Source organism: Sorex fumeus, unplaced genomic scaffold (assembly GCF_029834395.1).
Source record: "Sorex fumeus unplaced genomic scaffold, SorFum_2.1 ptg000019l, whole genome shotgun sequence".
Taxonomy (NCBI): domain Eukaryota; kingdom Metazoa; phylum Chordata; class Mammalia; order Eulipotyphla; family Soricidae; genus Sorex; species Sorex fumeus.
This window is the reverse complement of record NW_026606076.1, coordinates 26,452,287-26,596,465: the sequence shown is the minus strand read 5'-3', so window position 1 is coordinate 26,596,465 and position 144,179 is coordinate 26,452,287. Positions and strand designations below refer to the sequence as shown.

Sequence of the window (144,179 nt, the reverse complement as noted above, 5' to 3'; positions counted from 1 at the left end):
AGGGGTTACTCCTAGCTTTCCGCTCAGGAATTATTTCTAGGGGTGCTTGGGGTACCACATGGGATGCCTGAAATTGAAGCTGGGCTGGCTGTTTGCAAGGCAAAGGCCTACCCCTGTACTATGGCACCGACTCCCCCAAAATTCTTTTCATTACAGGGGAAATACTGTGACTTTACATTTGATAGACAGCAAAGACAAGTGTGTTGAAAAGAACTCAATGGTTCAGCACTAGTGCTTTTGCATTAGGAAGGGCACTTGCTTGGCACCAGGAAGAAAACTATGGTTCCATTCCAGCACACCACATGGTCCCCAGTGCCCCAGCAGCAGGAATCCTTGAGCAATGCTTGGTGTGACCCTCTCCCCACCTATGTAAATAGAACACTGTCACTGTCCTCCCGTTTTTCATCGATTCGCTCGAGCTGGCACAGTAACGTCTCCATGGGAGACTTTGTTGTTACTGTGTTTGGCATATCGAATACATTATGGGTAGCTTGCCAGGCTCTGCCGTGCGGGCGAGATACTCTCGGTAGGTTGCCGGGCTCTCCGAGAGGGGCAGAGGAATCGAACTCGGGTCGGCCATGTTGGCTGCGTGCAAGGCAAACGCCCTACCGCTGTGCTATCGCTCCAGCCCACGTAAATAGAACAAGATAACAAAAAAACTCAATGATCCTGGAGAGGAACCTGCTTCAGGTGAGATGTTTTGCAAAGGTACATCTCGGCTGTGAGGGGATGCATCATTGCCTTCACATGTGTATCCCGGGCTCCAAACTGAGCTAGAACCAAACCCAGTCTCAGGCCCCTTTTATTTTCATTTTAAACTGAGGCTTCAATTTTCTACAGAGGGAGTTATTTCCACTTACTGTGTATGTTCTTTTGAGTTGGAAAAATTTTACACAGCTATGTGACCTGCCGTTGGTTTATTTTGCTTGTCCATATTGCTGAAATGTTAGGTCATTGCCTGGAAAATTCATCCACATGTCAGAATTGAAATTGAGTCAGGTAACTGTTAGAAACCAACCTGATGGTCTAGAATTTTCTGAACAAGGAGAATCTTAGGCACAGCATAGTAATTGGAATACTCCCTTGCTGTTCTTCAGGGTAGCAGCCAGTCCAGGTGGAATTTTTCTGATCATGTGCACGGTGACAAAATCTCGAGTGAGCAATTATACCCTCAGCCCCATGAAGATGCCAAGACAGGTGGAGTGTCTTCTGTGGGTGACCGGAAGGAAGTGAGCGTCCACGCTGCAAAGAAGTGCTCCCCTGGGAAAAGCTACTAGGAGACTGATCTGCTCAGTCCATGGACACAAACCACCCCAGGAAAGAAGCTCCTGGACTGTGGGAGAGGAGCACTGTTTATAGTGCGTCCAGTTATGTACCCTACAATATCTGAACACTGGAATCGAACCCAGGTTACCCAAGTGAAAGAAAACACTCACATTCTTTGGCTCTCCATACAGCCCCACCATCATGCCAGAGTGCTTCCTTAGTGCAGAGCCAGGAGAACCTCTGCATATTGCTGGATTTGTGGCCTCCAAACCATGAACAAACCAAATAAAACCACAACAGCATCAGTCCCTTATTGGAGGATTCCCTCACCCCAATGAGGGGTTTCTGATCTGTATCTTCCTGTATCCATGCTGCCTCTTCCTTGTAGTAGAGGTTTGGATTTCCTCAGAATGTGGTGTGCTGGGGTGTGGGTTGCCAATAACAGGAAATATTTCTCAATGGCTTGGTCATAGACGTAGCAAAGTGGCTTCAGAAGGTTTCTAGCTCAGTGAAGAGAACAAAAAATAAAAATAAAAGACTTTGCCTTGTTCTTTCCACATCAGGTTCAATCCTCTGCACCCCTCCTGACCAGAGACAAAGCGTGAGCAACCCACTCAACCCCCAAGAAGATTCAGATATGTACCCCACAAGATCTGAAGTCTGGAATCGAACCCAGGTTACTCTAGTGAAAGAAAGTCCTCATCCGGTACTCGTACAGCAGCACCTGTGGAAGCGACTTGCTTGATCCTTAATTATCCCATACTTATCCCTGAAGCAAACCCAAGGGTGGGAAATTCTTAAGAGAAACAGGCCTGAGGAGGGACGCAAATGCCCACAGTTCCACTTCATAGCGCTTCGCAGAACTGCTGCAGGCTGACCTTTCCCACGCTTGATTTCCAGCCCTTTTCTTTACTTCAGTGTTAGATATAGGGTCATTAATCAGGTAAGCTGCTTGGGTCGCTGCATCTGGAGCAGGGCGGTTAGTGCTCTTGGCTTGCAGTCACAGGTCCCTGGTTCTTTCTCTGGCTCTCCGTACAGCCCACCATCATGTCGGAGTGATTCCTGAGTGCAAAGCCAGGAGTAACCCTGAGCATTGCTGGTGTTGGGCCCCCAAACCATGAACAAACCAAATCAAACCAAGACAGCCTCAGTCCTGTGATGGCAGATTCCCCCACCCTAACTTGGTGGGTTCTGAGCTGTATCTTGCTGTATCCCTGACCCCTTTTCTTTGTAGAAGTGGGTTTGGGCATACTCAGAATGTGGGGTTATGGCACATGGGGTTGACTATAACTGGAAACCTTTCCAAAGAGCTGGGCCACAGACAGAGCAAAGAGGGCTCATAACTTTTCTTGTTCAAAATAAACTGAACAACGACAAAATAATCTCACCCTGCTTGTAACCGACCAGGTTCAATCCCTAGTACTCAATGTTTCCCAGAAACCTGTGGAACACACCAAAACAGTCCCCCCCCAAAAAAACCCTCGGAGCCAGAGCTACAGGATAGCTGGTAGTATGTTTGCCTTGCATACAGCCAACTTGTGTCCAATCTTCGGCATTCCATATGGTCCCCCAAGTACCACAAGGAGTAATTTCTGAGCGCAGACCCTGGAGTAACGCATGAGCATTGCTGGGTATTACCCAAAAAGCAAAAAAAAAATTCCTTGGAAGAACTGATGTATTTAGATTTTCCAGGGAAGGACATTGCCCAGTCTTAGGCTCAATATTTCTGTGTTAATTAAAATTCTTCTGAACACACCTTAGTTCCTCAGATAGCTGTTGCCTTCACCCCAGACATCTGGAGATGCTGGAGTTGAATCTGGCCTCTGCCACCCTCCTGAACGGAAAACAAAAGACATGGGAATTCTCATGTGTATAGGAACCTCAAAACTCAGGACGGAAGATGGCACCCTCAGCAACGCGGGGTGCTGTGATATGTGGACGTGGGGTCTGGTGACCTTTAGAACTGAGTAGGTTGGACACGTAGTACTGTGGGAAGGTAAGCCTCTCCTGTGTCACCCTGTTTGCTCTCGGGTAGCTGGCTCTGGAGCACTGCTCACTGGGTATCCTTCCACACATAGAGTGAGTGGGGCAAGCCCCAGGCAGCAGGGATACCCGGACACAGATCCCCAGTTTATTCTCTGACACAAGGCCCAGTTGGATGCGGGCAGGGCTGGAAGATGCTGGACTCTCTCATCCCCTCCAGCCCTTTGCGGGTGTAAGAGAGTTGAATCCACCAGAGGAGGCTCCTCTTGGCACACGGACCCCTCGAGAATGAAGCAGCACAATTGAGGTCTGGAGTCATTCCCCAACCCCCACACCGCCCCACCTGGTCCACACCTCCTGATCTGACTATATGATTTGCGGGAGGGGGTCGGAAACACTGGTGGGGGGCCCCACATCCTTCTGGACTAAGACTTTGGTTCCCCTACTCGGGGATCCTCCACTTGCCCTGCTCCCTCAAATGTCTTGGAAAGCCAATGAGCAGTCTCCCTCAAAAAGGAGGGAATCCAATCTAGGCTTTACCTAGGTCAAAGTCCCGTTGCTAAGGAGGTTGCCCAGGCAGGTTGGGAGTGGTGATGATCTTCTTTGAAATTCCTTTCCTCGCCTTTTGTTTCTGCAGGAGCTTCTCTGGGTCTGTTGCTGGCCATAAGTGAGGGCCTGATCAGGCCTTAATTCCTGTTTTTTGCAAGGTTGTCCTTCACAACTTCAGAGCTATTACCAGGAAATTTATTGCCTTTGCCTTGGGAGGGTGGACCTTCTCTATCTGCCTGCATGCCCACATTAATTCCCTCCAAACCATTAGGAGGTGCTGGACGTTAGGACATTAGGAGACCTCAACCCTGGCCCCAGAGGAGTGACGCCTGAGTGCAAAGGCAGGAATAAATAAGCCCTGAGCAGTGCTGACTGTGTCTCCTTCCTCAAAGATGCAAATCCTAAGGCTCCCAGTGCTGCCGAGGTAGCTGATTACTCCCTGTGGTACCAGGGGACCATGTGATACTGGAGGTGAGCCCAGAAAAACCATCTACAGGCAGAGAAAGCCTTGATCACAGGGATGACTAAAATTGCTCACATCTGCCATTTATAAACCTGATCCCCCTGACATAGCCCTTTCTGTTCAATACACAAAACAAGTATTATTTTGTAGGGGTGGGTGTAAGGCACAACCAGAAATGCCCAGGAGTTACTTCTGGCTCCACAGGCAGGATCACTCCTGGTGGGCCTGGGAGGGAAATGGATCATATTCAATCATTCCCTGCAAGACAAATGCCCAGCAGTCCCTAAAATCTGAATTTCAATTTACCTTGAATGCATCATTTAATCTCCCCCAGGCCTTGGGTGGGATACACAATGCCTCCATTATCTCTGGGTTCCTCAGGGCTTGTCCTTTGACCATTTTTTTCATTTTTGTTTCCCACCTGGGTGATGCTCAGGGGTTTCTCCTGAATATGCACTCAGGAATTACTCTGGGAGTGTGGTGCTTTGGGGATCCTATGGCACACACTCGGCTTCAACCTTTTGATGTATTAAATATACACTCCTAGTTCATTCTTTATGTTACAGTTCTCAAGTTCAAATCAAACTGGTGATGTCAGTACTATGAGGGAAAGGGAATTGCTGATGACTGCAGTTCAGGGAAACACAAAGGTCTTCCCATTCTGTACACTCTTAAGAGTTCTTGCCACTGTGTATTTTCATATGCCTACTAAGGCCTAGGTTCCTTATGAACCTGAATTAACCTCCTGAGTTACCTTATATAGCAAACCATAATAATTATAGTAATGATTACTATTTCCTATTCCAGTGCCCCAGCACTTGAACTTGATGTGTACGTTAACCAGTAAATAATGTGTCCATTTTTTACTTTTTTGGGTCACAACCGGAGATGCTCAGGGGTTACTCCTGGCTTTTCACTCAGGAATCACTCCTGGCTGTACTCGGGGAACCATACGGGATGCTGGGAATCGAACCTGGGTCGGCTTCATGCAAAGAAAATGCCCTACCCGCTGTGCTATTGCTCTTGCCCCTGTAAATAATGGGTCTTGATGATGGAATCCAGGTGAAAACTGATTAAATAGGAACTAAGTGAATGGGTACAAAAATCACCCCTCGATCACAGTTATCACTGTCACACTTTTTGTTTTCTTTTGCCTTTTGTTTTGTTTTTTTTTTTTGGTCAAACCCAGAGATGCACAGGAGTTACTCCTAGCTCTGTACTCAGGGATTACTCCTGGCTGTTCTTGGGGGACCGTATGGGATGCTGGAAACGAGAAAAAATGAACCTCTCTGACCAGGGAATTACCTGGTCAGGAATATTTGAAGCCTGGCCCTTTAAGGCTCTGGGCGAACATGCAGGTGACATCACAAAATCCGCGACCTTTATCCGCAGGGCTTGACGTTCAGTGACGGGTCAGTGGTTGCGGAAGGCGAGGAGCAGGTGAGGAGGCACCCAGGGGGGCTCGGGGTTTCCCAAGGTCGGTTTTCCCGCCGCCCGCCTGGGTGGTCGCTCTGAGCGCCTGAACCTCCGCGGTCTCCGCCTTGTGGGCGGCGGGGTCGCTCCGTGGCGGTGGCCCGGGGTGGCGGCCCCTCACCTGGGATGCACCTAGCGCTCCTACTGAAAGTTTTATCTTGTTTATAAATTGATTTTGAGGGAAAAACCGTCGTTTTTACTAAGTAGAACTTATTTAGGAAGATGCGTAAGGGGGGAACGCGGCCGGCCATGTTCGATCCCCGGCACCTCACAGCCGCAGATCACGGCTTGGAGTGAGCCCAGAGCCCGGAGTAACCCCTGAACAAAGCCCCCCAGCACCCCCAAAGAAAATGTGGGTGGGTAGAGGAAGCACGTGGTCGAGGAGAGAAACGAATTTGAAGTGCTAAGTTCTTTCTGAAAGTTCCAGAAACAAGGACAATAACGAAACAAACAAAAGTGGCAAAAAAAGTTTTAATTTTATTTTATTTTATGCCACCCTTATCCGGTGGCGCCCAGGACTCCCTCCCTGGGGATCCAAGGAGGATATGAGGCCAGTGCCCTCCCTGCTGACCCAACGCTCGGGCCCTCACAAAGCAGAAAGTGTCAGAGCTAGAGGGAGCCTCAGTCTCCCCCAGATCTGATGGGGCGTGTGAGAGCAACTCAGCGTTATCTTAGTTTCGGGGTGACTCCAGCAACTGGTCAGTCACGGGGTTGGGTGGATCATCCCAGCAGTGACCCCAGGACATCCCGTTACTGGCCCCCTTTCATTCCTTAGGCTGATTGTGGAGTAGAGCTAAAACATGGGATTCCCTCATCAAAGGGACCTGGGGGGCATTCTTTTTCCTTGTGGGAGAATGTTGAGCCCCACCTGGCAGTGTTCAGGGGTCACTCCTGGGGTTGCTCAGGGTACCCCATATCTGGGTCAGCAGCATGAAAGAAAAAAAAAACCTCCGCTCTGGCCTGTCATTCTTGGGGGGTGGCCGGGCTGGATGGGGGAGGGGCGCGGCATATTCTTTATGTGCTTGGGGCTCAAAAGCATTTGGCAGAGCCTTTGATTTTCACTGGTTCTTGTGCATTCAGTGGGTTCTGGGAGTTCAGGGAGGTGGGGAGCTTCTCTTTCCTTTTTTTATTTATTTTGCATTTTGGGTCACACCCAGCGAGGCATTATGGTTACTCCTGGTCCTAAATCCAGCAAGCACTCCTAGTGGTGCTAGGAACCATACGGGATGCCCAGAATTAAACCCAGGTTGGCCGCCTTCAAAAGAAATGCTCATTTGTCTGTGCTGTCACTCAGGCCCCAAGGTGTGTAGCTCTAAGCCAACTCAGGTTGCGGTCTGGAGGGGTGCATCAGGGTGTTGCTACAGTGGGTCTTGCAACCAAATATGCCATCTTAGCAGGAAGTAGCTTGGGCACTTCCAGAGTGTGCCCTAGACCCTATAATAATGCTATTTAGGATCACTATTGGCCACCACACCTTTATTCATTTAAATGAATTAATTATTTAGTCTGTAGGAAGTACAACTGCAAGACTCAGTTACTTCTCCTGCCTTTGCACTCAGAGATCACTCCTGCTGGGCTCAGGGAACCGTATGGGATGCCAGGATTCAAACTTGGTTAGGCCGAGTGCAAGACAAGCACCTCACCTGCTATACTGTGTCTCCAATCTCTTTACACAGAAATTTCTTTTTTTTATTTTTAGGGTCACACCCAGCGATGCTCAGGGGTTACTTACGCTTTGCATTCAAGAATCACCTCTGGAAGTACTGGGGGACCATATGTGATTTTGGGAATCGAACCCAGGCTGGCCGCATGGAAGGCAAACTCCCTACCTGCTGTACCATCGTTCCGGCCCCAGAAATGTCTTCATTACTTAATTTATTGTACTTTTTTTTGGCCAGAGCAGCACTCAGTGCTCAGGGGTTACTCTTAGTTCTGAGTTCATGTGTCATTTTTAGCAGTGCTGGAGTGGGGAAGCCTGTGTGCTGTTGCATATTGACCCCAGCTTAGCTGCTTGAAAGAAAAACTCCCTATCAACTTATTAGCTTTGCTAACCCTATGTGATTATATTTCCTCAGAAAAAAGAATTTCTGCCTCACCTGTCCAGATTCCAAGAGTGCAAGACAAGCACCTCACCTGCTATACTGTCCATCTCTCCAAGACCAGGAGTGTGCCCTGCTGTTGAAGTGAGTACTTACAGAAAGGGGTTTTCCAGGGACCAGCTGCAATAGGTTCTAAATGTCTCACTTTCAGGGGCTGGTGCAGTAGTACAGCCAGGAGGGTGTTTGTGTTTCTTGGGGTTACCAGAGTTATCCCAGCCACAACATCACTAGGTGATATTGTCCCCTGAGCATCACTAGGTATGACTCCAACCCTCCCACTTCAGAATTTGTCTTGACACCTGAGCATTCTTTGAGCATCTTTTTGGAGTTGGAACGTTTCTCCTGTCTTTCCCTCTCCCCCAACCCCGCTCCATTTGCTGCAAACTTGGAGATAGTCAGAGACTCTCCCCCTCTTGTGTCCGTGTGTCTGAGATGCAGGGGGAGCCATGCCATGTCCCCCAAAGGTAAATCAGGTGCTCAGCCCTCAGGTAAGCTCAAAGTTCTGCCATCTGTAGCGCCAAAATCCAAACCTGCATTCTACAAAACTGGTTGGTGGAGGTTGACTGTGAACAAATTACATATATATATATATTATATTTATATATAAGTATATAGATATAGATATAGATAAACACACATACACACACATTTAGAATTAGCAAAGTCCCCTCAATGTAGTTTTCACTAGAATGATAAAAATGATTCAGATCTGCTTAAAGGACAAAAAAGGCTCCGAGGTGACCGAAATCGCTTGCTGCCCATTAGCCTCCATTTTTAGGATCAGAATATATGATGTTGTTGGTGCAAATGGGCAGTGTTCAGGGCCTCCTCCGGGCTTTACACGTAGATGGTGCTTAGGAGACCTTTTGGAATTCTGAGGGTTTAACACAGATTGACCACATGCAAGGCAAGTTCCGCAAGCGCCCAAGCCACTGTACTACCCTCTTGCCCCATACTGTGGATTTAAAATTTGGCTTCTGAAATTATTTTCCTTATAGGCAAGAGTTCACTGGTTTGGTGTTTTCAGGGGGTAGTGCGTTGACCAGACAGTGCTCTCTGATGTTCTTACCAGCCTCTGCTCCTCTTCCAGTGTCTGTCCAGCTCTCTGGGCTGCTGCTAGGCCAGTTCCTCTCTGCATCTCCAGGGCTTGCTTTGCAGTCACTGCTTTCACCCCATCTTGACTACTTCCACTAGAAACTCAGCATTTGATGAATTGTACCAACCTCCCTGTTTTATCTTGAATCATCCCAGCTCTGCATTTTTCCTGATGGACTGTGTGTGAGAGAATTAGGTCATTGTTTGACTGAAAAGTACAGGATCAGGGTTTTTTTTATCCCCATCCTTCCACTGTGTGACTCACCACTCTCCACAGCCATCTCTGCACACCTTTATCCAGTCCATACCCTTTGAAGCACAGATTCATCTGGGTGGGCAAAAAGGGTCTCTACATCTGGACCATGGCCCTTTAAGGCTCAGGTTCTGGCAGCAGTGGAAGTGGCGTTCCAGGCCAGGGTTTTTCAGATGTTTTTTTCTCTTCCCATTGTGGTTGCCTGATCAGGCCGCCATTGATCTGGTGGTAGAGGAGGAAATGGCGGCCCTTTGTAGAAGGGGGACTGTGAATACCTATTTTTTGTCAGGATGCGAGTGGCGGTCTGTGAGCGCCCAGTGCCTCCTGTTCTCCGTCCTGAAAGAGCTAGGGCCGCACCAGCTTGCGGGGGCCCTATTGTGCTTGTTTTTCCTCTCATTTCTGATATCAGTCATTTCCTGAGGCACGAGGGATGCTTTAGGGGAACCAGAAGTTTTAGGGGGTGTTGGGTGATCGTGGGGTTCCCTTTGACCACCATCACCTCCAGCTCCATGAATGGTCAGCAGCAAGTGGGCGTGGGACTGAGCGCAGGGGCTGAGCTAGGGGCCTGTGGGACCTGCAGCGGGCAGGGCTTGGCTGTCCCGACCCTCCCAGCATGGGACTTTGCTGTGCCCTTTTCCAGAGCATTTGGCCCTGGCATCACTTACTCGTGTAGAACCTTCAGATTCACTTCAAAGGGCAGGGCCCCAGCCCCCGTGTTGTTGTCTGTTCTTTGATTGTCGTGATATGGCAGGGCCACATGGTGGTTTGATCCCTGCCAGAGGCTGGGCTTTGCAAATGACACTTTTTCAGTATTATTGTTTTGATTTTGCTTGTGTACCACATCCAGAGATGAAAAGGATCTACTTTTTGTTTTTGCTTTTTGGGTCATACCTGACAATGAATAGGGGATACTCCTGTCTCTGCAGTCAGGAGTTCTTCCTGGCAGTGCTCACAGGACCTTATGGGTGCTAGGAATCAAACCTAGGTAGGCTGCATGCAAGGCAAACGTCCTACCTGCTGTGTTATCTCTCCAGCCCCACTCAGGATTCGGAAACTGCCTCCTGGGTTTTCCTTGTAGATGAGTGTTCACTGCTCGCGTGTTGGCAATCATAGACCGTTGACTGGACAGTTTTCTCTGATGTTCTTACGAGCCTTTGCTCCTGTTCCACCAGTTCCCCAGAACTCTGGGCTGCTTCTAGGCCAGTTCCTCTCTGCTCTTGTGCTGGCTTCGAGTCACTGCTTTCTCCTCACATTGATGGATGATTACCCGGAGAAATTCATTGTCCTGTGCCCCACCTACTCCCTATCTGCCTCTTTTACTTCGAATGAACCCCATTTTATTTTTTTTTCGTGATGGACTGTGTGTGAGAGCATTGGCTCATGTTTGTCCAGTAGGACTTCTTACTTGTCACTAGCCCTCTACTGTGTGACCGGCAAGTACAGCAGCTGCCTCCATCCCTTTAGGTGAGCCCACCCCCTTATGCCACAGATCCACCTGGGTGGTTATCATGGTTCTCTCCACATCTGGAGTCTGACTCTTTAAGGCTGCTTGTGGAAGCAGAAGTGACATCACAGGGGGCCCTTCCTGGTGCTTCTATTCCTGGAAACTGGGTCAGTGTCATTGCGCACATGGGTAAAGGACAGAGTAGGGCCCCTGTAGGAAAGTGGTACTCTGAAGGCCAACTTTGTGGCAGAAAGGGGACAATCTCCCGTGAGCGCCTGGCAGTTCCCCTTCTCCACACTGAGCTGCGGGTCCTCGCCAGCTTAGGGGGCACTTTTTTTCATTTTTTTATTATTATTAGTGAGACACCATGAGGTACAATTGTAGATTTACATTTTTTTGTGCTTGGGTTTAGATTATACAATGATCAAATACACATCCCTCCACCAGTGCCCATTTTCCACCACCATGGATAATATCCCTCCCAACCCCATCCCTCCCATCCCACCCTGCCTCTATGGCAGGGCGATCCCTTGTGTTCTATCTCTCCTTTTTGGTGCTGTGGTCTGCAAAAGAGGCTTTGAGTGACAAACATGTTCAGTCCATAGTCTACTTTCAACATGCATCTTCCCTCCTGGGAGGATCCTCCAAACATTCTTTATTTGGTGCTCCCTTCTCTATCTGAGCTGCCCTTTCCCCTAGAATGCCTGGCTGGCCTCTAAGCTATGGAGTAATCCTCCTGGTGCTGATCTCAGCTATTCTTGGGTATTAATCTCATATTTTGTTACTTTATATTCCCCAGATGAATGCAATCTTTCTATGTTTATCCCTCTCTTTCTGACTCATTTCGCTTAGCATGATACATTCCATGTTGTACCACTTGTATATAAATTTCATGACTTCATCTTTTCTACCAGCTAGATAGTACTCCATTGTGTAGATGTACCAAAGTTTCTTTAACCAGTCATATGTTCTTGGGCATTCAGGTTTCTTCCAGTTTCTGGCTATTTTAAAGAGTGCTGCAATGAACAAACAAGTGCAAATGTCACTTCGACTACACATTTTTGCCTCTCTGGGATATATTCCCAGGAGTGGTATTGCTGGGTCAAATGGGAGCTCAATTTCTAATTTTTTGAGCATCATCCATACTGTTTTCCAGAAGGGCTAAACCAGTCAACATTCCCACCAACAGTGAAGGAGTGTCCCTTTCTCGCCACATCCACGCCAGCATCGGTTGCTTTTGTTCTTTTGGATGTGGGCCAGTCTCTGAGGTGTGAGATGGTATCTCATTGTGGTTTTGATCTGCATCTCCATGATGATTAATGATGTAGAGCATTTTCTCATGTGCTTTTTTGCCATTCGGATTTCTTCTTTGAGAAAGTTTCTGTTCATTCCATTGCCCCATTTTTGGATGGGGTTGGATGATTTCTTCTTGTGGAGTTTAACCAGTATTTTGTATATCCTTGATATCAACCCCTTGTCAGATGTGTATTCGGCGAATATCCTTTCCCATTCTGTAGACTGTCTTTGTATTTTGGTCACTGTTTGTTTTGAGGTGCAGAAACTTCTTACTTTAAGATAGTCCCATTTATCTATCTCTGTTTTCACTTGCTCGGCCAGTGGCATGGCATCTTTGAAGATACCATTAGCTTCAGTGTCATAGAGGGTTTTGCTAACTTTGTCTTCAATGTACCTTATGGTTTCTGGTCTGATGTTGAGGTCTTTAATCCATTTTGATCTTACTTTTGTACATGGTGTTAGGCAGAGTTCTGAGCCCACTTTTTTGCATGTAGCCATCCAGTTCTGCCAGCACACTTTGTTAAAGAGGCTTTCCTTATTCCACTTCACATTACTTGCACCTTTATCAAAATTAGATGATCATATGATTGAGGGGCGATGTCAGTGTATTCAACCCTATTCCACTGGTCTTCAGTTCTGCCTTTGTTCCAGTACCATGCTGTTTTGATTATTACTGCTTTGTAGTACAGTTTGAAGTTAGGGAGGTTGATTCCCCCATTTTCTTTTTTCCCAAGAATTGCTTTAGCTATTAGTGGGGGCTTATTGTTCCATATAAAGTTCAGGAGTGTTTGCTCCATTTCTTTTAAGAATATCATGGGTATCCTGATAGGGTTTGCATTGAATTTATACAATGCTTTCGGTAGTATTGTAGGGGGGCACTTTTGGACTTCTTTTTACTTATTCCCTGATACCAGGTGGTTCCTGAGATGTAGTGGATCTTTGACGGGATCAAGGGTGGAGGATGTGAGTGAGTGATCCTGGGGGGCACCTGCAGCCACAATCGCATCCAACTCTGCGATGGAGGAGCAGCGGGTGGGTACAGGGCTGAGCAAGGGGGCTGTGGGCCTTGGAGGTGAGGGACCTTCCACAGGCAGGGGCTTGGCCATCCTGACCTCCAGCTGACCTACGTTGGGACCTTGGCCCCAGACTCGCTGCTGTAAAATCTCCAGATTCACTTTCAGCAGAGTTGCAGCTCCCATAATGCCAAGAGACTCTGTTACTGTCCGACTTTTTCAATGGCTTCCCTGGTATGATGGGGCCATCTGGAGCAATGGATCCACAGGTGACAGGTTTTAGTTTCCTTTTGCGGCTATTTTTGGTGTGGGGAATGGGGGCTTTGCATGCCCGAATATACCCTGAGGGCTTACTCTGACTCCTGGCTCAGATATTCTTCCTGGAGTGTACTGGGGACCATGGGGATGCATAGGGATGCAGAGGATTGACTGGTGTCAACAAGGCAAGCATCTTGCTAGTTTTACTGTCTGCTGGATCAGGAACTTCTGCTTCTTCACATCAGGTTCCAAAACCATGTCTAGATACCTGTTTATCGATGTGAGTACTGGGGGTAAAGGGTGTGTGTTAGTGTGTATGTGTGTGTGTGTAGAAAGTGAGTTATTTTAAGAGATGAAGGGCTGTCCCCGTAATAGAGTCACATTCTGGGGTATGGTTGTGGGGGGCAGCCCTGCTGCCAGCCTGTAGGGCGCTGATGCATGTGATCTGGCCTCCGAGTCAGCCTCTGGCTGTGCCTGTGAGAGCCTTTTGTGGGACCCAGGGAGGAGTCCTCAGGCCAAGACAGGGCTGAGTTTTCTCCTTTGTAACCAAGCCCAGAGCTTGTGTTGTGAAAGGCAACACAGATGCCAACCTATTTTGCTTCTCCTGGGGAGACAGCAGCATTAGGCAGTATCCCCCAGGCAGGTCTGTGAGCCAGTGCCCGAGGGTGTGGCTGGTCAGGTCTGGGGATATGGGGGGCCCCACCAGACCACTCTCCGGCCCGCGGATATGACCCTAGGATCCGTAGGTGCAGGGAAGGACTGACCGAATAAACACAAGGCACAAGAGATAGAATACAGCTTAGAAACAAAGAGAAAAAGGAACAGACTTTATTGAGGGCGATGGGGGTATATATTAGTGAGGTAGCTACACAAAGCATCATGTCCAAATGTGGTTAGGAAAGTTACAGAGTCTATAAGTTTGACATACCATGCATTACAAAGCTTATACTAAGTAAATCATTGTCACTTACAGCCATGACAATTGTTTTCTCGGAATAATCATACATAGCACAGGCTTTACCTGCCAAAGGTCATGTAGGTGAGGATTACCATACCACAGGCTTTACCTGCGAAGGGTCACATAGGTCATGATTACCATACCACAGGCTTTACCTGCCGAGGGTCACGTAGATCACGATTACCATACCACAGGCTTTACCTGCCGAGGGTCACATAGGTTAAGATAGCCATACTTAGCACAGGCACGTAGGCTCTTGGTCAGTTAAAGGGCCAGCTTCCCACATCTCCCCCTTCCTTTATTATAAAAGATGCCAGCTAGGGGGAGCATTGACTGGGCCTCTCCAGGATATCAAGAAGACCTCTGTTTTGCAGAGGGGAGGAAAGTAGACAGAGCCCATTTTCCCCTGCCCACCCTACTAGCGGAGGGGAGCCGTGGATAAAGGCCAGTGTTAGGCAGAGGAAACCTCCATGCAGGCCCAGTGTCCTCCACAGGTAGTCGGAATCAGCCATGAGGCCTCCCTTGCAGTGCTTTGCCAGACACCTAGTGGCTGAACAAAATGGAATAGGGTAAAGTCCGACTCTTTCATACCGAGATTGTCAGATCAGAGAGGGGCAGGGGAACTGGCCATGAACAACTCAAGTTTGGGTCCAACTAACCACGACCTGCTAGCTGTCCTCTGTAGCAGCAGAATTTGCGGCCACATGGTCTAGGGGAGCATCTTCCATTGCCAGGCGGTGGTAATGCACCTGTATAGGTGCTGCGACCAGTGAGGCAACCTGCTGTTTGATAAAGCTGATTAGACGGTTAAACACGCAAGGTCCAATAGTAACAATTAAAAAGAGTGCAGTAAGGGGGCCCAAGAAGGGGAGTAGGTATGGGAGAAGAGTGTGAAAGCCCCAGGTAGAGGTAGAGGACACTCTTTGGCGTTGTCTGAGCTCTAACCCCTCGTGGAGTTCCCACATGGTATCCCAAATGACTCCACTATGATTGACATAGAAACAGCATTCCTCCCCCAGTGCAGCATAGAGTCCACCCTCTTTCAAAAAGAACGTCAAGTCCTCTCCGATTCTGCAGGGCAACTTCAGACAAGGAATTGAGGGATTCTTCCAAATGGGCGATCGAGCCTTCCAAGCGGCTGATGTTTGCATCGACAGCGGCATGATGGGAGGCTAGTGCAGAGTGTTGAGTCACCAGGGATGCGATGCCTGTCCCTGCGCCCGCAAGGGTCAGGGTCAGGAGGGTAGCGACAGTGTGAACAGGTTGCGATGATTACGATGGAGATCAGTCCTATTGTCCCAAGCTTCCTAAAAGGAATTAACCGGATGGTAGAGAGCTCACAACGGAGACACAGAAGTCCTGGGCGGGGCGAAAAACGGATCCGGCCAGATGTGGGTTAAGTCCCGCTCAAACGCACAGCCACCAGGATCCAGATGAAGAGAGAGTCCACTGGTCTAACTGGAGAGAAGGATCAGGGATATAGGTGGCACATAGATTGGAAGGGTCAAGGGAAGGAGGTGCGGCACCAACACAAAACCCACGACCTGATACATCTAGGAGGGAAAATGTCAAGAGGACAGAGGCCCACTCACGGGAGGGGGCATCTGATATAGACTAAGGCAAGGGGCTGCCTAAGAGGTCAAAAAGTGGGGGGAACGGTTGCACGCAGCTGTACAGCCTGCAATGTCAGGTCTCTTTCCAAGTGCAGCTGGATGTTGTGCCCTCACTGTCATACTTATCTCTTTTTTTTCTTTTTGGGTCACACCCGGCGATGCTTAGGGGTTACTCCCAGCTCTGCACTGTGGAATTACTCCTATCAGTGTTCAGGGGGCAATATGGGATGCTGAGAATCAAACCCGGGTCGCCCACATGCAAGACAGACATCTTACCCACTGTGTTATCACTCCAGCCCTGTTGTGCTTATCTTTGCCCTTGGATAATTAGCATGGCTTTTCATAATATCAACAAAATGATTTTGTTTTTGTTTTGGGCCTGAAAGACTCAGCCTTTATTCCTGGCTGTTCACAGAGGTTATTTTTGGTGGTGCTCAGGCATCCGCCCCTGTCAGCCTCTTGGAAGGCAAATGCCCTACCTGCTGTTTTCTTCCACCCACTAAGGAATATTTTTTGACTTTATATTTAAATATTGAATGAGGGAGCACATAACAAAGTTAAATGTAGCCGGAGAGATAGTACACACAAGTGTGCTTCCCTTGCACAGAGCCAACCCAGGTTGAATCTGGACATCAGATATGTTCCCCCAGTCATCACTGGGTCTGGTCAAAAATGAAAACTCAGAAAGGTAATTTGGGAATTGCCAAGCCTGGGTATGTGTGGTTGACGAATCTGCCCCACCTGCTGTACTGTCTTTCAGCACCAACTTTATATTTTGTATGCGTCCATTTTTTTTTGTTTAGTTTCATTTTTCTGCCACACCGTGATATTCAGATGTGACTCTGGATTCTGCACTCACTTATCAGTCTTGGCGTTTGCTTGGAAGATCCTATGGGATCCGGGGATTGAATTGGACAAGTTGCGTGCAAGGCAGCAAAAGTGAAGATTGTGTTGTTTGCGCACTTTCAGTAACTTGGCTGGTTATATCAGCGACTTATGGGTTAGGCCTCTCGCCTTTTCATTTGTCACTAATCTCTACATTGATTCTGTGGGTGCAGGGTATTCTAGGGTGACACCAGCTGTAATCCCCTGGCTGGTAGGAGGAGCCCTGAGACCAGGGAAGAGAGGTGTGTGTGTGCAGCTGAGTATCTGAGGACCCTCCAAGGCTTGGGCCCTGGGCATCGTGTCTGTGAAACATACTGCTGACCCCAGGGGCCTCGGGCTCCTGGATTCAGGCATCTGTGCTGTACTCATAGGGCCCTTCGCTCCCTTGGGGTGATCCTGTGCTTCATTCTTCTTCATTAGTCATGTGTTCATGAGATTTAGGGTCCTTTGTACCCCTTTCCCTTACCAGCCTGGCTGCACAGCCTGTAATGTTGGGGTGCCCTTTTCAGTCGCAGCAGAACCACCTTGCACCCCGCCCTCTCTGTCACTAAGCTTGTCTTTGCCCTCAGATCATTAGCATGTTTTTTGAGTCACTGTCACTGTCCTCCCGTTGTTCATCAATTTATTCGAACGGGCCCAGTAACTTCGCCATTGTGAGACTTGTTGTTACTGTGTTTGGCATATCGAATCTGTAACGGGGAGCTTGCCAGGCTTTGCCGTGTGGACGAGATACTCTCGGTAGCTTGCTGGGCTGTCCGAGAGGGGTGGAGGGATAGAACTTGGGTCAGCCATGTTGGCTGCTTGCAAGGCAAATGCCCTACCGCTGTGCTATCGCTTCAGCCCTGTTTTTTGAGTATACGAAGACAATTTGTTTTGTTTTGGTTTGGATTCTGATGTTGCCGAGGGGTTTATTCTTGGCGGTCGTCAGGTGTTCCTTTGGGCAGTGCTCAGAATCCTGCCCCAGTCAGCCTTGTTCAAGGCAGATGCCCATATGCAAGAGAGATAGCTATTCTCTCTCTGACCCACTATTAAATATTCTTTGCTTTTATGTTAAAAAGTCAATGAGTGAGCCCTTAATAAAGCTAGTATGTGCTGAAGTTATAGTATATTGGGAAGGGTGCTTGCCTTACACTGGGTTTGATTCACAGTATCCCATATGATCCTCAAATATCCCTGGGTCTAGTCAAATAGAAAACCCAAAAGGCTAGTGTGTGATTGTCAAGCTCCTCCCAGCGATACTCCCAAAGAATCTTCCCTTTTCTCTGGGCCTATTTGGACAGTGAGAACCACAGAGATGTCATCCACCTGCTCGGCTTGTTCACCCAGGTGTCATTCGACTAATTCTTACCTTACTTGCTGTGATTTATTTCAGAACTCAAACCACAGTGTCAGGATTTGGCATAGCTGCGATCTGACTTGGGAATAGGGTCACTGAATATGCATGAGCTGTTTAGATTCACACATTTAAAAATGAATATCATTATACCCTGCGGGATAGATCAATGGAGCAAGCATGTGACTTGAAAGGTGGGGGTCCGAGCTCTCTCCCTGCCATTATATCTGTGATCTCTGGACACTGCAAGGAGGAAATCCAGAGTCTTACTCTGGGAGTAAAAGGCACTTAGCCTTACTGGGTACTGAAACTGAAAAAAATTCTATTATTTTTCATATCAATAAAGTACTTTAATTTTTTCTTTTATTGAAAACAAACACAAGTGGTAATTGTTTCAAAGAACTGGTTTGTCAGTTCGTGTTGTGTATTCAAAAAATAAATATGAAGCCCTCTCTCTCTCCTCTCTCTCTTCTCTTTCCTCCACACCCAGCTGAATTTGATGGTATCAGGCTGCTTCCCCGACCCTTGGACAGCCGATTGCCATGGGTGGATGACGGAGGGAATGAGGGCCAGGCTGGTTGGTATCGATTGCAGTTTCTTCCAATCTCATCTCAATTCTCCTCTGATTCTCCTTTCATGAATCTCCTTCATTCCTCTTGGACTCTCCCTCTTGGATTCTATCTTGATTTTTTCCCTTGCCGAGTCTTACAGCCTTAGTTATCTCCAAAATCATGAGGGAGTTGGGGTAGCAATTACACATAGGCGAGGTCATACAATCAATGGATGTATGGTCCCTCTCTAGGGGGAAGCTTCTTCTAGGACAAACTCTTTCAGCAAGAAGACGCACCTAAATGTGAAATGCCATCTATGGGTGTGTTTTTCCTTCCCTTAGTCCAGCAACCATATAAACATTCATCTTAATTCTACTCCTTAATAAAATTAATCATTTTGTATGAACACAGTAATAGATACATTACGCTGGGGACATCTTAATATAGATCTCAGACTACAGTGCTCAGGTCAGATTAGTCTTTCTTAACCCTAACATGGTCCTAATCTAGTTGTTACTCTTTGGAACATGACAGAATTTGTCCATGACCATGCTCTTAACTTATATGGCATTGTGGTTTAGCCCATTTTGATACCAGTGTACCTAACAGCTAGCTCTGGGCCCATTCAGTCCCTCATCAAGACCCTGCCTTTGGAGTGCTAAAAACTAAGGGCAACTGAGGCTTAGATTGAGAAAGCAGATGCCCAGGTATGAATTATTATTTGGAGTCAATTAACTCCCAAGTTACATAGTCATAGTATTAACTGTTTTCCTATGTCTATATGAAAAGGACGTTGCTCTAAAATAACTATGCAAAGAACATAAGGAGAAGAGAAAAGCAGTATTTCACTCAGATTTCTGAGGAATCCGACCTTACGAGTTAACAGAGTCTGATTAGGAGAAATGTATGACAGGCCAGTTGGGAAAGCAAATTACAGAGAAGGAAGTTACAGAGAAACACAGAAGAATGTGTGTGTCTCAGGAGCACTGTGGTAAACCTAAGCTCCCTGTTGCGAGGGAGGAAGGACATACCAATGTTAAACCTAAAGTGTTTAGAGCTATATTCCAAGAAACAGAGCAATGGGAGTAACTCAGGAGCATTGTTATGGGTGTAATCCAATAAACTTAAACTCACTGTGACAAGGGAGAGTGGACATACCAGTGTTAAACCTAGAATGTTTAAAGCTATATTTCCAACAGAATAGTGCAGTACTTGGGCTGGAGCAATAGCACAGCGGGTAGGGCGTTTGCCTTGCGCAAGGCCCTTGAGGCTGACCCGAGTTCAATTCCTCTGCCCCTCTCGGAGAGCCCGGCAAGCTACCGAGAGTATCGCGCCCACATGGCAAAACCTGGCAAGCTCCCCGTGACATATTAGATATGCCAAACACAGTAACAACAATTCTCACGATGGAGCCGTTACCAGGCCTGCTCAAGCAAATCAAAGAACAAAGAACGGGAGGACAGTGTAGTGGGAAGATACGGAAGTTGAAGATAGGGGAGGTTGTGCTGCGTCCAGCCTTCTACACCATTCCAGAGTTGACTCACGGACCAGAGAGAAGAGTGCCAGCACTAACAGGTCCTTTTAAGGCTTTCTGCGGACGTCCCTGGGACTTGGGATGTTGGGCCCCCACACCATCAAATCTGGATGAACTCCAAAATTTGGAGTGTTTGTTCACACCAGCTTGCAGGCTGTCCTGCTTGGCAAAGTAGCAGGCTCCCAAGAGAAGCACAGTCTGTTGGTTAGAAAAAAGCACATCCTGATGCACCTGTCCTTTTCATAAGCACCTACAAAATTACATTCACCAGGCCTACATCCTGTTACCCCGTAAATTTATGTAATCATAGTTATTGAAGCAAGGAAAAGCAAATACACAAAGAAATTAGCTATTGACACTTACTACCTCACTTTGGAGGGACCCTAACCTATTGTTCCTATTTGCACTCTGTGATGATCTGGCACCCTAGTGGAGTGGTTACAAGAAATTGAGTATGTGTATGGAATAATTCCGCTAAGAAGTAAGCTTGTGAACTAAATTTCATATTCTTACTGTAACAAACACCAAATCATCGTAGCCGAACAATAGATCAACGTGTCTGAAAAAGAGGCTTTCTCCTGCACACCTGCGATACCGTTGTTCTTGGCAACTGGTTCAAATTTTGAAGAATTATAGGTTAATAAATCATCTAGTACAAAAATATTAAAAGACTATTTAGCTGCACAGCAGTTAAGGGACTTTCCGTTCATTTGTCTGATCCATATAGAATTCATGGCTATGTAGAGCTTGAGCACTGTTTGGAGAGTTGCTGCACACAGCTCTCAAGGAATAACTGGAGAGCACCATTTACTCTGAACACTCACAAATACAGACACAGGAATTTTGGCTTACACAAATATCTTCCCAGTCATTACCAATCCCTGAGTCCACTTCTGAGCTACCCCTGACCCCTTTCTGAGCCACGTGATTCTCTTAGAGCTAGAAATAGCTCTCTCCTATAATTGTGAAAATAAACAGTTGAAGCTATTCAAGACCTGGACTTTCAGTGCTATATAAATGTACGTGGGGACTCAGAGAGATGGTCTGGGTGGCTATTTGCAAAGAATCTTTGTGAATTTTATTTCCTTCATAAAAAAAAGGCTTCTGATCGACATGCTATCTGCCCAGTCTGTCTGTCTCCATCTGACCCAGACCTGGCAACCCGCAGTGTCCTATCCTATCACAGAAACGGGGAAAAATGAACCTTTCTGAGCAGGAAAGTACCTGGTCAGGAATACTTGAAGCCTGGCCCTTTAAGGCTCTGGGCGAAGGTGCAGGTGACGTCACAGAATCCAGGGCCTTTATCCGCACTGCCTTGGAGTTCTGGGCGGAAGTGCAGGCAGGCCAAGTTGCCACAGAAGGTGAGGAGCGGGTGACAGGCCCCCCAGGGCATGCAGGGGGGTCCGGGGGTACGGGAAGATCGGTTTCCCCGCAGCCCGCCCGAGTGGTCACTCTGAGCGCCTGAACCTCAGCGGTCTCCACCTTGTGGGCAGTGGGGTTGCTCGTGGCGGTGGCCCAGGTTGGCGGCCCCTCACCCGGGATGCGCTGAGCGCCCCTGCCGAAAGCTTTTTCTTATTTATAAATTGAGTTTGAGGGAAAGAAGGTCGTTGTTACTAAGGAGAACTTACTTAGAAAGATGCTTAAGGGGGGGACGGGGCTGGCCGGGTTCGATCCTGGCACCCCACAGCGTCCCGGTACCAGCCAGGAGTGAGCCCAGAGCCAGGGGCCTGTAATGGGGTGGGTGGGGGAGGGGAAGCACATTTATGTGCTTGTGGCTCAAAAGCATTTGGCAGAGTGTTTTTTTCTTTTTGGTTCACACCCAGCAATGCACAGGGGTTACTCCTGGCTCTGCGTTCAGGAATTACCCCTGGAGGTGCTCAGGGGACCATATTGGTTGCTGGGAATCCAGGTTGGTCGCATGCAAGGGAAACACCCTACCGTCTGTGCTGTTGCTCTAGCCCCACTTGGCAGAGCCTTTGATCTTCACTTGTTCCTTGTGCATTCAGTGGGTTCTGGGAGTACAGGGAGGTGGGGAGCTTCTCTTTACTTTTTCTTTCTTTTTTTATTTTGCTTTTTGGGTTACACCCAGCGATGCACGTGGGTTCCTCCTGGCTCTCCATTCAACAAGCACTCGTAGTGGTGCCAGGAACCATAGGAGATGCCCAGAATTAAAACCGAGTGCAAGGCAAGCACCTAACCTGCTATACGATCTCTCCAATTCCTTTATAATTTATTTTATTATACTTTTTTGGGCCACAACACCACTCAGTGCTCAGGGATTACTCTTTGTTCTGAGGTCAGGCTTCATTTTTAGCAGTGCTGGGGTGGGTAGCGTATGTACTGTTGCATATTGACCCCGGCTTAGCTGCTTGAAAGAAAAGCACCCTATCAACTTAATATATTTGTTAACCCTATATGATTATATTTCCTCAGAAAAAAGAATTTCTGCCTCACCTGTCAAGATTCCAAGCATCCATCACTGTCCATCTCTCCCAGACCAGGAGTGTGCCCTGCTGTTGAAGTGAGTACTTGCAGAAAGGGGTTTTCCCGGGACCAGCTGCAATAGGTTTTAAATGTCTCACTCTTAGGGGCTGGTCATTAGTATAGTCAGGAGGGCGTTTGTCTTTCTTATAGTGACCAGAGTTATGCCCCGACACGCCATAGGGTTCCCTGAGCATCAGTAGGTATGGCCGCAACCCTCCCACACCAGAATTTGTTTTGACACACGAGTATTCTTTGAACTTCTTTTTGGTGTTGGGATATTTCACCTGTCTTTCCCCCCCTGTTTGCTACAAACTTGGAGATAGTCAGAGACTCTCCCCACTCAGTGCTGTGTGTCTAGGATGCAGGGGGAGCCATGTCATGTCCCCCAAAGGTAAAGCAGGTGTTTAGCCTTCTGAGCTCCTCTCCCTGGGTCTAACTCACTACTTGGGGAGCAGATAAGGTAAGATTTGGGACCATACCTGGCAGTGCCTGAGGTCTGTGTCCTGCTCAGGGGACTAGGGGTAACAGGGAATGCCCTCAGGCTTTCAGTTGGCCAATATCTGCTTCAGTCTGGTGTATTCTCTCCTACTCCTCTATTCATACCTTAATTGGAAGTTCTTAAATATGAACATTCTTGAGTCCTTTGACAAAGAGGCTGTTGGGAGGAAAGGAAGGACTTGGAGGCTCTGAGTGAAATTATGGACTGTAAACTTTCACTTGGGATAATTGCAATTTTTTCTCCACTTTTTGGGTCACACTGGCGATGCTCAGGGCTTATTCCTGGCTCTGCACTCACCCTCTGTACTCAGGATGCACTCCTGGTAGTGCTCGGGGAATCATATGTGATGCCAGGAACCAAACCCAGGTCAGCTGGGTGCAAGTCAAATGCCCTGCCCATTGTACTGTCACTCTGGCCCCAAGTGTAATTTTTCATCCCCTTTTTCTTTTATAAAATCATGTACCCATAGGAGTAAAATCATATAGTCTGAAAACCTGGCATATAAGCCCTGAGCACTTCTGAGTGTGGTCCCAAAACAGAAAAAAAAAAAAAACCCAAAGGATTGACCCTTGTGAATATATTACTAGATTTCAGACCTCTGTTGTTGGCAGATAAATTCCTCATTGCCTTTATTTGGACAGGAGGGGGATTGTATGTGTGGGCTTTTGCCAAACCCAGCAGTGCTCTGGGATCACTCCTTGGTGATTCAGGATGTGAAGTTGAGTCTGCCGCATGCATGACAAGTGCCCTGCCATTCACTGTGTGCTCTTTCTGGCCCCTGCAAACCTTTGAAATTGCAGTTTGTACTTCTGGCTCAGGTTTGCACCGGGAGGCCCCAGGTGGCAGCGGCCCTGCCTGGACCTCTACCAGCTGGGCCTCATCCCTGTTTCCTGCCTGTATCCTTCTCATAAGGGTCACAGTACTTATAGAGACTTTGATTTCCTGGGGTCAGTGATAGGCCAGGATTGCACGCCCTGGCCTTGCAGGCAACCTGCCACACGGTATAATCTCCTGCACAACGCAGGATTCCTCAAGCACCACCTGGGTGAACCCAAAGATCTGCCACCTGTGGCTCCAAAACCCAAGTCTGACCTACATTCTCCAAAACTGGCTGGTGGATCTTGACACATGAACAAAAACTTTTTTTTTCTGATCATACCCTGTGGTTGCTGCTTTTGTTACCCAGTGTGGTGCCAGGGACTGAACACAGGTCAGCTGTGTACAAGGCCTATTCCCTACCAGACTATAGTTCTGACACCTAAATTTAGTTTTGGTTGGCCACGCCTAGTGGAGTTTACCCCTGGCTCTGTTTTCATTGATTGCTCTAGGTTTGGGGATCCTGTGGGGTGATGGGGACGGAACCCTTGTGAGCTGTGTGCCAGACAAGCACCTTGTGATCTGTGCTATCTCTGTAGCTATCATAAAAATGCTTTTATGCTGGGTAAAGTCCAGAACCTTGTGTTTTTTTTTTCTGATTAACTACACAATTCACTTTTTTACTTTTGTGTTTTTGTTTTGGGGCCACAGCCAGCAGTACTCTGGGTACTGGAGTAACCTGACTCTGCACTTAGGAGTCACTCCAGGTGGCTTGGGGGATCCAGTGGAATGTGGGGGATTAAACCAGAGTAAGCTGCATTCAAGGCAGTTGCCCTCCCCAATATGCTGTTGCTCTGGCCCGGGGCCTAATTCTTCTCTGTTCCACTATATTTCTGTTTAGATATCATAGCATTTTCAGTTCAAGTGGATCTATGAACCGTGAGATAGGAGAGCAGGTCAGCTGCTTGCCCTGCCCTACCTGAGAGCAATTTCAGACTCCAAAGCAGAAACTTCTGGTCAGGACCCTGGCGTTTGTGCACCTCTGTCATGCTCACAGTGCTGACGTCTCTAGATCTTTGCACGGAGCTTCCTGCTGATACTCAGGAATTATAGGTGGGAGAAGATGATGTTGCGCTGTCTGACCCACCGTCCATAGGGAGGAGGAAAGTGACTAGATGATATGGTGCAGTGACAGGAGCGCATAGGCCTTCAGGTCTGAGTGTCTCTAGAGTTGTTTCAGGAGGGAGCACTGGCTCTACTCATATATGTGAGGTAGGAGGGAAGACCTTTAATTTATTTTCAGGTTCTTTCTGAGCATAGGAAAGTTTATACAGGAATGAAACATTATTCATGTCATGACTGTGGGAGGGTCTTCACTTTCTTTTTTTTTTCTTTTTGGGTCATTCCTGGATCTGCACTAAGGAGTTACTCCTGGAAGTGCTCAGGGTACCATATGGGATGCTGGGAATTGAACATGGGTCGGCTGCATGGGATGCTGGGAATGGAACATGGGTCGGCTGCATGCAAGGCAAATGCCCTACCCGCTTTTCTAAGGGGGCTAAGGGGCTGGAAACCACCGAACTCCTTGGCAAAGCTGTTTTTTCGATGATGTTTTCTCCTTTGCTTCCCTCCCAAGCTCCCAAGTGGAGGAGAGGGGGCAACCATGATGCTTTCTGTTGGGAGGGCAACAGCAGTGCTCAAGAAATCGATGGGGTTCTCCACTGGCAATTCCTGGACAATAGGGTGGCAGTTCATTGCAGAGTCTCGAGGTTGAGGTACTGGAGGTCACCTGGGCAACCCTGGGCTGACACCCGAAAGGGCCTTTAGAGAACCCAGCCATTCCTAGGAGACCAAGTGTCTGTGTGGTGCTGGAGATTGAACCCACACATACCATGCTTGCAACCTCACTCCTGTATCATCTCCCAGTCCCTGCAATGACACGTGTAGAGAGGAGAAAAAGGAGGCCCAGAGAGGTGCAGCAGCTTCCCTGAGGTCACACAGCATGAAGGAGGATCTTTGCTCTGGTGATATTCAGGGCAGCAAGAAGTAGGGAGGATGGCCAATCACCCCAACCACCACCCCACCCCTGTTCCCAGGTCTGAGTGGAATTGACCCACAAGGAGGCTCTGTGCAGCATGTCCAAGTCAGGATCCCCCTTGCGTCAGAGGGTGGTCGTGCCCCCAAGCTCATCCAAGAGGGTGCCCTACATGTTCATTCCTCTGGAGCCCGGTCAGGTGGACTTGGAGGTGAAGGTCGTGAGCATCGAAACCTGGGACCACGTGAGGAAGACCAACCTGGTCCAGGTAATGGACCAGAGCAGAGATGGGGGAAGTGGAGCGACCCTCCCCAGGCTACCAGCTAGTCTCCAGGTGGGACAGTTGGGAGCTGGGCCTTGGGTCAATTAACAGGCCCCTGGATGGGAGTGAGGGGGCGCACCAGGACACAAAGCCCAGCACAGCCCTCATGCAGCACCAGGCTCTGCATTCTCTTACAGTTTCCTGTGGGACGTCCAGAACCTATTTCTGAGTGAGGAGCATGTGAAAGTCAAATAGCTCCACCAAATACTATTGCGCCCCAAGCAAGTAAAGAATCATCCCCTGAAGCCCCCACGAGGCAGGAGGCTAGTACACCAAGAGGACTTTTGCCTTGTATGATGCTGACCAGGATTGAAGCCAGCATCCTATAGGATCCCCTGAGTTCAGAGCCAGGTATTAGCCATTAACAATTTTTTTAAAAGGAAAAGAAGAGGGGCTGGAGCAATAGCACAGCGGGTAGGGTGCTTGTGTTGCACGTGGCTGACCCAGGTTCAATTTCCAGCATCCCATAAGGTCCCCTGAGCACTGCCAGTGGTAATTCCTGAGTGCAGAGCCAGGAGTAACCCCTATGCATCACCACGTGTGACCCAAAAAGCAAAAAAATAAATAAAAATGAAGAGCACTTTACACTTCACAAATATTAGAGGGGAAAAAAGCCTGAAACTCTTTGCTTTTGAAAGCAGTAAAAACCCCAATAATCTAGTGGTAACTAGGATGCTATAAATCATTTAGGTTTTCGAAAAGGCTAAATAAGGCCTTTTGATCAGGAAAGTTTGCTAACTGTGAGCTCAGTATACACCTCCATTCTAGGATGGGTACTTATGCTGGGTTGTTTTCTTTCAATAATGTTTCTTATTTGGAACCACACCTCACACTTCCTAGTGTCAGGTGGTGCTCAGGTAACCATTTGGGATGCCAGGGATGGAACTCAAGTTGACCAAGTTCACTGCAAGTGCTAACCCACTGTACTCATCACTCCTGATCCATACTCTGGGTTTGAAAATGTATTTCTGAAGCCTCCCCATGGAACTTTCCTTGCCGGTGACTTTCCATTGCTTGAGTGTTGTCAGGGGTAGACCATTAACACATAAAGTGCTCTCAGATGTCCTTAGCAGCCTTTCTTTCCTTTCCAGTTTCTGTCCAGCTCTCAGGTGGCTGCTCTCTGTCTGGATTGTTCCAGTTCTTCTCCAGGGCTGGCTGCCCTGTCACTGCTTTCACCACCATCTTGATTTGTTACTTCCCAGAGAAACTCACTGTCCTGTGCCCCACCCATTCCCTATCTGCCTGTTTTACCCGGATCAACCCTGTTTTAGTTTTCCTGATGGCCTTGTGTGTGGGAGCATTGACTCCACACTTGACTGGCCAGTAATGCATCAGGGGACTTCTTCTTACACGAGCTCCCATGCTCACCAGCTACTGCAGCAGCTGCCTCTCAACTCCCTTATTAAATCCATTCCCCTCCAGTCACTGATTCTCCTGGGTGGGGATAATGGTTCTCTGCACATCTGGAGTCTGGCCCTTTAAGGCTGCTTGGAGGACTGGAAGTGACATCACAGTGGGGCCTTCCTGCTGCTTCTCTTCCTGGAAACGGGGCCAGAGAGTTCTTATTCAGGTGGGTGAAGGACCAAGTGGGCCCCAGCGAGGTAGCGGGAATCTGAAGGCTGATTTTGTCTTGCTGCAGGTCGGGGGTGGCCTCCCGTGAGCGCCCCGCACCTCCCCGTCTCCACACTGTGAGCCGCAGACCATGCCAGCCTCTCGCGCTTGTTTTTCTTGTGTTCCCCAATATCCAGGCAGTTCCTGAGGTATGATGGAGTCTTTTGTTGGGCGCGGAGCTTTGGGAGGTTCATCGGGGGCTCTAGTGGGATGCGGGAGTCGCGGGTGTGAGTGCGTGATCCTGGGGGTCCGCTGTGGCCACGGGAGCTGCGGACCTTGGGGTGCAGGAGCTGCCAAGGGCGGGGCCTTAGCCTTCCCGACCCTCCCGGCTGACTCATGTTGGTTCCTTGTCCCAGTTTCGCTGTTGTAGAATCTCCAGATTCACTTTGAGGGCCAGAGCTGACACCCCCCCCTCAAAAAGGCTTTAGACCCTGTTGCCGTCCAGCTTTTTCATTGGCTGCCCTCGTGGGTCAGGCCGGGAAGGTGTATCTGCAGGTGGCCAGGTTTGCCAGTGATACTTTCCTTTTGGAGCTATTTCTGGAGTAGGGAATGGGGGACTCTGCAATCCCGGAGATACCCTGAGGTCTTACTCAGACTCTGCCCTCAGATGTTATTCCTGGCAGTGCTCTGGGGGCCGTGGGGATGCAGAGGATTGATTAGTGTCAGCAAATCAAGCATCCTAACAGGTTTACTGTATGTTGGAATAGGAATATCTGCTTCCTCACATCAAGTTGCAAAGTCCTGCCTAGACTGCTGGCTATCAAGGTGAGTATTCGGGGGTAAAGGGTGTATCTGTGCGTGCTTGCGTATTTGTGTACTGCTGGTAAAAGTGTATGTCTGTAGAAAGTTTTTATTTATTTTTTTGCTTTTTGGGTCTCACCCAGCCGATGCTCAGGCGTTACTCCAGGCTCTGTACTCAGGAAGCACTCCTGGCGGTGCTTAGGGGACCATATGGGATGCTGGAAATTGAATTCGGGTTGGCCGCGTGCAAGGCAAACACCCTGCCCACTGTGCTATTGTTCCAGCCCCTGTAGAAAGTTTTTAGAAAAATTTATTTATTTGCTTTTTGGTTCACACCTGGCGATGGGTTACTCCTGGTTCTGCTCTCAAGAATTACTCCTGTGGTTCTCAGGGGAGCATATGGAATGCTGCGAATTTAACCCAGGTTGGCCACTTGCAGAGCAAACTGCCCTACCCACTGTTTGACCACTCCAGCCCCTGTTTTCTTTTTTCTTTTTCTTTAAAGAAGAGAGAGGCTCCCCCATGCAATCATAACCCAAACTGTGGCTCTTTCATGGGGCCAGAAGGGGGCGCTGATGCACGGGATTTCTTGGCCTCAGAGTCCTTCCTGGCTGGGCCTGTGAAAACCTTCTGTGGGATCCGGGAGGGGTCTCCAGACCAAGGAAGGGCTGACTTTTCTCTCTTGTGGCCAAACCCAGAACTTGTGTCGCGAAAGGCAGCACAGATGCCAACCCATTTTGCTTCTCCTGGGGAGAAAGAAGCATTAGTCAGTGTCCCCCAGGCGGGTCTTTGAGCCAGTGCCCAACGGTGTGGCTGGTCAGAACTTGGGGCTTTTGCTCCTGTCCAGTGCTCACAATTCTGACTTGTCCTCCAGGTTTCTGATCCTCGGGAAAAACAGAGGCAGGAGAAGATGGTGAGCTGCCATCGGACACACCGAAGCCAGGTAGGAGTGACAAAATGAGGTTATGCAGTGCCAGGAGCGTCAGGCTTCCTGGGATTTCTGTCTCTGACTTGCTTCAGGAAGGATCCTGCCGCCTTGTGAGAGCACCTTGCTCTCTGCAGTATGCGGCCACGTTTGTGTCAGTTTCCTTATATTTGGCTTTAGAATCACAGCATCTCAAAGATTACTGGTGCTCAGGGATGACACCTGACATGTCTCAGGGACCATATGGGGTGCTGGGTGTCAAAGGTTGGTGTCTGGGTATTTTGTTTTCGGAGCCACATGCAGTGATTCTGGGGATTATACTCTTGGCCCTGCACTCTGGCATTGCACTTGGCAGTCCTTAGAGGACCCTATTGCATGGCGGGTATCACCAGCCCTACCCACTGTCCCCAACTTACGGTCCTGTTACACAATCACGCTGCTTTGTTTCTTTTCGTAGTCACTTTTGTGCCACAGGGGAGATGCTCAGGACTTCCTCTTGCCTCTGTGCTCCGGATTTCCACCTGATATGCATCATGGTTCCCCGGGTGCTCTGGTCCTCTTTGTGCCCTGGCAGCTACAGTAACTCGGGCCCCAGGATATGTTTCCACTATTTTGTCCTCACTCTGGAGGGCGTCTTCTACTCTGTCACAGAGTCCAGCATTCATTGGCTGCTCTGTTTGCAGTTCTGGGCATGTGTTGGTCCCAGGGAGACAAAGCAAAGGATCTCTGGGGCCATCAAAGCTGTTGGGATTAAGACACTTTGAGAGGCATTTGCGGTGGCCCTGAACCATGATCAGAGTTCAACAGGCACATACGTGAATGCACAGCTTTCAGTCAGTGACTGGACATTGAGTGTCCCCTTCTCCCTAGAGCATGGGCTGTGGGATGCAGGGGGTGTGTGTTTCGTGTTTTGAGCTTAAAGCAGGGTTACTCATTTGGGTCCCACTGATTGTGTGTTCAGTTTTTACTCTCGGCAGTGCTCATAGGAGCAGTGGTGGAATTCCCTGGGGTCAGGAGCAAGTCTGCCACCTTCAGGAACATTCTAGTACAGCATCCTCACATTTTCATAGATGCAGCTGTCTTAGAGAGAAGTTGGGACCTGTCTGCCAGGAATTCGGGTGAAGCCTGGTTCCTCCCAAGGGGACAGACCCTGAGCCCCTCTAGGACCTTGTGGACCAGGCCTCACAGACCAGGGAACATGGTGGGGACAGACCCTGACTCCTGCCCCCTTTGTATGCCGGCTCAGGACACGATGACCTTCCCTGACGTGGCCGTGAGCTTCACCCCAGAGGAGTGGACATGCTTGGATGCCTCTCAAAGAAAGCTCTACAAGGACGTGATGCTGGAGACCTACCAGCACCTGCAGGCTATTGGTGAGAGCAGTGCGGGGCCAACCTGGTCTGGACAGACCCGTGTGGGCTTCTTGTGCTGGGTCCTGATTGTGTGTCCAACAGTCTGATGGTCCAGGACTAACATCCGTGCAGTAGCTGTTTCTCTAGTTCCTTTCCTCGTTCTCTTGTTGGTGCTCACCTGGCGATGCTCAGGGCTTACTCTAAGCTCTGTCCATAGGAATCAGTCTCTGTGGGTTTGGATGAATCTGCAGTGTTGGGGATTGACCCAGGTTGGCCTCTGAATGCAATCTCCCCGCACGCTGAACCATCGCTCAGGTCTCTCTAAATAGTTCCTGCCATTGCTGAGTTCTCTTCTCTGATCACTTCTAGTGCTACACATAATTTTTATTTATTTGTTTTGGTTTTGTTTTTATTTGGGGCAAAATCTGAATCCTTTTGTCTCTGTGCTGAGGGATCACTCCTGGGGGTGCTCAGGGGCCATGGGGTGCTGAGGATTGAACACACTTGGCAGCTTAAAAGGTTGCTATCTTAATTCTGATACTATTGCACCTGGCCCACAGCTTCAGTTATTTTGTTTTGTTTTGATTTGGTTTTGGGGGTTATACTTACAAATACTTAGGGATTATTTCTGGCTGTGTATTCAGTTATTCATCCTGGTTGTGGTCCAGGACATTGTGTGCTGCTGGGGATCAATTCTGTACGTGTGTGCAGTGTCTATGTCCTGCCTGCTGTAATATCACTCCCAGAATAGCTCCTTTATTTCTTAGGGCATCACCCCATCAGATGCTATTCTCATTTCAGTGCTCGTGGTCAATCCCAGTGGTTCTCGGTTCATCAAGACTCAGGGTTTGTGTCTGAACTATGCAGTTAGGGATCACAGATGATGGCTTGAGAGACCCTCCTGAATGTCTGGATCGAACCTTTATTGACCTTGAGCAAGTGCCTGACCTGCTGTGCTGTCTGTCTGGATCCTTTTGTTTATTTTTCAAACCAACTGGGGGCTATGGTCATCTTTGGCCATCTTTGGATTTGTTAAGCTTTGGGGTTTACTGCACTAAGGCATCAGTTCACGCAGGCTCAGGACATTGCATGTGATGCCGAGCCTAGAGTGACAGTACAGCGGGCACCGTGCTTGTCTTGCAAGATCTGGACATGCTTTCTATACTCAACATCCCATGTGATCCTCAAGCACCACCAATGGTAAGATTTCTGAGTACATGGTCAGCGAGAAGACTTGAGCATCCCCAGGTGCGGATCCTGAACTAGAGAAAAAAAAATACTACATACTGTGCTGTGATCAAACCCCTGATGGCCCTTTAAGACCTAGGCTATACTGTTTGTGGTATTTTCTGGGGCCCCATATTTCACTCTTAAATTAAGACCTGAATGTTAGCTCTTGGATAACTCCAAATCTGGAGCATTTATTCGTGCAGATTCTGTTCATGGCTTTCCAGTAATTTACTCTATTTTATTGGTACACATGGGATTTATTTGTCATGTTCTCCTTGTCTCTCATCCATGCTCCATCTCTGTGAGGTTCAGGGCATTCTGGGGTGAAGCCTGCGGTGATCTCCTGGCTGGAAGGAGGAACCCTGAGGCTGGGGAGGAGAAGCATGTATGCAGGTGAGTGTCTGAGAACCTTCCCTGGCTCAGGCCCTGGGCAGTGTGTGGGTGCCCTGAGCACACGTGAAACTCGCTGTTGACCCTGATACCTTGGGTTCCTGGATCCAGGCATCTGTGCTGCATTCACGCTGCCATGGATTGTCTGTCGTAGAATAATCTTGTGCTTTACCTTCTTGGCTTTGACATTATTTTTCCTCTTCTTCCAGTCGATAAAATTCTCACTCCTTGGTCCCCCTGTCTTTCCCTTACTGACCTGTCTGTACAGCCTATAATGTTGCTGTACCTTCAAAATATTTTTTGTCATTTTCGTTTAGTTAATAAGTAAGGCCACAATAAAACTATTTTGCCTCTGAGTGATAGTAATGCAGGAAATGCGCTTGTCCTGCACACTGTCCACCTGGTTCAATAACCAGCATCCCATATAGTTCCCTGAGCATCACTGCGAATTTTTAACAAAAAAAGGAAAAATGTCTTGTAGGATTGCCAAGCTTTTCGCAGCAATCCTCTGCGGAACCTTCCCTTTTCTGTGGGATACTTTGGACTGTGAGGACCATAGAGATGTCCTCAAGCTGTACTGCCTGGTTAAGGATGTTCCATTCGAAGAATTCTTACATTGTATATTGGGTTTGGTTTCAGAACTCAAAGGACGGCTTCAAGATTTGGGAACTCAGTCACCGAGTATGAGTGAGCCGGTAAGATTTGCAACTTTGGAATCAATATTATAATACTAATGGAAAATGTCAGTGGACCAGCATGTTATTTTTAAAGTGCAGGGCCAGGAATGGCCGGAATGAAATTCAGAGTATGATGCTTGAGGTCGAGGACCCTTATATTCACTGGGTGCTGACATCTCTGCTCAAAACCTAAAGAAAATTGTAATATGTTTCACGTAAATGCCGTGCTTTTTCATTTGATTGAAAGTATCTACAAATGGTAATTGTGAAAAGACCTGGTCTTTTAAGCAGGTCCATCCACATTGCTCCATGTGTTTCCCAGAGGCCTACTAGGAATAATCTCCGAGCACTGTATGGTGTACCCCCACCCCGAAGTGAAAACAAAATACAGAACAGAAAAAGTCATTGATCCTGAAAAGAATCTGCCAGCAGGTTAGATGTTTTCATTGGCCCCTGTGCTCAGTCTCAGCAGTGTTGGATGCAGCATTTCTTCATAAATGCTTTCCGGGCTGTACTCCACATTGAAGTAGAACTGAACCCAGAGTGTAGTGTTTTATTTTCTCTTGAATATGGTGCATCAGTTTTCTGTGGAGGGAGTTATTTCTGCTTGTTCATTAAGTTGAAAAAAATATTTAACAAATTAATGGCCCCTCATTCATCAATTTCCCATGTGTGTCTTATAGATACATTAGGTTAGTTCATGGTAATGCCATCCGCCTGTCGGGAATTGCATTGGTGTGGTGCAAATGTTAGAAACCAATCTGCATGTACCAATTTCATGTAACATGGAGACTCTTAAGGCATAGAACGATAATTGGAATTGTCTGCTGTTCTACAGGGAAGCAGCCAGCCCGAATGGAATGACTCTGACCCTTCAGACTGTGAAAAAGTCTCGAGTGTGCATTTGTGCCCTCAGCCACATGGGGATGCCAAGGCAGGCAGGATGGCCTCTGAGGGTGATCAGAATAAAGAGAGCAACCTCACTCTGAAGAATTCCTCTCCTGGGAAAATGTTCACACAGTCTGTTCTTCTCAGTCCACGGACACAAACCCCAACATTGGGGCAGAACCTAGAATGTGGTAGAGGAGCACTGTTTATAGTGAGTCCTTCACACCAAAAGGGCCACAAGCAAAGTCAACATGGATTGACCCTGTCCAAGAGTAAGGACTGTGGGGGAGCTTTCCCTTGTTCCCAGAACCATGATGTTCCCTTAGAAACCCACAGTGGAGAAAATCCCCAGGAGTGTCAGCAGCAAGGACATGGTTTGAATCCACTGTTACCCCTTTGTGATTACATGAACATCCACACTGGAGGGAAATCACATACATGTAAGGACTGTGCGAAGGCCTTCACTCGACCTTCAGAAATCTTAAAACATTGTAGAATTCATACTGGAGAGAAAGCATATGTGTGTGAGCAATGTAGGAAGGTCTTTGCTCACTTCTCACACCTTTTTAGACACAGGAAAGTTCATCCTGGAGAGAAACCTCATAAATATAAGGCACGTGCAAAGGCGTTCACTCAATCATCAACCCTTACTGGGCATATGAAAACTCATACTGAAGAGAGGCCTTATGTATGTAAGGAATGTGGGAAGGCGTTTAATTATTCCTCAGGCCTTACACGGCATATGAGAATTCACAGTGGAGAGAAGCCTTATGGATGTAAGCTATGTGGAAAGGCCTTCTCTGTGTCCTCAAGCCTTGATGTGCATATGAGGATTCACAATGGAGAGAAGCCTTATGGATGTAAGGTATGTGGAAAGGCCTTTGTTGCATCCTCAAACCTAATTAGCCATATGAGAATCCACACTGGAGAGAGACCTTATGTTTGTAAGGAATGTGGGAAGGCCTTTGTTGAATCCTCAGGCCTTACTCGGCATACGAGAATTCACAATGGAGAGAAGCCTTATGTATGTAAGGTTTGTGGAAAGGCCTTTGTTAGTTCCTCAAGCCTTAATTTGCATATGAGTATTCACAATGGAGAGAAGCCTTATGGATGTAAGGTATGTGGAAAGGCCTTTGTTGTATCCTCAAGACTGATCACCCATATGCGAATTCACACTGGAGAGAGACCTCATGTCTGTAAGGAGTGTGGGAAGGCCTTTGTTTCTTCCTCACACCTTAATGATCATGTGAGAATTCACACTGGAGAGAAACCTTTTGTTTGTAAAGAATGTGGGAAGGCCTTTGTTTGTTCCTCAAACCTTACTGTTCATGTGAGAATTCACACTGGAGAGAAACCTTTTGTTTGTAAGGAATGTGGGAAGGCCTTTCGTCGGCCCTCAGGCCTTACTGTACATAGGTCAGTTCACGCTGGAGCGAAATCTTTTATATGTCAAGAATGTTGAAAAGCCTTTCTGTTTCTTTCTCTTCTTAGGAAATATAAAATTCATAAATAGAACATTTTGGTAATGTCTATTGTGTTTGGACCATGGGATGCTGTGCTACAAAAGTGCAGCCAGGAAGGAAATAATCCTGGTAATGTGTAACAAACTTTCCTTGATGTCAGTCTATAAGGGAAAGTCTATGCCAGTGTCCCTGAATTTGAACTTGATGTGTATGTTAATATGTACTTTTTAGATTTTCTGGTGAAATCTAAGAGGAATGCGAATAAAAATGCAAAAAAAATTCCCTTTGCTCAGGGCTGTCAAGGTCAAGAGTGGCCTATTTAGTACCAGGATTTTGCTGCATAGCTTAGAGGCCAGCCACACTTGCTAGGGGAAAAGGCAGCTCAGTTAGAGAAGGCGTACCAAATAAAGGGTGTTAGGAGGATCCTCCCAGGATGGGAGAAGCATGCTGAAAGTAGAATATAGACCAAACATGGTTACCACTCAGTGCCTCTTTTGCAAACCCCAACACCCAAAAGGAGAGAGAGAACAAAGGGGAATGCCCTACCACAGAGAAAGCGTGGGATGAGGGGATGGGTGGTGGGAGGGATACTGGGGTCCCTGGTGGCGGGAAATGGGTACTGGTTGAGGGATGGGTATTTGTTCATTGTATAATTGAAACCGAAGCATGAAAATTTATAAGTCTATAGCTGTACTTCATGGTGACTCACTAATAAAAATCTTTAAAAAATGTGAATAAAAAGGCAAAAAAATCTCTTCTCTCAGGGCTGTCAAGGCTAACCATTGTCTTATTCTTTGTTGTGACTCTGGTTTGACTTTTTTTTTTGCTTTTTGGTTCCCGCTCAGTGATCCTCAGGGGTTACTCCTGCCTCCACAATCAGTAATTACTCCTGGCAGGGCCTGCGGACCATATGGAATGGCAGGGATTGAAACTGGCTGCCCCATGCGAGGAAAAAGCCCTCCCCTCTGGACTATTGCTCATGTCCCAGTGACTTGGTTTTGAGGCCCTGGGTTTGGGGGATTATGGCAGAGAAACAGCCACACCTTCGTCCTTCAGGGCCTCCTGATTCCTGTTCTTCGGAGCCACAACCAGTTGAGTCTTACTCCTCGCTCTCAGCTCGGTCACCCATACCTGGGGGACTCAAGATCATTATGGGGTACTGTGGTTGGAATCCAGGTGGGCTGTGTGTGACCAGCTCCTTCCCCTATGCCATCTCTGCCACCCATGTGTTCAGGTACTGGTTAATTTTGTGTCAGTTTAAAGGATAAATAATTCTGAAAGTTTTATCTTAGTTAAATGGCTCAGGCAAGGTTCTTTAGTGGAGTGCCGTGAAGACAGTTTGTTTTTTAAATTTTAAACTTTGTTTTTCCCATCTTTTTGGGTCATACCCTGAAATACTCAGGGATTACTCCTGGTGGTGCTCCGGGAACCCTGTTAAACCTGGTGCAAGGCAGATTTCCTGTCTGTTGTACCTACTATTGGAAACAGTTTAAATGAACTTTACAGTGTGTAGAAAGACATATAAAAGGATGGAAGGGGCCTCTTGAATCAAATGTTTGACAAGTGCCGGGAATATGGGTCAGCTCTCCACAGCCCAGCAGGCCGTTCTGTTTACCTCTGATTTTTCACAAAGTTGGTCATGTTCCCCATCAGTTCAATAATAATACAGAAAAAAGGTAAGTGTTGTATTTATTTATTTATTTATTTTTATTTATTGAATCACTGTGGGGAAAGTTGCAAAGCTTTCAGGTTTAAGTCTCAGTCATGCAAATATCAAACACATTTCCCTTTACCAATAATTATTTTTCACCACGAAGAACCCCAGTAACCCACCCAACCCTCCCAATGCCCGTGAGGCAGATGAATTCTAATTAACACTCTATCTACTTTGATTAGATTCATTGTTTTGACAAAAGATTCACCATTATTATTTATAGTTTACATCCCCAAATCAGACATGCTGAAAAGGCATTGTGAGATAATTTGTTTTCTACAGCTGGTCACAAGAATTAAATGATGTTTTGTGGCCATGCGATTTTGGATTTCTGGTATTTTGCTTATTAAGCCTGGAAGTATTTCTGCTGAGAGTCAGATAATTATGAAATTGGTTTCTGTGCTCTGTAGCTGTGGCTGTGCCAGAGAGCCGCTCGTGGGGGGCAACTCCTGACCTCGGTAGGGCGTGAAGAACAATCTGGGAATGCCCAACTTCCCATGAGGTTTCAGTTGCCCCATCACGACCAGCTCATACCTGGCTTTCCATAAAGCTCCGGAGCAGCTGCCATCTTTCTTTCCAGAGGGAAAAGGAGGAAGGGAGCAACACCCTTTCCCCTCCGGGCAGGCATGGTGGCATGCATTAACGCATAGTCCATTTACTTTTCTGCTGCAAGCTGCCGGGCTCTGCATTAAGTCCTTGTGCTTCTGGAGCCATGGTCGTGCCGGAGACCCACTCGTGGGGAGCAACTCGTGACCTCCAAGTGTTGTATTTAGAATTAGCAAAGTCCCAGAATGATAAAAAGGATTCAGATCTTCTTACAGGACAAAAAAGGCTCCAAGGTGACCAATATGACTTGCTGCCAATTAACGTCCATTTTTTTGGGTCAGAATATATGATGTTGGTGCAACCGGGCAGTGTTCAGGGCCTGCTCCTGGCTTTGCACTTTGATGGTTCTCGGGACAATTTAGAATTCTGAGAGTTGAACCCAGATCGACCCCATGAAAGGCAAGCACCACAAGTGACAAAGCAACTGTACTACACTCTTGCCCCATACTCTGGATTTAAAATTGTGCTTCTGAAACTGTTTTCTTTTTTGGGAAGAGTGCACTGGTTTGGTGTTTTCAAGGGGTAGTGTGTTGACTAGACCATGCTCTCTGATGTTCTTACCAGCCTCTGCTCCTGTTCCAGTGTCTGTCCAGCTCTCTGGGCTGCTGCTAGGCCAGTTCCTCTCTGCATCTCCAGGACTGACTTTGCAGTCACTGTTTTCACATCATCTTGATTACTTCCCCAAGAAACTCAGCACCCGGTGAATAGTACCAACCTTCCTGTTTTATCTTGAATCAATCCAGCTGCGTTTTTTTGATGGACTGTGTGTGGGAGCATTGGGTCATTGTTTGACTGACCAGGACAGGATCAGGGGTCTCCGTATCCACAGCCCCACACTGTGTGACCCACCACTCTCCGCAGCTACTTCTCCACACCATCACTTCCAGCTCCATGAATGGTCAGCAGCAGGTGGGCATGGGGCAGAGCACAGGGGCTGAGTTCGGTTCCTGTGGGACCTGCATAGGGCAGGGCTTCACTGTCTCAACCCTCCCAGCATGGGACTTTGCTCTGCTCTGTTCCGGAGCATTTGGCCCTGGCATCACTCATGTAGAACCTTCAGATTCAATTCAAAGGGTAGGGTCCCAGCCCCCTTGTAGTAGCAGACACAGTTGTCCTCTGTCCTTTGACTTTCATGATATGGCAGGGCCACATGTTGGTTCAGTCCCTCCAGGAGGCTAGGATTTGCAAATGAAACCTTTTCAGTATCATTTGTTTGATTTTGCTTGTGTACCATATCCAGAGATGCTCAGGGTCTACTTTTTTTGGCTTTTTGGGTCACATTCAGCGATGCACAGAGGTAACTCCTGACTCTGCACTCAGAAATTACTCATGGTGGTGCTCAGGGACCATATGGGATGCTGGGAATCGAACCCAGGTAGGCTGCACGCAAGCAAATGCCCTACCCACTGTGTTATCTCTGCAGACCCACTTAGGGTTCAGAAATTGCCTCCTGGGTTTTCCTTTTTGATGCGTGTTCACTGCTCGCGTGTTGGCAATCATCGAGCATTGACTGGACAGTGTTCACTGATGTTCTCTACGAGCCTTTGCTCATGTTCCAGCGTCTTTCCAGCTCTCTGGGCTGCTGCTAGGCCAGTTCCTCTCTGCTCTTGTGCTGGCTTAGAGTCACTGCTTTTACCCTACCTTGATTGATGATTGCCTGGAGAAACTCACTGTCCCGTGCCCTACCTGCTCCCTATCTCCTCTTTTACTTTGAATGAACCCCCTTTGCGATTTTCCTGATGGACTGTGTGTGAGAGCATTGGCTCATTGTTTGCCCAGTATGAGACCAGGGGACTTCTTACCCCTCGCTAGCCCTCCACTGTTTGACCGGCCAGTACAGCAGCTGCCTCTCCACCCCTTTATGTGAGCCCATCCCCCTGGTGCTACAAATTCACCTGGATAGGCATAATGGTTCTCTCCTACTCTGGAGTCTGGCTCTTTAAGGCTGCTTGTGGCAACAGAAGTGACATCACAGGAGGCCCTTCCTGGTGCTTCTATTCCTGGAATTTGTGTCAGTGTTATTGTTCACGTGGGTAAAGGACAGTGTAGGGCACCTGTGATGAAGTGGGACTCTGAAGGCCAACTTTGTGGAAGAACGGGGGTGATCTCCCGTGAGCTCCTGGTGGTTCCCCTGGTGTCCACACTGAGCTGCGGGTCCTCGGCAGCTTGGGGAGGACTTTTGCACTTGTTTTTCACTTGTTCCCTGATATCAGGCGATTCCTGAGGTGCGGTGGATCTTTGACAGGGTCAAGGGAGGAGGATGTGAGTGAGTGATCCTGGGGGGCTCCTGCGGCCACAATTGCCTCCAGCTCTGCAATAGAGCATCAGCGGGTGGATACGGGGCTGAGTGCGGGGGCTGTGGGCCTTGGGGGTGAGGGACCTGCCGAGGGCATGGGATTGGCAATCCTGCCCTCCAACTGACCTACATTAGGACTTTGGCCCGTGTCTCGCTGCTGTAAAATCTCCAGATTTACTTTGGGCAGAGTTGCAGCTCCTGCAATGCCAAGAGACCCTGTTATCGTCTGGTTTTTTCAATGGCTTCCCTTGTATGACGGGCCATCCAGAGCAGTGGATCATAGGTGACTGGGGTTTTAATTTCCTTTTGGGGCTATTTTTGTTGTGGGGAATGGGGGGCTCTGTATGCCTGAAGATACCCTGAGGTTTTACTCTGGTCCCTGACTCAAGTATTTTCCTGGAGTGCTCTGAGGGCCAATACGGATGCATAGGGATGCAAAGGATTGACTGGTGTCAACAAGGCAAGCATCTTACTAGTTTTACTGTGTTTTGGAACAGGAATTTCTGCTTCTTCACATCAAGTTGTAAAGCCCTGTCTAGACACTATCCATTGAGGTGAGTACTGGGGGTAAAGGGTGTGTGTGCAGAAATTGTTTATTTATTTATTTATTTTTTAATTTTTTATTTGAGGTACAATTAAAGACTTACAAACTTTCTTGAATGCACTTCAGTCATACAATGATTGAGTACCCATCTCTCCACCAGTGCCCATTATCCACCACCAATGGTCCCAGACGCAGGGTGGGGGAGCATGGGGAGAAAGTGGGTTTTTTTAAGAGGAGAAGGGCTGTGGTGTGATACAGTCACATTCTGGGCCATGGTCGTGGGGGGCAGCCCTCCTGCCAGCCTGCAGGGGGCGCTGATGCACGTGATCTGGCCTCCGAGTCAGTGCCTGGCTGTGCCTGTGAGAGCCTTTTGTGGGACCCCGGGAGGAGTCCTCAGGCCAAGGCAGGGCTGAGTTTTCTCTCTTCTTACCAAGCCCAGAGCTTGTGTTGCGAAAGGCAGCACAGATGCCAACCCATTTTGCCTGCCCTGGGGAGACAGGAGCATTAAACAGTTTCCCCCTGGCGGGTCTGTGAGCCAGTGCCCAGAGGTGTGGCTGGTCCTGGCTGGGGGTTGTCCTTCTCTCCAGTGCTGACTGCTCTGACTCTTCCTCCAGGTCTCTGATCCTCAGGAAAATCAGATGCAGGAGAAGATAGTGACATGCCATTGGACACACCATCCGTAGGTAGGAGGAGAGTGACAAGATAAGGTGATGCAGTGACAGGAGCGCTCAGTCTTCTTGTGCCTAATGTCTCTGAGTTGTTCCAGGAAGGATCCTGCATTGTGCCTTCTTGTTGGAGGGCCCGAATCTTTCTGTATGAGACCATGTTTGTTTCAGTTTTGTTTTTTTTGGCTTTTGAACCACACCCAGGTTAAAGAGTACTCATAAAGTAGTGCTCAAGGATGACTCCTGACATGTCTCAGGGACTATGGTCTGGGTATTTTGTTTGGACGGCTATACCTAGTGGTTCTGGAGATTATTCTTGGCCCTGCACTCTGGCATTGCACCTGGCAGTGCTTGGGGAACCATATGGGAAGATTGGGTTCACAGCCCGACCTTCTGTTCTATTACTCCATCCTGCTGCTTTATTTTCTTTCCTGTTTACTTTTGTGCCACAGTGGAGGTGCCCAGGCCTTCTTTTCTCTGTGCTCTGGATTCCTACCTGATGCATATCACAGGTCCCCCGGGTGTGCTGGCCCCGTTTTCGCCCTGTCAACTACGGTGACTCAGATCCCAGAACATGTGTTTCCCCTATTTGTCCTTTCTGCTCTGGAGAGCCGTGCCTGCTCGGTCACACAGTCCTGCATTCACTCGCTTCTCTGTTTGCAGTTCTGGGCCTGCGACATCTTCTTGGGTCACACCCAGAAATACTCAGGGATTACTCCTGGTGGTGCTCTGGGACCCTCTTAAAGGTAATGCAAGAGAAATGTCCTCCCTGCTCTCCTATCTCTTTGGCCCCTACTGGAAACAGTTTAAATGAACTTCACTGTATGTAGAAAGACGTTAAAAAGGACGGAAACATTTGATTCAAATGTCTGACAAATGTTGGGTATATGGGTCAGTTCCCCACATCCCAGCACTCCCCAGGCTCTCCACATCCCAGCAGGGCCTTCCATTTACCTGTGATTACTCACAAGGGTCATCAAGTTCCTGTATTCCACATGTCAATTCAATAATATCAGAGAAAAAGAATAATCATTGTATTTGGAATGAGCAGAGTCCTATCAATCTCGTAGTCACCAGCATCCTGAAAAGGATTCAGATCAGTTAAAAGGCCTTAAAAGGCTCAAAAGTGACTGGAATGGTTTGCTGCCTATTATCCTCCATTCTTAGGCTTGGAATATACTCTAGGTTTTATGTGTACATGTATATACATAAATATAAATTTGATATATATAATTTATATGGTATATATTATGTATAACACAAATACTCCATATATTATATGTATGTATATATGTATGTATCTATGTATGTATGTTTGTCTTTGGTACACACCTGGCAGTTCACAGGGCTTACTCCTGGATTTTCACTTTGATGGTGCTCAGGGGACCCTTTGGAATTCTGAGGATTTAACCCAGATTGAACCCAGACCACATACAAGGCAAATGTCCACCCCACTGTACTACCCCTCTTGTCCATACTCTGGATTTGAAATTGTGTTTCTGAAACTGCCTCCAGTGGTTTTCCTTGTAGGCAAGAGTCCACTGGTCAGGCGTTTTCAAGAGGTAGCGTGTTGGCTGGATAGTGCTCTCTGATGGTCTTAGCAGACTTTTCCCCTTCCCAGTGTCTGTCCAGCTCTCTTGGCTGGTGCTCGGCCAGTTTCTCTCTGCATCTCTAGGGCTGGCTTCAGAGTCACTGCTTTCACCCCATCTTGATTACTTCCTCAGTAAACAAAATGTCAGGTGCCTTGTACAAACTTGCCTGTTTGACCTTGAATCAACCCACATGTGTTTTTCCTGATGCACTGTGTGAGAGAGCAGTGTTTCAATGGTTCACTAACCAGTACAGGGTCAGGGCTCTTGTCCTTACCCCAAGCCTCCCCACTGTGTGACCCACCACTCCAGCAGCTGCCTCTCCAGTACTATTTCCAGTCCAGACCCCTTAAAGCACCAATTCACCTGGGTGGTCACAGAAGGTCTCTCTTCATCTGGACCATAGCCCTTTAAGGATCCTGGTGGGTGCGGAAGTGATGTCACTGAACTGGTACTTTCAGCATCCTTTCTATTCTAGTCGTGGTTGCCTGGCTCAGGCCGCCATTGGTCTAGTAGGTAGAGGAGAAATTGGTGGCCCGTTTGACAGGGCGATTGTGGAGGCCGATTTTGTGGTTCACATGTGTGAGCAAGTGATTGTGGGAGGGTCCCCTTAGCCAGGATCGCCTCCAGGTTCAGGAAAGGTCAAAGGTGGGTGGGTGCGGGGCTGAGGGACCTGCACAAGGCGGGGCTTAGCCCTCTCAAACCTGCCAGCACTGGACTGTGCTTGACTCTTTCCAGTGCCTTTGGCCCTGGAATCACTAGTGTAGAACCTTCAGATTCACTTCAAAGGGCAGGGCCCCAGCCCCCTGAAGCGGGTGACCCAGTTCTACTCTGTGCTTTGATTGACTGTTGTGATGGGAAAAGGCCACCCAGTGGATCATTCCCTGTGGGTGGGTGAGGTTTGCAAGTGAAACTTTTTCTTTTTTTTTTTTTGCCTTTTGGGTCACAACCGGCGATGCACAGGGGTTACTCCTGGGTCTGATCTCAGGAATTACTCCTGGCGATGCTCATGGGACCACATGGGATCCTGGGAATTAAACCAGGGTTGGCCGCATGCAAGGCAGAGGCCTTGCTGACTCTGCTATCGCTCCAGCCTCTTCATTATTTTTTTGGTTGGGCTTGTGTACCGTATCTGGAGATGTGCAGGGTTTACTTTTGGTTCTGCAGTTGGAAATTCCTGCTTATGGTATTCGGGGATCATATGGAATGCCAGGGATTGATCTGGGGGGGCAACATGCAAGGCACATTCCCTGTCCGCTTTACGGTCTCTCGTCCCAACTTTTGTGTCTTTTTTTCTAGGTCAAGAATTTCTGCTTCCTAAGGTCCAGTTGCAAAGCACCCCACACATGTAATCCCTTCCTGACCAGATGACCCCCAGCTGTTGTGGTGAGTATGGGGGTAAATTATGTGTCATTTTTAAAGAGAAATAGTTGATTTCTTGGGTGTAAGGTGTTGTTGGGGAAGCCTTGCTCAGGGTCACTCCTGATGCGGTGGAAATAATTAACTTAGAAAGGGCCAGAGCAATAGTACAACCAGCAGGGAGCTTGCCTTTAAGCGGCCAGCCCAGGTTAGATCTATGTCTGGTATTTCACATACTCCCTGAGCCCCACTAGGACTGAGCCCTGATCCCATAGCTGCAGTAACCCCTGAGCACTGCCAATTGTGGTCCAAAATTAAAACACATGCACACATTCAGACATACTCACACATAGGATGTGTGGAACAATGAAAGAGAGTACTAGTATTTAAGAGAAAATATGGATTTCTGCAGCATAGAAAAAGACAGAAAAGGGGACCTAAGGACCTGCTTTAAATGTTTCACTCTAGAATTTGTCTTTACACATGAGTGTTGGATATTAACCGTGAGTGTTTTAGGCTTGATGAGTAAATTGCCAACTTTTCTTCCCCTCAGAGAAGGTCACAGTACTCTTTTGAGCACTCCCAATCCCCCAAGTTTATCTTTATCTCATAAAGTCAAACATTCTGGTGACTCTGGACTTTGTATCTGTAGTCATTTATTTGCATTTCTTTATCCCCTCTAACCTATATAGTCTAGAATCTAGGATCTATTACTATAGAGCAACGTTCTTTGCTTCAGAAAGGAAAAAGTTAATATGAAGTGCTGAATATTTAAGGGTTAATTGACTTTAAAATATATTTACTCCTGGGCATCCATCATAATTACTTGACTCAGGCTTCAGTTGCCGTATTTTCTAACCCCAGAAAACTGGATCCCACCGAGAATCTCTGGTTTGACCAGTGGCAAGCATCAAAGCTAATTTGGCTTCAATATGGGACAGTCTAGAAACCAAAAAGCAAGTATGTTCTTGTTTCCAAGCCATCATGACCTAAAAGACCAGACCCCATGGAGTAACAGGGCCAAGGACTCCGTGTGAAATTTATGGAAAAAGCACAGTCATCTTTTAACAATAGTTCCTGAACCTAGATAAGTAAGTTTTGAAATGTTTCTTACTGTGTGTATCCAGATAACTGCACATATTAATAAGAAGTTAACTTAATTATTTAATATGTACAAACAGGGAAAGAGCGAAGCAATATATATCTTATATCCCCTGAGTGAATTTCTCAGACAGAACGTCTTCTTGATTTAATCCCCCCTCCCCCATAGAATTGCCTCTGTTGAAAAGCTTGACCTCTGTAAATGGTAAATCACAATATATGCAGTCCTGTACCTTTATATAAGCATGTTCAGATGTTGTATAAGCATGCTATTCGGTTCTGAATTAAAGGTCTACTGTGCACTGGCCATCAATTGTTGTGGTCCCTGTGCTTTGTTTCTCTGGAGAGATGGACCACCAAACGCCTCATACCATGCGACCTACCGACTCAGTATTCTTAACATCAGGCAACCTGGGAAGTTGCCTCAGAATTCACACTTGAGTATTTGTTGTTGTTTCGTTTCATTAGAGTTACCTTTTGAAGTTGCAGTATTTTTGGTAAACACCCTGCTTAGTCTGTGCCTTATTCCTGTCTCTGCGTTCAGGGATCACTTATGACAGGGGTCAGGGGCCCATATATGTGCTAGTGTATTGAACCTGGTTCAGTCAAGTGCAAGGTGAATGTTTTACCCGCTGTATTACCACACCAATCCACAAGATATAATACTCATGGTTTAAAAGTAGACTCACTCGAGAAATTCCAGTTGTCAGACACACGTAAAATCATGGTTCATAGTAAACACCCTGGATATCTGGGTAATTTTGTGATACAAGACACTGTTCACATGGTTTTCAGAGCTATTCCTACAAAGTAGGAGCAAGTGTTGGATGAGGCTCATGTGCTGAATTGGGATTACAGTAAATAATGACCTGGATGGCCTAGGTTCCACAGGTCAGACATGGGACTGCCTGGGGCTCACCCGACCCCAGAAGTGACCTTGTTCCCTGGACTAGAGCTCGCTGGCCTGTGTCCCTGACCATTCTGCAAGAGGGCAGCTGGAGGTTTGTCCACGCTGAGTCCCTGTGGCTGGCCCCACAGCAGAGCCACTAATGGACCAATTGTCACTGTCACCTGCAGGGTTCGTCTCTGCATGGGACCTTCTGGCCTCAGAGTTAGTCCCTGGCCTTAGGGACCTTCCTGTAGGGCCTATAGTGGATTCCCAGGGCTCAGGCAGGGCTTCAGTTTCCTCCCCTGTAGGCTGAGACTAGCCCTTCTGTCCCAACAGGTAGCCTGATCACAACCCACTTCTCTGTCCCCTGGAGAGGCAGGAGCATCTGGAAGTGTATCCCTGCGGATGGGTCTGTGAGCCAGTGTACAAGCGTCTGGCAATTCACTACATTTCTTGTTCCAATGCACGGACTTCAGGTCAGGTGGGGGGGGTGGGGCTGGCTGTGCTCCTCTGGTGCTCACGGCTCAGGTCTTTCCTTGGAGCCTCCTGCTGATCCAAAGGAAAAACAAAGGCAGGAGATGGTGGTGTGCCCTCTGCCACACCATCCTCAGGAATGAGAGCGACAAGATGACCCAGTGCAGTGACAGGAGCACGCAGGGTGGCCTCAAGCTCCTGGATCCAGACATCTGTGCTGAGTTCATGCTGCCCTTCATCCCCCTGGACTCTCCATCATGGAATGATCTGTGCTTTAATTTCCTGGCTTTGTCGTTAATCTTCCTTATCTGTCAGGTATGTAGAAAAGTCCATGGGAATCTCAGCCTTTGATCATCCTGTATGTGCCTCAGCAGGGTGGTTGTGCAGCCTGCAACTCCGGATCCCCTTTTCTGGAGCAGCCAGACCCCCAATGCCCTCTCTAACACCATGCGTATCTCTGCCCTTGGATAATTATATAATTTTGAGTAAGAAGTTTATCATTGTTTAGGTTTTGCGCCCAGCCATAGTCACACGTGACTCCTTGTGGGTCTCAGGTATAAGTAATGGCCATGCGCCCAATGTGTTCAGGGATCTGAGACCTGAGCCTCAAGCTAAGCACACGGTCTCTGTGCTGTTCTCTCGTATTCCTCTTAGTCATATTTTTGCCTTTGTTTTTAAAAAATGAATGAGTCCGTAACAAAATTAGTTTGGGTCAGGACGTGTACAGCAGGGAGCGCACTTGCATTTTAGGACACTGACCGAGTTTTGATCCCCTGAATTCCATATGGTCCCGTTATCTGGTGTGGTCAAAATACAAAACCCAAAAGCTAGTTTGTTAACCAAGCTACTCACAGTGATCACCTAAAAGGTCTACCCTTTTCTTTGGGCCTGTTTTTACTGTGAGAACTATCAAGATGTCCGCTATCTGCTGGGCCTCATTCTACTATCCACTGAGTAACTCTTACATTCTGTTTTGTTCGAGTTCAGAACTCAAACTCCAACTTTGGGATTCAGTATTACCACATTTTGATCCACTACAAAAGGATCATCGATTACAAGTGAGCTGGAAAGATTTGCATGTTCAGAATAAATATTATTATGCCGGTGGGATTTTCAGTGGACCAAGCATGTGACTTGAATGGAGGCACCTGGCATCCTTTGCTGTCAGCAGATCTCCAGACTCTGGACACCGCAGGGAGGAAATCCACAGCCTTATGCCAAGAGTAATAGGCTCTTAGCCTCATTGGGTGCTAAAATCAGTAGTTTCAAGGTTTAAAGACGTTCTGTTTTTTTTAAATACCAAAATGATACTGAGTTTTTCTCTTACAGAAAGTAAGCACAGGTGGACATTGTTGAAAAGAAGTAGTAATAGTGTAGTGGGAAGTGTACTGCTTTGTCCAGGGATGGAAACCAGGTTCTATATCCAGCACCTAATATGGTCCCCACAGCCCCACTAGGAGTAATCTGTGAGCACTGTTTCGTGTGACACTGCCCCAACAAATAAACACAAACAAAAAGCCCCAAAAACCTCATTGATCCTGACATTAACTCAATTAGTTTCGATGTCTTCAGTGGCCCCTGTGTTCTCAGATTTGTGCGGATTCAGCCTTGCCTTTGTACATGCATCCCGAGCTCCATACTGAGCTACAACCGAACCCAGACTCTGGTGTATATTTATTTGCTTGAAACTGGTGCTTCCATTTTCTGTATAGGAATTATTTTCACTTACTGTGTTCTTCATTGAGTTGAGAAAGAAATGGACACACGTTAATGGCCAACACTTCTGTCAATTTTGCATGTCCTTCTTGCAAAAACATTTTGTCATTCCAGGAAAAGCCATACATGTGTCGGTAATTGCATTTGCCTGGTGGAAATGTTAGACACCAAATCTGCAGGGCTTGACATTTTTTGACAGGGAGACTCAAGAAATCAAGAAATCATTGGAATCCTCCTCTGCTGTTCTCCAGGGAAGCAGCCAGCCTCGATGGTATGTCTCTGATCCTGTGCACCATGACAGTCTCTAAATACTGGAATCAGGGATGATTTAAGCCCACCCTTTACAGTAAATTTCTGCATCCATTGTTACACAGATGAGTGACATCATTTTGTTTGTGTTTCTTTTTCTGCCTAACTTTATGCAACACAGTATCTTTTCGTTCCAACCCTGTTGCTGCATAAAATCAGTAATTCTAAAACCTAAAAAAACTTCTTTGTATTTATTTATCTTTTTCCTTTTTGGGTCACACTCAGCGATGCTCAGTGTTTACTCTGGGCCCTCCACTCAGTAATTACTCCTAGCGATGCTTGAGGGACCATATGGGATATCCAGGATTGAACCCAGATCGGCCGCATGCAAGACAAAAACCCTACCCCTGTACTATGGCTCTGAGCCTCCAAAATCTCTTCTTAATACAGAGGAAATACTGTGATTTTACATTGAATAGACAGCAAAGACAAGTGGCGTGTGTTGAAAAGAACAGGATGGTGCAACACTATTGATTTTGCATTAGGAAGGGCACTTTTTTGCACCAGGAAGGAAACCTGGACTCCATCCCAGCACCCCACATGTCCCCCAGAGCCCCAGCAGCAGGAATCCTTGAGCAATGTTTGGTGTGACCCTCTCCCCACCTAAGTAAACAGAACAAGAAAGAAAAAACTCATTGATCCTGGAGAGGAATCTGCTTCAGGTGAGATGTTTTCACAGTGTCCCTCTCGGGTGTGTGGGGATGCATCTTTGCCTTCGCCCATGTATCCTGGGCTCCACACTGAGCTGGAACCAAACCCAGTCTCAGGTCCCTTTTATTTTCAGTCTAAACTGGTACTTCATTTTTCTGCAGAGGGAGTTATTTCCACTTACTATGTCGGTTCATTGAGTTGAAAAAAAAAATTATATAGCTATGTGACCCCACATCGGTCACGTTTGCTTGTCCGTTTTATTGAAACATTAGTTGTTGATTGGAAAATCTGGTCACATGCCAGAATTTCTATTGAGGGGGTTAAATGTTAGAAACCAACCTGCAGATGTAGAACCTTCTGGACAAGGAGACTCTCAGGTACAGCACACTAATTGGAAGCCTTCTCTGCTGTTCTTCAGGGAAGCAGCCAGCCTAGGTGGGTTGTCTGATCATGTGCACTGTGACAGAATGTCGAGTGACCAGTTGTCTCTTCAGCCCCATGAGCATGCCAAGCTCTCCCCTGGGAAAAGCTACTCAGAGACTGTTCTGCTCAGTCCATGGATACAAACTGCCCCAGGGGAGAAGCCCCTGGACGGTGGGAGAGGTCACAGTTTATAGAGAGTCCTTCACACCGACATTCTCATAAGCAAAAACACCATGGCCCAAACCCGTAAGGAATGTGGGGGAGCCTTCCCATGTCCTCAAAACCTTTGTGTTTCCTTAGTAAACCACACAGGTGGACAGAATCCCCAGGAATGTCAGCAGCAAGGACAAACTTTGAGTCCAGCATCAACCCGGTGTGACCATGTGAACATCCACACAGGACAGAAACCATATACGTGTCAGCAATGTGGGAAGGTCTTACATCAATCCTCCTACCTTATTATACATAGCAGAGTTAATACCGGAGAGAAACCATATGCATGTAAGATGTAAGGACAGTGGGAAGCCCTTTGCTTCTTACTCAAGCTTTTTTTTTTTTTTTTGCTTTTTTTGGGGGGTCACACTCGGCGATGCACAGGGGTTACTCCTGGCTCTGCACTGAGGAATTACTCCTGGCGGTGCTCAGGGGACCATATGGGATGCTGGGAATCGAACCCAGGTCGACCGTGTGCAAGGCAAACGCCCTATCACTGTGCTATCGCTCCAACCCCTCAAGCCTTTTTTAAGTACAAGAAAATAAAAACTGGAGAAAAGCCTGTTATATGTGAGGTCAGTGGGAAAGCTCTTCCATACCAGATGACTCCTCATTACACATAGGGAAATTCAGAGTGGAGAGAAACCTCATAAATGTTGGTTTTTGGTAACGCCTTCACTCAATGCTCAGCCCTGACTATGCATATGAAAACTCATTCTGGAGAGAAGCCTAATATATGTCAGGAGTGTGGGAAATCCTTTACTTGATCCTCAAAGCTTATAGTACATAGGAGAATCCACACTGGGGAGACACTACATACCTGTACAGAATGCGGGTAGACCTTTATTTACATCTCCAGCCACTTTACTACATCCTCATATACTGCTTGTATCAAAAGGATTACACAACAAAACTTTATGTATGTAAAGAATTTGGGAAAACCTTGTTTCCCTCTGATCTTTGGAAACATGGTAAAATTCATATTGAATGGTCACGGTCACAGTCATGGTCCTTCCATTGTTCATCGATTTGCTCGAGCGGGCCGAGTAACGTCTCCATTGGATACTTTATTGTTACTGTGTTTGGCATATCGAATGCATCACGGGTAGTTGCCAGGCTCTGGCGTGCGGGCGAGATACTCTCGGTAGCTTGCCGGGCTCTCCGAGAGGGGCAGAGGAATCGAACTTGGGTCGGCCATGTTGGCTGCGTGCAAGGCAAACGCCCTACCACTGTGCTATCGCTCCAGCTCCATATAGAATAACTAATAAAAATTCACAATATCAGAACAGGATCGCTCAGTGGAACCTATTTTGTTTGGCCAAGGGAGTGGGGCGTGCAGAAAGTGTACTTCGTCGCTGCTACAAAAGTGCCACAAGCACAATGTTTTGAACATCTCAAATCTACGGAATCCACAGAACTCTGGCAGGGAGTAAGAGAAGTTTTGGGGTCCTCCCAAATGCACAGCAGATTGGGTGTGTGCCTTGCACGTGGTCGACACGGGGTTGATACCCAGCATCCCCTATGGTCACCTGAGCACCGCCACAAGTAATCCCTGAGTACCGAGCGAGGAGAAACCCCTGTGCAACATCCCGTGTGACGACAGAAAGCAAAAAACTTTATAGGGGGAAGATGTGTGAGGATGTCCATGATGGGAAAAAGGGTCAGGAAAAGGAGACAGAACTCTGAGAAATCTCTTGGCTTGCCTTGGCCAACCTGGGTTCCATCTTCCACACCATAGAAAGCCTGGCACTCCCCACACATTTAGTCCTGCTGTGACCACCCCCAAATAAATCCAGGGCACTGGTGTGGCAGTGTTGGGGGCTACAGAGTGGGACAAGTATCAGGGGTCTCTCTGAAGAGAGCTTGGAGAGTCCTGGGAAGTTTCAGAAGGTTCTGGAACTGGGTGAGGCCGGGGTGAACATTCCTGAGAGAAAGGACCCTGGGCAGGGACGAACATGCTCCATAGCGCTGTCTTGTGGCGACGGAGAGGAAGTGTCTCGTCCCGGGTTTACACGAAGATTTCCAGAGTTGGGCTTTGCTTCAGTGATTAAGGATCAAGCCTCAGGCAATAGCGCAGGAGGAAAGTGGGTAGTAAAGCGCTTCCTTTGCAGCAGTTAAACCGCATCTTAACCCAGGCACCCCCTTTAGTTCCCTGAACACCTACAGGAGTAACTAAGGAAAGAATAGCCAGGAGTCACCCCAGAATATTGCTGTGTGTGGCCCCCAACCAGAAGCTAGCAAACGAAAACCATAACCTCAGTTTCTTTGTAAGCGGATTCCTTCACCTCAGGCCCGGAGTAACAACGAGCTGAATCTTGCTTTGACCTCGCCAGCTACACATAGAACAGAGAAATGACTTTTATTGAAATGTAGGGTGATGAGGTATGGGGGTGACCAAGAGAACAAACCTTTCAGATGGGGTTCTTCGAGATAGAAGATGGGGGGGAGGCAATGCTTTGTGCCCAACACAGGTCAATTCCCGGCATTATGTAGGGTCCCCGAGTGCCCGCAGAAGGTCTGCTCTGGCCACCTACCCCCCTCCCCAATAAAGAACCCAGTGTCACTTGCCCAGAGAGTCAGTATGGTGGGTGGGGAAGGGACGAAGATCATGTTTATGTTGCTTCAAACCCCACTAAGAGCAGCAAATTCTGAACACCTAATTAAGAAGCCAGAGACTCTTGCGGAGTCAGTGCGTTTGTGTGTGTGGGGGGGGAGGCTCTGGAGGGAGGCAAGCATCTGTTTGGGGGGGTCCACACAGTAATGCTCAGGGGTTGGTCCTGCCCATTGTTAAATATCCCTGTCGGTCGCTGGGGTCTATATGGGGTCCAGAGTTCCAAACTGATTCAAGGCCTTCCTTACCCACTGTTATCCCACTATGGTCCCAGGCTATGTGCTTGGTTCTTAATGACCCCCAGCATTGAAGCCAACCCGAGGGCTGGAAATCTTAAGGGTGGGGAACTCGGGCAACGGGAGTTCCGCTTAAACGCCACGAGATGGCGCTGTGGGGGCGTTTCCGTCCCTCCCTAGGCCCAATTTTGTAAGAAATTTCCACCCTTGCATTTGCTTCAGGTGTGGGGTAATTAAGGATTAAGCATGCAGCCTGGGGCGTGCAGCAGTTGCAAAACCCTTAGGGCACTTGTATTGCATTCTGCAGACTTGGGTACCTTCTCCGGTATCCCATATGGTCCCCCAATTATGCCAGTCGTGATTCCTGAGTACATAGCCAGTAGTCACCCCTGAGCATCGTCAGCTGTGACCCCAAAAAAATAAAAAAGGAGGGGCTGGAGCAATACCACAGCGGGTAGGGCGTTTGCTTTGCATACGGCCGACCTGAGTTCGATTGCCAGCATCCCATATGGTCCCCCAAACACTGCCAGGAGTGATCCCTGAGTGTAAAGCCCGGAGTAACCCCTGAGCATAGCCGGGTGTGACCTAAAAAGCAAAAAAAAATAATAATAATAATGAAAAAATGTCACTGTCACTGTCCTTCCGTTGTTCATCAATTTGCTCGAGTGGGCCCAGTAATGTCTCCATTGGAGACTTTGTTGTTACTGTGTTTGGCATATCGAATACATCACGGGTAGCTTGCCAGGCTCTGTCGTGCGGGCGATATACTCTCAGTAGCTTGCCGGGCTCTCGAAGAGGGGCGGAGGAATCGAACTCGGGTCGGCCATGTTGGCTGCGTGCAAGGCAAACGCCCTACCGTAGTGCTATCGCTCCAGTCCAATAATGAAAAAATACAAAAAATAAAAAGAGGAAAGAAATCAGAGCATCTGCAATCTAATGCCGTCAGATTCCTTCAGATTAAACCTTAGTGGGGTACCAAGATGAATCTTGCTTCCACATCCCTCATTCTCACAGAATGGGAGGAGGACACCGTCAGAAATTTGGGGTGTCAGGTTGTGGGTGCACAATTACAGGAAACTTTCATTAAGTAGTTCAGCCAGAGAATAAACAGAGAGGGGTTAGAACTTGCCTTGCTCAGAGAGAGAACATAACATTTTAATTTAAATTTTTAAAAAGTGAAAATTTGCCTTCTTTGTGACAGATGAGGTTCAATCCTAGGCATTTCTACTGGTCCCCAGAACCTCGTGGGCCCACACCAAACCCTCATAAAAATTAAAAATCCTCAGCAGTGGGACTGGAGCGATGGCACAGCGGTTAGGACGTTTGCCTTGCACCTGGATGACCCGGGATCAATTCCCAGCAGCCCATATGGTCCCCTGTGCATCACCAGAAGTACTGAGTGCAGAGCCAGGAGTAACCCCTGTACATAGCTGAATGTGACCCAAAAAGAAAACAAATCCTCAGCAGATTTGGTGTATTTAGAATTTCCAGGGAAGGACATTGGCTGCCGAGGCTCATTATTACAATTTTAAATAAAAGTTCTTCCTAACCGACCCCAAGTTCCTCTGACAGCAGGTACCTTCACCCCAAACTTTGGAGATGTTGGAGTTGAATCTGGCCTCTGCCATTCTCCTTATGGAGATCAGAGCACTTGGGACTTTTCATTTGTATGTGAACCCCAAAGATCTCTTAGGGAGGGAGGAAGATACACGGTCAAAAATGTGGGGAGCTGACGTGTAGGATGCAGGGGCTGGAGACCTTTAAGAACGGGTCGGATTGAAGACATGGTACTGTGGGAAAGCAAAATTTTCTTCTGTGCTCCCCCTGGGTTCCATCTCAGGCACCATATAGGGTCATGTTGAGCTGCCCTAAAAAAGTTTGCGGCTGTGCACAGCACACACCCTAAAATAAGCCAGAGCCACTAGCTTGGCCAGTCAGCTTTGGGGCTGTGGATACAGCTCCTGTGTACAGAAATAATTTTTTCCCTGCAGAAATTCTGAGGGTCCTGGGAAGCTATAGCCGGTGATAGAGGCTGATCAGGATCAGGAATGAATCTTTGTTACAGATACGTTCCAGGGGGGGGGGGGACGGAGCTGCCACACAGCGCCCTGTCGTGCTGCATTGGCGGAAGAGCCTTGGCCCGACTTTAATGCCTAAAGATTTCCAGCCCTTGGGTTCGCTTCCATGTTACCCTGCGGGTCACTAGGATCTAGCAGGCCGCCTCAGGCCGTGCAGCAGTAGCCGAGCATCCAGGGCGCTTGCTTCGCATGGGGCGACCCGGGCGTCGGGATTGAACCCAGCAGCATGGCAAGTGCTTTGCCCACAGTAGAATCTCTCCCTCTCAGCCCCCTTTTGCTAACGGTTCCTGTCCAGATCATCCACACAACTTCACGGTCTTCCGTGGAGGAAGGTGGTGGGAGCAAGACTCAGCTTGGCATCCCCAACTTTGGGGTAAAGGAATCCTCCATCAAAGGCTTTTGTTTGTTTGTGTTTCGGGACCACACTCAGCGATATTCGGGATCATCCCTGCCTCTGCATTCAGGAATCACTCCTGACGGTGCTGGGGGGGTGAGGGGGCGTATGGGGTGCAGGGATGGAACCCGGATTACCCCATACAAGGCCTTCCTGACTCAATATTCGATCCATGACCCTAGGCTGCCTGCTTGATCCTTAATGACCCTATACTTAACATTGAAGCGAAATAAAGGGGTGGAAATCTTACTCTTGGGAAAGTCGGGTATGGCATTTCCGCCGAAATGCCACGAGATGGCGCTGTGGGGAGTTTCCGACCCTTCCCAGGCCCTTTTCTCTAAGAATTTTTTACTCTTAGAAAATTTGGGTTGCCCATGACAACCCAAATTTGGGGTTGAGTTGTTTGGGTAGCCTATTACAGGTAACATTAAAAGGGCTTGATCAACATAGACATTGCAATGGGGGTTCAAAAGTTTTCTTGCTCAGAGCGAAGAGAAAAACCAATGTAAGAAAATAACGCTGCCTTGCTTGCTCCAGGCCAGGTTCAATCCTCCACTCCCCTCGAGGTTCATACACAAAGCTAGGTCAACCCACTGACTGACTCCCCGAGGAGATTCAGTTATGTACCCCACAAAGATCTGAAGGCTGGAATCGAACCCAGGTTACTCAAGTGAAAGACAATAGACATAGGCTCTCCTACCGCTGCAGCCGTGGAAGCCGCTTGCTTGATCCTTAATAGCCCCATACTTACACTTAACATAGGCACCCTTCACTATGAGAGGAATGGGAGAAAAACCCACTAGTAAGAAGGTTCTGGGAAACGTAGGGCCAGAGATCAAATCCTAGGCAGAAAATCCTTTCCCCACCCAGTCTAAACTGAAGATCAGCTGGAGGTCAATTCAAATACTAAAGGAGGCAGCCAGCAGGCTTAGCTCTAGGCAATTCAAGGCAAAAAGTAAAAAAAGTGTAAAAGGCAGGTAAGAAGTTTGAGGAAGAAAGCTGGAAGCAATGGAACATTTAGCAAGCTAAGAACTAGCAGAGCTTTTTCTCTTCTCCCCTCAAAGTAGCAAGGTTTCTCAGAAACCCACAGCACTCTAAATGCGGCTCCACACGCAAGCTGTGGTCGTGTGGACGCTTGGGCAGGCACCAGGGACACCTGGAGTATTGGGCAGATCACTGATGGAGATGTCCTCGTTTGTGATTTTCTGACCCAGGATAGGCCAGCATGCAGTTGTGGTCATGTCCGCGCTGGAACTCATTAGAACCATGGCAATTCAGGCAGAAGGGGGCAAAGCCCCTTGGGAGAAATTACCAGGAGAAAAATTTGCCAAGGAATCATTCTATTTTAGGATTTTTCCTTCCTTCTCATAGGTTATTGCTGGCACTTAGGAGACACGGGAAATTCTACATCGATTCCCAAATATTCTACTTTGATTTGCTTATTGAAACACTAGAAGAACCTCCAGCTAGATAGTTTAAATAAGGAGTGCCTTGTTGACCTATGTAACATCATGTGGCCTGAGTATAAGCTAGAATGTGGGGAAATATAGCCAGTCAATGGCAGTTTGCATTGCCAGAACATTTTGCAGTCAGATCTTTTTGCAGGTAACAAAAGAAAGAGGATTATCAAAACAGAGGAGGCAGGAAAATGCAAGATTATATGATTAACTGTTTGATATCAGAAAGAAGTGTGTCACTAAGGCAGCCTATCCCCATGTCTGATAAGAAGATACTAGCTCCCTGCCTCAGAACTAGCCTTGACCAAAATATGGTAACATCTGACCACCTTAGGTTTCAACAAGTTTGTAAAAGCTTATTTTGCTGGCTTATATCAACAAAGGGCTGGAGCAATAGCACAGCGGGTAGGACATTTGCCTTGCACGCAGCCGACCTGGGTTCAATTCCACCATCCCTCTCAGAGAGCCCAGAGTATCCCACCCACAGGGTAGAGCCTTGTAGGCTACCCTTGGCGTAATGATATGCAAAAAACAGTAACAACAAGTATCACAGTGGAGATGTTACTGCTGCCTGCACGAGCAAATTGATGAACAACAGGAGGACAGTGCTACATTGCTATAGTGCTAACACTGAAGCAAATCCAAGCGTGGAAAATTCTTTGAGAAAGGGCCTGGGGAGGCAAGGAAACGCCCACAGCGCCATCTCAAGGAGTTTCAGCAAAACTGCCGCAGCCCGACTTTCCGATACTTAAGATTTCCAGTCATTTCTTTGCTTCAATGTTAGGTATAGGGTCATTAAGGATCAAGCAAACCACTTGGGTTGCTGAAGCGGGAGCAGAGCGGTTAGTGCTCTTGGCTTGCAGTCACAGGCCCTGGTTCTTTCTTTGGCTGTCCATACAGGCTCACCATCATGGCAGAGTGATTCCTGAGTTCAGAGCCAGGAGAATCTCTGAGCGTTGTTTGGTTCATGGCCCCCAAACCATGAACGAACCAAATGAAACCAAAACAGCCACAGTCCCTTATTGCAGGATACCCTCATCCCAACATGGGGCTTTCTGAGCTGTATCTTGCTGTATCCATGCTGCCTCTTCCTTGTAGAAGGGGTTTAGGCACTCTCAGAACATTGGGTGATGGGGTGTTGGTTGCCCATAATAGGAAATATTTCTAAAGCTATTTAGACATACTAAAGTGGCTTCAGAAGGCTTCTAGCTCAGAGTGAAAAGACCAGAAAATAAAAGAAAATTAACTTTGCCTTGCTCGTTCCACGTCAGGTTCAATCCTCTGATCCCCTCGTGGTACATAAACAACGCTGGAGCAACCCACTCGATCCCGGAGGAGATTCAGTTATGTACCTCCCAAGATATGAAGGCTGGAATCGAACCCAAGTTCCCCAAGTGAAAGAAAGTGGCTTGCTTGGTCCTTAATTACCCCATTCTTAAAACTGAAGCCAATCCAAGGGTGGAAAATTCTTAGAGAACGGGCCTGGGGAGGGAAGGAAACGCCCACAGCACCATCTCATAGCGTTTCGCGGAACTGCTGTGGCCCGACTTTCCCACACTTAAGATTTCCAGACATTTTCTTAGCTTAGATGTTAGGTATAGGGTGATTAAGGATCAAGCAAGTTGCTTGTTCACTGTAGCGGAGGCAGAGTGGTTAGTTCTCTTGGCTTGCAGTCACAGGGCCCTGGTTCTTTCTTTGCTCTCCATACAGCCCCACCATCATGCCAAAGTGATTCCTGAGTTCAGAGCTAGGAGAATCCTTGAACATTGTTGGGTTTGTGGCCCCCAAACCATAAACAAACCAAATAAAACCAAAACAGCCTCAGTCTTTTGATGGCGGATTCCCACCCCCCAACGTGGTGGGTTCTGAGCTGTATCTTGTTGTATCCCTGACCCCTCTTCTTTGTAGAAGAGGGTTGGGCCACCCTCAGAATGTGGGGTGGTGGCACGTGGGATTGAGTATAACTGGAAACCTTTCCGAAGAGCTGGGCCACAGACAGAGCAAAGTGGGCTCAGAACTTTTCTTGTCAAAGTGAACAGAACAACAACAAAATAATCTCACCCTGCCTGTAGCCGACCAGGTACTTAATGATCCCCAGAACCCTGTGCGCCCACACCAAAGCAGACCCCCCCTAAAAGAATCCTTGGAGCCAGCGCTATAGTACAGCGGGTAGGGTGTTTGCCTTGCATGGAGCCGACCGGGTCCAATCCACAGCATCCCTTATGGTCCCCCAAGTACCGCAGGAGTAATTTCTGAGTGCAGAGCCTGGAGTAAACCCCTGAGCATCGCTGAGTGTGACCCCAAAAGCAAAGAAAAAATTAGTTGGCAGAAATGTTTTATTTATAATTTCCAGGAAGGAGATTTCCCAGTCTTAGGTTCATTATTCCTGTGTTAATTAAAATTCTACTTAGCCCACCCCCAGTTCCTCTCATGGCTGTTACCTTCACCTCAGACATCTGAAAATGCTGGAGTTGAATCTGGCCTCTGTCACCCTTCTCCACGGAGAAGAGAAGACATGGGACTTTTAATTTGTATAGGAACCCCAAAACTCAGGACAGAAGATGGCACCCTCAGTAATGTAGGGTGCTTTGATGTGGGGAGTGGGGTCTGGAGACCTTTAAACTAAGTTGGTGGAGACATCGTACTGTGGGAAGGCGCAGCCTCTCCTGTGTCACCCTATTTGCTCTCGGGCAGCTGGCTCTGGAGCACTGCCCACTGGTTGTCTATCCACGCAGAGGGTCAGTGGGGTGAGACCCAGGCAGCATAGACAATTAGACACAGTTCACCACTTTATTCTCTGACCTGAGGCCCAGCAGGGCATGGGCACGGCCGAAAGATGCTGGACTTTCTCATTCCTTCCAGCACTCGGCGGGTACAAGTGAGTCGAATCCACCAGAGGCAGCCTCTTGGCACACGGATCCCTCGAGAATGAAGGCAGCACCATTGGGGTTCGGGTCACCACCTCACCCCCACTCCCCCGACCCGGTCCACACCTCCTGATCTGGCCCGATGATTCGAGGAGGGGGTCGGAGGCAGGGGTGGGGCAGCGACGGAGGTGGGCTGAGGGGGGAGCTCAGAGCTCTGCCAATTCCTTCTGAATTCAAACTTTGGTTCCTACTCTCGGAACCCCACGCCTGCCCTGCTCCCCCAAATGTCAGGGGAAGCCAATGAGCAGTCTCTCTCGGATAGGATGGAATCCATTGGTCAATAAGGAGTTCCGGAATCACCACAGTTTTGGGGAACAGGGCGGGAGGCAGGTTTTGGGGGACTGTATTAGCTCCAAGCTGGAAGTCCTTAGAATGGAGTGCTGGGGTGCTAAACCCCAGCTAAACTTTCACTGTGTCCCCCAAGAGCAGAGGGGAGAGGTTTGGGGTTCCCCCCGGATCCTGAAGAAGGAAATAGATTCCTCTTGTCTGACCGTGAGCAGTTGCAGGAGAAGATAAATAGGGCAGCTCGAGACCTCAGCACCATTAGTGCCCCCGTGTGGGCATGCTGTCTGTCCCCCCTCTACACCCCACAAGACTCTCAGCTGCTAAAGTAGATGGACCCCCAACTGGGAGCCAAACTTCTGAGAAGGCTGTCCGAAGTCGGCAGCCGCCAATTCACCTGAGGGACAAAGGGGGTCGGTGGAACACAGCATCTGGGTGCTTCCCAGCAGCATAATTTTTGGGGGGCTCAACTTCCTAAGCAGTGCTCAGGGGGTTGTGGGCCCCTTCTGATGGGAGCTGGTTACTCGGGCCTTGAGATGCTGAGGGCCACCAAGGCTATACCTGTGTGTGTGGAACATGTGGTGACATTGGATCAAAACTTGGTCTCTGCATATGAAAGGCATGCACCCCATCTTCTAAGCTACCTCCCCTGTCCCTTCCCTGACCCTTTTGGCCTTGTCGTCCCAGGCTGGAAACTTGAGGCATCAGGGTCTCCCAGAGTGTTTGTGGGATTCAGGAAAGGCTTAATCAAGCACCCACTCTTCAGTCCAGCAATGATGGACAGATGGAGCTGGTGGACAAATGCCCCTGGTTCTTGGCTCCCCCTCAGCCTCTGTGGGGAAATTTTCAAGTACTGCCTGCCTCACAGTGTCTCCCATATGTCCCCAGTGAAGCCGAGTACTCCCGACGATGACAATGTAACCAAGCTCCCTTGGGGCCACTTCTCCCAGCTTGTCACCACCCACCATTCCCGTCTTGCCCTCGGGGTGGCTAGATAATACTGGAGACTCCTGCCTCACACACAGCCAACCCGAGTTCCATCCCTGGTATCTCAGAGAGTTCCCAGAGCCCTGCCAGAAGTTATTCCTGAGCATTGCTATGTGTGACCCGAAGACAAACAATTATTATTATTAATTTTGTTTGCAAGCCATAGCTGGCAGTACTCAGGACTGACTCCTGGTGGATCTGCGGGACCCTACCGGCTACTGGGGATCAAACCTGAACCAGCTGCATGCAAGGCAAGCACCTCCCCACTGAACTATCTCTCCGGCCCTCCGGCCTCACATATCCTTGTTCTTTTAAAATAAGAACAGGGTTTTTTTGAACGCTCTGAGGAAGGAGAGAGAGAGAGAGAGAGAGAGAGAGAGAGAGAGAGAGAGAGAGAGAGACACAGAGACAGAGACAGAGAGAGAACCTGTTTTTCCCAAGTAGACCAGGCCCGGGACCCAAACTCGGCTATTCGGGTAGAACGGCTTGTCTCAGAATCCAGGGGCCAGTGTGATGGCACAGAGGGGAGGGCACTGACCTACACACCATTAACCTGGGTTTGATCCCTAGCATCTTATAGGATCCCCCAAGCACTGCCAGGAGTGAGCCTTGACGCAGTGCCAAGGTACTTGTAACTATATCTCACAGTGATTCAATTAAAACACACACATACACACAAACACTTCTTGACTGTTTGAGTTTCTCTCCGTCCTGCCCCTTAAATACACCCCCGAGGATTGGAATGTTCCCTTTGATCCCAAGCCTACTTCCAGTTGATTCTCAGTCACTCATTTTGAAATACTACTCATCCACTCACAACCTCTGTCCCTTTCCCTGCAGACAAGTTCATTGAACCTCAAACAATGTCTTTCCTCCATAAATTCTGACTCTCGGTGGCACTGCCTAACCCAGCCCCTGCTCCCTTTTGGTGGTGCAATGCTAAGGAAACTCATTTTCGGTACCCATCCCCCTAAACCCTCTGACATTCATTTTTTGTCACTTCTCACTCTGGTTTTGGCCTTCTTCACACATTCTTATTCTGCTCACAATATAGATATTTGTTATCTGGATTGAAGCCATAGTACAGCAGCGAGACATTTACTTTGCACGAGGCCAGCTTGGGTACAATCTCCGCATTCCATATGGAACCCTGGGCACTGCAAGGAGTAAACCCTGAGTGCAGCACCAGGAGAAGCCCCTGAGCATCACCATGTGTGGCAAAGAAAAAAAATTTCATTAGGAATAGGAATAAACTCATTTTTCCCTTTGGGTTGATGTAATTTTTCAGCTAGATAGAAGCAAAGGTTGCACAACATTTCCAAAGTAGGGATAGTCCTGAGAGAAATGAACACAGGATTATTTAAAGAAGAATTTATTTCAGTCAACTATTAAATGAAGTACAAAATATGCATGTAAGTAATGAACAATGTTTTCAAAATAGTACAGGAAAAGGCCTGGAGCAATAGCACAGCGGGAGGATACTTGCCTTGCACACAGCTGTCCTGGGTCCAATCCCTGGTACCACATATCCCCTGAGCCCCAGAAGGAGTAATCCCTGAGTATGAACATAAGTATGAACATATCAACTATCATAAGCCCACTTTATTCCATTGTATCTTCAATAGTATGATAAAGCAAGAAAGAAGATAAACGTTGAAAATTATAAACAGTTAGATGTCTCGATCTACATTGGTTAATAATGAAACCTCAAAAAAAACTATGATAACACAAGTCATAAAAGAGTTGCAGTGTTAAAGGATTTTCAACAGGGGGGATGGGAGGTGGGAGGGATACTGGGATAAGTGGTGGTGGAGAAGGGGCACTGGTTGAGCGATGGGTACTTGATCATTGTATAACTGAAACCCAAGCACAAAAATTTGTAAGTCTACAACTGTACCTCATGGTGTTTCACTAATAAAAATTTTAAAAATACTATTAGTAAAAAATAAATAAAGTTCAATGGGTACTAACAAAAAAGGGTTTTTCAACAGTCTTACTCATATAAAATAATTCTAATTGCTCCAAGACATTCTTGGTAAAAACATTTAAAATGGTAGAAAGATATTTTGTTTTGTTTTTTTGTTTGTTTGGTTTTTTGCTTTTTGGGTTACACCCGGCAATGCACAGGGGTTACTCCTGGCTCTGCACTCATGAATTATTCCTGTGTGCTCAGGGCACCATATGGGATACTGGGAATGGAATCAGGGTCGGCTGCGTGCAATGCAAATGCCCTACCCGCTGTGGTATCGCTCCAGACCCATTTTTGGATGACAGAAAAAGACATTTGAAGACATAAAATATCTACGAATCAGAACATCTGGTATTGTGATAAAAATTCTTACCAACATTAAAAACTCTAAAATTTATAAATCATATTCCCAAACAACACTAAAATATTTTAATTAAGCTGAACTATATAAGATAGTTCTAGTTTTCTTTTGTTTATTTTTGGACCATACTCAGCAATTCTCAGGGCTTACTCCTGGCACTGCACTCAGGGATCACTCCTGGCCGTCTCAGGGACCCTATGGGTTTTCGGGATGGAACCTGCATCAGCTTCATGCCTGGCAAGAGCCCTCCCCACTGCACTGTGGCTGCCGCCCCCAATAGTTCTAAGACTTTGGTCATTAGATCATAGGCTCTATCAAAAACAAAGGAAAAAGGCTTTTTGGTAGTTCCAGAAGGGGCGCTGTCCCCCCCATAATTTGTCAATGCTTTGAGTAATAATTGCCCCTCTGCTATGAGCAGTTCGGTTTGGCTATGGGTCTATGTATTTGGAGAGAAACACAGTGGGTTACAACACTTGCCCTGCACATGGGAGATCTAGGTTTGGTCTCTTTATTATCTGAGGAATGTGTCACATTACATAAATCAGTTCCACAGAGCCACTTCAATATTCTCAGGGATGAATATTTAAAATTATTATGTAAATGAAATAAAGGGGAGCATAGAGTGATAGTATAGAAAGTAATGTGCTTGTCTGGCACGCAGCCAACCTGGTTGGAAGGCACAGCCAGATGTCCATCCCCTGTAGGTGAGTCTTTCCATGATGTTTTTTATTCCATCTCGCTGTTCATATATCAAGTATGTACAGTAAGCTGTGGAGGTGGAGACATGTCCATTTAAGATGTTATTTTCTTTCATTTTACATCACTTAGTCTCAGCTTTCCACTTTCCTTTTCCATCCTGGTCACATCTGGTGACGCTCATGGCTCACTCCTGGCTCTGTACTCAGAAATCACTCCTAGCAAGCTGCAGATAATGTGCAAGGCAAGTGCCCTATACAAGTGCCCTAGCCTATCTCTCTAGCCCCACAGCACTTAACATGTCCTGTCCTAAGCACTTTGTGTCTGAGCACTTTGTGTCAGAGATGGTGTGAGAGTATTCAAGTCTCTGAAGGCAGTAGTTTGTGGAGCTTTCCTCCTCTTTAAGAAGGTGCAGTTCAGAAAGGGGCCTCTGTGGCTTCTTATCAGCAAGAAAGGACAGATCGCTGGATAGCAGGAAGAAACAAAAACAGTGATGTTTCCTAACCCTTGAACCTCATGATTGTATGTTATATAAATGTTAAGGCAGCAGCTTAACCAGTAAAAAAAGACAAAACAGCTCACTTGGACCAAGATGGTGTGGGTGGCCTTGATCTCAAGAGAAGATTGTGGGCAGAGACTGTGCCTAAGGATGTGCTGGACATTCTTGCGATGGTTGAAGAGGAACTTTACCATGTGCACGCTGGTCCAGATCATGAGGGACACACACAGGAAATCTCTTAAAATCATTACTCCCAGAAATCCAGACACCAGCAGAGTCTCTGAGTCATGTGCCATACAGTATTTTTGGTTATAAACTAGTCTAATTCCAGTAGTGTTGAATGGGGCTTTCACTGCAATGATGACCTGGCTATAGATGAACATGTTGAGTATCCAGAAGAAGAGGAAAGCAGAAGAAATGCATGAGTAGATGTTTGATTTGAACCACACCCACTGAGCATGGTTGTTGGTGATCACGATGGCTTGGAACACACTGAGGAAAGATGTGGTACAGAGGGAAAGACCCTGGCCCACTCTGTTCAAGAACAAAACTGCCTTACAACCAGTGTCGTGCAGAAAATTTCTTATTCCAAAGAAAAATATTAATTCTGGAATTCCAGCAAATAAAACTGTCATCATGTTGGCTAAAGTTAAGTGCGTAAATATCCAATCTATTGGCTCTGCTCTTTGCAGAAAGGTGTTCATGTGTATCATGAGCAGCAGCGAATTTCCAGTAAAACCAAATATGAATTGGAAGAAAATTAATATTCCCCAAATCACATCTTGCAGAAATATTGTGTCCATCGCTTCCTGGTTCATTGGATAAAGACCTGCACCAAATATAAATAACAGATTTGTTGGTGAACCTGAGAGAAATGTCATGACATGCTGGTGTGAATGTGACTTACACATTACATAAATAGACTCTGCAAAAGCACTGTCATTTTTCAGAAAATGAAGAATTAGTCCAAAAAATTTTTAGAGGATTATCAATATGACCTAGCAGGATTTATTGATACCATATTTTTCGGTTTTGATTTTTGTATCACACGCAGCGATGCTCAGGGTTTACTCCTGGTTCTGCACTTAGGAATGATTCTCTTTTTTTGCCTTTTGGGTCACACTCAGCAATGCACAGAGGTTACTCCTGGCTCTGCAATCAGAAATTATCCCCGGCGGTGCTTAGGGGACCATATGGGATGCTGGGACTCGAACCCGGATTGGCCGCGTGCAAGGCAAACGCCCTACCTGCTATGCTCTTGCTCCAGCCCCAACTCAGGAATTATTCTTGGTGGTTCTTGAGAGATCTAATGGGATGCCGGGGATCAGCTAGTGTAAAACAAGCGCCCTCCCTGCTCTACTGTCTCTACCCAACTATGTTTTTCATTTTTCTTGGATTATTTCAGTTGACTATTTTCAAAGAAGTAAATTGAGTATCTTGTTGAACATTTTGAACCGATTATATATTTTATAACAGAGAGGTTATATTTTAGTAATATGAGACTTAAATTGATTATTTTTAACTTGACAACTTTAATGCATTTCTGTAATTTGGAATATGTTCCAGAAACTTAAAATCATTTAAGTCATTTTTTTGCCTTTGAGTTTTTCAGTCATGGTGATGTTCAGGGGTGACTTCTGGCTCTGCACTCAGGAATTGCTCCAGGAGGTTCTATATGGGGACCATATGGGGTTCTGGGGATCGAATCCAGGTGTGCCATGAGCAAGGCAAATGCCCTTCCATATATATTATCACTCCGACCCTCATTCAATCGTTTCTATCATATTATTGGATCACCATTTTACATCACATCATTCTGTTCTCTCTCCCGATCCTGTCGTAGAGTATCACAGGACTATCTGATTCTTTAGATTTCTCTTCTGAAAATCTCTTCTGAAAATCTGGTCACAGATAATGTGACAAAAAAGTCATGACTATCCAAGTTTTAGGGTCACCCAAACATGGATCACGCAGACAGGCCATTTTTTCACCCACATCGCTCCAGCATCCTGGTTCCCCTTATGTGAGCCACCATTGAATTTGACAGACATGTTCATGACTGTGAGTAAACACAGCACAATTAAGGAGTGCATGAAGACAGAGACCCAGATATTGCTAACTGACAATCAGCAGCATCTTTAAAGGATAGATTGATTCAGTGACAGTTTGCTAATCTATTATGGTCTGGACATGTCTGTCTGCTTCCCTTTGGTCTAAACTTGTTTTTCTTAGGGAGCTATCCCGATCATGGAGTTCCTTTAGGCAGTGAATTTCCCACATCTCACTATTCCTACCCGGGTCTCTTGGAGTTTCCATGAATTCATAGGTAGATTTGTTTCAGTGAAGGTCTCAGTATTTTTCCTGGATATTATCTTCATCTACTTCTCTACCATGAGTCACAGGTTCTCAAGAACTCTTTCTTGGGGTAGAGCATTTGCCTTGCAAGTGGGCAACGTGGGTTCGTTCCCAGAAACCCATATTGTGCCCAAGCACTGCTGGGAGTGATTTCTGAGCTTTGCCTGGTGTGGTGCCTAAAAAAAAGAAATAACCCAGGGGAGGAAATCCAAGGCCATTTCTGTGGGTCCCATTTTCCCTTTGTGTGAGGCCAGCATTTGGACTGGAGCAGGGTCATGAGCCTGAAATGGCCCACATACCATACAGCATTAGAAAAAAGGATGCTATGAAATTTGCTTATAAAAGTATGGACATGGAGAGTATCATGCAGAGTGAAGAGTCAGAGGGAAAGGGACACACACAGAATGATTGCACTCATTTGTGAGATTAAAAAAAAAACACCACACAGTGTAGGGCTAACAACCACCGACAGTAGAAACAAGGGCCAGAAGGATTGGTCCATGGTTAGAAGCCTGTCTCAGGGCTGGAGAAGGCAATTGGGATAGAGAAGGAACAATTATGACAATGATGGTTGGAACAGATTGCACTGGATGGGAGATGTGTGCTGAATGTGGGTAAAGGGCCAAACATGATGAACTATCAGTATGTGTGTTGCAAATCATAATGCTCAAAAGGCGAGAGAGACAGAGTGAGACAGAGGCAGAGACAGAGACAGAGGCAAAAGACTAGGGATATTAGCGGTGGGATTCGCACACTGGTTGAGGAATGGGTGTATTGAATGACTGTAATTCCATCAAGAAAGCTTGTAACTTTATCTAACAGTGATTCAATTAAAAACACACATGGACACACACAAACCTGTTGTATGTGTGAGTCTTTCTCCTTCCTGAGCAATAGCACAGCAGGGAGGACACTTGCCTTGTTCACAGCTGTCTTGGGTTCGATCTCTGGTACTGCATATCCCCTGAGCCCCAGAGGAGTGATCCCTGAGCACAGATCCATGTGTAAGTGAGCACAGCAGGGTGGCCTAAAAGCAAAAAGAACATAAGGCAAATAGTGTAAGCCTTCAGGGAATTCACAAACATGCTAAAATATCATCACATTAGGAATCATAGGAACATATTAACTTAAGATTTGGCAAAATAGGTCAGATTACCAAATGACAAATGAGACAGGCAGCTCTATCCTTGAAACGTCTCATACATGGGGCTGGAGTGAGAGTACAGCGGGGAGGGTATTTACCTTGCAAGTGGTCAACCCGTTTGATCCAGGAATTTCATATAGTCCCCACAGCACTCCCAAGAATAATTTCTGAGTGCAGAGCAAGAGTAGCCTCTGAACATTGCCGGGTGTGATCCAGAAAGAAAATCCAGCCAACAGACCAAACACCTCATAAAACGCTAGAGTGATAACACAGAGGGATGGCACTTGCCTGGCACACAGCTGATAGGGTTTGATTCTTGGCATCCCTTACGGTCCCGGACCCCACACTGAGTAATTCCTGAACTCAGAGCTGGAGATAAACTGTGAGCATCACCCAGTATGGGCCCACAGAGAAACAAAAAAAAATCTTGTATTACAAAAATATTATAATTAAGGGAGAAATAATTGATTCAAGATATTATAACAAAATATAGAAGGTGCCAAACTCACTATTATAGGTCATACGTGTGAACATATCAACTATCATAAGCCCACTTTATTCCATTTTATCTTCAATAGTATGATAAAGCAATAAAGAAGATAAATGTTGAAAATTATAAATTGTTAGATGTCTTAATTCAATGTTAATGAATGATCTACATTGGTTAATAATTGAGGGGCCGGAGCGATAGCACAGTGGGTAAGGCGTTTGCCTTGTATGCGGCCGACATAAGTTCGATCTCTTGCATCCCATATGGTCCCCCAAGCACCTCCAGGAGTAATTCCTGAGTGCAGAGCCAGGAATAATCCCTGAGCATAGCTGGGTGTGACCCAAAAAGCAAAAAAAAAAAAATTACATTGGTTAATAATTTAAACCTCCGAAGAAAACTATCATTCTGATGACAGAAGTCATAAATCAGTTGCAAAGTTAAAGGATTTTCAACAGCCTTACTCATATAAAATAATTCTAAATGGTCCAAGAAATTCTGGGTCAAAGCATTTTAAATGGTAGAAAGATATTTTTGGATGACAGAAAAAGACATTTGAAGACATAAAATACTTATGAATCAGAACATCTGGTATTGCGGTATAAAATTCTTACCAAAATTAAAAACTCTAAAATTTATAAAACAGTGGAGTTCATGCACAATTCAATCAGCCTAATCAGTGGCTAAATAAATAGCAGTACTCCTACATAAAAAAATGCTAAAAATTATAAAACAAATCCCCAAACAACCCTAAAATCATATAATTAAGCTGAACTAGATAAGATAGTTCTAATTTTCTTTTTTTTTCATTTTTGGGACCAAACTCAGCAGTACTAAGGGCTTACTCCTGTCTCTGCAATCAGGGATCACTCCTGGTTGCCTCAGGGATCCTGTGAGCTATCGGGGATCGAACCTGAATCAGCTGCATTCACGGCAAGAGCCCTCCCTGCTGCACTGTTGCCCCCAATAGTTCTAATACTTTGGTTATTAGATCATAGGCTCTAAGAAAAATACATGTAAAAAGGGCATTTGGGAGAAAAGTTAAAAATCAAAGAGAGGGGCTGGAGCTATAGCACAGAGGGTAGGGCGTTTGCCTTGCACGAGACTGACCCGGGTTTGATTCCCACCATCCCATATGGTCCCTGAGCAACACCAGAAGTGATTCCTGATTGCATGAACCAGAGTAACATCTGTGCATCATCGTTGTGACCCAAAAAAAAAAAAAAACAATGAGAAATGCATAGGTTGGGGGAGGAAAACAAAAGAAAAGTGAACTCAGAAAACAAAGTTTAAAGTTTAAATGCAGATTAAGAACAATAAAAGGGGCCAGAGTGATAGTCTAGTGCAGAGGATGCTTGCCTTGCTTGTGGTGGGTTTGGGATTGATCCCTGGCATTGTGTAGGGTCTCTGGAACCCACCATGAGTGATCCCTGAACACAGAACCAGGAGTAAGTCCTGAGCACCGTTAGTGTGGCCACCAAACAACCAAAGTGAAATAAAAGAGAAAGTACAGTAGAATAAAAATTATAACAAAGTATATAGTTGAAACTTCAGAGAAAAAAATCATAAATTGATGGGGCTAGAGTGATAGTACAGTGGGTAGAGCCTTGCCTTTCACACAGCTAACCAGGATTCCATTCCCAGTATCCCCTGAGCACGACCACAGTAATTCCTGCTTGTCTTGCACACAGCTGAGAAGTCACCATCCCAGATGGTCCCCCATGCACCACCAGGAGTGATTCCTGCTTGCAGTGGCATGAGTAACCCCTCAGCGTCACTTTGTGATGTTCAAAGCATAAAACAAAAAAAAGATGAAATCAACCCCTGAATATCATGAGTGTAGGAACTCAGGTGAGTTTAGCATTATAAAGTGTGTTGCACAAAAACAGAATCAGAAAAATAAATTCATTCTTTCCCTTTTTTGTCATTTTGGGTGATACCTAGTGATGCACTGGTTACTCCTGGCTCTGCATTCAGGAAATAGTCCTGTCAGTGGTAGAGGGAGCCTATGGAAAGTTGGGAATTTTAGAACCCGGGTCAGCCATGTGTAAGGCAAACTATATCCCCTGCTCTAACTCTCAGTCCCAGGGAAAGGAAATTTCCTAAAGAAAAATCCCTGTCTCTTCCTTCAAGCAGGAGCAGAGACAGGAGGTACTTACTGAGTCTGAAGCTGGCGAAGTTGACGGGATTTTCTGCCAGGCTGCGGGTGAATGCCTGTGTGTTAGTCCAGGGCTATAAAAACACACCAGTGACTTGGCCCCCAGAGACCTTGTCACTTTATGCTCAGGAAACTTTTTGATGTGCCCATGGACTCACAAATTACTGTCTGAGTTTCAAAAGGATCAATTTACAAAAGTTTTTAATGAGAGTCTCCCTCAGGTGTTCACTTCAGAAACTTTCCCATTTCATCAGACTGAGTCCTCAGAGTTCTGCAGGAGCAGAACACGAAACAAACTTGGGGATATTTGGGTACTCACAGGTAAATCAAAAGTTCTCATTGCTCTGATCAAATAGCTCTGACAGCCTTTTGGAGAGGAATCACTTTTCTCTCACAATTTTTTTGTGGGAATAACCAAATCTCCTCCTAGTTAATAAAATAAAGATTATAAATGAAAATTATTTTTATTGAATCACCATGAGATACACTCACAAAACTTTCATGTTTGAATTTCAGTCCCACAATGATAGAACTCCCGTCCTTCCAACAGTGAACAATTTCCACCACCAATGTCCCCAGTATCTGCACCCACCCACTCCTCCCACTGCTTCTGTGGCAATTTTCACCATACTCTTTCTCTACTTTTGGACATTATGATTTTGCAATATAGATACTGAGGGACTATCACGTTTGGTCCTTTATCACCTTTCAGCACACATGTCTCATCCTGAGTGCTCCCTCCAACCATCATCAACTCAGGGATCTGCACTCTATCCCAGCAAATTCTCCTCCAGCTCATATGGAAGGCTTCCAACTTTGGAGCAATATTCCTGACCCTTATCTCTACTTTCCTTGGGTGTCAGTCTCATAATATGTTATTTTGTATTCCACAAAGAAATGCAGTCATTCTACATCTGTACCTCTCTTTCTGACTCATTCCACTTAGCATGATACTGTCCATGACCATCCACTTATAAGGAAATGTCATGATTTTATCTTTCCTAGCAGCTGCATAGTATTCCATTGTGTAGATGTACCAAAGTTTCTGTAACCAGTTGTTTGTTTTGGGGTTGTTTCCAGCTTCTGGCTATTGTGAACAGTGTACAGATCAGTTTCTGGTCATGCATTCCACTTCTCAATGAAAGCTTACTTTTTTCCTGAAGTCCATCTTTTCTCCAGCCCATACGAATGATTTCGTTATCACACTACCTCCCAAAGTGTCACAAGCTCTCTCTGAACACTAAGGTTTCATGTCTGTTTCTCTGCTGGAGCAGTGCGCATGGTCAGCAGACATGCAGTGGAGAAGCTGAGTGCAAGAATGTCAGCATGGTGCTGTTCTACATTCTTGATCAACTGAGGCCAAGTGTTTTCTCACCATGACTAAATTAATAGCAACCATTGAAATGCTTTGTCTTCACTTGACACAAAATCTTTTGGTTCCATCACATTGCTGAAAAAGTCATTTTAGTATCATTACTTGCTACTGAAGACAAAGTCGAATTTGCTTTGTACATGAACATCTCTGTGGATCCTTTTGGGTTCTGTGCCCTGAGCTCTTTATCCGGCATTTCTTGGGGCTTTAATGGCATCATATTCCTATGATAATTCTTAAGGATTAAAAAAATCAGCCTAGGCAGTATGGTCCCTCCAGCAGGTCCACCTGTACCTGTGAGGCGAGTGCATCAGCAGCCTGATGGCGCCTTCAGACTTCCAGATACCCCAAAATTGTTGCTGTGCCTTTGGACCCCCAAAAAACTTGGGGAAAAGTTTACCAAGAAAGTAAACGGCCAAAAGTTAGGTATGTGGGAAACACACCAACAAACCACTTTCGGCTCAGCTATATAATTGAAGGCATGGCCTCTCTGGTTCCTGATTGAACTGCTTAATGGCCATGATCCCAGAGACTCAGAAAAAAATCTCGAAACCCAGCGGCTTTTGGCAGAAATGCATCTGGTCCTTGCAGTAGGTTACCGATGCTGGGCCAACCCAGGTGGGAATAGGTTTCGTGCCTTGGCCTGTTCCCCCTGGCGGCCCAGTGGCCACCATCCTCCAGAGGCTACTGGACAGTCAGGTTTGGGCCCGCAGTGACGAGACGCAGGGCCTCACGGGATGGGGGTGGAGCCGGTCCTGTCCTCCCCATCCCAACGAGACCCCAAGTCATCGCCCACGAATAGCTTCCCTGGTTTTGGCAGAAATGCATCCAGACCCCACAATAGGTTACTGTCGCCGGGCCACCCAAGGAGGAAAAAGATGTTGTCACTCCACCTGCTCCCCCTTGGCGGCTTGGTGGCTGTCATCCTCCAGAAGCCATTGGACAGTCAGGCTTGGGCTCACAGTAGTGAAACTTGTTGGGCCTCACGGGATAGGGGTGGAGCCTGTCCTGTCCTCCCCGTCCCAACAAGATCCTAAGCCATCGCCCACAAACAGCCTCTCTGGCTCCTGATCAAGCTGCTTAATGGCCACGATCCCAGAGACTCAGAAACAAGTCTTGAAACCCAGCGGCTTTTGGCAGAAATGTGTCAGGACCCCGCAGTAGGTTACTGTCGCTGGGTCACCCCAGGGAGGAAAGGGTGTCGTTCCCTCCACCTGCTTCCCCCTCGTGGCTCGATAGCCGTCATCCTCCAGAGGCCATTGGACAGTCAGGTTTGGGCCTTCAGTGATGAGACATTTTGGGCCTCACGGGATGGGGGTGGAGCCGGTCCTGTCCTCCCCACCCCAACGAGACCACAAGTCATCACCCACGAACGGCCTTTCTGGCTCCTGATCAAGCTGCTTAATGGCCATGATCCCAGAGACTCAGAAGCAAATCTCGGAACCCAGCAGGTTTTTTGCAGAAATCCCTCCAGATTTAAGTGTTAAAATTTGGGAATTTCAAAATCGCACAGCCACTACTGTAGCCATGAGACATCATATGTTTTTCATAACCAGCAATATAAAACAAATTGTCTACTGTTGCCTTTTCAGCCGATCTGAGTGTTGGGGTAAAATCTCAAATAATAATGGTGGGTCTAGTGTCAAAATATTGAATGTGATCAAAATAGAGAGAGAGAGAGTAATGTGGAAATCATCTGCCCCACAGGTAGGGGGAGGCCATAGGATGGTGGTATACTTGGGTTGTTGGGGGTGGAGAATGGGCACTGGTGAAGGTATGGATGTATCATTGTACGACCAAGACTTAGACCCGAAAGCTTTGTAACTGCTCTCATGGTGATCCAATAAATAAAATGATAAAAAATGAAAAAAATGTCAGCCTGAATATTCATGGTATCTCTAAACCATATATAAATATATACATGTATATGTATATTTACTTTTTCAGTCAAAATTAGTGATGATTAATGTTTCCGCCTAACTCTGCATTCAGGAATTACTACCTTTTGGCTGGGATACAAGATGGAATGCCGGATATTGAACCAGCTATAGTATCTTTTCAGTCCTGCTTACTTATTTCTATATGTTATAAATTATTGTGTATATTTATAAGTATTTGATGAGCATGAAAAGTGAATCTCTCAAATTCTACATCTATCACTTGATCACTTGACTTCCCGTTAGTCGTCGATATGCTCGAGAGGGCGCCAGTAACGTCGCCATTTGTCCCCGTCGCGTGCTAGTGTAGCCCAGTGGCGTCTGTTCGCTCTAGGAACATAAAGAGCCTCAAACCGATCATTCATAATCTTGATGAAGAAGTCTGACCATCTGGTAGGTGGGCGGTCATGCGGACTTTTGCATCCTGTGGAATCCAGTCGATAACAGCTCTAGTCCAGCAGTCGTCTTTAAATCTCATTATATGACCAGCCCATCTGATTTTTGACACCTTGGCAAACGAGACAGCATTCCTGATTCTTGATCGTCAACGGATATTGGAACTCCGGATTCTTTCTCTCATTTGAGTGAAATGTGATATTCCAAGCATAGCTCTTTCAATTCCTCTTTGAGAGACCTGAATAGCGTTCTCATCCTGTTTACATAGGGCCCAGGTCTCTGAGGCATATGTTAATGCAGGAAGAACAGTGGAATCAAAGAGATGCGCCAGAAGCTGGAGGTTCTTTGTCCTCTTAGCTATTTCGTCGACGCTCTTGAAGGCATTCTAAGCTGCTCTCTTCCTCCTGCACAGCTCGGGTGCCAGGTCATTTGTCGTGTTGACTTCTCGACCTAAGTACACATAGCTGTTGCATTCGTAGATGGTCATTCCGATGAGAGTGAATGGGGCATCAGGAACAAGGCTGTTTCTCATAAACATTGTCTTCGTAAGATTCAGCTGTAGTCCGACCTTTCCACACTCACGGTCGAAGTCGGCCAGCATTTGTGCCGCTTGGTTGATGTTTGGTATTATTAAAACAATGTCATCAGCAAAGCAGAGGTGGTGTAGTTGCCGACCATCTATCTTCACTCCCATTCCTTCCCATTCCAGTCGTCGCATGATGTTCTTGAGGGTGGCACTGAAGAGTTTTGGTGAAATGATATCACCCTGCTGAACCGCTCTCTTGACATCAATGATTACTTCTTTGTAGAATGGTGAGATACTGGTAGTGAATCTGTAGTACAGTTCACGGAGGATCTTGATGTATTAGGCTTGAATGCCCTGATTGGCTAGGGCTTCAATGACTGCTTTCATCTCAACAGAATCAAAGGCTTTCTTTAAATCAATGAACATTAGCCAGAGCGGCATCTTGAACTCCCGAGAAACCTCAACGAGCTTGGTTATCGTGTGGATATGGTCGATGGTGCTGAATCCTTTGCAGAACCCAGCTTGCTTGCATGGTTTTCCTTCATTTAGTGTTCTGCTAATCCTATTTAGGATGACTCGAGTGAACAACTTGTAGATGACAGACAATAGGCAGATCGGGCGATAGTTGCAAATGTCATGGATATCTCCCTTCTTGAACAGTAGTACAGTCCTGCTGGTTTTCCATTGGGATTGAACCTTGCATTCAGACAGGTAGCGTGTGAAGAGCCAAGCCAGCGTATTGATGAGTACTGACGGCAGGTTCTTCAGGTGTTCAGGTCTCAACTTGTCTGGGCCGAGTGCTGTTCGTTTCTTTACTGACGAAATGGCATGCCGTATTTCAGAAGGGAGAACATTGGGAATGACATACCGACGGTTTTGCCTGACCGATGTCGCTTTTGTCCCAAAATTCCGAACAGGATCGGACCACCGTCTCCTTCGTGAAAAATTCTACTTCACAGAGCGGGGAGAAAGGGCTGGAAAGTTTAAAAAGAGAACTCCCAGAATGACCAACAACTGGGAGCTCTTTGGCACTATTGCGGCAACATGGGAAGACGCCATTGTTGACAACATTGACGAGGAATATGAACGACTGGTTCAGCACCTCCATGATTGTGCGAGAAACGCCAAGAGAGAGATAGTCACAAAAAAACCGCCTGTCTTTGAAAACTCTTGAGCTTATTCGCCAACATGGTTTGGCGCATGCCTCAGGAAACTGCAAGCGAACGTCCGAGCTCGCAAAGCAGTGCAGAGATGCGATCAAGGAAGACCTCAAAGAGAGAAGAGCAGAAGTGCTGGTAGATGCGGCAGAAACCAGGAAAAGCATTCGTAACACCCGCCTGTCCTTCGCCAACTACAAGACCAAGATGACTGCCCTCTGACGTCCTGAATTATCTATCACATCCTTCAGAATGGCAAAGGAGAAGATTATCCATGAGTTCTACTCAAATCTCTTCGATAGCCATGTCCACTCTACATCTATAAGAGCCTTTTAATGACTCTATTTTGATCAGGTTTATAGTTTTTGTTGCTATTTGGGTCACAGCCAGTGATTGTCAGGGCTGTCTTCTGGCTCTACACTGAGGAATTACTCCTGGCAGTTTCTCGTGAACAATATGTGGTGCTGGGGATTAAACTCTGGTCAGCTGGTGCAAGGCAAGTGTATCGTCATGTGTTGGGTTCACGTAGGCACTGTTTCCGAGTCATCTGAGGGTACCACCCTGTTGAAGAAATATCTGGGGCTTCCCCTGGAGGTGGGAGGGCTTCAGATGTACTGCTGCAGAGATAGCATAGGGCATTCCTAGAAGGGGCACTCTCCCGTCATATTTTGTAATTGCTGTGTGTAATTATTGCCCCTCTATTACAAGCAGTTGGGCTTTATGATGAGTCTACTTTTCTGCCTTGCTGACGATTATGTTATTTGAGTTACTTGCCTCCCATTGTAGTGCATCCATGTCTCACACTCCCCAAGGACACTCACAATTTTCCATGTGTATTAAATTCCAGCTTATGTTCAACTCCTCCTTTGCTTGTCCCCTGCATTTTTTCCCATTCTATCCCCATCCCCCACTCTTTAGCAGTTCCTCTTTCTCCAGATTAGCCCTGTTTATTTTTCAATAAAGTTTGTTTTCTGGTGAACAGTCTGCAATCTGTTCTTCTGTCCATCACCTGGGAATGCCTGTCAGTCCCAAGTGCACCAGGGCACACGGACACCACAGGTTGGAGATTGTTGGGGATTGCTCCAGCCCTCAGGTTTATGTTTTTTGAAATGTTCTTTTCATGTTGTAATCCAATTGTAGTAAATAATACCAAATTATAATGTGCTGTAATTAAGTATCATGAATAAAGCAAAAAAATAATGTACGTATGGGAAAGGGGTGTGAGGATGACCGTGATGAGTTTCTTATAAAATGTTTCTTATAAAAGGCCCTCCCGTTGATCGTCGATTTGCTCGAGCGGGCCCAGTAACGTCTCCATTGGAGACTTTGTTGTTACTGTGTCTGGCATATCGAATACTCTTGATAGCTTGCCGGGCTCTCCGAGAGGGGCGGAGGAATCGAACTCGGGTCGGCCATGTTGGCCGCTTGTAAGGCAAACGCCCTACCCGCTGTGCTATCGCTCCAGCCCTTCTGCAAAAGAAATACTTTGAATACCGTGATGAGAAATCTTTAAAATAAAACGGTAGAGAAAAGAAGACAGAACTGTTGGAAGGCTCTTGCCTTGACTTGGCCAACCGGGGTTGATCCCCCACACTAGCGAAAGCTTTGCATCCCCACTCCTGTGCTGTGGCCACTCCTAAACAAAGCAGAGCACTGGTGTGGCAGTGTGGGGGGCTGCAGAGGTGAGCGAGAATTGGGGATCTCTCTGCAGAAAACTCAGAGTGTCCGAGGAGCTTTAACAGGTTCTGGAAGGAGATAGGACCAGGGACTGAGAGAAAGGACCCTGGGCAGGGACGAACATGCTCCATAGCACCGTCTTGTGGTGACGGAGTGGTTGAGGCACATCCTGGGTCTACAGGGAAGATTTCCAGTGCTGGCTTTTGCTTCAGTGATTAAAGATCAAGCTTCAGGCAATAGAGCAGGAGGAAACTGGGTAGAACAGCGGCTCCCCTTGCAGCACTTAAACCGGCTTCTATCTCAGGCACCCCATATAGTTCCCTGAGCACCTACAGGAGTATTTAAGGAAAGAAAAGCCAGGGATCACCCCAGAACATTGCCGGGTGTGGCCCCTAATTACAAACTAGCAAACAAAAACCATAACCTCAGTGTCCTTGTCGGTTGATTCCTTCACCTTAGACCTGGGGTACCGAACTAAATCTTGCTTCGACCTCACCACCTACACATAGAATAAAGAAAGGGCATTTATTGAAATATGGGGTGATGAGGTATGGGGTGACCAAGACAGGAAACCTTTCAGAGGGGGTTATTTGAGATGGAATACGGGGGAGGCAATGCTTTGTGTTCATCACAGATCAATTCCCGGCATTATGTAAGGTCCCTAAGTGCCTGCAGAAGTTCTGCTGTTTGGATGACCCCCCCTCCGCAATAAAGAACCCAGTGTCATTTGCCCAGTGAGTCAGTATGGTGGGTGGGGAGGGGATGAGGATCACATTTCTTTATGTTCCCCAAAACCCCACCAGAAATTGCAAATTCTGAACACCCAAATAAGAAGCCAGAGAAACTTGCGGGGCAAGTCAATGTGGGGGGCTGTGGATGGCGGCAAGCATCTGGCTGGGGGAGACACACAGAGCTCAGGGGTTGGTCCCGCCATGATCACGACCATCCTTTTGTTCATTGATTGCCTCGAGTAGGCCCCAGTAACGTCTCCTTCGTCGTAGCCCTGAGACTTTTTAAAAAGTGCCATATTCAAGGCTCTTTCAGGGTTAGGAGAATGAGACCCATCATTGTCACTGGTATTTGGCATATTGGGTATGCCACGGGGAGTTTGCCAGACTTTGCCGTGTGGGCAGGTTACATTTGGTAGCCTGTCAGTTTGTCCAAAGTAGAAATGAGATAATAAGATGTCGTGTGGCCAGGTTCATATACTGAAATACTCAGAGATTACTCCTGGTGGTACTCCGGGAACCCTGTTAAACCTGGTGCAAGGCAAATGTCTGTCTGTTGTACCTACTCTTTGGCCCTATTGGAAACAGTTTAAATGAAAGACATGGAAGGATGGAATGGACCCCTTGAATCAAATGTCTGACAAATGCTGGGAATATGAGTAAGCTCCCCACATCCCAGCAGGCCGTTCCATTTACCTATGATTACTCACAAGGTTGGTCACGTTCCTGGATCCCCCCCCCTCCCAGTTCAATAATATTACAGAAAAATTTAAGTGTTGTATTTAGAATTAGCAACTTCCCCTCAATGTAGTAGTCACCAGAATGATAAAAAGGATTCAGATCTGCTTAAAGGACAAAAAGGCTCCAAGGTGACTAAAACGACTTGCTGTCCATTAGCCTCCATTTTTAGAGTCGGAATATCTGATGCTGTTGTTGGTGCAGCCTGGCAGTGCTCAGAGCCTACTCCTGGCTTTGCATTTTGATGGTGCTCAGGGGACCATTTGGAATTCTAAGGGTTGAACCCAAATTTGCCACATGTAAGGTAAATGCCCAAGCCACTGTACTAACCTTACCCCATCACGATCACGATCACGTTGGGCTGTTGTTTGTCGATTGCCTTGAGCAGGCCCCAGTAACTTCTCCTTCGTCCTAGCCCTGAGATCATTGTTACTGGTATTTGGCATATTGGGTACACCACGGGGAGTTTGCCAGACTCTGCTGTGTGGGCAAGTTATATTCGGTAGCCTGCCATTTTGTCCAAAGTAAGAATGAGATAATAAGGCTTCCGGGAGCTGGGTTTTATAGTTTTTTGTTCCTCTGCCGGTACCTTCATGCGTGTAGAGAGTGGTCTCAGCATGGTGGTGGCTGGTTCTGGATGTCTTCGGCTGCAGGAGCCCTGGTTGGGGCGGGGAGGGAAACTCAACCCGCTCCCCTCCAAGGGGCCCTGGCGAGGACAGCCAGGCCTTGCCCCATAGACTGGATTTAAAATTGTGCTTCTGAAACGGTTTTCCTTGTAGGCAAGAGTCAACTGGTTTGGTGTTTTCAAGGGTTAGTGCATTGACCAGACAGAGCTCTCTGATGTTTTAACCAGTCTCTGCTCCTCTTCCAGTGTCTGTTCAACTCTCAGGGCTGCTGCTAGGCCAGTTCCTCTCTGCATCTCCAGGGGTGGCTTTGCCATCACTGCTTTCACCCCATTTTGATTACTTCCCCAAGAAACTCAGCATCCTTTGAATTGTACCAACCTTCCTGTTTTACCTTGAATCACCCCAGCTGCGTTTTTCCTGATGGACTGTGTGTGAGAGCATTGGGTCATTGTTTGACTGAGCAGTACAGGATCAGGGGTCTTCTAATCCCCACCCTCCCACTGTGTGACCCACCACTCTCCACAGCCACCTCTGCACACCTTTATCAGGTCCATACCCCTTGAAGCACAGATTCACCTGGGTGGGCAAAAAGGGTCTCTGCATCTGGACCAGGGCTCTTTAAGGCTCAGGTTCTGGCAGCAGTGCAAGTGGCGTTCCAGGCCAGAGACCTTCAGATATTTTTTCTCTTCCCACTGTGGTTGCCTGATCAGGCCGCCATTGGTCTGTTGGTAGAGGAGGAAATGGTGGCCCTTCGTGGAAGGGGGGCTGTGAAGACCTATTTTTTGTCAGGACGCGAGTGGCGGTTCGTGAGCGCCCAGTGCCTCCCGTTCTCCGCTCTGTAAGTGCCAGGGCCGCTTCAGCTTGGGAGGACCCTTTTGTGCTTGTTTTTCTCTCATTTCTGATATCAGCCATTTCCTGAGGCATGAGGGATGCTTTAGGGGAACCCAGGGGCTTTAGGGGGTGCAGGGGGTGTGGTGTGTGTGGGTGATAGTGGGGGTCCCCTTTGGCCACCATCACCTCAGCTCCATGAATGGTCACAGTAGGTGGGCGTGGGGCTGAGCGCAGGGGCTCAGCTCGGGACCTGCGGGGCATGCAGAGGGCAGGGCTTGGCTGTCCCGACCCACCCAGCATGGGACTTTGCTCTCCCCTATTCCAGAGCATTTGGCCCTGGTATCACTCGTGTAGAACCTTCAGATTCACTTCAAAGGGCATGGCTCCAGACCCCTGTATTAGCAGACCCAGTTGTCCTTTGACTGTCGTGATACGACAGGGTCACATGGTTATTTGGTCCCTGCCGGAGTTTGGGTTTGCAAATGAAACTTTTTCAGTATCGTCGTTTTGTTTTGGCTTGTGTACCACATCCAGAGATGCTCAGGATCTACTTTTTTTTTCCTTTTGGGTCACACCCAGCGATGCACAGGCGTCACTTCTGGCTCTGCACTCAGAAATTACTCCTGGCGGAGCTCACGGGACCATATGGGATGCTGGGAATCAAACCCTGGTAGGCCGCATGCAAAGCAAACGCCCTACCCGCTGTGTTATCTCTCCAGCCCCACTCAGGGTTCGGAAACTACATCCTGGGTTTTCCTTGTAGATGAGTGTTCACTGCTTCCATGTTGTCATTCATAGAGTGTTGAGTGGAGAGTGTTCTATGAGCCTTTGCTACTCTTCCAGCGTCTCTCCAGCACTCTGGGCTGCTCTAGGCCAGTTCCTCTCTGCTCTTCTGCTGGCTTAGAGTCACTACTTTCACTCTACCTTGATTGATGATTTCCTGGAGAAACTCATTGTCCTGTGCCCCACCTGCTCCCTATCTGCCTCTTTTACTTTGAATGAACCCCCTTTGCGATTTTCCTGATGGACTGTGTGTGAGAGCATTGGCTCATTGTTTGCCCAGTATGAGACCAGGGGACTTCTTACCCCTTGCTAGTCCTCCACTGTGTGACCGGCCAGTACAGCACCTGCCTCTCCACCCCTTTATGTGAGCCCATCCCCCTGGTGCTACAGATTCACCTGGGTAGGCATAATGGTTCTCTCCACATCTGGAGTCTGGCTCTTTAAGGCTGCTTGTGGCAACAGAAGTGACATCACAGGAGGCCCTTCCTGGTGCTTCTATTCCTGGAATTTGTGTCAGTGTTATTGTTCACGTGGGTAAAGGACAGTGTAGGGCCCCTGTGAGGAAGTGGGACTCTGAAGGCCGACTTTGTGGCAGAATGGGGGTGATCTCCTGTGAGTGCCTGGTGGTTCCCCTGGTGTCCACACTGAGATGCAGGTCCTCGGCAGCTTGGGGGGGGGGTCACTTTTGCACTTGGTTTTCACTTGTTCCCTGATATCAGGCGATTCCTGAGGCACGGTGGATCTTTGACAGGGTCAAGGGAGGAGGATGTGAGTGAGTGATCCTGGGGGACTCCTGCGGCCACAATTGCCTTCAGCTCTGCAATGGAGCAGCAGCGGGTGGATACGTGGCTGAGTGCAGGGGCTGCGGGCCTTGGGGGTGAGGGACCTGCCGAGGGCATGGGCTTGGCCATCCTGACCTCCAGCTGACCTACGTTGGGACCTTGGCCCCAGTCTCGCTGCTGTAAAATCTCCAGATTCTCTTTGGGCAGAGTCGCAGCTCCCGCAATGCCAAGAGACCCTGTTATCGTCCGGCTTTTTCAATGGCTTCACTTGTATGACGGGGCCATACGGAGCAGTGGATCATAGATGACTGGGGTTTTAGTTTCCTTTTGGGGCTATTTTTGGTGTGGGGAATTGGGGGCTCTGCATGCCCGAAGATACCCTGATGACTTAGTCTGGCTCCTGGGTAAAGTATTTTTCCTGGAGTTCTCTGAGGGCCATAGGGATGCATAGGGATGCAGAGGATTGATTGGTGTCAACAAGGCAAGCATCTTACTAGTTTTACTGTCTGTTGGAACAGGAATTTCTGCTTCTTCACGTCAAGTTGTAAAGCCCTTTCTAGACCCCTGTTCATTGAGGTGAGTACTGGGGGTAAAAGGTGTGTGTATGTGTGTGTGTGTGTAGAAAGTGGGTTTTTTTTTAAGAGGAGAATGGCTGTCTCCGTGATAGAGCCACTATTCTGAGCTATGGATGTACGGGGTAGCCCTGAAGCCAGCCTGCAGGCGCCGCTGATGCACGTGATCTGGCCTCCAAGTCAGAGGCTGGCTGTGCCTGTGAGAGCCTTCTGTGGGACCCAGGGAGGAGTCCTCAGGCCAAGGCAGGACTGAGTTTTCTCCCTTCTTACCAAGCAGAGAGCTTGTGTTGCGAAAGGGAACACAGATTCCACCCCATTTTCCTTCTCCTGGGGAGACAGAAGCATTAGACATTGTTCGCCAGTTGGGTCTGTGAGCCAGTGCCCAAGGGTGTGGCTGGTCAGGGCTGGGGGTTGTGCTCCTCTCCAGTGCTCACTGCTCTGACTCCTCCTCCAGGTCTCTGATCCTCAGGAAAATCCTCTGGAAGATCAGAAAAACAAATCATGTTTGTTTCAGTTTTGTTGTATTTGGATTTTGAACCACACCCAGCTTAAAGAGTACTAATACCTTAGTGCTCAAGGTTGACTCCTGAGATGTCTCAGGGACCATATGAGGTGCTGGGGGTCGAAGGCTGGCGTCTGGTATTTTGTTTGGAGGGCTAAACCCGGTGATTCTGGGAATTATTCTTGGCCCTGCACTCTGGCATTGCACCTGGCAGTGCTTGAGGAACCATATGGGAAGATTGGGATCACAGCCTGACCTTCTGTTCTGTTACTCTATCCTGCTGCTTTATTTTCTTTCCTGTTTATTTTTGTGTCACAGTGGAGGTGCTCAGGCCTTGTTTTCTCTGTGTTCTGGATTTCCACCTGATGCGCATCACAGGTCCTCCGGATTGTGCTGGCCCCGTTTTCACCCTGTCAGCTACGGTGACTCGGATCTCAGACATGTGTTTCCCCTATTTTGTCCTTTCTGCACTGGAGAGCCTTGCCTGCTTGGTCACACAGTCCCGCATTCACTCGCTTCTCTGTTTGCAGTTCTGGGCCTGCACCATCTTTTTGGGTCACACCCAGAAATACTCAATGATTACTCCTGATGGTGCTCTGGAACCCTATTAAAAGTAATGCAAGAGAAATGTCCTTCCTGCTGTCCTATCTCTTTGGCCCTTACTGGAAACAGTTTAAATGAACTTTACTGTGCGTAGAAAGACGTTTGAAAGGATGGAAGAGGCCCCTTGATTCAAATGTCTGACAAATGTTGGGAATATGGGTCAGTTCCCCACATCCCAGCACTCCCCATGCTCCCCACATCCCAGCAGGCCATTCCATTTACCTGTGATTACTCTCAAGGTTCGTCAAGTTCCTGGATTCCACCCGTCAGTTCAATAATAGAGAAAAAAATAAGTATTGTATTTGGAATGAGCAAAGTCCCACCAATCTCGTAGTCACCAGCATGATAAAAATGATTCAGATATGTTTAAAGGCCATAAAAGGCTCCAAAGTGACCAGAATGGTTTTCTGCCTATTATCCTATTATTCTTTGGGTCAGAATATCACAATTACAAAAATCACAAATCATCCTGTTATTCGTCGATTGCCTCGAGCAGGCCCCAGTAACGTCTCCTTCATCCTAGCCCTGAGATTATATTCAAGGCTCTTTAGGAGAATGAGACCCATCATTGTTACTGGTATTTGGCATATTGGGTATGCCAAGGGGAGTTTCCCAGACTCTGCTGTGTGGGCAGGCTACATTCGGTAACCTGCCAGTTTGTCCAAAGTATGAATGAGATAATAAAATGTCATAATAAGATGTCGCGCGGTTTCGTGGGCTGGTTTTTCTATAGTCTCTGAGTCTTGGCCGCTGATGGGATTACCCGGCACCAGGGGGCCAGTTGGTGGGTGTGACACCCGCTTACTGGAATTTGGAGGATCTGGGTGGAGGATGCTCGGTCCAAATCCGAGTAGGCTTGGAGATCTCGGCCCCAGAACCCGCGTGACTTTGTCCCTCTGCCAGTACCTTCATGTGTGCGAAGAGTGGTCTCAGCATGGTGGTGGCTGGTCCTGGAGGTCTTTGGCTGCCGGAGCCCTGGTCGGGGTGGGGAGGAAAGCTCAACCCGCTCCCCTCCAAGGGGTCCCGGCGAGCGAGGACAGTCAGGCGCGGGGGCAGAAGACTGCACTCTTCTCTTCCGGGGGCTGGTTTTTATAGTCTCTGAGTCTTGGCCGCTGATGGAATTACACGGCGCCAGGGGGCCAGTGGGTGGGTATGACCCCCGCCTACTGGAATTTGGAGGATCTGGGTGGAGGATGCTCAGCCCAAATCCGAGGGACAGAATATACTTTACTTTTTATGTGTAAATATATGTACATAAATATAAATTTGATATAGATGTAATTTATATGATATATATTATGTTTAACACAAATACTTCATATATATACATATATATATATATGTATGTATGAGGGCTGGAGCGATAGCACAGCAGTAGAGCGTTTGCCTTGCGTGCAGCCAGCCTGGTCAATTTGGGTTCGATTCCTTCGCCCCTCTCGGAGAGCCTGGCAGGATACTTGTGACCTATTCAATATGCCAAACACAGTAACAACAAGTCTAAAAACAAATGGAGACGTTACTGGGCCCGCTCGAGAAATTGATGATGTATGTATGTTTGTTTGTGGTACACACCTGGCAGTTCACAGGGCTTACTCCTGGATTTTCACTTTGATGGTGCTCAGTGGACCATTTGGAACTGTGAGGATTGAACTCAGATTGACCACAAATAAGGCAAGCGCCCGTCCCACCATACTACCTCTCTTGTCCATACTCTGGATTTGAAATTGTGTTTCTGAAATTGTCTCCTGTGGTTTTTCTTGTAGGCAAAAGTCCACTGGTCAGGCATTTTCAAGAGGTAGTGTGTTGGCTGGACAGTGCTCTCTGATGATCTTACCAGGCTTTTCCCCTTTCCAGTGTCTGTCCAGCTCTCTGGGCTGGTGCTAGGCCAGTTATTCTCTGCTTCTCCAAGGCTGGCTTCAGAGTCACTGCTTTCACCCCATCTTGATTACTTCCTCAGTAAACAAAATGTCAGGTGCCTTGTACAAACTTGCCTGTTTGACCTTGAATCAAACCACATGTGTTTTTCCTGATGGACTGTGTGTGAGAGGATTGTTTCAATGGTTGACTAACCAGTACAGGATCAGGGCTCTTGTCCTTACCCCCAGTCCTCCACTGTGTGATCCACCACTCCAGCAGCTGCCTCTCCACTACTTTATCCAGTTCCGCCCCCTTAAAGCACCTATTCACCTGGATGGGGACAGAGGGTCTCTCTGCATCTGGACCATGGCCCTTTAAGGATCCTGGCGTGTGCGGAAGTGATGTCACAGAAATGGTACTTTCAGCATCCTTTCTATTATAGTTTTGGTTGCCTGGCTCAGGCCGGCATTAGTCTAGTGAGTAGAGGAGGAATTGGCGGCTCATTTGACAGGGGGACTGTGGAGGCCAATTTTGTGCAGGATACTAACGGCCTCCCAGTCTCCTGGACTGTGAGTGCAGAAATGGGCTAGCTTGGGGGGTGCTTTTGCGCTTGTTATTCACTCATTCCTTATATCCAGGTGGTTTCTGAGGTATGGTAAAGGCTTTACGGGGACCCAGAGGCTTTGGGTAGTGGAGCGGGGGCTGTGCCGGGGTGCGGGGTTCGCACATTTGAGCAAGTGATCATGACAGGGTCCCCTTAGCCAGGATCGCCTTCAGCTCTGGGAAGGCTCAGAGGTCGGTGGGTGCAGGGGTGAGGGACCTGCACAGGGCGGGGCTTAGCCTTCTCAATCCTGTTAGCACTGGGTGGTGCTTGGCTGTTTCCAGAGTCTTTGGCCCTGGCATCACTAGTGTAGAACCTTCAGGTTCACTTCATAGGGCAGGGCCCCAGCCCCCCTGCAGTAGGAGACCCAGTTCTCTGTGCTTTGAGTGACTGTTGTGATGGGAAAAGGCCACCCAGCGGCTCATTCTCGGTGGATAGTTGAGGCTTGCAAGTGAAACTTTTTCTTTTCTTTTTTTTTTCTTTGTGGGTCACATCCAGCGATGTTCAGGGGTTCCTCCTGGCTCCGCACTCAGGAATTACTCCTGGCGATGCTCAGGGGACCACATAGGATGCTGGGAATTAAACCTGGGTCGGCCACATGCAAGGCCAATGCCGTGCTGGCTCTGCTATCTCTCCAGCCCCTTCATTCTTTTTTGGTTGGGCTTATGTACCATATCTACAGATGCTCAGGGTTTACTTTCGGCTCTGCAGTTGGGAATTCCTGCTGATGGTACTCGGGGATCATATGGAATGCCAGGGATTGATCTGGGTTGGCAACGTGCAAGGCAAATTCCTACTCACTTTACTGTCTCTCGTCCCAACTTTTGTGTCTTTTTTTCTAGGTCAAGAATTTCTGCTTCCTAAGGGCCAGTTGCAAAGCACCCCACACATGTAATCCCTTCTTGACCTGATAACCCCCAGCTGTTGTGGTGAGTACTGAGGGTAAATTTTGTGTCTTTTTAAAAGAGAAATAGTTTATTTCTGGGGTGTGTGTTGTTGTTGGGGAAGTCTTGCTCAGGATCACTCCTGATGTGGTGGAAATAATTAACTTGATAAAGGCTAGAGTAATAGTACAGCCAGTTGGGTTCTTGCCTTGTAAGCGGCCAACCCAGGTTCGATCTACGTATGGTATTTCTCATAGTCCTTTAGCCCCAGTAGGACTGAGCCCTGATCCCAGAGCTGCAATAACCCCTGAGCACTGCCAGTTGTGGTCCAAAATTGAAACACATGCACACACACATATATACACACATAGGATATGAGAACAATGAAAAAGAGTACTAGTATTTAAGAGGAAATATGGATTTCTGCAGCATAGAAAAAAAAGAAAAGGGGGCTTAAGGACCTGCTTTAATGTTTCACTCGATAATTTGTCTTTACACATGAGTTTTGGATATTAACACTAATTGTTTTAGGCTTGATCAGTGAATTGCTAACTTTTCTTCCCCTCAGAGTAGGTTACAGTACTCTTTTCAGCACTCCCAGTCCCCCGAGTTTATCTTTAACTTACACAGTCAAACATTCTGGTGACTCTGGTCTTTGTATCTCTAGTCATTTATTTGCATTTCTCTTTCCCCTCTCACCTATATAATTAATAATCTATTACTATAGAGCAACGTTCTTTGCTTCAAAAAGGAAAAAAGTTAATATGAAGTGATTAATATTTGAGGGTTAATTGACTTTAAAATATATTTACTCCTGGGCATCCGTCATAATTACTTGACTCAGGCTCAGTTCCCGTATTTTCTAACCCCAGAAAACTGGATCCCACCGAGAATCTCTGGTTTGGCCTGGGGCAAGCATCAAAGCAACATTGGCTTCAATATGGGACAGTCTAGAAATCATAAAGCACAGTCTTGTTTTCAAACCGTCATGACCTAAAAGACTGGAACCCATGGGGTAACTGGGCCAAGGTCTTCGTGGGTAATTTATGGAAAAAGCAGAGTCATCTTTTAACATTAGTTCCTGGACCCAGAGAAGTAATTTTTGAAATGTTTCTTGTTGTGTGTAGCCAGATAACTGCAAATATTAATAAGAAGCAAACTTAATTCTTTAATATGTACAAACGGAAAGAGCAAAGCAACACAGATCTTGTAACCTCCGAGTGAATTTCTCAGACAGAATTTCTCCTTGAGTTAATTCCCCTCCAAAAATTGCCTCTGTTGAAATGCTTGACCTCTGTAAATGGTAAATCACAATACATGTGCAGTCCTGTACCTCGATCTCGCTCAGATGTTCTCTAAGTATGCTATCTGATTCTGAATTAAAGGTCCACTGTGCACTGGTCCATTGGCCATCAACTGTTGTGGTCCCTGTGTCTTTGTTTATCTGGAGAGACGGAACACCAAATACCTCGTACTATGGAACCTACCAACTCACTATTCTTCACATCTGGCAACCTGGGAAGAGAGAGCCTCAGAATTCACACTTGAGTATTTGTTGTTGTTTCGTTTCATTAGAGTTACATTTTGAAGTTGCAGTATTTTTGGTAAACACCCTGCTTTGTCTGTGGCTTATTCCTACCTCTGAGCTCAGGGATCACTTCTTGCAGGGGTCAGGGGCCCATATATGTGCTAGTGTATTGAACTCGGGTCAGTCAAGTGCAAGGTGAATGTTTTACCTGCTGTATTACCACCCCAATCCACAAGATATAATACTAATGGTTTAAAAGTAGACCCACTCCAGAAATTCTAGTTGTCAGACACACATAAAATCATGGTTCATAGTAAACACCCTGGATATTTGGATAATTTTGTGATACAAGACACTGTTTACATGGTTTTCAGAGCTGTTCCTACAAAATAGGAGCAAGTTCTGGAGGAGGCTCATGTGCTGATTTGGGATTACAGTGAATCGTCACCAGGATGGGCCTAGGTCCCGCAGGTAAGACATGGGACTGCCTGGGGCTCACCGGAGCCCAGAAGTGACCTTCTTCCCTGGAATAAAGCTCTCAGGCCCATGTCCCTGTCCACTCTGCAAGAAGGCAGCTGAAGGTGTGTCCACCCTGAGTTCCTGTGGTTGGCCCCACAACAGAGCCAAAAATGGGCCTGTTGTCACTGTGACCTGCAGGGGCGGTCACTGCATGGGAGCTCCTGGCCTCAGAATTAGTCCCTGGCTTTAGGGACCTTCCTGTAGGGCCCCAAGTGGATTCCCGGGCCTCAGGCAGGGCTGTAGTTTCCTCCCCTGTAGGCTGAGACTAGCCCTCCTGTCCCAACAGGCAGCCTGGTCACAACCCACTTCTCTGTCCCCTGGAGAGGCAGGAGCATCTGGCAGTGTATCCCTGCGCATGGGTCTGTGAGCCAGTGTACAAGTGTCTGGCAAGTCACTACATTTCTTGCTCCAATGCAGGGACTTCTGTTCAGGTGGGGGACGGGGCTGGCTGTGCTACTCTGGTGCTCATGGCTCAGGTCTTTCCATGGAGCCTGCTGCTGATCCGCAAGAAAAACAAAGGCAGGAGATGGTGTCATTCCATCTGCCACACCATCGTCAGGCATGAGAGCCACAAGATGACCCAGTGCAGTGACAGGAGTGCATAGGATTCTCAGATATTGGGTTCGTTCAGGACGGAACATGAGATGTGGCTCCGAGCCTGAGTGCCCAGTTCTCTGCTGTTGAGGCCACGGGGCCTCAAGCTCCTGGATCCAGGCTTCTGTGCCAAGTTTACGCTGCCCTTCATTCCCCTAGTCTGCCCATCATGGAATGATCTGCGCTTTAATTTCCTGGCTTTGTTGTTAATCTTCCACATCTGTCAGGTGTGTAGAATAGTCCATGGGACTCTCAGCCTTTGGTCTTCCTGTATGTGCCTCAGCAGGGTGGCTGTCCAGCCTGAACTCCTGGTGCCCTTTTCTGGAGCAGCCGAACCCCCTCTACCCTCTCTAACACCATTCTTATCTTTGCCCTAGGATCATTATATGATTTTGAGTATCTAAGAAATTTATCATTGTTTAGGTTTTGCGCCCACCCATAGTCACACGTCACTCTTCATGGGTCTCAGGTGTCTCATTCCTGGCCAGCCGCTCAGGAATTGTACATGAGGTGTTCAGGGATCTGAGACCTGAGCCTGTCTGCCTCAAGCTAAGCACATTGTCTCTGTGCTGTTCTCTCGTATTCCTCTTAGTCATATTTTTGCCTTTGTTTTTAAATAATGAATGAGTCCATAACAAAATTATTTGGGTCAGGATAGGTACAGCCGGGAGCACACTTGCATTTTAGGCGGCTGACCGATTTTTGATCTCCTGCATTCCATATGGTCCCATTATCCAGTTTGATCAAAATATAAAACCCAAAAGCTACTTGGGTAATGTCAAACTCCTCACAGTGATCACACAAAAGATCTACCCTTTTCTGTGTGCCTGTTTGTACTGTGAGAACTATCAAGATATCCGCTATCTGCTGGGCCTCATTCTACTATCCACTGAGTAAATCTTACATTCTGTTTTGTTCGAGTTCACAACTAAAACCCCAACTTTGGGATTCAGTATTACCACATTTTGATCCAGTACAGCAGGATCATCGATTACAAGTGAGCTGGAAAGATTTGCATGTTCAGAATAAATATTATTATGTCGGTGGGATTTTCAGTGGACCAAGCATGTGGCTTGAATGGGGGCACCTGGCATCCTTTGCTGTCAGCAGATCTCCAGACTCTGGACACTGCAGGGAGGAAATCCACATCCTTATGCCAAGAGTAATAGACTCTTAGCCTCGTTGGGTGCTAAAATCAGTAGTTTCAAGGTTTAAAGACATTCTTTTTTTTTTTAAATACCAAAATAATACTGAGTTTTTCTTTTATAGAGTATAAACTCTGGTGGTCTTTGTTGAAAAGAACTGGTTCGTTGGCCCTAGCAATAGTGTAGTGGAAAGTGCACTGCTTTGTGCAGGAATGGAAATCAGGTTCTATACCCAGCACCCAGTATGGTCCTCACAGCCCCACTAGGAGTGATCTATGAGCATTGTTTCGTGTGACACTGCCACGACAAATAAATACAAACAAAAAACCCCAAAACCTCATTGATCCTGACATTAATTCAATTAGGTTCGATGTTTTCAATGGCCCTGCGTTCTCAGCTTTGTGGGACGCAGCCTTGCCTTCGTACATGCATCTCAAACTCCATACTGAGATATAACCAAACCCAGACTGGGTGTATTTTTATTTGCTTGAAACTGGTGCTTCCTTTTTCTGTATAGAAATTATTTCCACTTAATGTGTTCTTCATTGAGTTGAGAAAAAAATGGACACATGTTAATGACAACACTTCTGTCAATTTTGCATTAACTTCTTGCAAAAATATTTGGTCATTCCAGGAAAAGCCATATATGTGTCAATAATTGTGTTTCATGGTGCAAATGTTAGACATCAAACCTGCAGGGTTCGACTTGTTTTTTGACATGGAGACTCTCATAAAATCAAGACGTAATCAGAATCCTCTTCTGCTGTTCTCCAGGGAAGCAACCAGCCTCAGTGGAATGTCTCTGATCCTGAACACTGTGACAATCTTGAGTGAGCAGTGGTGCCTGCATCACCGTGGGGATTCTGAGACAGGCAGGAAGTCTTCAGATGGGAAAAGTCCCAGGGCTGTTAGCAGCACAGACACAATTTGAGTCAGATGCCACACAAGTGTGATCATCTGAATATCCACACAGGAGAGAAACTGTAGACATGTAAAGAATGTGGGAAGTCTTAGGTCGATCTTCATACCAGATTTACAAGGAGAGAAATGCTATTCATCCAAGAAATATTGGAAGTCCTCAAGATTTAGTATGCATAGGAAAATTCATTTAGAGAAACCTTATTCATGTAAGGATAATGAATGTATAAAGACCTTTATTTCCTTCTCAGGGGTTTTTGTGCACAGGAAAATTCATGCAGGAGAGAAACCTTACTCATGTAAGGACTGTGGAACTTACTAAGCACAGGAAAACGCACACTGAAGAGAACTTACTAAGAACTTTGTACTCAGAACTTACTAAGCACAGGAAAACACACACTGAAGAGAATATATATATATATATATATATACATATATATGGACTATATATAGATATAGAGAATATCTATATATCTATATATATCTATATAGATATAGAGAATATATATAGAATATCTATATATAGATATATATATAAATATATATATATATATATATATATGGACTACTGTTGGAAGGCATTCACTTACCCCTCACTCCTTGTTACATAGAAGAACATTCATACTGGAACGAAACCTTATGTGTGTAAGGCAAGTAGGAAGGCCTGCATTATGTCCTAAAGCCTTAGTGATCACAGAAAAATTCATGTGGCAGACAGTTTACATATGGAAGGACTGTGTGAAGGTCTTCATTCAAAATTGATGTCTTACTAAACAGAAAATTTCATACCAGAGAGAAACCCCATACATGGTAAAAAAAGACCTTTGCTCTACATTCAAGCCTTATTAGCCATAGGAAAAATTCATAATGAAGAGAAGTCTTACATATTTCAGGAATGTGCAAAGGCCATCACTCAACACTCAACTCTTATGATCCATAGGAAAATACATATTGGAGAGAAAGATTATGTGTGTAAATGTAGAAAGGCCTCTGCATACTTCTCAAGCCTTTGTAGTCATTGTAAAATGCACATGGGATGAGTTGACCCCAAAGAACTATCCCCAAGTTCAGAACAATCCCCCTAGGGAAGACAAGTTTTATTTAGACCAGGAAGGTTAGGAGGGGGCTACAAAAATGCAGCCAAGAAGCTAAGAATCCCGCATGACAAGCTTCCCATGACATCATCATATAAGGGAAAGGTACTCGGTGATTATCACCAGGGCCATAGTTATGCCAGTGTCCTGGCATTTGAACTTCACATGTATGTTAACTTGTAAATAACAGTCTTGGTGATGGAAGCCAGGAGGAAAGTGACTAAGTAAGTACCAAATATAAATAGGAAAAACCTCTTGGAGCAACAAAAGCTTTTAAAAATTAATGAGACAATCTTACCAACCCTACAACCAGATATAACAACGTTCACATGAATTTGTTTTCTCCACCTATTGATATTAATATTGCAAATTTGTTATCTCAAATTTTATTTTATTCATTTTTTGGCCTTTTGGGTCCCATCCGGCGATGCACAGAGGTTACTCCTGGCTATGCACTGAGTAATTATTCCTAGCGGTGCTTGGAGGACCATATGGGATGTTGGGAATCGAACCTTCATTGGCCGCATGCAGGCAATTGCCCTACCTGCTGCACTATCGTTCCAGCCCTGTCTCATCAATTTTAATATAGAATTTTATCAACAATTGGTGTTTTCTTTTTCTTTAGTAAATTAAATAAATAACCACCCCTCACTCTGGACCATCAAAGTTCACCGCTGGACCATTCTTTGCTCTGATCCTGGCATGGCCCAAAAACCCTGTTTTCTGGGGGGTTTTCACAGAGACCAATCACAATGCTGCAGGGAATCATATTCAATCAAAAATCAGCCAAACCTTCATTCTTTAGGCCTTTCTGTGTTATATTGTAGGGTGCTGTACTCAGGCCCTACACCTGGCTCTCAGCTCAGAGCTACATACCTGGGGGAATTCTCATAGGGGAATTCTCATTGTGGAGCACTGAGGTTGGAATACATGTTGGCATATCTGACAAGGACCTTATCCACTGTCGCATCTTTGTATATCTCGTATTCTGGGATTTTTGTTTTTTGAAAACTCAAATCAGTATTGATAATGTGTATTTCCAAAAACTATCATCTTAAGAAAATGTTCCTAGAAATCTTCTTTCATAGGGTGGATGGGAGACAGTTTAAATGCATTTTACTGTGCATAGAAGAATTTGTGCCAGTTTTTTGAAAGGATGGAAAGGGTGGAAAGGGTCCCTGGAGTGAAATATTTTACAAATGGTGGGGCCATGGGAGAGACCTCAAGTTTTCCCCCATCTCAGCAGGCAATTCCATTCAGCTGTGCTTACTGACAATACAGGATGGTCACATTCGTGGATCACACTCCTTTCTCATTTCAGTACTATTAGAGATAAGGAAACCAGAAACATTTACTTTTGGAAGCACTAAAATTGCAAGAATCTAGTGGCCACTCGAATGCTAAGATCCACTTAGATAGCAAGGCAATAAAATGATCAGTAAGATTTGCTAACTCTGAACTCTGCGTATACCTCCATTCTCGATTGGTCCTTATGCTAGGTTTTATTGTTTTAGATAATATTTTTATTTGGGGGTCACACCTGGCACTTCTTAGGGGTCACTCTTAGTCAACATTTGGGATGCTGACTAAGGGATGGAGATCAAGTTGATCAAGTCCAGTGCAATATACTGTTCCCAGCTGATCCATGCTTTGCATTTGAAAATGTGTGTTTCTGAAGCCTCCCCGTGGAACATTCCTTGTAGGTAGGTGTCCACTGCTTGCGTGTTGTCCGAGGGTAGAGTGTTTAACCTATAGTGCTCTAGATACTCTTAGCAGCCCTTTTCTCTTATTCCAGTTTTTCTTCAACTCTCTGGTTGTTGCTCTCAGGGTTGTTCTGTTCCTCTCCAGGGCTGGCTTTGGAGTCACTGTTTTTACTCCCATCTGATTTATTACTTCCCTGAGAAACTCACTGTCCCCAGCTGCTACCTATGTGCCAGTTAGTGAAACGACCTGCTTCATTTGTCTTGATGGACACGTGTGTGAGTGCATCGGTTCAATGTTTGACTGACCAGTGCAGGCTCAGGGAACTTCTTACTCCCCAGAGTCCCATGGTGTGACTGGCCTCCTCAGCAGTTGCCTCCCCCTCCTTTTGTGAGCCCTATCCCTTGCAGCACACAATCACCTGGGTGTCCAGAAAGGATCTCTCTGCACCTGGAGCCTGGCCCTTTCGGGCTGCGGGTGGAAACGGAAGTGACGTCACAGAGAGGGTCTTCCGGGTACCTGTGTTTTTGCTGACAGATGATTCAGTCAGTCCCACAATTGTTACTGTGGGTGAAGGACGGCTGAAACTGGCTGGAAGCGGTTCTTGAAGGCGGATTTTGGGGCAGGATGGGGGCGACTCGCCGTCTCTGCACTGTGAGCGACGCGCTAGCATGGGGGATGCTTTCGCGCTGGTTTCTCACTTGTTCCCTGTCATCCAGGTGTTCCTGAGGTGTGGCGGAGGCTTTAGGGGGATGCGGAGCTTTGGGGGGCGCTGTGGGGGCTGTACTGGGGTGCAATGTTGCGGGTGTGAGTGCGTGGTCTTGGGGGGCCGCTGAGGCCACGATGGCCTCTAGCTCCGTGATGGGGCAGCGGCGGGTGGGCAGGTGGGGGGAGGAGCTGAGCACGGGGGAGCAGGACCTGCACAGAGCGGGGGCTTGGCTGTCCCGACCCTCCAGACAGTCTCATGTTGAAGTTTTGGCCCTAAATTCATAGCTGTAGAATCTCCAGATTTGAAGGGCAGAGCCGCAGCCCCCCCTCAGCCCACCCATTGGTCCCCTTCCTGTTCATCCTTTTCATTCCCGCCATGTTGGTCCATAACATTCAGGGCAGTGGACCTGCAGGTGACTGGGGTTTGCCAGTGAACATGTTCTTTTCGGGCTCTTTTTGGTTTGGGGGTTGTTTTGTGGGGCGTTGGGGGGAGTGGCATCCCCGGAGATTCTCAGGGCTTCCTCTGGCTCTGGGCTCAGGTATGATTCCTGCTGCTGTTGTTGCGGGACATAGGTACGTGGAGAATTTACCGGGTCAAAGCAAGTGCCCTACAGACTTCATTTTTTTCTTTTTTTGCTTTTTGGGTAACACCTGGCGATGCACAGGGGTTACTCCTGTCTTTGCACTCAGGAGTTACTCCTGGTGGTGCTCAGAAGACCATATGGAATGTTGGGAATCGAACCTGGGTCGGCTGCGTGCAAGGCAAACACCCTACCCGCTGTGCTATCTCTCCAGTCCCAACCCTACAGACTTCATTGTCTGTCTAACCACACTATCGGTGCTTTTCCTTTTTCTTTTCAGATCACAAGTTTCATCTCCCTCATGTCAAGTTGCAAAGCACCTTCCACTCTTCATCTCTTCCTGAGCGGATTACCCATGGCTATTGGGATAAATACTGGGTAAAGATTTTTGTTGTTGTTTGTAATATGTTTTCCCCTTTTATTCAAAGGAAGATACTTGTTTATTTGTGTGTGTGACTTTGTACAGGACTCCTGGTATTTTTGGAAGAAATTTATGTAGGAAGGGACAGAGCAAAAGTACAGCAAATACTTGCCTTGCACACAGTCAACTTGGGTTCAGTCTCCTGCATCCTAGTGATCCCCAAAGCTTCCAGGAGTGAAACCCTGAGTACAGAGTTAGGAATACCCCCTGAGCAATGCTTATTTTGGCTCAAAGAAAAACACATACACACACACACTTGTACACACAGGATACGTGTGATTGCAAGAAAAGAGAATAATAAGGATTCTGGGAAACTATGGAAATGCCAGAAAACAGAGTTTTCAGAACCCACTCTTTTACTATTTAAATGTTCCTCGCTAGTTTGTCTTTGCACATGCTTTTCGTTTGTTTGTTTGCTTTGCTCCCTTACAGTTGTCTTGTTGGTGCTGTAGTTTTGGCCTCTCCTTGTAGTGTTCTGCCCTTACTTCTGACTCAGCTCAGGGATCACTGCAGCCAGGGCCCAGGGTGGCCGAGTATCGTACTTGGGTCAGCTGAGTGTAAGACCACTCCACCGCAAAATAGAATATTTAAAGTACAAGTAGTCGTGAGAAGTTCCAAATGTCAGGCACAGTTCATATTATGGTCCTTAGTAAATAAATACCTTGGTTATTTGGATTTATTTTCTATAAACCTGGGTGATTGCACCGTTTTCAAATACATTCCTGCACAACAGCAGCGAGCACAGGATGAGACTCACGCAGATGTGCTGATGCGGGATTAGAGTAAATCAGGACTCAGATGGGCCCAGGTCCAGTGGAACAGAGCACGGCTGTGCCTCAGGATCATCTGGACCCGGAAATGACCTTGTTCCCATGGACAGAGTGCACAGGCTCATGACCTTGTCCACCCTGCAAGAGAGTGACTGAAGGTTTGTCCACCCTAAGTCCCAGTGGCTTTCCCCATGGCAGAGCCACATTCCAGGCTGTAGTTCCCAGGGGCAGCACAGCTGCCTGCCTGCAGGGGGTGCTGGTACTCAGGAACTCCTGAGGCCTCTGGCTGGGCCTCTGGGGAATTTTTTGTGCTCCATGGAAGAATCTGAGGGTCATAGAAAGCTGCTATTTCCACTGCTTTCACCCCATCTTGATTACTTCCTCACGCAACTCAATGTCAGGTGCCTTGTACCAACCTGCCTGTTTGACCTTGGATCAACGCACATGTGTTTTTCCTGATGGACTGTGTGTGAGAGCATTCTTTCAATGTTAGACTGACCATTACAGGATCAGGAGTCCTCCCCTTATCCCCAGGCTCCCATTGAGTGAGAAAACACTCTAGCAACTGCCTCTCCACTCCTTTATCCAGTTCATCCCCCTTGCAGCAATGGATTCACCTGGGTGGGCACAGAGGGTCTCTGCATCTGGACCATGGCCCTTTAAGGCTCCTTGCAGAAGTGATGTCATAGACGGACCATTCAGAAATCCTTTCTATTCTAGTTGTGGTTGCCTGGCTCTGGCCACCATTGGTCTCCTGGGTAGAGGAGGAACTGGCGCCTGGCATGACAGGGAAACTGTGAGGCCGATTTTGTGGCAGAACGCTAGTGGCCTCAGGTGAGCGCCCTGCGTCTTGGCACTGTGAGTGGTGAGGCTGCACCAGATTTGGGGGTGTTTTCGCGATTGTTTTCCACTGTTAAGTATTTCCAGGCGGTTCCTGAGGTGAGGTAAGGCAAAAGCTTTCAGGGGGCCCAGAGGCTTTGGGAAGTGCAGCGGGGGCTGTGCCAGGTGCAGGGGTCGCAGGTGTAAACAAGTGATCCTAGGGGGCCCCCTTGGCCAGGATCTCCTCCAGCTCCTGGAAGGGTCAGAGGCCGGTGGGCCTGGGCTGCAGGACCTGCAGAGGGTGGGGCTTAGCCCTCCCAAACCTGCCAGCACCAGACCGTGCTTGACACTGTCCGGAGCCTTTGGCCCTGGCATCACTAGTGTAGAACCTTCAGATTCACTTAGAAGGGCAGGGACCCAGCCCCACTGCAGCAGTAGACCCTGTTGTTCTCTGTCCTTTGATTGAGTGCCCTGATGGGGTAGGACCACCCAGTGTCTCTGTCCTTGCAGGTGGGTGGGGTTTGCAAATGAAACTTTTTCATTATTATCATTTTGGTTTGGCTCTTGTACCACATCTGGTGATGGTCAGGGTTTACTTTCGGCTCTGCAGTCGGGAATTCCTGCTTGTGGTACCCGGGAACCATAAGGGATGCTGGGAATTGATAATGGTTGACTAAAGGCAAGGCAAGTTCCCTACCCACCTACTGTCTCTGTTCCCAGTTTTTGTATTTTTCCCTAGGTTAAAAATTTCTCCATCCTAAGGTCCAGTTGCAAAGCACCCCACATATGTAATCTCTCCCTGACCAGATGACCACTAGCTGTTGTGAATACTGGGGATAACGTTTTGTTTTTCTCTTTTAAGAGAAATAGTTGATTTCCAGGGAGGGTGGTGGTGTTGGGGAAGCTTTGCTCAGGGTCACTCCTTATGTGGTGGAAATAATTCATTTAGAAAGGGCCAGAACAATAGTACAGCAAGTAGGGTACTTTCCTTGCAAGGAGCCAACCCAGGTCTTTCTATGTCTAGTAATCCATATAGTCCCTGAGCCCCACTAGGACTGAGAAAAGGTGGCTTAAGGATATACTTTTAATGTTTCACTCTAGAGTTTGTCTTTACCCTACGTGTTTTAGGCTTGGTCAGTAAATTTCCACTTTTCCTCCTCCCCTCAGAGAAGGTTATAGTGCTCTAATGAGCACTCCTAATCTATCCTTAAATCATAAAGTTAAACCTTCTGGTGACTCTGGACTTTGTATCTGTAGTCATTTATTTGCATTTCTCTTTCTGCTATAACCTATATAATCTATAATCTATTACTGTAGAGCAATGTTCTTTGCTTCAAAACAGAAAAATAGTTAATGCTAAACTCTTAATATTTGTGAGTTAATTGACTCTAAAATATATTTACTTCTGGGCATCTGTCATAATTATTGACTCAGGCTTCAGTTGCCATAGTCTCTAACTGCAGAAAGCTGGATCCCAGCCAGCTTTTAACCTTAGATCCTGGGCCCCAGAGAAGTAAGTTTTGGAATGTTTCTCTACTGTGTGTATCGATAATTTCAAATATTAATAAGAAGTAAATTTATTAGTTTAATATGTACGAGCAAGGAAAGAAAAAAGCAACACAGATGCATATAGCCCGTGAGCGAATTTCTCAGGAAAGTCTCAGGCAGAACGTCTTCTTGAGTTAAAAGGTAAAGGTAAAGGCCCTCCCGTTGATCGTCGATTTGCTCGAGCGGGCCCAGTAACGTCTCCATTGGAGACTTTGTTGTTACTGTGTCTGGCATATCGAATACTCTCGGTAGCTTGCCGGGCTCTCCGAGAGGGGCGGAGGAATCGAACTCGGGTCGGCCATGTTGGCCGCTTGTAAGGCGAGCGCCCTACCCGCTGTGCTAATTCACCCTCAAAGAATTGTCTCTGTTGAAATGCTTGACTTCTGTAAATGGTAAATCACAATACATGCAGTTCTGTACCCCAGACGCCCTCAGATGTTATATAACTATGCTATTCGGTTATGAATTAAAGGATGACTAATCACTATCCATCGGACAACAGTTGTTGAGGTCCCTGCATCTATATTTCTTTGGAGAGACAGAACAATGAACGTGTTACCATGTGACCTACCAGCTCACTATTCTTTACATCTGGCGACCTGGTGTGTGTGCCTCAGAATTCACACTTGGGTATTTTTTGTTGTTCTCTTGTTTCATTAGAGTTACCTTTTGAAGTTGCAGTATTTTTGGTAATCACCCTTCATTATCCGTGGCTTATTCCTGCCTCTGAATTCAGGGATCATTTTCTACAAGGATCAAGGGCCCATATATATTCTAGTATATTGAACCTGGGTCAGCCAAGTGCAAGGTGAATGTCTTATCCACTGTATCACCACTCCAGGCCCCAAGATATAATATTCATGGTTTCAAAGTAGACTCACGGGCTTGAGTGATAACACAGCGGGTAGGACGTTTGCCTTGCATGCGGCCAATCCGGGTTCGATTGCCAGCATCCCATATGGTCCCCTAAGCACCGCCAGAGATGGTTCCTGAGCGCAGAGCCAGGAGTAACCCCTGTGCATCGCCGGGTGTGACCCAAAAAGCAAAAAAAAAAAAAAAGTAGACTCACTCTAGAAATTCCATTTGTTAGACACACATAACATTTTGGTTCATAGTAAACACCCTGGTTATTTGGATACTTTTGTGATACAACACACTTTTTAAATGATTTTCAGAGTTGTTCCTGCAAAATAGGAGAAAGTGCTTGATGAGGCTCATGTGCTGATTGGGGGATTAGAGTAAATCATGACCAGGAGGGGTCCAGGTCCAGAGCGTCAGAGCTGGGACTGCCTGGGGCCTACCCGAGCCCAGAAGTGACCATGGTGCCCGGAAGAGAGCGCCCAGGCCCATGTCCCATCCACTCTGCAAGAGGGAAACTGAAGGTTTGTCCACCCTGAGTCCCTGTGGCTGGCCCCACGGCAGAGCCAATAATGGTGCTGTGGTCACTGGGGTTGCAGGGGCTGCGGCTGCGCGGGAGCTCCTGGCCTCAGAGTTAGTCTCTGGCCTTAGTGACCTTCCTGTGTGGTTCCCAGGGTAGAGTCCCGGGGCTCAGGCAGTGCTGCGGTTTCCTCCCCTGTAGGTCTCAACCACTCCTGTCCTGACAGCAGCTGGGTCACAAACCATTTCTCTCTCCCCCGAGAGAAAGGAACATCTGTCAGTGTCTCACCGTGGATGGTTCTGTGAGCCAGTGTCCAAATATCCGGCTGGTCACTACCTTTCTGGTTTCAATGCAGGGACTTCTGGTCAGGTGGGGGCCGGGGCTGGTTGTGCTCCTCTCTGGTACCCACGACTCAGGTCCTTGCAAGGAGCCTCCTGTTGGTCCACAGGAAAAACAGGCAGGAGATGGTGAGATGGCCTCTGCCATACCATCTTCAGGCAGGAGAGTGACAAGATGACACAGTGCAATGACATGTAGCACAAGCTTCCCAGGTCGATAGTCTCTGATTGTTTCAGGAAGGAGACTGGGGATCCGGCTCCTGGCCTGATTGATCAGCTCTGTTTGAGGTCACTGTTTTATTTTTTTGTTGATTTGAATGGGCCATATTAGTGGTGCTCAAGGATCATTCCTTTCAGGACTGGGAGACCGACTGTATAGGGTGCCAGGGGTCCAACGCTGATTAGACTTGTTTGTTTGTTTTTGAAAGATGTTGAAGGGGAGGGGCCATACCCAGTGATTTTCCGGTTATTTCTGGTTCTGTACGAAGGATTTCCATCTGCCAGTTCTTGAGGAACTATAAGGGATGGCGGTATTACCAGCCCTTCCCACTGTCCCCAGACCACCTTTCCTGTTACTCCATCCTACTGCTTTGTTTTCTTTCATGCTTATTTATTTTTGTGCTACAGTGGAGATACTCAGGGCTTCCTCTTGGCTCTGTGCTCCAGATTAACCCTTGACAGGCATCAGGGGAACCCAGGTGTGCTACTTATATATGTACCCTGATGGCTACAAATGTCTAAGGCCCCAGGACATGTGTTTCTCCTATTTTGTCCTTCCTGCTCTGAGAGCCTCACTTGCTCAGTCACACAGTCTTATGTTCAGATGATGCTGTGTATGAAGTTCTCGGCATGTGCCTGTCCCAGGGATTTGGAGCAGAAAACCTTAGGATAGAATCACTTTTACCATCTTTGAGATGAATTTGGGTCATCCTTTATATATGTAAGGACTGTGGGAATGCATTCACTTACTCCTCCTTATTACACATGGTAGTATTCATAATGGAAAGAAAAGTTACATGTGTCAACAATGCGGAAAGGCCTACATTATGCCCTCAAGCCTTCAAATCACAGGAAAATTGCTCTTGGAGACAGACTCTACATATAGAAGGACTGTGGAAGGCTTTCATTCAAGCTTGGTGTTTTACTAAGCAGAGAAAAAAATCACAGTGGAAAGAAACCATATAAATGTCTGACATGTGGGAACGTCTTCACTCTACCCTATAGCTTTTCTGTGCATTTTAAAAGTCATAGTAAAAGGGGGTTTGTGCCGCCAGCAGGTCAATCTGTACCTGTGAGGCGAGTGCATCAGCAGCCTGATGGTACCGTCAGACTTTTAGATACCCCAAAATTGCTGCTGTGCCTTTGGCCAGACCCCAAAAAGTTGGCCAAAGTTTACCAAGAAAGTAAATGGCCAAAAGTTTGGTATGTGGGAGACACACCCAGAAACCACCTCTGGCTCAGCTATATAATTGGCAGCATGGCCTCTCTGGTTCCTGATTGAACTGCTTAATGCCCATGATCCCAGAGCCTCAGAAACTAATCTCGGAACCCAAAGACTTTTGGCAGAAATGTATCCTATTCCTGCAGTAGGTTACTGGCGCTGGGCCACTCTAGGTGGGAATAGGTTTTGTGCCTTGGCCTGTTCCCCATGGCAGCCCAGTGACCGACATCCTCCAGAGGGCACTGGACAGTCAGGTTTGGGCGTGCAGTGATGAGACACACGAGGCCTAACCAGATGGGCTTGGAACCGGCCCTTTTTTCCCCATCCCAGTGAGATCCCGAGTCACCACCTACAAATGGCCTCTCTGGCACCTGATCAAGCTGATTAATGGCCATGATCCCAGAGATTCAGAAACAAATCTCCAAACCCAGTAGCTTTGGGCAGAAATGCATCTGGACCACATACAAGGTGGCTGCTGCCTCAGGGCTTATTGGAAAACCAAGTATGAGCTGGTGGTGACAGGACAACTGCTGTCTCATGGGAAGGGGGGGCGGTACCGGCTCGTCCTTCACACCCTACTGAGGTCATGAGTTGCCCCCCACGAGCCATAACATCAGACGCACAGAAACCAATCTCGTAATTATCTGGCTCTTTATAGAAATCCGAAGTCGTGGCCGTGTGACATTATATGATTCTCATAACCAGCTATAGAAAACAAAGTATTTCACAATACTTTTCAGCAATTCTGATTGTTGGGGGGGAAATTCTAAACAATAATGGTGCATCTTTTGTAGAAATAATGAATGTGATCAATGTGAAGAAGAGTTAAGTAGAAATCATCTGCCTCACAGGCATTGGGAGGAGTGGGAGGGGGTTATATCGGGGTTCTTAGTGGTGAAAAATGAGTACCGGTGAAGGGAAAGGTGTTTGTTCATTGTATGACCGAGACAAACCTTAAAGCTTAGTAACTTTTTCCACAGTGATTCAATAAAGAAATATAAGAAGAAAAAAAGATTATGAAAGAAAAGTTAAAAAAAAGTCATAGTAGAGAGAAGTCTTAAATATGTAAGAAAAATGCAAGACTTTCACTGAACCCATAACCCTTACTAGCCATATGAAAACATATACCGGAGAGAAATCTTATGTTTGTTAATGTGGGAAGGCCTTTGCATACACCTCAAGCCTTTTTAGACATCATAAACTGCACACTGGATGAGTCGATCCCTAATAACTATCCCCACATTCAGAGGAGTGCCCCTGGAGAAGACAAGTTTTGTTTGGACCAGGAGTGTTAGGGGGCTGCAGGAGTGCAGCCAAGAAGGAAGTAATCCAGGTAGCATGTGGCAAGCTTCCAGTGACATCAGTACTATAAGGGAAAGGTACTTGCTGATTATCACCCGGCCTTCAGCATTAGTAGTGTACTCGCATTTGGACTTCACGTGTATGTTAACTTGTAAATAATGGGTTTTGGTGATGAAAGTTAAGAGGAAGGTGACTAAAAATTAAAAATCAATACGTGAAAACCTCTTGAAGCAACAAAAAGCTTCAAATATTCTTAGAGTCTTAAAATCCTGCAATCAAATATAACAATGTTCACATAAATTTATTACTACATCTATTGAGCGATAGCACAGCGGTAGGGTGTTTGCATTGCATGCAGCCAACATGGCTGACCCGAGTTCGATTCCTCCACCCCTCTCAGAGAGCCTGGCAAGCTCCCGAGAGTATCTTGCCCACACGGCAGAGCCTGGCAAGCTCCCCGTGACGTATTCGATATGCCAGACACAGTAACAACAAAGTTTCCAATGGAGACGTTACTGGGCCCGCTCGAGCAAAATCGATGAACAACGGAAGGGCCTTTACTTTACTTTACTTTACTTTACTTTACTTTACTTTACTTTACTTTACATCTATTGATATTGCAAGTTTGTTTTCTCATCAATTTTAATCCTAAAATTTTATTAGCAGTTGGGGATTTTTCTCTTTAGTAAATTAAATACATACATATATCACCACCCCTCACTCTGGAATGCCAAGGTTCACCATTGTCTCAGTCTTTGCTCTGATTCTGGCTTGGCCCAGAGGCCCTGTTTTGAAGGGGTTTATGGCAAAGATCAACCATAATTTGCTGAGAATCATTGTGAATCAAAAATCAGGCAATTCTTCATTCTTCCCACCTAGCTGTCTTATGCCTGAGGGAGCTGTGGTCAGGGCCTACACCATAGTACAGGGTGGGATGGCCTCACTCCTGTCCCCTGTGTATGTCCGTTCAGGACGTGGTGACCTTCCCCGATGTGGCCATAAGCTTCACCCCGGAGGAATGGACGGGGGCCAGAATGCTAAGTATGTGCAGGGTACAGGTCAGCCCCAATTTGCTGGAGTATCTCCCCAGTTGTGGGCCTTATTTATTATGAGTCTAACTTAATTTTTTTTTGCTTTGTTTCATTTTGGGGTCCAGCTGTTGAAGCACATGGTGACTCCAGGTTATGCACTCAGGAATCACTACTAGTTTGATACTTGACATGCAATATGGTCCCCAGGCATGGCCAGGAGTATTTCCTCAGCCCAGAGCCATGAATAAACCCTATAAATTGCTGTGTGTGTGACTCAAAACAAACCAAATAAATGTACTTCTCTTTCCACATTTAACTTGTGTTTTGCTTTTGATCTTGGTATTGTTTCGGGGACACACTTAGAATTTTTATTTTCTTTCATTTGTAACGTTTACATTCCATTCATTTATTTTTTGGCTGTAGGGCCACACTCAGTGGTGTTCAGGGGTTACTCTTGGCTCTTTCCTCAGTATTTACTCCTGGCAGTGCTCAGGGACCATATGGGATGCTGAGATTCAAACTCCGGTGGTTTGCATGCAAGCCTGCCTGCTATGCTGTCATTACAGCCCCTAAGATCATTTATTTCTTAGAGTCTCACCCCCTCATCTGCTGTTATTCTCAGTGCTTGGGGTCACTTCAAGTGACCTTGGGTGATCAGGTGGCGCCCAGCATCAAATCAGAAGTTCTTCATGCAAAGCATATTTCTGAATCCTGTGCATTGTCGCCCTGCCTTCATTGGACTCTTTTAGGTTTTTTAAAATTTGATTTGGGTCAAACCAGCAGGACTCAGGGTTTGTTCCTGGTCTCTGCACTCAGGGATCATGCCTGGCAGGTGGTGGACAGTATGGGGTTGTTGGGGATCAAACCTGGACTGACCATTGGCAAGACCATTGCCCCACCTGCTGTAATACTTGCTACCCTCTATCTTCCCCTTTGTTTTTAGCTTAATATAAATTTCGGGGACTTTCCATCCTTGTCCTTGCTTGGATGCTTGGGTTTACTCATGACTCTGCACTCCGTGAGAGTGAACTCAGGGCCCTCCAGTTGCTGGTGTCCTGGACACATGGCACAGCAGTCGTTCTCTTGGATAAAGTACAAAGTAGGGTCTCTTCTTGGAAAGCTGACTGTGAAGGCCAATTTTGTGGCAGAAGACGAGGCTTCCTGTGAGCACCCCACACTTCCCTGTCTCTGCACTATAAGTGGGGTAGCTGCACCAGCTTGTGGGGCGCTTTCACACTTTTTTTCACTTGTTCCCTGATATCCAGGTGGTTCCTAAGGAGCAGCGGAGGCTCTCGGGGGGCACAGTATTGTGGGGTATTATGGGGGCTGTACCAGGGTGCAGGGTACGTGGTGTGAGTCTATGATCTTGGGGGGATCCTGAAGCCACGGCTGCCTCCATGTCAGCAATAGTTAGACGCGGGAGGGAGTGGGGCTGAGCACAGGGACTGCAGGTCTTGGGTTGAGAGACCTATATCAGAGCACTGAAAGTCTTTGTTTTCCACATTGAAAACCCGTGTTCCATCCTGCTAGCACAACCTGGATTGATTTCTGAGTGTAGAGCCAGGAATAACCACTTAGCATCAGCTGTGTGGCCTCCAAAATATAAAATAGAAGATTTATTTTGATTGGGCTGGAGCGATTTATTTTGATTATTTTGATTGATTATTTTGATTGATTATTTTGATTTATTTTAATTGGGCACAGAAGGTACGGCATTTGCCTTGCACTCGGCCCACCCGGATTTGATTCCCAGTTTCCCATATGGTCTCCCGAGCACCTCCAGGATTAATTTCTGAGTGCATGAGCCAGGATTAACCTCTATGCATCACTGGGTGTGACCGAAAAAGAAAAAAAAGGAACCAGGAGGAAACCCTGAGCATCGCCAGGTGTGACCCCAAGAGAAAAAAAAAGAGTATGTAGGAATATATTAAGGAGCAAAGCACCTTCCTCATTTCATCTCTCCCTTAGCAGGCTACCCTCAGTGTTGTTTTGTGTAGTGCTGGTAAAGTAAGATATTTAAAGTAATATATTTGATTTTATGGTAAATAGGAGCTTCGACTAGGGCTTACTGCTGGTGTGCTGGAATTATCTAGAAAGCGCCAGTGTACAGCATATACTAGGTATGCTTGCCTTGCAAGCATCCAACCCAGGTTCTGTGTATGTGTGGCATTGCATATGGTCCCTGAAGCGCACCGTGACTTATCCATCATCCCAGACTAGGAATAATCCCTGAGCATTGTTGGTTATTGCCCTCAAACTAAACACATACAAACACACACACACACACATACAAGCAAACACACACACAGGATGTGAGAGAAGAGAAAAAAGAATAAGTATTCAGGATAAATCATGGGCTTCTTTAGCACTAAATAAGTAAAAAAGTGATCTAACGGGGCTGGAGTGATACCACAGCGGGTAGGGCAATTTCCTAGCATGCAGCCAACCCGGGTTCGATTCCCAGCTTCCCATGTCGTCCCCTGAGCACTGCCAGGAGTAATTCCTGAGTGCATGAGCCAGGAGTAACTCCTGGGCAAAGCCAGGTGTGACCCACCCCCCAAAAAAGTTACCTAAGGACCCACTGTTCAATCCTTTAAGTATTTCACTGTAGAGTTTTTCTTTGCACATTAGTTTATTTTTGCTTTTGTTTTCTTCATTAGTTACTGTTTGTTGTTGCAGTATTTGGGAGCCACACCATGCAGTGTTCATAGCTAACTCCTGGCTCTGAGCTCAGGGATCATTTCTCCCAAGGGTCAGGAACCCATTTGGGGTGCTCCGGTATTGAATCTGGGTCAGCGAAATGCAAAGCAAGCACCTTCTCTACTGAATCACCACCTTGGCTCCGAAGTATAATATTCATCTTTTAAAAGTAAAATCATGGGGCTGGAGTAATAGCACAGTGGGTAGGGCGTTTCCCTTGCATGCGGCCGACCCGGGTTCGATTTCCAGCTTCCCATATGATCCCCTGAGCACTGCCAAGCGTAATTCCTGAGTGCAGAGCTAGGAGTAACCCCTGGGCATCACCGGGTATGACCTCCCCCAAAAATGTAGTGTCACTCCAGATTCTTGGACTGGAAAACACAGTTCACATCCTGGTGAACACCCTGGATATTAGAATAATTTTCCGATACAGCAAAATTGTTGCACAATTTTCAAGTATATTTCTGTACAACAAGAGTGAGTGCTAGATGCAGGTTCATACAGATGTGTCTGTGAGGTTTAGGGCATTTCTGGGTGAAACCTGTGGTCATCAGGCTGGAAGGAGTAGCCCTGAGGCCTAGGGAAGAGAGGTGTATGTGCAGGTGAGTTCTGTAAGTTCACAGAATAAGTAAGTCAGCTAGACTGGCAGTGGCGTGTTGTTTCTCTTCCACCACATGCTTTTGGTGGCCATGAGCTGCTACTCCCACCCCGACCAGCAGCCACCTCCAACAGATGCTTTAAGGAGGGAACAGGGCCACCAGGATGGTTGGTGATCAGTTGGCATTTTTCCATCCTCCACACACAACTGTTCAAGTTCAGCTTTAGTGGTTGCTGTCTTACCCCCAGTACAATTGCACCATGCGGTCAAGTTTCAATAATTTTGTTTTGTTTTCTTTTGATTTGGTTTCAGGATTGCACGTGGCAATGCTCAGGTTTTATTCCTGACTATGCACTGTAGCACTATCCTCCCGTTGTTCATCAATTTGCTGAAGTGGGCTCCAGTAATGTCTACATTGTGAGACTTGTTACTGTTTTCGGCATATCGAATATGCCAGGGGGAACTTGCCAGGCTCTGCTGTGTGGGCAGGATACTCTTGGTAGCTTGTCGAGCTCTCCAAGAGGTGTGGAGGAATCCACCCAGGGTTGGCCGCGTGCAAGGCAATCAACCTATCTGCCCCCCAACCAAAAAAAAAAAAACTGTCTTTTCTAAAAGTAAAAGGGCCTCATTGGTTTAAAAGAGTCACTTGATCACTTGATCCCCCGTTATTCATCTATTTACTCGAGTGGGCGCCAGTAACGTCTCCATTCATCCCTGTTGCATGCTAGCATAGCCCAATGGCATCTGTTTGTTCTAGGAACATGCAGAGCCTCAAACTGATCATTCAGGGTCTTGACGAAGAAGTCTGACCATCTTGTAGGTGGGCGTCCACGCGATCTTTTGATTTCCCGTGGAATCCAGTCAGTAATGGCTCTAGTGCAGCAGTTGTCTGTAAACCTCATTACGTGTCCAGCCCATCTGATTTTTGATGCCTTGGCAAATGAGACAGCGTCCCTGATTCTTGACCGTTGACGGAGATCAGAGCTCCGAATTCTATCTCTCATTTGAGTGAAGTGTGATATTCCAAGCATAGCTCTTTCGATTCCTCTTTGAGAGACCCAAATAGCGTTCTCATCCTGTTTTTGTAGGGTCCAGGTCTCTGAGGCATATGTTAATGCAGGAAGAATAGTGGAATCGAAGACATGCTCGTAGCTGGAGTTTCTTTGTCCTCTTAGTTATTTCTTCAATGCTCTTGAAGGCATTCCAAGCCGCTCTCTTCCTCCTGCGTAACTCAGGTGGCAGGTCATTCATCATGTTGATTTCTCGACGTAGGCATATATAACTGTTGCATTCGGAGATGGTGGTTCCATTGAGAGCAACTGCAGCATCAGGAACGAGGCTGTTTCTCATAAACATTGTCTTCACAAGATTCAGCTGTAGTCCGACCTTTCCATACTCATGGTCGAAGTTGGTCAGCATTTGTGCTGCTTGGCTGATGTTTGGTGTTATTAGAACGATGTCATCAGCAAAGCGGAGGTGGTGTAGTTGTCGACCATCTATCTTCACTTGCATTTCTTCCCATTCCAGTCATCGCATGATGTTCTCGAGGGTGGCACTGAAGAGTTTTGGTGAAATGGTATCACCCTGCCGAACCCCTCTCAATATGAATGATTACTTCTTTGTAGAATGGTGAGATCCTGGTAGTGAATACGTAATAGAGCTCATGGAGGATCCTGATGTATTGAGTTTGTACGCCCTGATTGGCTAGGGCTTCAATGACCACTTCCGTCTCAACAGAATCAAAGGCCTTCTTTAAATCAATGAACGTTAGACAGAGCGGCATCTTGAACTCCTGAGAAACCTCAATGAGCTTAGTTATCATGTGGATATGGTTGATGGTACTGAATCCTTTTCGGAACCCAGCTTGTTCACATGGTTGTCCTTCATCTAGTGTTCTGCTAATCCTATTCAGGATGACTCGAGTGAACAGTTTGTAGATGACAGACAATAGGCAAATTGGGCGATAGTTTCAAATGTCGTGGATGTCTCCCTTCTTATATAGTAGTTCAGTCTTGCTGGTTTTCCATTGGGATGGAACCTTGCATTCAGACAGGTAGCGTGTGAAGAGCCGAGCCAGTGTATTGATGAGTACTGATGGTAAGTTCTTCAGGTGTTCAGGTCTGATCTTGTCTGGGCCAGGTACTCTTTGTTTCTTTACCGACGAGATGGCATGTTGAATTTCGGAGGGGAAAACATTGGGAACGATATATCCATCGTGCGGAATGTGGTATGTGGGCAAGTGGACGTGGCCATTAAAGAGATCTGAGTAGAAGTCATGAATAATCTTCTCCATTGCCCTTCTGGGAGATGTGATGCATCCATCAGGATGTGGGAGGGCAGTCATCTTGGTCTTGTAGTTGGTGAAGGACAGGCGTGCATTATGGATTCTTTTCCTGGCTTCTGCCGCATCTACAAGCACCGCTGTTCTCCTGTCTTTGAGGTCATTCTTGATGGCTTCTCTGCACTGTTTTGCCAGCTCAGATGTTCGCTTGCAGTTGCCTGAGCCATGTGCCAAGACACATTGGCGAACAAGTTCAAGAGTGTTCGAAGAAAGGCATTTTTTGTGGTTATCTCTCTCTTGGCATTCCTTGCACAATCATGGAGGTGTTGAATTATTCGATCGTATTCCTCATCAATGTTGTCAGTGATTGGCATCTTCCCATGTTGCAGCAACAGAGCCAAAGAGCTCCCAGTTGGTGGTTGTTCTGGGAGTTCTCTTCTTAAAATTTGCATTCTTTTCTCCCTGTTCTGTGAGGTAGAATTTTGCACGAAGGAGACGGTGGTCCAATCCCGTTTGGAATTTTGGGACAACAGCAACATCGGTTAGGCAAAACTGCCGATTGAATATGATGTGGTCTATTTCATTGTGGAACCGTCCACCGGGAGACTCCCATATCCAACGTTTAGATTCAGCATTTTGGAACTGTGAGTTACCATGGAAGGTCTTGGTTGACATGATGAACTCAGACAGTATGTAACCCTGTTCGTTCCATTCTAGGCCATGGGTTCCGATGTGGAGTTCATTGTCTGATCTTCTTGGTCCTATCTTGGCATTAAAATCACCAACAATGATCTTGTAGAAGGTGTGATCTTCTTTATAGAACTTCTCCAGCTCCATGTAGAACTTCTCAATTTCTCTTTCACCATAATTGGATGTTGGTGCATAAACAACAAAGATAGAAACCGCTGGCAGTGAGCCACATCTATTCAAGTGTAATCGTCCTATTCGGGTAGTTAGGCATTCGAATGAATCAATGCTCATGGCTAAGTTCGTGTTGACAAGGATACCGACACCACCAACGCCTCTTTTGTCACATGTTCCAATGAACAGTTCTTCTCCATTGTCGAAAACGGCATGATGTGATCGATTTCTTCTCGTTTCGGTCAGACCAATGATGTTGTACCTGATCTTTCACACTTGTACCATCAGGTCCTCGATGGATGCATCAGATGCCAGCATACGTGCATTGAAAGTACAGACAATCATTTTTGTCTTTCTTCATTTTGGCAGCCTATTTCTGCCTTGGGATTTTATCAGCCTCTCCTTCCACATCCTTCTCGACTCTGCTGTATTCAGAGTCAGGGGAATGAGATCCACTTTTTTTTTATTGGATTTGGCATATTGAATAGACCAGGAATAGCTTTCCAGGCTCTGTCGTGTGGGTGGGATATTTAAGATACCCTGAAAAATTAAATAAATGTAAATAAAAAAAGTTTAAAACAGTAACATATAAAAAAACAGTAACACATAGACAATCCAGTGTGAGAAGCCTTCAGGGGAAGCGGGTACACGAGATCCCAAGAGGATGCCTTGAGGACATGAGCTGAGGACTCACCTGTTGGAAAATTCCCGAGAGTGGTTCTGACCTAAGTCATCAATAATCTTTTGAAAGAAAGTTTTTTCTGGAAAATAATTTTTTCCTTACATGATCTCTAATCATTAACTGTAAGGTGGGAGAAAAGCAACTTTTTTTCTGTGATTTGTATACTTTAGTACGCAGAAATCTCTTATTTCCTAGAATTTGTTATGAATTCCAAAGACTATATATTTAGGAAATGGCCTGGCCATGCCCTTGAACCATAAGGGCTGCCTGGGATCAACCTGTACGTGTGGGCAGCACATTTGTCTTCCCTGCTGTAATATCTCTCCCACCACAGTTCATTCTTTTTTTCGTTTTACCCCATCAGATGCTGCCATGTTTCAATGCTCAGGGTCACTTGAATGGTTCTTGGGAGACTTCCTCAGGACTCAGGGTTTGCTCCTGGGCTTTGCATTCAAAGATCATTCCTGGATGGCTTGAGGGACTCTAGGGAATATTAGGAAATGAACCTGGATTATCCATGAGCAAGGCAAGTGCAGCATTTCTGTGCTGTCTGTATGGATACTTTATTTTTTTCAATTGGGATGTCTTGCCATCTTCGGCCATTTTTGGATTTATTAAGCTCTTGGGTTTACATCCCTTAATGATCACTTCGAGAGGGGTTCAGGAAAGTCCATGTGGTGCTGGGCCTAAAGTTATAGTAAAGTGGGGGAATGTGATTATCTTGCAAGCAATGGACATGGGCTCTATACCTGGCATCCCATGGGGTCCCTGTGAGTTTATGCATGGTAGTCCCTAGCAGAGGAAGAAAGAGATGGGGAACCACAGACCGATGATCCAAATGGCCCAGTCTCAGAGATCAGATAGAGCACTGGTAAGGACAAATTTTGCAACAAATTTTATAACTCTAGAAACTCATGTTTAAACTAAACCATTACTTTTTTGAACCTGTTTACATGTGTCACAGTTATTTTAACTCCTTCTAGATCAAATATTCTAATCCAATGCAGATACACATATGTACATTAACATAAGACCTATGATCAATTTTTACAAAACATGATAAAAACTTCTTTGGCTTAATGACATAGTTCTTGTACCTTAATTATTTAAAATCATGAGCTTTCTATACCAGATATTTTTAACAATTCCACAAAAACACAAACATGCTTTCAGACACAGAAAAACCCTTTGGATTTTTTAACCAAACTTTGATATTAGCACAAGAAAATATTTGAATTTCTGTGTGAACACAAAAAGGATGGCAGCAATCTATCTTTCCCACCACCCTTGTTCAGTAGTTTCCCCAACTCCAGGGAGGTGGATGGCAATGGGCAGGAAAAGGAAGGAAACCTTATGGCCAGGCTGCTTGACCTTAGTTGCAGTTTATTCCAATCCTCTCTCCATTCACTCTCGTATCTCTTCTGCCTCTCCCAGCCCATTCTTACAGTCTCATTATATCCCATAAAAGAAACTCAGGTTCTCTCAAACATGTTTTCCCCTGTTCTCTCAGATCTCCTAGTAGAGAGCCCTGAAATCTCCTCATATAGATCATTTTCATCATCCTATTATTCGTCGATTGCTTCAAGCAGGCCCCAGTAATGTCTCTTTCATTCTAGCCCTGAGATTATATTCAAGGCTCTTTAGGAGAATGAGACCCATCATTGTTACTGGTATTTGGCATATTTCGTACGCCACGGGGAGTTTGCCAGACTCTGCCTTGTGGGCAGGCTGCATTCGATAGCCTGCAAGTTTGCCCAAAGTAGGAATGAGATAATAAGATGTCATAAAAAGATGTCTTGATAAGATGTCGCATGGCCAGGGGGCCAGGTGGTGGGTGTGACCCCCGCCTACTGGAATTTGGAGGATCTGGGTGGAGGATACTCGACTCCAATCCGAGTAGGCTTGGAGGTCTCGGTCCCAGAACCCACGTGGCTTTGTCCCTCTTCCAGTACCTTCATGTGTGCGGAGAGTGGTCTCAGCATGGTGGTGGCTGGTCCTGGAGGTCTTCGTCTGCCGGAGCCCTGGTCGGGCAGGGAGGAAAGCTCAACCCGCTCCCCTCCAAGGGGCCCCGCCGAGGAACAGCCAGGCGCGGGGGCAGAAGACTGCATTGTTCTCATCCGGAAACTGGATTTTATAGTCTCTGAGTCTTGGCCGTTGATGGGATTACACGGTGCCAGGGGGCAAGGTGGTGGGTGTGACCCCCGCCTACTGGAATTTGGATGATCTGGGTGGAGGATGCTCGACTCCAATCCGGAGCGTGTTGAGCACTTTCCTCCCCGCCCCGACCAGGGCTCCTGCAGCCGAAGACCTCCAGGACCAGCCACCACCATGCTGAGACCACTCTCCGCACACATGAAGGTACTGGCAGGGGGACAAATCCACGCGGGTTCCGGGCCCGAGACCTCCAAGCCTACTCGGATTGGAGTCGAGCATCCTCCACCCAGATATAGATCATGGTACCTCTAAAAGGGCAATATAGTGATGTCATCAAAAGAAGAAAGAACATTGAGGCAGCAAAACATACATTGCTTCTTTACATCTGCAGGCCAGTAATTTTGTCCTCACCTTTACAAGCTACAAGCACTTGGATTAGCACATCAAAGATCAATCTACATCTCAAAGATCAGCCTTCCTGGAGCCTGGCATCTACATCCCAATGATCCAGCCTGGCTAGCACCTGAGTGAGATCTGCTCTGTGAGATAAGAGAAGCTGCCTCTAACAGCAAGGTTTCTGTGAGATAAGGGAAGCTGCCTCTTGCAGTATACTGAAATTATTTACTGAAGGCAGTTTGAAAGGGAAAAAATGTTTAGCTTCATCCAAACTAGTCAGGACATTCTTCTAGGACAGATTCTCACTTAGCAGATCGACTCACAATTTACAATACAAGTTCAGTGTCCAAGAACGATCTGATCTTACAAATTAACAGATTCTGACTAGGGGAAAAGCTGATTAACTGGTTGGGGAGGAGAGCATATAGAAGTGGTTACTGAAAAACAAAGGAATGGAAGTGACTCAGGAGCACTGTGATGGGTGTAACCTGATAAACCTTAGCTCCTTGTGTCAAGGGAGAATGGACAAATCCAATTGTTATCCTATAAATTGCCACTGTTTAGAAAAATAAGGAAACTTCATTTTAATGGCTTCAGTACCTCTGTAGTTTGTAAAAGCGGCCTACTATTTCATTAAAGTTAGCTGAGGCTTGTAAGATAAAGTCTTGCTTTCTCTGAACTCTTATTTCACTTTAGTTTCAGGCTCTAGTTCCATAGCTCTTCTAGATAGTGTTAGGTCCCTAGGGACCCTGAGGGAGATTCCAGAGTTAAAACTCTATAAATTAGTAACTCTCCCTTTCCTGCCCTCCTTATCTGTTACCTCCCTTAAGAACTCTTCCCTTATCCACCTCCGGAATGCAGGGCTGAGAATCAGAGGAAGCAAGGTGATAACCAAATGTCCAAGTTACCTGATGCCCACTAGTCACAATGCCTATGTACGTAAATGCTGATCTTTGAATCTATAGGCTAAGAAGTGATGTACCCTTAATTGGATTGGTTAAGAAAGCATATGTCGTTACAAATCTATTGGCTATGAAATGCGCGGGCTTTGCTGTAACGGCCAGTGAAGGCCTATATAAGATCCCCTTTGAAGAGGTTCGGGGTCTTGCCTCACCTAACTGACCTGCGTGTCTGTGTAGGTGGCTTGACCCTGGCTAGCCAGTCTTACAATAAACCTTGCTTGCTGTTTGCAGTCTCTGGAGTCTCTTTGTCGTTAAAGGGAGATCACGATCTGCGCCCTAACATTTGGAGGCCCCAGTGAGATCTCCCGACGGCAAACGGGCCCAGAGAGCGGGTTTTGAAAAGGCCTTAAAAAAAAAAAAATTTCTGGGGAATATTCCGTCTGTTCTGTGGGGGGACAGTGTCCCCTTCTGGACCGCGGCAGGGAAGTAGCTAACCCTGTGAGGACTTGGGGGGACATAGGGTTTCCTCGGGTCCTCGTCTGTCTGTTCTGGAGGCCTCGTCTGTTCTGGACCGCGGCAGGGAAGTGGCCAACCCTGACTGGGAGGACTTGGGGGGACATAGGGTTTCCTCGGGTCCTCGTCTGTCTGTTCTGGAGGCCTCATCTGTTCTGGAAAATCCGGCGCCGGGAGAAGACCTGGAAGAGCTGAACCCTCCGGAGGTGAAAATCACGTGCACGCCCTTTGGGCATATTCGGGAGTCCCAGGGTGACTGGTGAGTGTGGTGCGCACCCGTGTGAGAGAGTGGACCGGTCCGAGCGAGTGCAGGAGTGTGATCTGTGCGTGTGTCCTTAGTCTGTGTATTTGTCCTATTATCCTTCTCTTAGTTCTGTTTATTGAGATTGTTTAATATGGGTCAGAATCAATCGACACCCAAAGCCTTAATTCTTAGCCACTTCTCTGAGGTTCAAAAGAAAGCCCAGCATATGGGCCTCATGATAAAGAAAGGTAAGTTCAACACTTATTGTTCTTCAGACTGGCCTGCTTTCGGGGTGGGCTGGCCCCCACAAGGTTCCTTTTCACCGAACCTCGTGACACGGGTAAAAGAGGTCGTTACCCGCCCGGGGGCCCGTGGGCATCCTGATCAACTACCTTATGTTCTTACGTGGGAATTTCTCCTAGAAGAACCTCCCCAATGGCTCGGTCCCTTCTTATCCTTTTCTCCAGCGCCTGTCCCCCCTCCCGTTGCTCCTCCAGCGCCTGTTCCCCCTCCCGTTGCTCCTCCAGCGCCTGTTCCCCCTCCCGTTGCTCCTCCAGCGCCTGTTCCCCCTCCCGTTGCTCCTCCAGCGCCTGTTCCCCCTCCCGTTGCTCCTCCAGCGCCTGTTCCCCCTCCCGTTGCTCCTCCAGCGCCTGTCCCCCCTCCCGTTGCTCCTTCAGAGCCTGTTCCCCCTTCTGTTGCTCCTCTGGCGCCTGTTCTTCCAGCCTTTCGGGATCCTGCCGCCTGTCCTATCTTAGCCCTTCAGAAGGAAGCAGAGAAAGAGGTTCATGCTAAGGCAGCCGTGGCCCTAAGGGGGGCTGCAGACTGCCCCCTGAAGCCACGGGAGAAGGAAATCCGAGATGGAGCTGTTGAGGCCATTGAAGCAATCATAAACCCTTCCTGGGAACCCAATCCTCCACCGGCGGTCCTCTCTGACTCGCTTTATCCTCCCCTCATAGACTTTGACACTGAGATAAGACCTCCTCCTTATGTCCCCATCCCTGTTCCGGCAGCAGCCCCTGGTCCGGCTGCAGACTCTACTCAGGATGTCGGCCCTAGCCGACGGCTTCGTCCACGTGGAAACCTCCGGCCCGAGGAGGGAGATCCTGTCTCTAGTTCCGGACCAGGCCCCCATTCTGTTTCTTTGTTCCCTGTGAGAGCAATTGGCCACCCAGGTGGCCACCAGTATCAGTATTGGCCCTTTTCATCTAGCGATCTATATAATTGGAAAATCCAGAACCCTCCTTTTTCTGTGGATCCAAAGGGTCTCATAGGTCTCGTGGAGTCCATCATGAACACCCACTGTCCCACATGGGACGACTGCCAGCAACTCATCCGAACTCTCTTCACGACTGAGGAGAGGGAGCGCATCCTCGTTGAAGCTCGAAAGAACGTGGCGGGAGATGATGGGCGGCCCACCATCCTACCTGACCTCATCGATGCGGCGTTCCCCCTCAGCCGACCTAACTGGGATTTTGGGACGGCAGAAGGTAGGGAGCGTCTCCGAGTATACCGCCAGACTCTCATGGCCGGTCTCCGAGCGGCCGCTAGACGGCCCACAAATTTCGCCAAGGTAAAAGCTGTTATCCAAGGGGAAACCGAAAGCCCAGCCGCATTTCTTGAGCGATTGTATGATGCCTACCGGCAGTATACTCCCATTGACCCGGAGGCTGATTTACACCGCTCAGCAGTGTTGCTCTCCTTTATTAGCCAGGCAGCCCCTGACATAAGAAGGAAGTTAAATTCCCGGGAAAACCTGGGTAGCATGACCCTCCAGGAGATGCTGCATGTTGCCGAAAGGGTATACAACTCTAGGGAGAGTAAGGAAGAAAAAGAGGATCGGTTGAGGCAGGAGGACAGGGACAGGCAGGAGAGACAGAGAAAAGAGGATCGGGAATTCCAGGCTAGGGAAAATCGGAAGAGTCAGAAAGAACTTACTAGGATCCTTTTGGCAAGCGTAGGGAGTCAGCCCAAAGGGAGAGGGCCGCCTAGCAGACCAGGCCTAGATAGGGATCAGTGTGCTTATTGTAAGGAAAGCGGGCATTGGAAGCATGAGTGCCCATATCGCGGGAAGAAGCAGGAAGGGTGGGGAAGGAGACAAGAAGATGGGGAGGGGAAGACTGCTAAAGATAGGGCCAAAATTCTAGTAGCTGAGGAGGAGGACTGAAGGGGACGGGACTCGGCTCCCCTCCCCGAGTCTTGGGTAACTGTTTGTGTGGAGGGGAAACCAGTGGGGTTTATGGTAGACACAGGGGCCCAATACTCAGTCCTGAATCAGGCCATGGGGAAACTCAAACCTAACAAAACCAGTCTAGTCCAGGGGGCCACAGGATCAAAAATCTACCCTTGGACCAGCAACCGCCAGGTGCATCTAGGGAAACATCAGGTCACTCATTCATTCCTAGTGGTGCCCGACAGCCCAGCCCCCCTTCTGGGGAGGGATTTATTGACCAAAGTTAGAGCCCGGATCCACTTTGACCCTGATGGGATTAAGGTTATGGATGGGGAAGGGGCTCCTCTACATGTCCTAACACTCTCGGTACATGATGAACACAGATTATTCAGGAACTTGGGGGAGGATAGTGTGAGGGGGACGATGGCATATTGGTTGAAGAAATACCCCTCCGCATGGGCCGAAGTGACAGGCATCGGTCTCGCCAGACATGTTCCACCAGTAGTGGTGGGACTCAAAGCCTCCGCCCAGCCAGTCAGGGTACGACAGTACCCAATACCAGAAGCAGCCAGGCGCGGCATCTCCCCGCATATCCACAGACTTTTGAAAGAGGGGGTTTTGAGACAGTGCCACTCAGCTTGGAACACCCCTCTCCTGCCTGTCAGGAAGCCTGGTAGCTCAGATTACCGTCCAGTGCAGGACTTGAGGAAGGTGAATGAGAGAGTGGAGGACATCCACCCGACGGTGCCAAACCCCTACACTCTCCTGAGCCATGTAGCACCCTCTCTTAAATGGTACACCACCCTGGATCTAAAGGACGCCTTCTTCAGCATACCCCTGGCTGAGAGCAGCCAGTTGCTTTTTGCATTCGAATGGCAGGAGGAGGGGAAAGTGAGACAGTTAACCTGGACGAGGTTGCCCCAAGGATTTAAGAACTCTCCGACCCTGTTCAATGAGGTCCTTAGCCAGGATCTCGAGCCCTTTCGACGAGAACATGAGGAGATAACATTGTTGCAGTATGTAGATGACTTGCTGCTGGCGGCCCCCACCCAGGAGAGCTGTAGATGGGCTACAGGGCAGCTTCTCGCCCTCCTGGGGGAACTGGGGTATAGAGCGAGTGCGAAGAAGGCTCAAATATGCCAGGAGAGAGTCACATACTTGGGCTATCAGCTAGAAGGAGGGGCGCGATGGTTAACAGAGGAAATGAAACAGACCGTCCTCCATATCCCCACCCCAACATCTGCAAGGAAAGTGAGGGAGTTTCTGGGGTCGGCTGGATACTGTAGACTCTGGATCCCCAATTTTGCTGAGATTGCAAAACCCCTGTATGAGGCCACCAAAGAGACTCGGGATTGGGAATGGACAGAGAGTCACCAGGCCGCTTTTGAACGTCTCCGAGTCGCGTTATTGCAGGCCCCGGCCCTAGCCCTGCCTGACCCTTCCAAGCCATTTACCATCTATGTGGACGAAAGGAAAGGGATAGCTAAAGGGGTACTGATGCAGAAGCTGGGCCCTTGGTGAAGGCCAGTGGCCTACCTCTCAAAGCGGCTAGATGCGGTTGCGGCTGGGTGGCCACCCTGTCTCAGAGTAATTGCAGCAGTAGCCCTCTTGGTCAGAGACGCTGACAAGCTGACTTTCGGGCAGGAGCTCCACATAGTTACCCCGCACCCGATTGAAGGAGTCCTGAAACAGCCGCCGGGGAAATGGATAACCAACGCCCGCCTCACCCATTATCAAGGACTTTTATTAGATAGTCCCCGTATTGTTTTTGCCAGCCCATCCACCTTGAACCCCGCCAGCCTGCTGCCCGAACCGGACGCAGTCTCGCCCAGTCACCAGTGCCTTGAAATATTGGCTGAGATTTCCCAGGCAAGGCCAGACCTGAAGGACATACCATTGGAGAACTGCCCCTTGAACTGGTATACGGACGGAAGCAGCTTTGTGCTACAAGGGGTAAGAAGAGCGGGGGCCGCGGTGGTGGACCACGAAGGGGTGGTGGTATGGAGCAGTGCCCTGCCCCCTGGAACCTCAGCCCAGAAGGCCGAACTGATGGCCTTAACAGAGGCCTTGGAACGCGCAGAAGGGAAGCGGGTTAACATATATACGGACAGTCGCTATGCCTTCGCCACCCTGCATGTCCATGGCGCCATCTACCGAGAACGGGGATTCCAGACTTCTAACGGGCAGGAGCTCAAGAATCTGGCGGAGGTCCAGCGTCTCTTAATGGCAGTGGACAAACCAAGGGAGGTAGCCGTCATCCATGTCCCTGGGCACCAAAAGGGGGACAACCCAGACGCTGTAGGGAATCGTCGAGCGGACACGGAAGCCCGGAGAGCGGCTATGGAGAGCACTCCCGCCATGACCCTTTCCCTGCCAATGCCAGAACTCCCCAAACTGCCGTCCGAGCCCCAGTACTCCCCCACTGACCTGGACTGGATACAAAGACAGTGGCCCACAGCCACGGCTAGGGACCCCGGGACGTGGCACCGAAGTCCGGACGGGGCCATAATTCTCCCTCGCCAGCTAGGCGAATTCCTGGCTGGCAACATTCATCGGACCTCTCACCTGGGGCGCCGGAAGCTAGCGGAGCTACTCACGGCTGCGCGCCTGGTGTACCCTGCTATGACCGCAAGCCTGCAGCAGATCACGGACGCCTGTACTGTCTGCGCCCAGATGAGACCGGCCATGCGGAGGGGCATGCATACAGGTAGCAGGGAAGCGGGGAGGAGTCCGGGGAGGAGTTGGAAGGCAGATTTTACTGAGGTTAAGCCAGGCAAGTACGGGTATCGGTATCTGCTAGTTCTGATAGACACCTTTTCGGGCTGGGTGGAAGCTTTCCCAACAAAGCACGAGACTAGTCGGGTGGTAGCTAAGGTCCTGCTAGAAGAGATCATACCCCGATATGGTGTCCCTGACTCGATCGGGTCAGACAACGGCCCGGCTTTCATTAGCAAGGTCCTGCAAGGCCTAGCCCAAGCTATGGGAACTGATTGGAAATTACATTGTGAATATAATCCCCAGAGCTCTGGGCAAGTAGAGAGGATGAATCGGACCCTGAAGGAGACCTTGACTAAATTGGCTCTCGAGACTGGCGGGGACTGGGTGACGCTCCTACCCCTCGCGATTTTCCGAGCGAGGAACACTCCCTATGTACATGGGTTAACACCTTTTGAAATCCTCTATGGGGCACCCCCACCCATCACGCGAAGGACTCTGGCTCCGCCAGGGGAAGTTGCTGTGCACCCGGACTACCTGACAGTCCTGCAGACTCTATCCCGAGTGCACCAGCAGATATGGCCGCTGGTCAAGGCATATCACGAAAGGGAGGGGGAGGGACCGGAGCACGGACTGGTGCCAGGGGATAGAGTTTGGGTGAAGCGACACAATGTTAGAAATCTGGAGCCCCGATGGAAGGGTCCTTATGTTGTTCTTTATACCACCCCCACTGCCTTGAAGGTTGATGGAATCGGGCCATGGGTTCACCATTCCCACGTCCGACGAGCAGGAACTGCAGGAGAGGAGGAGGGAAGTGCCCTACAGCCTCAGCCTCAGTGGACCGTGCGGCGCCATCCTTCAAATCCCCTCAAGCTCCGGCTGGTACGAGGTGCTTCTGGACACAGGAGCCGCGCACTCGCTGGTGCATCTACCTCCTAGGGGTGTTCCTAGTGGTCGTCATTCCAGTACGGTCGGCCGGAAGCCCTCATCAGCCCTACCAGCAAACCTGGGTCCTGAGAAACGGAGACACCCATGAGGAATGGAACCTAACTACGAACCCGGCTAGCGCATTGTGGACCTGGTGGCCAGATCTATATGTGGACTTGGAGGAGGTCTTGGGTATTTTTTACTCCCTTCCTCAGCAAGGGAAGGTACATTACATGAGGAAACGGGCACTGGGAGATACCTCCTCGCTCCTGGACAGACAGGCTCTCCGGAGAAATGGGTTCTTTGCCTGCCCTGGCTATAAAACTGGAGTATGGCGCCGGGAGTGTGGGGGTGTGGAAAGCCTTTACTGTGCTGCCTGGAAATGTGTAGTGGCTAATGACGGGGAATGGAGGTGGCCAGTAGCTCAGGAGCTGATCAATATGCAGTTTATTCACCCTTTTCAGCAGGGGAGAGTGGTCCCGGGGTCCAATCAAATCCGAATTTCCTTCACTGAGGCCGGAAAGAAGGATAGGAGGTGGGTGAACGGGCTAACCTGGGGCCTCTTGCCTTACAAAAAACCTTGGAGAGGAGTCCTATTCCAAATATTGCTCCGCTTTGGGCCAATCTCCACTCCAGTGGGGCCTAACACCATATTGAGACTACCTAGTTTCAAGCTGGGCCCCACGAGCCTTAGGCCAGCCCCGACCTCCCTGGGAAGCTCTGCATTTGCCAATGCTGGCTCCCTTGGCCCTAGCCAAGCCACGGGTACCACCCTTCAACCCCGATCACTGAGTGCTGCCAGTCCCATCCAGACCAGGGATATCACCCCCCAGTCTCAATCCCTGAGCTCCTTGGAGCTTTTGCTGCATGCCGCTTATGTGTCTTTGAATAAGACAGCCCCAAATCTGACGGAGTCATGCTGGTTATGCTTTAGCCCTGCACCCCCCTTTTATGAGGCCATCGGGGTCAATGCCTCATATAATGTCAACATCTCTGTCCCCCCCGATGGTTGGGGCACTCGCCCCAGTACTGGCTTAACCATAACTCAGGTCAGTGGCCAAGGGAGATGTATAGGTACAGTTCCAACTGAGAAAGCTAGACTGTGTGCCCATACAGATCCTGATCCGGGCTGGAACAGCTCAGTGTGGGTCACGCCATCTGTTGGAGCCTGGTGGGTGTGCTCACTCTCTGGGCTCACTCCTCACCTGGCTGGATCAGTATTCGATGCCTCGCGGGAATTCTGTCTGATGGTGCTGGTGATGCCTAGAATTATTTACCACCCCGCCGAGACTCTTATTTCCTATCGGTCTGGGCAACCTGGAGAGCATCCTCGAGTTAGGAGGGAGCCCTTCACCACCCTGACCCTTGCCACCTTGTTTGGAATAGGGTTGGCCGGGGCAAGCACTGGCATCGCCTCCCTGGCCACACAGCATTCTGGCTTGCAGTCCCTCAGGGCAGCGGTAGATGAGGACTTGGACCGCATTGAAAAGTCTATTAGCCTCCTTGAAAGATCCTTGACCTCCTTGTCTGAGGTCGTACTACAGAACAGGAGGGGGTTAGACCTATTGTTCCTCAAGAACGGAGGGCTCTGCGCTGCTTTGGGAGAGGAGTGCTGTTTCTACGCTGACCACACTGGGGTTGTCCGAGATTCTATGGCCAAGCTGCGGGAAGGTCTCGAACAACGTAGAAGAGAAAGGGAGGCCCGGGAGAATTGGTTTGAGTCTTGGTTCAATCAATCCCCGTGGATGGCTACTCTCCTATCTGCTTTAGCTGGACCGGTGGTAATTATCCTACTTATGGTAACTATAGGCCCTTACATTTTAAATCGTCTTGTGGTATTTGTCAAAGACAGAATTAATACAGTTCAACTCTTGGTCCTACGGCAACAGTATCAGACATTGGGGCCCACTGAGGAAATTACTCCTCTGTATGAAGAGCCCACTGAGAAAGATTCCTCAATATGAAGTAGAGAAAGGGAGGAATGTTAGGTCCCTAGGGACCCTGAGGGAGATTCCAGAGTTAAAACTCTATAAATTAGTAACTCTCCCTTTCCTGCCCTCCTTATCTGTTACCTCCCTTAAGAACTCTTCCCTTATCCACCTCCGGAATGCAGGGCTGAGAATCAGAGGAAGCAAGGTGATAACCAAATGTCCAAGTTACCTGATGCCCACTAGTCACAATGCCTATGTACGTAAATGCTGATCTTTGAATCTATAGGCTAAGAAGTGATGTACCCTTAATTGGATTGGTTAAGAAAGCATATGTCGTTACAAATCTATTGGCTATGAAATGCGCGGGCTTTGCTGTAACGGCCAGTGAAGGCCTATATAAGATCCCCTTTGAAGAGGTTCGGGGTCTTGCCTCACCTAACTGACCTGCGTGTCTGTGTAGGCGGCTTGACCCTGGCTAGCCAGTCTTACAATAAACCTTGCTTGCTGTTTGCAGTCTCTGGAGTCTCTTTGTCGTTAAAGGGAGATCACGATCTGCGCCCTAACAGATAGAACAAGATTCTTAAGTTCAAAAGGATTTCAACTGTTAATCACATAATTGTTATTCACATAAATGTTATTCTATCAAGAAATTTAGATTGAGAATTCTGCTTTCTCTATAGGCTCAACCTTCTGATAAGGATTCACCCTTGTCTGACAGGTTCCAAAAACAACTGCATTTCTTAAATCACTGGGTAGCATATCACTAACTTCTCTAAAATTTCTACTACTTATTTCAGCCTGGTTCCAACACTCGAGTGTTCCACATAGACAGACAGACATACAGACAGAAAGACAATGAACTGACTAAAACACCAAACATACATATGCACACATCTGCAGTTGATCGATCAATCTGACCCTTCAAAAGATGACAGGGAGAAACTGATGGTCTGAGAAAGGAAGGAACAGTCCCCATGGCGAATAAACCTTCTCAGCCGATTGGGACCACTGCTCCCCATTTCCCAGCCTAAACAGCCAGTCTCCTGCTGTTAAAATGGGTCAGGAAAGAGCTTGTTGGTATAAGCTGGCAAAATAAATTATCACAAAGATGTTACCATTTTTTGGCCAAGACTAATTCTGAGGCAGGGAGCTAGTATCTTCTTATCAGACATGGGGATAGGCTTTTTTGTTAATCATAAGATCTTGCATTTTCCTGCCTCCTCTGCTTTGATACTCTCCTATTTCTTTTGTTACCTGCAAAGATCTGAATGCAAAATGATCTGGTAATGCAAACTGCCATTCACTGGCTATTTTTCCCCACTATACTCAGGCCACACGGTGTTATGGGGGTCAACAAGATACTCTTTATCTAAACTACCTAGCTGAAGGCTCCTAGGATGTTTTTCTAATTGCAAGCAATAATCTATATAAAAAAAGAATGGTTCCTTGGCAAAACTTTTTTCCAGGTCTGTCACTTTGGCCTCTCCAAGGGGATTCTAACCTCCTGTAAATTGGTCTTTACTTTGGCCTTTTACCCTTTTTTTTCTCCCCCCCCCAACTGCCTTCATTAGCATTTCAATTGACCTCTATCTTCTAGTTAGACCTGGGTGGAGAAAAGGATCTTATGCCTGGAAATTGGCCTGCCTTAGTTTCCCAGAGTCTTTCTCACTAGTGGGCTTCCTCCTAGGGGAGGGTGATGCAAAACAGACAAAGGAGGGGTGCCTCTTTGCAGAGACCATTCACACAGAGGTTATCACATTCCTTCCCCTTGCCCCCTAGAGATTTCCAGGGGAGTATACCTTCACAGCAGATTTTCTACAGATTACCTCTTTCACTGGAGCCACATGTTTTGTTGAGAAGGAATCTTGTGGGGGCCAATTCACTCCAAAGGAAGGTCATTCTGATGAACAATAAAAGCCAAACTTACCCTTCTTGACCCTCAAGCCCAGATCCTGAGCTTTCCTGTGGATCTCAGAGAAGTGATTAAGAATTAAAGCCTTCGGGGTCGATCGATTCTGACCCATGTCAAACAATCTTAACAAGCAGAACTAGGAGAAAGATATTAAGACAATACACACACTAGGAACACACGCACAGGTCACACTCCTACACTCGCTCGGACCGGTCCTCCACTTACACGGGTGCGCACCACACTCACCAGTCACACAGAGATATCCGAATTTGCCCAAAGGGCATGTACGTGATTTCACCTTCAGGGTTTCAGTTCTTCCAAGTCTTCTCCTGGCGCCAGGTTTTCCAGATCAAGTTACTAATTAGCAGTGCATAACTCTGGAATTCTGGAGCCAAAAAGAGGTCAATTTTCTCTTGCATACATTTTAGGATTGTAAGGGGGAAGTCAGGAAGAAAAGGTAGGGAGGTGTGGGGGCCATTTGGGCTCTTGATATCTGGCAGCCTCCTGCTGGAGGTCTGCTTCATCCTCTGGGGATAGGACAGAAGGGGAGTCATGGTGGGGAGCAGAGGGTGGATCTGTGGGATTGTCCTTAAGAACTGGGTATAAACGAGGAACATTAGCCTCAGAAACAGACATGAGGATAGTAACCGAGGGGCACTGGGACATGGACTTCTTCACGGGAGAGGAGGCCCGAGAGATTTTTCTCTCGTAAGAAGGCCTCTGAATCTTTCACAGCATCTTCTACATCCGATTCAAAATGCCCTACAATCCACAAGGCTCCAGGGACCTCTCCTGGGCCAAGGGTCAGATTGAAATCATTCAGGCACTCCCAAATTGTTGTTGTTTTTTTTTTTCAATCTCATTTAACATGACAAAGCTACTCTGTAGTGCTAGTAACTGGAACTGGGAGAGAGTCCCTAAGACCCACAACAAAGAGCTCCCTTTTGCTAAGCGAATTTCCCAAGGTCCTAAGAAAGGAGGGTGGAAGGAGAGGGAAAGAGAAAGGCGGCGTTTTCAAATATGGGGACGTGGATGTACTTAACTGATGAGTACCTAACGACGCACAGTTTTTCTTCTGCGGGGGACGCGATTTTATTCTGGGAATCGCGGCTGTGACCCCCTCATCCTGTCACGGAGTCTTCTAGTGGCGAGCGCCCTAGCGGCTTTTAAGTGCTCGACCCGTGCCCACAGGGAGGAAACGCCCGGAAATGAGAGAGTGAGAGGGAGAGAGATCGGCCCAATAACTGGGTCACCTGAAACACATTTGGGCTGATAGAGGGGGAGGGGATAGAGGGAGGCCGAGAAGGGCCGGGGACTGTGGAGCAGAAGAGCCGTAGCCCTTTAAGAAGGTCTCTAAGTTTCATTGCCAGTAGGAAAAGGCCGAGATGGGGATTTAAGACAGTCACAGACCCTACGTTTCTTATATACACATTTTCAAGAAGAAGAAAGAAATTGACAAGGTCCTTTTTCTTTACCTAGATTCCTCGGTGCTTAAGGGAGGTCTTTAAACCACGAACAAACAATTCCTTCTTGCTTAGTTCAGATATACAGATACACATGAATATAGAAAATGAGAAATATAGGAAGGAGAGAAGGAGTAAGACAGATGAAAGAAATAGAAGGCAGACAAGGCATAAAGAGAGACGAGACAGGAGATGGGTCACTGGAAGGCTGTCCCCTGCGTGAATACCTGGGAGAAACAGACGCAAGACACGGGGCGGGGGAGGCCTGACAAAGGGGCCCACTCAGGTGCTTGTCTGGACAGTGGTAAACTTAGCCGTAGTGGATTTCCCGTGGAACCACAGACAGCCCAACCAGATTCCATAGCCTTTTGGGGGACCTTAAGGGCGCCCAGCCGTGGAACCACAGACTCAAATCAGAGGCGAGGACGCCTCTGACCGCTCATTCACTCACACACACATTCCACAAAGAACACGACAAAGGGGCACAGGGGGGCCTTATCCAACCCAGTGACCGTCTCATATACCTCATATGAGACTGAAAACTCAATTCTCCCCTGATGCTGCCCCCTCGGCCTCGATCACGAGGTGGGGATTTTGATTAGGCACGCACTCACCTTTCTGTGCGTCCTGGCGGCCGCCGCTTCCTGCTTCCTGGAGGGGAGTCCGGAGGTCGTCTTCTAGACACCTCCCCGCTTGGGCGCCAGTTGCAGCCCCCCCCCAACCACTCTCCGGCCCACGGAGGTGGCCTGAGGATTGATCCGATGGTGCAAGGAGGGACCAACCGAATGAACATGAGACACAAGAGACAGAGTACAGTTTAGAAACAAAGAGAAAAAGGGACAGGCTTTATTGAGGGATACAGGCTGTTTATATAGGGTCCGAGCAGCTCAGTCAGGAGCAGAAGCAATATAACCATATATGGTAAGGTCAGCAACAAGAGCTTTACCTAACATTCAAGGTAGACATTTGTACATCAAAGGGTCTTGTGGCAGTAGCTGCATCCTGAGCTTTACATTTGTATATCAAAGGGGCTTAGGGAGTAGATGTATCCTGGAGGTTACTATAGATAAGACCAGATAAGCTGTCAGCCTGATGTGTGGCTATAGATCAGGTATCCGCTGAGATCAGGAAGTCCTGGGAGACTGTCACCAATGTCTGTCCCAAGCAGTTCCTAACATGGGAACCACGGCCAGGGTCTATGAGAGGGCTCTTGGCTTCCCACACCAGAGTAAGTTGCATTCAAGGCAATTGCCCTCCCCAATATGCTGTTGCTCTGGCCCGGGTCCTAATTCTTCTCTTACACTATATTTCTGTTTAGATATCATAACATTTTCATTTCAAGTGGATCTACGACCCGTGAGTTAGGAGAGCAAGTCAGCTGCTTGCCCTGCCCTCCCTGAGAGCAATTTCAGACTCCAAAGCAGAAACCTGGTCAGGACCCTGGAGTTTGTGCACCTCTGTCATGCTCACAGCGCTGACGTCTCTAGATCTTTGCACCGGAGCTTCCTGATGATTGTCGGGAATTATAGGTGGGAGAAGATGATATTGCCCTGTCCTACCCACCATCCACAGGGAGGAGGAAAGTGACAAGATGATATGATGCAATGATAGGAGCACATAGGCCTTCAGGGCTGACTGTCTCTAGAGTTGTTTCAGGAGGGAGCACTGGCTCTACTCATATATGTGAGGTAGGTGGGAAGACTTTTCATTTATTCTCAGGTTCTTTCTGAGCATAGGAAAGTTTATACAGGAATGAAACATTATTCATGTCACGACTGTGGGAGGGTCTTCACTTTCTATTTTTTTTCTTTTTGGGTCATTCCTGGATCTGCACTCAGGAGTTACTCCTAGCAGTGCTCAGAGGACCATATGGGATGCTGGGAATCGAACAGGGGTCGGCTGCATGTAAGGCAAACGTCCTACCTGCTTTTCTATCACTCCATCCCGGGTCTTCACTTTATAATCAAACTTTTTCGTCCACAAGAAAACCCACACTGCAGTGAATCCATTTTTGTGTAAGGAGTGTGGCAAGGCCTTTGCTTATTCTGCAAGTCTTTTGAGGCACAGAAAATTTCATACTGGAGATAAACCTTATGTTTGTAAAGAGTTTGGCAATGTCTTCACTTCCCCTTAACTCCTTATTAAACATAGGAAAACTCATACTCGAAAAAAAACATATATTAGGGTGTGGGAAGATCTTAACTCAATCCACACACTTTGCTTTGCGTAAAAAACATTTTTCCAGGATTGAGGCCTTACATATGTAAGGACTGCAGGAAGATTTTCATGCAATTAGCAAAACTTTCTGAACAGGAAAATTCACAGTGGAGAGAAACCTCATAAGTTTTAGGAATGTACGAAAGTCATCAGTTTGTCCTTTAGCACTTACTATACATATGAAAAGTCATTTCAGAGTGAAACCTTATATATGCCAGGAGTGCGGAAAGGAAAGGCCTGGATCTGCAGGCCTTACTATGCATAGGAGAATTCACAATGGGGAGAAACTATATATATATATGTAAGTATATAAATATATATACACACATATATACACACATATACATGTAAGAACATGGGAAGTCTATCATTCGCACCTGCAGCCTTTAAAGGTATAAGAGAATTAATATTGCAAAAAATTGTGTGAGTAAGGAATATAGGAAGGCTTTCGTGTTCCCCTCAAGCCTTAGTAAATTATCAATTCCCTAATAACAATGGCCTGGGTCACAACATGGCCCTTAGGTAAAACAAGTTTAGTTTCGACAAGTGGGTGGGGAATTGCTACAAAAGTACAGTCCGGAAGGAATTAATCCTGGTGCATGTAAAAGCTTCCTGTGACATTAGTACCATAAGGGAAAGGTACTTGCTGATTATCACCTGGACCGAGGCTATGACAATGCCCTGGCATTTTGCCTTCACAATATGTGAACTGGTAAATAATAAATCTTAGTGATAAATCGAGGTGGAAGGAATAAAATAAAACGTAAATACTTGGGGGCTAGAGGATGAGAGATGCATGCTGGGAGTAGACTGTAGACTGAACATGATTGCCACTCAATGCCTCTTTTGCAAACGTCAACACCCAAAAGGAGAGAGAGAAAAAATGGGTATGCCCTAGCACAGAGGCAGGGTGGGATGGGGGGTGGCGGGGTGGGAGGGATACTGGGATTAGTGGTGGTGGAGAATGGGCAATATTTACTCGATCATTGTATAACTGAAACCCAGGCACAAAAATTTGTAAGTCTACAAATGTACCTCATGTTGTTTCACTAATAAAACTTAGGGGAAAATGGTTGTGGGCTGGAGTAATAGCACAGTGGGTAGGGAGTTAACCTTGCACGTGGCCGACCCGGGTTCAATTCCCAGTATCCAATATGGTACCCTGAGCAGCACCAAGGGTAATTCCTGAGTGCAGAGCCAAGAGTAACCCCTGTGCGTCGCCAGGTGTGACCCCAAAAGCAAAATAAATAAATAAATAAATAAATGGTTACAAAAATTGCATTTTGCTGGGTACTGTCAAGGCTTACCATGGTTACATTCGTTGCTGTGATTCTGGCTTGGCTCAAAGGCCCTGGTTTGCGGGCATCATGGCAGAGATTAACCATGATCCTGCGGAGAACTTTTTGACTTCAGTTATACAGTCAAACCTCCGATCTTCAGGCTCTTTTGTGTTATATTTTGGGGAGCCACATCCCGCTGTGCTGTCTATATTTGGTGTCCAGGTTAGCCACGTGCAAGGAATCACTTTACTTTCTGTAGCATATCTCCATTCCTTGTATTCAGGTTTCCATTCAATTTATACAAACATTGAGGATAAATGTTTTGAGATTTTTACTTTGGAAGCATTAAAATCCTAACAATGTAATATTCACCAGAATGGTAAACACCATGTAGATATGTGCAGAAAGCCAAGCCAGGATGCAGAGTGACCAGTGTGGTTTGCTGCCTGTTATCCCCTCCTTTCTGGAGGTTGGTCTATATGCTGTTTTATATACTTTTGTTTTGGGGGAAACCTGACAGTTCTTAAGAGTTACTTCTCATGGTTCCCATGCCGCCATTGGGGAATATCAGGGACTGAATTCAGGTTGACCGAGTTCAAGGTAGGTGCCCAACGCACTGCACTACCCTTCATGCCAGGTACTCTTTTTTTTTTCTTTTTGGGTTATACCCGGTGATGCATAGTGGTTACTCCTGACTCTGCAATCAGGAAATACTCCTGGTGGTGCTCAGGGGACCCTATGGGATGCTGGGAATCAAACCCAAGTCAGCTGCGTGCAAGACAAACGCCCTACCTGCTATGCTATCTCACTCCAGCCCCTGGCCGCATACTCTTGGTTTGAAACCTTGTTTCTGAAACTGCCTCCTAGGGTTTTCCTTGTAGACAAGTGTCCACTGCTCTTGTGTTGTTAAGGGGTAGAAGCCTTTGCTCCTTTTCCATTCTCTCTTCGGGTCTCAAAGTTGTTACTAGATCAGTTCCTCTCTGCATCTCCAGGGCTGGCTACAGAGTCACTGAAAATACTGGATTGGGGAACTTCTCCTTCCTCCAGACCCCTACTTTGTGACCGATCACTCTAGCCACCACCTTTTCACTCCTTTATGTGAGCCTATTCCACTAGCAGTACACTCTTTTTTTTTCTTTTTGGATCACACCCAGTGATGCTCAGGGGTTACTCCTGGCTCTGCACTCAGGAAATACTCCTGGCAATTCTTGGTGGACCATAAAGGATGCTGGGGATTGAACGTGGATCAGCTGCATGCAAGAAAAATGTCCTGTCCACTGTGCTGTCGCTCTGGCCCAGCCAACAGTACATATTTACCATCATTGTTCTAGTGGTTTCCTGTAGAGGGAAAGGTAAAAGCAATGTACATGTTCCTGGGAGACAGAGTGTCTCCTTGCATGAGTCTCCCCAAGAGAATTTCCTCTGCCAAATGTTTATATATGTAAATGATCAATCACACCTATGCCCTTACCTTAACCTCCACCTTCAGATGTTCTATAAGTATGGTAGCTGCTCTGCATTAAATAGGCCATTTTCACCATCAGTCTGTCTTTCTCTCTGTTGGAAAAGCCTGGGGAAGTGAGGAGGCGGCTCTGGACCGCCAACGGTTCACAGCACCCCCGCATTTTACTTCGTGAACTCTCAGTGATCAGTTGCTCTTTATTCCGTTCTCCTGCGTACCTATACCAGTCTCCCACTGCCCCTCATTCAGAATTCGGGACAACACTGAATGTGGAGTTGAGGCCATATTCACTGGCACACTGGGGTCTCCTGGGGCTCTGAGATCACCAGGTAGCCCCCTAGAGCCCTAAAACATAATTGGGTTCATGATCACCCAAGCTCAGGGGAGCCCTCACTCATGAGCGTTCCCAGAATGCAAAGGCCCCCCAAGAACAAGGGCTGAATCCTCTTTATCGTCCCTGTTGGGGGCTCCCAGGGAGAATTGAGCCCCAGGAAAATGGACACAAATCAGTGGGGAGATGCTAAGAGAGGTCCCATTATGGCACTCCTGTCGCCCTGCCCAGCTGAGTCCCCACGGTGCTGGCGGGAGGGTCCCCACTTTCAACTCCCTCATCATCTGGGATTCAGTCTCAGTTCAAGGATGCTGTAGCAGGGAGGGCATTTGCTTTGCCTCTGGCAACCTGGGTTTGATCCCCAGCATCCCGCACGATTTCCCAGCACTACTAAGAGTAATAATCCATGATTACAGAGCCAGAAATAAGCCCTAAGCACACACACACCCAGTGTGGCCCCAGGACAGAACATGACCGGGAGAGAAAGAGGGAGAGATGTGGGTTCATGGGAAAATGTAGAGAGAGCAGACTCGGAAGCGCAAGCAAGCCCCCTGACCTGCTCTTTTTTATTTTTGGCCTTGGCATATCTACTCCTTTTTTTTACTATGATTATTATTCAAATTCCTATTTGGTTTTAGAGTTATTCCTGGATACAGGTGATTCCTCCTGACTTGGTGCTAAAGGGTTGACCTTTGTAGGGTCTGGATTTTTTTTTTTTCTTTTTGGGTCACACCTGGCGATGCTCATGGGTTACGCCTGGCTCTGCACTCAGGAATCACTCCTGGCGGTGGTCAGGGGACCATATGGGATACTGAAAATTGAAGCGGAATCAGCCGCATGCCAGGCAAACACCCTACCCGCTGTGCTATCGCTCCAGCCCCAAGGGTTGCGCTTGGTAGGACTCAGGGGGCCATGTGGTACCAGGGGCTGTACCTGGGGCTCTGGCATGCAAAATGTGCTGAAGCCCTTTAAGCATCTACTCAGACCCAAGCTTTTTTCTTATTATTACTTGGTTTGGAGCCACATGCAGCGGTGCTCAGAGAATTCCTCTGGTTCTGTGCTTGAAAATCACTACTGGTGAGGCTCAAGGATCCTTTGGCGGCTAGGGATGGTGCCCTACCCTCTAACCTATCTCTCTGATGCTCAAGGCAGAACTTTTGGGGATGGAGTGATAGCACAGCAGGTAGGGTGTTTGCCTTGCATGCAGCCAACCCAGATTCAATTCCCAGCATCCCATTATGGTCCCTCGAGCACTGTCAGGAGTAATTCCTGAGCTCGGAGCCAGGAGTAACTCCTGTGCATTGCTGGATGTGACCCAAAAAGAAAAAAAAATTAAAAATAATAATGTGGGAGAGAGCGCCAAGAGTCTGGAAACCACCGAACTCCTTGGCAAAGCTGTTTTTTCGATGATGTTTTCTCCTTTGCTTCCCTTCCAAGCACCCAAGTGGAGGAGAGGGGGCGACCATGATGCTTTCTGTTGGGAGGGCAACAGCAGTGCTCAAGAAATCGACCGGGGTCCCCACTGACGATTCCTGGCCAATTGGGTGGCATTTCATTGCAAGGTCTCGAGGATGAGTTACTGGAGGTCACCTGGGCTACCCTAGGCCGACACCCGGAAGGGCCTTTAGAGGACCCAGCCATTCCTGGGGGATTAAGTCTCTTTGTGGTGCTGCGGATTGAACCCACCAAGCTCCCACTCCCTGCAATGACACATGTAGAGAAGAGAAAATGCAGGCCCAGGGAAGTGCAGCACCTTCCCTGAGGTGACACAGCACGAAGAAGTATCCTTGCTCTGGGGATCCTCAGGGCAGCAAGAAACAGGGAGCATGGACACGCATCCCAACCACCACCCCTCCCCCGTCCCCAGGTCCGAGTGGAATTACCCCACAAGGAGTCTCTGTGCAGGGCGTCCTAGCCGGGATCCCCCTGGTGTCAGAGGGTGGTTGTGCTCCCTACCTTATCCATAAGGTGCCCTATATGCTCATCCCCCTGGAGACCGGTCAGGTGGACATGGAGGTGAAGGTCGTGAGCATCAAAACCTGGGACCATGTGAGGAAGACCAATCTGGTCCAGGTAATGGACCAGAGAAGAGATGGGGGGAGTGGAGGCACCCTCCCCAGGCTAATGGCTAGTCTCCAGGTGGGACAGTTGGGAGTGTTAGGGCGCGGATCGTAATCTCCCTTTAATGACAAAGAGACTCTAGAGACTTCAAACATCAAGCAAGGTTTATTGTAAGACTGGCTAGCCAGGGTCAAGCCACCTAAACAGACAAGCAGGTCAGTTAGGTGAGGCAAGACCCCGAACTTCTTCAAAGAGGATCTTATATAGGCCTTCACTGGCCTTACAGCAAAGCCCACACATTTCATAGCCAATAGATTTGTAACAACATATACTTTCTTAACCAATCCATTTAAAAGTACATCACTCCTTAGCCTATAGATTCAAAGATCTGCATTTACATACATAGGCATTGTGGCTAGTGGGCATCTGGTAACTAGGACATTTGGTTATCACCTGGCTTCCTTTGATTCTCAGCCCTGCATTCCTGTGGAGGTGGATAAAGTTCCTAAGAGAGGTAATAGATAAGGAAGGCCCAACAAATGGTTCCTGAATTTACATCCCAACAGGGAACAGTCAACAAATGGTTTCAGAATTTGCATTCCAATAAGGAATGGTTTCACTCTAAAGCTCTGCTAGGCAGGAAAGGGAGAGTTACTAATTTGTAGAGTTTTAACTCTGGAATCTCCCTCTGGGTCCCTAGGGACCTTACAGTAACTACTCTCAGTGGTACCGGGGGACCATGTGGTACTGGAGGTGAGCCCCCCAAAAAATCTACAGGCAGAGAAATCCTTGGTCACAGGATCATTGAAATCGCTCACATCTGTCATTCATAAACTTGATCCTCCTGACATAGCACTTTCTGTTCAATACACAAAACAAGTACTTTTTTGTAGGGTGGGGGGGTAATGCACAACCGGAAATTCCCAGGAGTTACTTTGGGCTCCACAGGCAGGATCACTGCAGGTGGGTCTGGGAGGGGAAGGGATCAAATCCAGGTCATCCACTGCAAGACAAATGCCCAGAAATTGCTAAAATCTGAATTTCAGTTTGCCTTGAATACATCATTTAATCTCCCGTAGGCCTTGGGTGGGATACACAATGCATACATTATCCCTGGGTTCTTCATGGCTTGCCCTTTGACCTTTTTTTTTCATTTTTGTGTCCCACCTGGGAGATACACAGGGTTTTCTCCTGAATATGCACTCAGGAATTACTCTGGGAGTGTGGTGCTTGGGGGATCCTATGACAAACACTCAGCTTCAACCTTTTGATCTCTTATATATACACTCCTAGTTCATTCTTTATATTACAGTTCTCAAATTCAAATCAAACTGGTGACTTCAGTACTATGAGGGAAAGGGAATTGCTGATGATTGCAATTCAGGGAAACACAAAGATCTTCCCATTCTGTACACTCTTAAGACTTCTTGCCACTGTGTATTTTCATACGCCTATGAAGGCCTGAGTTCCTGGTGAACCTGAATTAACCTCCTGAGTTACCTTATATAGCAAACCATAATAATAATAGTAATGATTACTATTTCCTATGCCAGTGTCCCAGCACTTGGACTTGATGTGTATGTTAACCTGTAAATAATGGGTCCTTTTTTTTCTTTTCTTTTTTTTTTCTTTTTATATGACACCCGGAGATGCTCAGGGATTACTCCTGGCTTTGCACTCAGGAATGATTCCTTGTTGTGCTCGGGGGACCATATGGGATGCTAGTAATCGAACCTGGGTCATCCGTATGCAAGGCCAATGCCCTACCCTCTGTGCTATTGCTCTAGCCCCTGTAAATAATGGGTCTTGCTGACGGAATCCAGGTGAAAACTGATTAAATAGGAACTAAGTAAATGGGTACAAAACCACCCCTCAATCACAGCTATCAGTGTCACTCTTTTTGGTTTGTTGTTTGTTTTTTTGGTCAAACCCAGAGATGCACAGGGGTTACTCCTGGCTCTGCACTCAGGGATTACTCCTGGTGGTTCTTGGGGACCCTATGGAATGCTGGAAATCTAACTCGGGCTGGCTGTGAGCAACGTGAACGTCCTACACGCTGTACTATCACTCCAGCCCAGTGTTTCATTTTTTCTTGGACTCTGGTTTGAGGCAGAGACACTGGTTGGGGGGTGTATGATAGAGACCAACTAGGATGTTGCAGTGAATCATTTGGAATGGAAAAAGAGGCAAACATCCACACTTCAGGCCTTCCTCTGTTATGTTTTTAGGAGCGCTTTGCTCAGGCCCTTCTCTTGGCTCTGAGCTCATCCATACCTGCGAGGGAGGACATAGGTATCCTTATTGGGATCTGGACTTTGAATCCTGATCAGTCTTGTGCAATCAAGCACCTTCCCGCTGTATAACTCTGTGATCCTAGTATTCAGATTTTTATTAGATTTCCCTAAGCATTGAGGATAAATATTTCTTAAAAGTTTAGGATAATGGCCCTGTCATTGTTCTTTAATAGGGTGGATTAGAGATAGTTGAAATGGACTTGACTGTGTACAGAAAGATTTCTGATGGTTCCTTGAAAGGATGGAACGGGCCCCTTGATAAAAATATTTTACAAATGGTGGGAACTTGGCAGAGTTCCCAAACTCCCATCACAGCAGGCAAAAACATCAGCTGTGATGATTAACTATAAAGGGTGGTCACATTCCTGGATTCCACTCTCCTCATTTCAGTTATATAAGGAGAAAAGATGACAAAACCTTACATTTGCAAGTGGTATAATCTCAACCCTACTAGCCACTGAAATGATTAAAACCGTTTTTGGTCTGTCCAAAAGACAAAGTCTACAAAATATTCTGGTATGCTGTGGTGCCCATTAGTTACTATGCGTCTCCGTTTTTAGGGTTGGTCCATACATGGGATTTATTTATTGAAGTATGTTTTATGTAATTCATGCCATACTTGGCAGTTCTTAGGAGTTTATGTTGTTCTTGGATGCCAGGAATGGAACTCAGGAAAACCATGTTTAATACAAGCATTAAGCCACAGTACTAACCTCTTTCCCCATAGAACTAACTCTTTCCCACAATACTAACCCCTTTCCTCTTGGTTGAAAACATGTTTCTAAAGTTGCATCCTGGAGTTTCCTTATAAGGTGAGAGTTCTCTCCTCGAATGTTTTCAAGGGGTAGAGTGTTCACTGTACAGTGCTCTCTGATGTTCTTCCCATCCTTTGTTCCTGTCCAGTGTCTCTCCAGCTCCCTGGGTTGCTACTAGGCCAGTTCCTCTACATCTTCAAGGCTGGCTTCAGATTCGCTGCACCCATCTTGATTAATGACTTCCCAGAGAAACTCATTGCCCCAGGAGCCATTCACAACCTACTTGCCTGTTCCTGTTTTACTTTGATTCAACCTGCTTTTGTTTTTATGATGGACGTGTGTGTGGAAGCATTTGTTCCATGTTTGACCAGTACAGAACCAAGGGACTCTGCCTTAACTCGCTTCCCTGAACTCTGTGACCAGCCCCTCCAGCACTTGCTTCTCTCCTTTATCCGAACTAATGCCCCCTGCACTGATTCACCTGGGCTGCCATAATGGTCTGTCTGCATTTGGAACCTGGCACTTTAAGGCTCCTTGGTGAAATGGATGATGACACAGACGGGAGTCTTTCATGTCCACCTTTACTTCCTAATGATGTCAAGTGGATCCGGCCTCCTCTGGGCATGTGTTTAAAGGAAAAAATGATACTTCAGTTGAAGGGGGGCACTGAAGGCCAATTAGTGGCAGGACATGAGGACCTCTCACCTGCAGTGCCTGTAATGTGACCAACGGGATCGTGCCAGCTTTTGGGACACTTTTGTGGTTGTTTTTCACTCTCTCCCCCATCCATATCCAGTGAGTTCCTGGGGTCTGCCGTGCTCCAGAGGCTTTAGGAAAATGTAGAGCTTTGCTGGTTGCATTGGGAGGATTTATCACGGCACATGGGTCTCAGGTGTGAGCTCGGGGGCATCTTTGTCTCCAGCTCTGTGATGAGGCAGCATGGCCTGGGTGCGGAGCTGAACATGGGGGGCTGTGGGTCTTGAGGATTCCGGACCTCCTGATGGAAGAAGTCTTGACCATCCAAAGCTTCTCAACTAGGGGTTCTACCAGGCCCTGTCCTGCAGTTTTCTGTGTAGACATGCATAGGTAAAACTGCCAGATCACTTTGAGGGGCGGCTCCTCAGCCCCCAATGGTGAGGGACCCTGTTGAAGCGCGTCATTTTCATTGGCACCTGCCAGGAGGAATCCTGGGGGCCTGGTCCTAGCATGTGGCTGTGGGTTGTAAATGAATAAATAATTGAACGTTGGGACTCAGAGTGATGATCTTGGTGGCTGTTTGCCAAGTATTTTGTGAATTTTATTTCCTTCGTAAATACAAAGACTCTCTGCTCGACATGTTATCTCTTCAGCTCATCCCTCTCTATCTATCCCAGACCTGGCGACCCCCAGCTCTCTGGATCACCTGATCTTATCCCAGAAACGGGAAAAATGAACCTTTCTGACCAGGCAAGCACCTGGTCAGGTCAGGAATATTTGAAGCCTGGCCCTTTAAGGCTCTGGGAGAACGTGCCGATGACGTCACAGAATCCAGGTCCTTTATTCGCCTGGACTTCTTTTAGGAAGTACCAGCGGGTTGGGTTGCGTGGTTGAGTAAGGTGAGCAGTGGGTGAGGGGGCACCCAGGGGAGCAGGGGGGTCCAGGAAGGTCGGTTCCCCCGCCGCCCGCCCCGCTGGTCGCTCTGAGCTCCTGAACCTCCGGGTCTCCGCCTTGCCTTGTGGGCGACGGGGTCGCTCCGTGGCAGTGGCCCGGGGTGGCGGCCCCTCACCTGGGACGCACCGAGCTCTCCTGCCGAAAGCTTTATCTTGTTTATAAATTGATTTTGAGGGGGAAATGGTCATTTTTACTGAGGAGAACTTACTTAGAAAGATGCGTAAGGGGGGAACGCAGCCGGCCAGGTTCGATCCCGGCACCCCACAGCGTCAGATCATGGCCTGGAGTGAGCCCAGAGCCTGGAGTAACCCTAGGCTTGCCCCCCCCAAGGTGGGTGGGTAGATGAAGCACGTGGTTGAGGAGGAAAACGAATTTGAAGTGCTAAGGTCCTTCTGAAAGCTCCAGAAACAAGGACAATAACCGAACAAACAAAAGTGAAAAAAAAGTTGTTTTAATTATTTCATGTGTTTTAGACCCTTACCCGATGGCGCTCAGGACTCCCTCCCTGGGGATCTGGAAACCCTTTGTGTTGTCGGGATGCGAGGCCAGCACCCTCCCTGCTGACCCATCGCTGGGGTCCCTCACAAAGCAGAAAGTGTCAGAGCTAGAGGGAGCGTCAGTATCCTCCCAGATCTGATGGAGCATGTGAGGGCACTTCAGCGTTAATTTAGTTTTGGGGCGTCTCCCAGCACCTGGTCAGTCACAGGGGTGGGTGGATCATCCCAGTAGTGTCCCCAGGACATCCCGTTACTGGCCCCCTGTCGTTCCTTAGGCTGACTGTGGAGTAGGTAAAGCATGGGATTCCCTCATCAAAGGGACCTGGGGGTGCATTCTTTTTCCTCGTGGGGGGGTGTTGAGTCCCACCTGGCAGTGTTCAGGGGTCAATTCTGGGGTTGCTCAGGGTACCCCATATCTGGGTCAGCAGCATGAAGGAAAAAACACCTGTCATTTTTGGGGAGTGTTGGGCCTGGATGGGGGGAGGGGCTGGGCATATTCTCTATGTGCTTGGGGCTCAAAAGCATTTTACAGAGCCTTGATTTTCACAGGTTCTTGTCCATTCAGTGGGTTCTGGGAGTTCAAGGAAGTGGGGAGCTTCTCTTTCCTTTTTATTTATTTATTTTGCATTTTGAGTCACACCCAGCGAGGCATTATGGTTACTCCTGCCTCTAAATCCATCAAGCACTCCTAGTGGTGCTAGGAACCATGAGGGGATGACCAGAGTTCAACCCGGTTTGGCCACTTTCAAAAGAAATGCTCATTTGTCTATGCTGTCACTCAGGCCCCAAGGTGTGGAGCTTTAAGGCAACTCAGGTTGTGGACTAGAGGTGTGCAACAGGGTGGTGCTACAGTGGGTCTTGCAACCAAATATGCAATCTTAGCCGGAAAGAGCTTGGGCACTACCAGGGTTTGCCCTAAACCCTCTAATAATGCAATTTAGGATCACTGTTGGCCACCACACCTTTATTCATTTAAATGAATTAATTATTCAGTCTGTAGGAAGTACAACGGCAAGACTCAGTTACTTCTCCTGCCTTTGCACTCAGGAATCACTCCTGGCGGGGCTCAGGGCACCGTATGTGATGCCAGGATTCAAACTTGGTTTGGCCGAGTGCAAGACAAGCACCTCACCTGTTGTACTGTGTCTCCAATCTCTCTACACAGAAATTTCTTTTTTTTATTTTTAGGGTCACAGCCAGCGATGCTCAGGATTTACTCAGGCCTTGCATTAAGGAGTCACTCCTGGCAGTTCTGGGGCACCATATGGATTTTGGGAATCGAACCCGGGTTGGCCGCATGGAAGGCAAACTCCCTACCTGCTGTACCATTGTTCTGGCCCCAGAAATGTCTTTATTACTTAATTTATTGTACTTTTTTGGCCACAGAAGCACTCAGTGCTCAGGGGTTACTCTTGGTTCTGAGTTCATGTATCATTTTTAGCATTGCTGGAGTGTGTGAGCCTATGTACTGTTTCATATTGACCCCGGCTTAGCTGCTTGAAAGAAAAACACCCTATCAAATTGTTTGCTTTGTTAACCGTATGTGATTATATTTCCTCAGAAAAAAAAAAAAAGAATTTCTGCCTCACCTGTCCAGATTCCAAGCATCTCAACTATCCATCTCTCCAAGACCAGGGGTGTGCCCTGCTGTTGAAGTGAGTACTTACAGAAAGGCGTGTTCCGGGGACCAGCTGCAATAGGTTCTAAATGTCTCACTCTTAGGGGCTGGTGCAGTAGTATAGCCAGGAGGGCGTTTGTCTTTCTTGCGGTGACCAGAGTTATCCCTGCCACAACATCACTAGGTGATATTGTCTCCTGCGCATCACTATGTATGACCCCAACCCTCCCACTCCAGAATTTGTCTTGACACACGAGCATTCTTTGAGCATCTTTTTGGATTTGGAATGTTTCTTCTGTCTTTCCCTTCCCCCCCCCCCCGCTCCATTTGCTACTAACTTGGAGATAGTCAGAGACATTCCCCCTCTTGTGTCTGTGTGTCTGAGATGCAGGGGGAGTCATGCCATGTCCCCCAAAAGTAAATCAGGTGCTCAGCCCTCTGAGCTCCTCTCCTGGGGTGTATCTCACTACTTGGTGAGCAGATGAGGTGAGATTTGGAGCCACACCTGGTGGTACTTGAGGTCTGTGCCCTGCTCTGTGCTCAGGGGACTAGTGGACACTGGATAGCAGGGAACGCCTTCTGGGCTTCCAGGTGGCTGGCATCTGCTTCAGTCTGGTGTTCTCTCTCCTCTTTATACCTTCATTGAAAGCTCTTGCATGTGAAATTTCTTGAGCCCTTTCAACAGATGGCTGTTTAGGGGAAAATGCAGGAGTTGGAGGCTCTGGACAAAATTATGGACTTTAAAATCCCGTTTGGGGTAAATTTAATTTTTTTCTTTTTTTTCTCTTTTTTCTTTTTGGGACACAGCAGTAATGCTCAGGTGTTATTTCGGGCTTGGCACGCAGAATTCACTCCTGGCAGTACTTGGTGGACTGTATGTGATGCCGGGGACCAAACATATGCCCTGCCAACCATACTATCACTCTGACTCCAAGTATAATTTTTCATCCTCTTTTTCTTTTATAAAATCACGTACCCATAGGTGTAAAATAATAGTCTGAAAACCTGGCCTGTAAGCTCTGAGCATTTCTGGATGTGGTCCCAAAACAAAACAACAAACCCAGAGGACTGACCGTTCAGAATATATTACTAGCTTTTACACCTCTTCTGTTGGCAGTTAACTCCTCATTACCTTTATTTGGGCAGGAGGAGGATTCACTATGTGGGATTTTGCCAAACCAAGCAGTGTTCTGGGATCACTCCTTGGCAATTCAGGTTGTGAAGTTAAGGCTTTTGTGTTCATGACAAGTGCCCAGCCACTCACTGTCAGCTATTTCAGGCCGCTGCAAACATTTGAAATTGCAGTGTGTACTTCTGGCTCAGGTTTGCACCAGGAGGCTCCAGTTGCCAGCAACCCTGCCCTGACCTCTATCTACCAGCTGGGCCACATCCATGCCCCCTGCCTGTATCTTTCGCACAAGGTTCACATTATTTATATAGAATTTGATTTCCTGGGTCAGAGATAGGCCAGGAATGCAGGACTGATCCTTGCAAGCAATCTGCCATGGTACAGTCTCCTGTACAACGCAGGATTCCCCAAGCACCACTCAGGTAAGCTCAAAGTTCTGCCACCTGTAGCGCCAAAATCCAAACCTGCATTCTACAAAACTGGTTGGTGGAGGTTGACTTGTGAACAAATTACATATATATATATATATACACAAACCACACATATATGTGTGTGTATATATATATACATATATACATATGTATATATATGGTCATACCCTGTGGTTGCTGCCAAAAGGTACCATACGGTACTCAGTGTGGTACCAGGGTATACAGGTCAGCCGTGTACAGGGCCAGTACCATACCAAACTACAGTTCTGGCACCTAAATATATTGATTTATTTTTGATTGGCTACACCCAATGGAGATTAGAGTTTACCCCGGCTCGGTTCTCATTGATAATGCTAGGTTTGGGGCCCATTTGAGGAGATAGGGATTAAAACCTGGTCAGATATGTGCCAGACAAGCAATTCAGGGTCTGTGTTGTCTCTGATCCCCTCATAAAAATGCTTTTGCTAAGTCGAGAAAGTTGTGTTCTTTTTTCTGATTAACTACACAATTCCCTGTTTTTTTTTTCTTTTTGGGTCACCCTGGTGATGCACAGGGGTTATTCTTGGCTTATGTATTCAGGAATTACTCCTGGTGGTTCTTCGGGGACCATTTGAGATGCTGGGAATCAAACCTGTGTTGGTCGTATCCAAGGTAAACACCCTACGCGCTGTGCTATCACTCCAGCCCCTGCAGAGTTCACTTTTTTGTGTTTTTGTTTTCAGATCACAGGCAGAAGTGCTCTGGGCTTACTCCTGACTCTCCACTCAGGAGTCACTCCAGCGTGACCTGGGGGACCCTATGAGAATTGGGGGTTTGAACAGGATTTACACGGTAACAGATGTTCCTGGTCTTTCTTGGCGGCTCTCTCTCACTGTCCACATTTGGTGCTCTCGAGCCACTTCTCCACC

The 144,179-nt window shown here is 47.3% G+C and overlaps 2 protein-coding genes across 2 annotated transcripts; both read left to right on the top strand.

Annotated features, from left to right (window-relative positions):
• The first annotated feature begins 26,000 nt into the window (after window positions 1-26,000).
• Window positions 26,001-117,183, top strand: LOC130022028 (zinc finger protein 571-like). The gene is made up of 4 exons (XM_056112747.1): window positions 26,001-26,168; window positions 28,279-28,298; window positions 34,607-35,333; window positions 117,151-117,183. Exons 1-4 carry the CDS (start codon window positions 26,001-26,003, stop codon window positions 117,181-117,183), a joined length of 948 nt encoding a protein of 315 aa, XP_055968722.1.
• A 288-nt stretch (window positions 117,184-117,471) lies between these two features.
• LOC130022026 (uncharacterized) lies at window positions 117,472-122,252 on the top strand. Its single transcript, XM_056112746.1, is given in 4 exon segments — window positions 117,472-117,514; window positions 117,601-118,510; window positions 118,559-120,953; window positions 121,047-122,252. Coding segments are annotated over 4 exon segments (4,554 nt in total).
• Window positions 122,253-144,179: the final 21,927 nt, after the last annotated feature.

Coding starts and splice junctions, on each gene's coding strand:
- LOC130022028 (XM_056112747.1), top strand. CDS start 26,001: ATGTCCAAGTCAGGATCCCCCTTGCGTCAGAGGGTGGTCGTGCCCCCA. Junction 28,299..34,606: donor CTTTTTCATTGGCTGCCCTC/GTGGGTCAGGCC, acceptor ACACCTTTTTAG/ACACAGGAAAGTTCATCCTG. Junction 35,334..117,150: donor TTTGTAAAGAATGTGGGAAG/GCCTTTGTTTGT, acceptor CTGTTCTTCCAG/CCTTTCGGGATCCTGCCGCC.